This window comes from Cavia porcellus, unplaced genomic scaffold (genome assembly GCF_034190915.1).
Source record: "Cavia porcellus strain 051 isolate PalLab524CR breed Dunkin Hartley unplaced genomic scaffold, mCavPor4.1 scaffold_26, whole genome shotgun sequence".
NCBI lineage: Eukaryota > Metazoa > Chordata > Mammalia > Rodentia > Caviidae > Cavia > Cavia porcellus.
The window spans coordinates 53,412,242-53,539,870 of record NW_026947509.1 but is presented as its reverse complement, the minus strand read 5'-3'; the positions used below and the strand labels follow the sequence as shown (position 1 = coordinate 53,539,870).

Here is a 127,629-nt window from a genome sequence, read left to right as displayed (position 1 = left end):
CTGAAATCTGAAACCAAGGTATTGGCAAAGTTGCTATGAGAATTTGCTCCGTAGATCTTCCCTAGTTTTGATGGTTTTCTGGCAATCTTTGGTGTCCTTGGCTTGTATAGCTGCTCCTTGATCTCTGTCATGATCCTTTTGTGTTTATCTCTGCTCCATTTTCATTCTTTATAAGGGCTCCTTCTGGGGGCTGACCAGGGCCCCAGATACTGTGGAGGAGCAATGGGGAGTAAAGAAAGACAATATTCAAGGTACAAGGGGACCAGGAGGAACCAACCGCTAGTGGACAAGCACAATAATCTCCACAGTTGACCCACTTTTACTAACAAGCACAGGGGCCTTTTCGTGGAACAGCAACTACAATAAATGGGGAACAATTTAATAGAGAACAAGTCCTTCTCCTTATCAATATACCTGCACTCTTTAGAGTGTCCGTGGCAGATGCTATCTTGCCTCAGGAATGCTGCAGTTACGAGCTCTCCCTGAGCACGCCTTCTGCATAGTTCTCTGTTCCTGAAACAGGTCATACTGGCCTTGAGACTATGAGACGCCAGTCACGTAGCCTGGTCCCCAGCAGGCTCCAGTGACATGGGATTAACCACACACCCCCATGGCCTTCTCTTTATTTAACCTTATTTCTAAGCAAGGTCACATTCACAGGTACTGAGGGTTAGGACTCCAGCACCTTTTGAGGGGACACAGTTCAACTCCTGACAGTCCCACTAAAATAATTATCAATTTTGTACCTTCAAGTAGCTATTAGTAGTGGAAACAATGACATTTGTCTAGCAGCAAGATTGTTTCCAATATTTTTTTCTTGCAGAACAAGAATCACATGACACAATTTTCCTCTGATATATTTTGAAAATTTTTCCATGTCAAGAAACATGTCTTAATGGCTGCATATATTGCCCTATGTGAAAATATAATTCATTTAAGCAATCCTTAATTGTTAGATTTCTCTGAATTTTTTGGTATCATTATTTTGTGTAATACCAAAGTAAGTATCTTTGTTCCTTTTTTTTTTTTGTCTTTTTCCTTTTTATCGGTATGGGGGATTGAACTCACGACTGCCTGCTTCCAAGGCAGGTGTTTATTCTGCTGAGCTAAACCTCCAGCCCCAGTATCTTTGTTCCTAAATTATTTTCTTATAATAAATTCTTTCAAATGGAATGAGAGGATCAAAGAATATAACATTCATCAGGGTTTTGATTATACATTATCAAGCTCATTTTAGGGTGTTTGTTTAGAATGCCTGTCTCCCAGACTCTTTGCCAGTATCTAGTAATTTTGGGTCAGCCTGAGTTGAAGATATTAAAAGATATCTTATAGGGATTTTCATTTCTATTTTTGGAAAGAGGATGAATTTTCCTCCATATTTATTAGTGCATACGTTGCTTAGAAAATTATATATTCATTTGCTTTGCCTAATTTTTCTATTGAATTATTTTTTCTGGTTCATTTATATTTGTTCTCTGTCTTATGGGTATGAACCTCTTGTATAGTATCGCTGTTTATTTAATGGCATAAGTTCATGAAATAGTCAGAACCAAAACCAAGTCACTTTGTCAGACTACTAACTAAACAGAACCAGAAGGCCATGAAGGGAGGGAAGATCCTCCTCAGCTGGCTCTTACTTCATAACAGGAGCTAATACAAGAGAACCCACCTGACGGCAGCCTGCTGCATGAGGAGGGACAGCTATCTGTATGTACAATGACGCTTTGCCCAGTACGCTGTCTCTACGAGCATACTGACATCAACTCTGGTGACAAACCTCTGTAACCAATGTTTTCTTTGTCTCAGAACAATTTGTGTAATCCTTCTCATTTTATCTGTAAGAAACCTAGCTTTCCTCTGCCTCCTAGTTTAATCCGACAGCCCCCTGCATAGTATATCACGGCACAAACTCCCTAGATTACAATTTTTTGTCACCTATCCCTGAATAAACTCTTTTCTTTAGATAGTCTGTCTCTGAGTTTCTTTTTAGGTTGACAAGTTGTTTGTGTGTTGTCTGTTCTAAGATGATGGGGTTGAACCTAGGACACTGTACATGCTGTATCACTGTATCATAGAACTACGTCTCTAGGTCTTGGATTGACAAGTTTTCATTTTTATTTTTATTTTTTTTAGACAGAGTCTAGTTCTATAGTCCAGGCCTGCCCTGAACTCATTATGTAGACCAGCCTGGCCTCAGACTCACAATCTTCTTGCTTTCTGAATGCTGGAATTACACTACACCCAATTCTATAATGATTTAAAATTCTATCAACATGTGATTCTCTGGTTTCTTTTAAGAGTTTCTTCATTCTTAGAATAGATTTTAAAAAATCATGGATATTTTCTTCTATTTTTGTTCCCCCATTTTTTTTTTCTTTTTTGAGACAGAATCTTGCTATGCAGTCTGGCTGGTCTTGAACTCACAGTGATCCTCCTGACTCAGCCTCTTGAGTGCTGGGATTACACACACACACACCATGCCCAGATTCCCCTCAATTTTTTTTAAATTTTATTTTGAAAGTAGTAAAAATGCAACAGCACAAGACAGAACAAAGCCAATCGAGACAATGCAGTGAAATTGGTACAGGATTTCACAGTAGGATACTGGGATAGTAGTAATAGGTACTATGGTATGTCTCTTTAACTTCACAATAGTTGTCCAGTCAATTAGGTATAGCAAAATCAAACCAAAAATAGAACATTATAAAACCAATTGACAATACTGAATAGAGCAAAAGAAACGTAACAGTGAAAACAACTTTTGCCTTCAAACAGAAGATACAAGGAAATCCCCCATATTTGCTATACTGCATATGGTCATCCTCCCAAGAGATGCTGAGACATCTAACCCCAGTAGCTATGGGGGGAGGGCTGGGTGGGGGAAGGGTGCTTGATTTTCAGCCCCCGAGGCGGAGTAGGCTCACAGGTAATGGTTCTCCTCCTGGCCCTCGCAGCAGGCACTTAGCAAGAGGGGTGAATGAATAAGCTGTCTGAGTCCCACCATGGCCAGATCTCGGGAGTTCTAGGCCTCCTCCTGGCCCTCACTGCAGCCGCTTACCAAGAGGGCGGGTGAACAAGCTGCCTGAGTCCCACCATGGCACCCTCAATTTTTTTGTAACATTGAAAACACTGATCTGTACACTCTTATTGCCTCTGTTACATTAAATGATGGCTGCAAATTCTTTGCAACTCTATCCTTTGAGAGTCTACTTCCTTTCTCTTGAAACTAGAATGTGGCTTAGTACCTTGACTGACTAATAGAATGTAATAAATATAATGTCCTGGAAATCCTGAAGCTAGTGTCTAGTGTCCATATAATAAGCCTGACAACATTAAGCTACCATGCTGGAGGGGTTATGTGTAAGCGCTTGATCACTCTAGCTGAGCCCAGAATCCCAGCTGTGAGTGAAGCCATCTCGGGGTCTCCATCCAGCCTATCTCCCAACTGAGTATGACCAAGTTCTCTCTATTATCAGTAAGTGGAGCATAAGAGTCAGCCAGCTGAGCCTTGCCCAAATTTTTGACACGTAAACTCATCAATTGTAATATATACAATTATCATTTTAGGACACTGAATCTTAGTGTAGTTTGTTACACAACAACAAACACATGGAATGCTACCCTCTACCTAAAGTTTTATAACACAGCTGTAATACTCTGTGAGATACACTAGAGTTTCAAGAAATGGAAGACTTAAGAGCTTCAACAAGCATATTCTCATCAACTGATAATGACTGATACTATTCAGTACAAATGAGTTAATAATTATACTTTGAGGCAGAGCAAAAAGGCAAATCATCCCTAACACCAACAGATTTGGGGAAAAGAAATCTTCCTTTCTATAATTTAAACCCACGGAGCATTTTTAATGTGCAATTTGCAGAATTAAGTCTTTCAAACACTTTCCTTGTTTAATCTTCAGCAGATTTCCTGTAAGTAGATGTTGCTATTGTCTCTTTTTTATAGAGAAGGAAGTAAAGGCCTTGAGGAGGTCAGTGAGATGCCTAGAATTCCAGGGGTAGAACTAGGGCTTGAATCCCAATGTCTGAGCTGTCTCCTTCTATCAACCTCTGAACAAGTGTGATGCTCCCATATCAACTTGCAGATAGTCCATCGTTTTGCCCAGGGACAGTCTAGAACTCTCTTTCCCACCAGATCCTACCACATAACTGTCTCTAAGTCTGGGGCTCAGAAACTTTCAAGACTTATAAACCTCTGGTTCCTAAATCTGAGCTGTGTAGTTGGCAACACAAATGATGCACAGAAAAGCAAACAGTACCACCACATCTGGGACACAGGAGACTCTAGTTCCAAGTGCCTGAAGGGACAGGGCTGTCACTTAGAAGAAAAGGTCCCTGGAGGAGGAATCATGTTTAAGTTCTCTGAACCTAAACCCAATGCAGTCCCAGGCTCTTTGGGACCATTACTGACATAATACAAAACAAAACATCAAATCACAGTGACCTGAGCTGTACTCTTTATCTCTGAGCACATCAAACCACTTTACAGAGCTTCCCAGGGCGCTTCTTTCCATGTCCTGGAACAGGATCATGAGGGTGTTTCTCTGCCTTGCGGGGGAGACACTGCCTCAGCCATGACCCTGTTGACAGGTGTCCTGGGTGTGGCTCTCACTGCCACTGATTCTACGCCCCTGGCCTCGAAGGGGTGGTGCTGCTCACTTCTCTGCTGCTTGGTCCTGACCAGGTGTCAGTCTTTCGCCTCAGCCATTACAGTGTCTCCGAGGCCTGGCTGAATTTTAGAGAATTTTCTCAGAGTCTGTGGTTAATGGAAAATATTCATAAAAACTGAGCATTGCTGAAATCTCTTTCTTCCTATCAGGTCCATCCTCAGGATCTATTTCGTGGTCTGGCTTTCAGGTGACCACAGATAGCCCTTTGTCGCCCCAATGTCTCCTCACACTGGAAATTCCCCAGGGCTCTCTTGGCCTTGAGGCACCAGCAAAAGAGAAGTCTTCTTCTGGGAAATTTTTCCTTTTTCTATTCTTAAGGCCATCATCAAATTAAATTCTTGCCAGGGTGATGGATAATGAGAAAAATCCATTTGCTGCAATGGCACCCCCCCCCAGGTATGTCTGCTTCAGATAAGATAATCACAGAGCAGTCTGACATTAATCAGTCCCTTCAGCTGAATTAACCAGCCTTATCCATGTGTGCCTTGCTAATGAATGAAAGTATGACCTGACCCAAATCAAGGTACCACCTTGATGCCACCTGACAAGTCTTAACCAACTATCTTCTTGAGTATTCAGACAGCTTCCCTTAGCGCCAGAGCTTATAACTTCTCAGCATGACCCCCAACCCCATCAACACCATCCTCCCCTATTCTAGCCATTGTCTGCTCCCCAAGCCCAAGATCATTAATCACTCTGCTGCCTGGCAGGCCCTTCCTGTCAGCGGCTACTCCCCTCTGACCCACTCTGTCGGTCTGCTCCAGCCTCTGATAGAGCACAGCCGAGGCTTCCACCTGTTGGAATGGGGAGGACAAAACCCGATCATCAGGGTTGTGGGTCTCCCTCACATCCTCCTGTGGCTCCTAAATTTCATTTCTTTATTTCTCAATAGCACGCCAGGCTCTGATGCATCTGGCTTTTAAATTTCTCAACGGGTAAGAGGAAGTGGGGAAGAACTTGGGGAGAAACAACACTTAGCTGGGACCTGCTGAGACCTGGGAGCATTCTGGTATCTCACTGCCCCATGCATGTGGAAAAGCTCTCTAACTTGGACCCAGATTCCCACAGAGGGAAGAAGCCAAACCTAAACGGGGTGGCAGAAGAGAGGCAGAATCTGTAGCTTTACTTAGAGGCCCACTATCTTACTTTCTCTGAAGGTTGCTGCCTAATTTCTTGAAGGCCCTGGTCACAGGGGTATGAATGAGTTGAGTGACTGGTGTCTCAACACGAGGCAAAATTGTAAAGCAGGCCACTCCTGTCTTCCCTGGGCTTCTGGCACTATTAGTGCTTTTGCTAAAAGGGGCACACTGAAGGGCCTCCCTTCTGCTCCCCAGAAACCTGCTTTAATGGTGACCTGCTGGGAAACAGATCCCATCCTTTGTCATCTAAAAACTGTAGCAACTTAAATGGTAGGAATTGCAGGCCTCATAAGAAAGGAGGGTGTCCTCGGCAGGTGGGTAGTGGAGATATTTTTAGGCAAGCAGTCTCAAAGAGCCATCAAATTACAGAGGCTCACCCACTCTGCCTGTGTGTCAGCCTTAAATTTGGATTGAAATTTTGGTGGCACAAAAGATTCTACACCTCCTGCCACTGGCAGGGCCCATTCTCCTGCTGTGCTGCCTCTGGTCATTCCGCCCTTCCAGCATCCAGCTGGCTTTACTCAGCCTAAAGGAAAGCAGGCCACTGGGCGGCTGGGCCAGCCTTTCTGGACAGTCCATCTGTCCCTGCTAGGGACAGTGGTTCTACCTCCCTTGGCCAAAGACACAGCTTTTCCAGAAAGAAGACTTTAAGTCATTTTTTTCTGCTGAGTGCCATTACCTGGGACCATTCGGTGCTAGGATAGTAACTTCTGGCAGTTCAGGGAAACCAGAGCAAATCTTCAGTCTCTTTATGAACTATTTAGAAACTGAGTCCCAATATCATACTGGGGAAGTTAGGGCGGATGAGCGGAGATACTACAGTCCAGAGGCTCCCCAGTAGTTACACAATGGCTGCTGAAATTCCAAGAGTCCTATCAGACACTGAAGTATGCTGAAAAAGAAGTACAAGTATATTTTCCTTGCTAAAGAACAAAGGAAGTCTTTTAAAAATTCTTTAGAAGGAAACTTCTACAAGACATATCTCATGGGGTAGAGTTTTATCACATGCACATTCTGTAGCAAACGCATGAAAGTGGGCTAAATTTTGGTAGTTACCTTTGGTCACTACTTCTCAACAAAGGCAGATGTCGCCCCACTAGAGCCATCTGCTAATACCTGGGATCGTTTTCTGTCATCTCAAACATGGACCAGTGCTGATAGTACACAGAGGACAGTGATGCTGACCAAGTGCCAATAGCACTGGGATTGGAAGCCCTGGCTTGGATAATCACCCAGGCCAGAGTGGCTGGTGGAGAGTCACCATCTACAGTGTCTTCTACAGTGTCTAATACTGGGAGAAAATAGTCTGTGTGCCAGCATTTCTAGCTAAATCACACTGTATTTTACTGGTTCTGATTATTATGTACAGAGAAGTAGGTTGCAATGTTTGGCTTAAGCCTAGGTCACACGTTCCACCTGCGATGCAGGTTTGGGTTAACTGTAGTAGCTGAGAATGATGAAGAAAGGATGATACCCTGGAGAGAGAGAACCAAAAATAGCAATTAAGATAAGCAGAACAGACACTGGGCAGCCAAAGCTTCAACAATGAAAACTCACTCCTCTCTCTGAGAGATTATGGGCAAGCACTGTGTTTGTGCTTGTACTTAAGATAGCAGGAGCAGTAGTGGAAGGACCTCCTGGGAACATCGGGCCTGGTGCCTGGGAGTGGCTCACTTCACGAGGTGGGTAGTGGGCCTGTGACTTTAATTTCCTCCACGTGGGCAGCACTTTTCTCTTAAGTAGCCGCTCAGTTGACTTAGGGAACTAAAAGCAGGAGGAACAGAGGAGGAGGAAGAGGTGGAAGGAGGTCTAAGGAGAATGAGGGCGAGGGAGACCTGGGGTACAAGTGTACTATCGTTTCCAACCTCGCCGACTTCTCTGCCTTGAAAACTGAATCTCTATGACCCAGAGATGTAGCTCTTAGTCCTGTGGCTTTCGCTGGGTTTGACATCATTAGGCCAACAAGGAGTGGGCGAAGAGACAGGAATAGTTGCTGTTCTTGTTTCTTCCCTGATTTGTCACAGTTCCGGCAATGGCGACATCACACTACAAGGAGTGCTTCCATCGGGCAATTCGCCAAAACGTCACTTCCTCCTTTTGCTCTAAATGTAGTATTAAGCCTCCGATGGTACCTTCCTAGATGACTCAATATTTCCCATTGATTGGCTTAATATTCCCCACTCATAAAGTAAGTAGTTTCTTTATTAGAAAAATCTCTAAGTTCTCCTGTCATTTGGTTCTTGTAAGGATCCTTCCTGACTGATACAACAGGCAGATGGCAGGCACAGAATGCTTGCTTGTCATGACAGGGAACTACATGCCTTGATCATACCTAGTGATGTGATCACGAGTCTAATGACCATTCACACTTGGTTTTTAGGACCTGGCCTTCTGCTAATGATGGATTTTAGTTTTTCATCTCTTCTCCTTCCAATCCCAGTCAATCTCTTCTCCCTATTATTTAGACAAGCAAAAAAAGTGTGTTAACAATGCTATTCTTGATGAAGATACCTTTCCTCTTTTGTACACATATAGTAAGCAAGACACTATACCAAATGCATCATATGTTTCATCTCCTGTAACGTTCACAATAAATGATTGTGAAGATACTGTTGCTTTTCTTATTTTAAAGACTGAGAACTCAGACTCTATTTTAAAGACTAGGGAACTGAGACTCAGAGAAGTAAGTAACTTGCCCAAGATCAAATAGCTGGTAACTGGCTTAGGTAATTAACACCAGTAGTCACCAATATTTTCTATTCTTTCCTTCCCTAGACACATGGAAAACTTTATTTCTCATCTTTCCTTGAAATTGGGTAAGCTCTTCTGTCCAGTTTTGCCAATGTATTGTGACTTCAAGTGATGAGGCATGTAACAGGAGGCATGTGATGTCTGAATGTGTCATTCCTGTGCCATAAAAGTTACAGAAATGTATACTAAAAGGAGCCATACGCAAAGGCCACTTCCCTTGAGAGTCACTTCAACCCATACTGACTTGTGAAAGAGGCAAAATACATTTTTATTGTGTTAAAAAACTGGAAATCTGATACTGTTCATTACTACAGAAAAATGTAACCTATCCTTTTGGAAACATTTAAAGAATTTGGATAGTTCTGAATCATAAATTGGTGTCTCTTTTAAATTGTTTGTTTGGATTTTTAAAATAGTTATTGTTTGATTGAGGGGAGGAGGGGGGCATGGTCTCACTATGTAGCCCAGGCTGGCCTCAAGCTTGTATTCTTCCTGCCTCGGCTTCCAAGTGCTAGGATTACAGGCATATGCCATTGTATCTGGCTGAGCCAGCATCTTCAACCACTGAGCAATATTACTTCTATTTTCCTCCTTTACCTAAGGAGATGCCTTGAAAATTGTCTTAGAAAGGTGAAAGAGGCTGGGGATTTAACTCAGCAGCTTAAGCGTGTATCTGGCAAGCGCAAGGTCACGAGTTTGATCCCTGGTACTGAACAGAAAAAAAGAAAGAGAGAGAGAGAGAGAGAGAGAGAGAGAGAGAGAGGGAGGGAGAGAGAGAGAGAGAGAGAGAGGAAGAGAAAGAGAAAGAAAGGGATAAAAGAAAGTACTATTCATCAGAACTATTATTATAGAAAGAACAGAAGTTAGAAGGATTTAGAAGGAAATCTTGGTTGTCTTTCCTTTGTTCCCCACAGCAATAAAAAATAAAGAATACTTAAAAGAGGCATCTGTAGAAAAATAGATACAAACAGAGCCCCCAGGACTTTTGGTCTTGCTAGGGAATTAATTGTGGCTGAAAATAGTTTTGTACCCCTCTCTAGGGAAGCCTAATTGGGAAGATTGTCTGCTTTGGAAGAGATCACCAAGCCGCAGCCCTTCTGAAAGCAGGCAGAACCTCCATTTGGGTCATTGCTTCGAGGCATGTTTATCTTTTTCTTCATTCAATAGACGACTGGTTGATTGAAGACTTTATTAAACTTAGCCCCCTCTTTCTTTCAGCCCTTTCTCTCCAACCACTCTCAAATCCCAAGGACAAACAGATCGGTCTTTATGTCTAAATTTGAAAAGAACCTACATAACGAAACCAGTGTACATAGTACCAAAAAGCACTTAGTATAGTAAATCACACAAGATTACCAAATTTGAGTTTAGGGTTTACATGGGAAACAGAGAGGCTTAAATGGTCTCTGATTTTTTTTTTGAGATAAAGTCTCATTCTTTAATTCGAGCTGGCCTCAAATTCATGTCAATCCACCTGTCTCAGCCTCCCAAGAGCTGGGATTATAGGCATGTGTCACTAAGTCCAGACTTGATCTCTTATTCTTTTTTTTTTTTTTTTTTGTACCAGGAAGTGAACTCACAACCTTGTGCTTGCCAAGCAGGCACTGTGCTGCTGAACTATATCCCCAGCCCCGTGATCTCTTATTCTTGAGTGAAAAAGAAAATATTTTCATAGAAAAAAAGATTTGATAGGGAAGTCAAAGATGTGGTATGTCTCAAATATTCATATACCTATGAATAAGAATACAGAATATCCAGTCCTGTACTGAGCCTCAGTACATGGGTCCTCAAACGAAATAGCTATGAGAGGAGTCATTAATTAATGTCATATTTACAAATTTATTGTCAACCATAATTACTTGTTTATTAGAACAGAGGCTTCCATGTTTACTGCAGTCATTTTGATCTGTCAGTAAGAGATAATGTGCTTGGATTTCATAAGCATATGCAAATTGCACAAACATGTCCAGCCCTAGACAGAACCAACTCTCAGCGTCACTGCTCAGAGAGGTAATTTCCCAAAGAGTAGGAGTTTTATTTAAGCTCACGTGGAGTTAGCCTACCAAGTAGACTGCACGTCTTTTCCAAAGCCAGGAGTTGCAATAAGTTCCTTGTTTAGCACGAACTTGTTTCTCAAGTAGTGTTATTGTAGGTAGGAAGGGACTTACTTAGTGTGTTCTCATGTCCATTCTCACACAGCTTGCTAATGTAGGAGTGAGTGGTTAATTTCCTAGATTAGGGAACTAAGGGTCTGACAGATCGAGTGACTTGTGCTGGGGACCTTGTGTAAGACAGTCCGACCTCTGCCTTGCCTGTGGTACGCACACTCACGCCACCCGTGTGGTCTGCATGAGTGAACTGGAAGAGAACATTGCCTGGGCCCATTTCTCTAGTGTACACACTGGAACATACACATCAGAGGGAATTTCTGGGAGACCCAACACTGGGAAATTGAGTCTCTAGATTGGGAAGCAAGAGCCGTAACAACATATCAAGGTGAGGCAGCTGGTGATGAGGAGAAGAAGAAGAAGAAGAAGAAGAAGAAGAAGAAGAAGAAGAAGAAGAAGAAGAAGAAGAAGAAGAAGAAGGAGAAGAAGAAGGAAAAGAGGAAGGAAAAGAGGAAGAGGAAGAAGAAGGGGCTGGGGATTTACCTCAGCGGCATAAGCACCTGCCTGGCAAGCAGGCGGTCATGAGTTCGATCCCTCGTACCGATAAAAAAGAAAAAGACAAAAACAAAATTTTTTTTTATAAAAAGATGAAGAGGAGAAGGAGGGGATGGGAGGGGAGGGGGGAGGGGAGAAGGTTAAAATCTATTAATTTGACTATTGTGGCTGGAGTCAGATAACCAGGACACTAAAAATCTGGTCTCTGATTACATTTAATCCTTTTCACTTTTACAGATGTTCTGAGGAGCAGAGGTTGCGGTCCATAACTAGTGCTGTGCATTGAGTGGCCTCAGGAGGTAGGAGTGGCTGTGTCCTAATGTATGTAGCTGGCTGTCATTGAGCATCAAGGGCCAGATGCCATGCAAAGCACTTTGCATCAATTTTCTCATTTAATCTTTGTGCAGCTCCGTTGGGCTGGTTTACTCTGTTTGCAGATGAGGAAACAAGTATAGAGAGGTTGAAGTAGCCACGGGGACACAATAATGAACCATCAAAATCAAAACTCAGTGTGCATTTTGAGTTACGAGATGGGTCTCAGATGCTGAGTACTGCTTATTAGTCTGGCCATGGTGTTTGAGACTGCACCAGTGATTTCAAGGGGCAACTTCTTTTTCTTAGAATTTTGTATTGAGCTTATATAGCAAAGAGTACATGAATGAATCTTGCATTTAATAGATTTTTAAACAATTATATTTCCTTATAATAGTTTTCTGTTTTAACAACTATATCTAATCTGAAAAAGTAAAATGATAAATCTGGTGGGAAATGCAGTTAGTTTTTAAATATCCAGATAATACAATTTAGATTATAGTCATATCGCACGCTCATGTGCGATATTACACAAAATTCTCATTGCAATTTACAGAATCCAGGTCTTCCTTATCTTGAATGCCATATGAACTCAGCCTTCAGGGTATACATGATGCATAAACCAGAGTGTTCCTGGACTGTCTTTGTGTTTATATTAATTCTGCCTCACCTCTCATGCATAGATAAATTTTTCTGCTCTCTGTATAAGGGAGGCCAGACACATCCTGTGAATTTCCCAGGAGAAGAGGGTATATAAATTCAAGGTTTTATTATAATGTAAGTATCTAAAAATCAATATTCCTATCTGTCTGGGTATTGATCTACATGTGCACATTGAACAGCCATTTAAAACAGGCTCTTTTTAAAGCTACGCTGCATTAAGTGAGTCCTCTGTTACACTGGGTCCTGTGCACACCGCTGATGTGGATAGGGTGTGGGTGTTATTGTACACCTGTGAGCTATTGGAGTCTGCAGGAAATACAGACTACCTCTTAATTAAAAGTGCAGATGTATGCGTACGTATACATTTCAGACACCTATAATTACATGCATGGTCACATGTCACTCCAATAAGCTATGACATCAACAAGGAATGGTCTGTGGAGGGCTTGGACCCCAGGAAGGAGAAAAGCCCTCATACTCCGGGAGCCCTTGTGGAGTGAGCCCATCAGAGACACGGTGGGAAACATCAGCTCGCACCGCCTCCTTCATCCCAGCCTGACTCTGAGCGGGCAGCTGCCCTCTCAGCACAATCAAGAATCCTGTCCACTGTCTCACTGCAAGCTTATTGAATATTTAATAATAGCATTTGCCTTGCCAGAAAAAAAGCTCAGGGAGCCTACACAATCGTGGGCATTGGAGGTGGACAGCAAGGCTTGTACTGATACAAGCAGGCGGCCAGACAAGACTCTCTAGGAATATCACCAAAGGGGAAACTACAAAAGATGGATCTGGGCTGAGAGGAGGCTGTGGGTGGTTTCAAGCAGCAGGCAGCAGGCTTAGACTGGAAGAGGAAGTGCCAAGCTGCTATCAAGAGACCATGACATGTGGGGAGATGGAAACCAGAGACTTATTTTCTACCCAATTATAAGAGCTTGGCTCAAATTCAGGTTACCACAGTGTATTTCATGAAATGGTGAAGCAGGGAGGATCTACTTTGCTCTTTTGATCCCAAGCAAGTTCTTTACTGCTCAGGAAACTGAGGCCCTGTTATAACCACTGGAGTCACACAACTGAAAGAACAAATCTCTATCTGGCACTTTTTCCATTTCACTAGGCTGTCTCTTGTTGATACTGATTTGGAAATTACCCTTTTGTTTCCTGAGGTAATGTTAAAACAGAGGAGTGTTTAGCCCTTCTCTCACAGTGGCTAATAACTGCAGGGTGGGATCTTGGCTTGAGCTTTGTCTTCTAAGTTCTGAAAACCAGTGAAGTTCCACCTGACTCAGCATCACACAAGGCACTAGGAGGAAGTGCATGTCCTAGACCTACACTAGACGCACCAACCCAGAGGTGAGGGAAAACCGCACTTTGACAAGCTCCTTGTGGGATGGATCTGTAAGACGCACTCCTAGTGTGAGCGCAAGCTCATCATCCGTTAGGCTCAGCAAAATGGTTTCGCTGTACCAATTTTTCACATTTGTATTTATGAACAATCAAGCCTTTGTCTGAGTTCAGGACAGAGTATCTTGAGGCACATAAAGCATGGGCACGGTGATCGACGTTCTGAATGTCCTCATGTATGGGTTATAGTTGCTGTGTAACAGGTTAGTGCTACATTCATTCAGGGGCACCTTCCTTTTCACTAGAAACTCCTTGAGAAGGATGGGGTAGCATAGCCTGAGTCAGAAATAGAAGAGGAAATTTTACCCCTTATCAATGGCTCAGTGAAAGGCTTGGGTAAGAAGAAGAGGACATTAGTGCTGTAGAATCCTTTGATCCATAACTAAAGGAGACTAGACTTAGAACAGTAATGACCATGGGTATGGTGCGTACCACCTAAACTTCAAGCCCAGACCTATAACCCAGTCAACAAATATTTATTGAGCACTTTCTACACCCCATCACTGATCTAGGCATATAGCATCATAACAGATTCTCCACTGTCAGGAAATCAAAATTCTAGAAAAGAACTAGAAGAAAATTATATAGCGTTGCCTTTTTCCATTTAGAATAGCTTCTCTCTGTCTCTCTGCCCCTCTCTCTCTCTCTCTCTCTCTCTCTCTCTCTCTCTCTCTCTCTGTCTCTCTTATCTCTATCTCTCTCCCTTTCCTTCCTTCCTTCTTTTCTTCCTTTTTCTTACTTTCCCTATTGTTTTCTGGGTTTTTTTTTTTTTTTTTGAGACACAGGTCTTGCTGTGTAGTTTAGGCCATCTTGAATTCACTACATAATCCAGGCTGGCTTGAGCTCACAATGATCCTCCTGCCTCAGTTGTACCACCATGCCCAACTGGAATGTTTTGTCATTTGGAAGTTATTTGTTCAGATTTTGGTCTTCCCCATGCCCTCAGGTTCTATGAAGGTTTCCCAAAACTTTATCACTTCCAGTGTTTGCAGGCTGATATGTGCTTAAAGGGGATTCTGATCATCTCTGTATGTGTGTTGGAGATAGAGCTGTGATGGTCATCAAGGGTTTAAAATGACTACCTCTTTCTTACAGTTTCTGCAGGTTAGGAATTCAGGTACAACTGAGGTGACTTCAAGAGGCTACAGTCAAAATGTGGGCCAGGGCTACAATTATCTCAAGGCTCAACAGGAAAAGAATCACTCATGTCATTGTTGGTAAGATTCAGTTCCTTGTAGGCTGTTGGACTAAGAGTTTTGGTTTTTTACTGGTGGTTGGCCAGAGGCTGTCTTCTGTCTCGCACCATTGGATCCCTCTACAGGGAAGCTCACCACACAGTGGATGATGTCTATTGGAGAGAGCACGTGGGAACCAGGGAGAATACAAACAAAAGTGAAGTCAGAGTCCTTTGCACTCTAATCTCTGGTGTGACACCCCATCACTTTGGTTGTATTCTGTTCACCAGAAATTAGTCATTGTGATTGCGATGCAATCACATAAAGTGGAGGGGATTACCCAAGGGTAAAAATGGAAGAAGTCAGGGATCATGTGACCTTTTAGAAGCTCTGTGCCACACCTTACCCTGAATTCTGGACTGTCTTTTGACATAGGACACAGGATGGCAGACAAATAAAGGTGTGGGATCCCATCTGACACCTGGAAATTTAATTTAAAAGGCAATGTTGCATAGTAAGAAGATGTTTGAAGAAACTCAATGGAGCATAGCAAAATTTGAGAAAACAAGTCATACTGAAGATTAGAAGACATGAATTTTAGCCTTTGTCTGACACTTACTTTGCTTTGAGATTGTGAGTTCAGAATTATCTAATTGTTCTAGATCTCTCTTTTTTAAAAAAAGTCTTTATAAAATTCCCTCTATCTTTGGTACTTTCTGTCTGGATAAGAAGCAAGCACAGCCATCCTAGAATTCTTTAGAGATTCTTCATTGGAAAACCAGGAGCAATTGCCTATGTAAGGACTCTTTTCTGAATCTTTTAGTCTCCTAATATTTCTTCCTGTAGACTGTTCCTCAGAGTGCCTCATTCCTCTACTGTTCCTCTAATTCATATAACACCAGCACCTCTGAATGTAATGAAACAGATCTGAAAACAACCTCATTTAAAAGAATAAATCTATTAAGGAGCTGGGAACTTTCTGGCGTGAAATGAAAAATATTGATTGCTTCCCACCTGTTAGCAATAAAATCCCATCCAGTTAATTAACCTGCTCAGTGATAAAGTTTATTTTTGCCCTTCACCTTCAGCTCCAAATCTTTAAAACCATTAAAACAAGTACCAGGTCAATGAATAAATCTTCTCCCAGAGTGGCATTTAGAGCCTTCTGTAATCTGGCTCCTGCCTACCTTTACTTCTTCTAGCTACTTACCTCCAATCCTCTTCCTGCCCAGCCAAATGGAAGAGTGGAAGTGTTCCCACTACCAAGAACATGCTTCCTTACTCTGAATTCTGCATATTTTAACTCAGATCAAATGTCATTTCTTGGAAAAGGCTTTCCCAGAGCTCTGTCATCTACCCCCACCTCCCTCCCTTCCCACCTCTCCAAATTGCTGCCAAGCTGCAATTATTACCTCCTTCTTCTAAACTAAAATTTCGTGCCTTTATATAACTTATTATTTTATACCTCATATTATGATTATATATTTATAGTACTCAACCTTTGAGGATGCAATTCCAACCAATTTGTTTTGCACTTTTCATGTTCTCCAATACGATTTCTTATCTGTGTCTAGTGTTCAGTAAATATTTTTGTGGATGTTTAAATGGAGACCTCCTGATTTAACAACTTTTTTCTGGTCGTTTTTACTCTTGGAGTTCATGACCCAATATCAACAAAGGGAGAATTTAACTAAGGGAGATGTTTTTATGAATTTCTATTATATTCCAAATAAAACTCTCCAGAGTGGTTTTAGTCTGTTTTGAATGATTTAACTTCAACATGGAATGATTTCCCTAGGTCTGTGAGATATACTAGTGGTATTTTGATGGGGTCATGGGGCATTAAATCTATATAGCAATTTTAGGAGAATGGCCGTTTCACAATATTTGTTCTTCCTATCCATGAACAGGGAATGTCTTTCCATTTTCTGAGATCCTCTTCAATTTATTTTTCAGGGTATTATAATTTTCCCTGAATAGGTCTTTTACTTCTTTTGTTAGATTGATTCATAACTATTTCATTTTTGAAGGATGTTATTGTGCAAGGTGTGTCTTCTCATTTCTCACTCAGTGAGTTTATTGTGCATAGTAATGCTATTGATTTTTGAGTGTTGACTTTGTATCCAGCTACATTACTGAATTTACTGATCTTACCTAGGAGTCTCTCAATGGAATTTTGGGAGTCTACATGTAAAGTATCATGTTGTCTGCAACTAATGATAATTTAACTTCTTTTCCTATCTTTATTCCTTTTGTTTCTTTCTCTTGTCTAATAGCTGTGGCTAGTATTTCCAGCACTTTATTGAATAGGAGTGGTGATAATGGACATCCTTGTCTTGTTCCTGATTTTAGAGTAAAGGCTTTCAGTTTTATTCTTTGTTCAGAGTGGTTTTAGTCTGTTTTGTATTGTTTAATTTCAATATACATGAAGATATCGACAGCTATTTTGAAGAGAACAAGAGACATTATGGCAGCCATTGTTGATTTCCTATTGTCTGGTTTTGAAGACCTGAAATGCCTTCATTACTCTGTTCTGATCAGTTTTATACTACTTTGTTTTGTATTAATTCATTGTGTGTGAAGATATAGACAGTAGAAGAAAACAAGAGACATTATGGCAGCCACTGTAGATCTGTTGTCTTCTTTGAAATCTGTGTCACTTACATTGTTTTGCTTCTGATCTGCTTTGTTCTGTTTTGTTATATTTTTTAAAATTAAAAACTCAATTAAAACAGAACTCTCAAGTCTCTGTTTCTTGAAGACTAACCTACTGCTTTTTCACGTCCTTAGCTGCTTTCTGTTTATGGAAATCTCTTCACTTTCAGTGGAAAGAGACATCACCTATTTCTATGTCTCTGAATATAGGCTTCATATGGCTTTTCTATTTCCTGCTCCAGTTTACTTGGCAATATACTTGGATCTAGCATTTTATCAGCATGAAATGCTAACACTCAATTTGAGGTGATGCAAATATTCAGTCACATATGAAAGCATTCATGTGAATGTGTCTAGAAAGAGAAAAATATGTAGCTCCACTGAAACAAAAGGGTCGTGTATTCATTTAGAGTCATTATTTAGGTCACATACTAAACTTCAGGTACCATGTTCTGTGCTGCTCATACAAATAAAAATATGGGTCCTTTCAAGAGATTTAAGTCATATGAAGAGAGATGAATGTACGATGAGGTAATTTCTATAGAAAGCGATTTGCACAATACCAGAGGCAGACACAAGGTGATACAGAGTACAGAGAATTTTAAACAAAGTTTTCTTTGCAGCATAGTGTTCCAGCAGATATCAATAATTTACATATTATTTTGGAGTTTTTAAAACAACATTTTCAGACTACTCAGTTTGAGCAGGGTTTCAGCATCCACAGGAGGTGCTGGGGCATGATTCAGACCCAAGCCATGCTGGGCTAATCAAGATCCAGACACAGAACCTTGCTCCTTAGAGCTTATCGGAATGACTCATTCATGAGATGTCAGCAAAGGGGTTGTTTTCTTATGATTCACTGGGCTGAACTTCATCCCAATGATATTTCAGTCCAGAGATTTTTCACGCTATTCTGTCTATGGCTCCAGTGTTTCTAAAGACATTGGCACAGCTGTGTAGATGACTCATTGGAATGCCTGCTTGAAGTCTATGACCTTAGAGATGTCAGTTTCTGTGTATGTGTGTGTGTGTGTGTGAGAGAGAGAGAGAGAGAGAGAGAGAGAGAGAGAGAGAGAGATATTTATGAGAAAAAGCAAGAAAGTAATCCTAAGTTTTAAATGACCAAGGTCCACAGCTGCAAATTCTAAATGCATATGCAGATCACTTTAAATTTCCTTCTTTTTCTAGCCCTTCACATTTAAGGATATTTTTCTGCTTACTATAAACTCCTTGAGAAGGATAAGGTACGGTGACATGAATCAGAAGCAGAAAAAAGAGAGGAAATTAAAATCTATTTCAAATTACTCCTTGACAGTCGCTCAGTGAACAGCTTGGATGAGGGGTACCACTTAACACGAGGCTGTAATATTTCTCTGGATTCTTATGACTCACAACTGAAAGAAGATTAGATGTGGAGTGATGCTGGTGACGGCGGCCAAAGGCCATTTAACAGAGATTTATCCTACTGTCTGCCATTGACTAAGCCACATAAGATCAACACAGAGCAAAACCAGCCATCCAAACAAACAGCAAAACACCCTGCCCTTGGGAGTTTAAATTCTAGAGAGAGAAATGGTCAAAAGCAGCGCTAGCATGCTCCTGTCTGCTTGGAGGTGCAGCGCATTTGTTTTTCATGAGGTCTTAGTGTTGAGCGACTTAGTCTCCATCTCAGCTTCCGAGAAAGCCACAAAACTTTATCTCTTCCGAGCTTGCAGCTTGATGGCTACTTTAAACGTCTGTATGAACATCGAAATGGACTCCGGGGGAGAGGTGGGTGTCTGCTTGTGCGCTGAGTGCACAGTGGGCAGAAACCCTGCCGATAGCACTGTGCACACTGGTGCCTTACAGCCGGGGAAATGCGCGGGTTAGTACCCTATTCCGTCCTCTGCATCCCGGTTGACATTCGGCCTCTTCCTTGTCACTCTTTCCTCCCTCCATCCTCCCCGGTCCCTCCCCGTCCTCTCCTCTCCCCCCCCCCCCCCCGTCCCTCTCCCCCGTCCCTCCCAGTCCTCTCCTCTCTCCCCGGTCCCTCCCCGTCCTCTCCTCTCCCCGCCCCTCCCCGTCCTCTCCCCCGTCCCTCCCAGTCCTCTCCTCCCCCACCCCGTCCCTCTCCCCCGTCCCTCCCCGTCCTCTCCTCTCCCCCCCCCCGCCCCTCCCCGTCCTCTCCTCTCCCCCTCCCCCCCCGTCCCTTCCCGTCCTCTCCTCTCTCCCCGTCCCTCCCCGCTCTCCCTCTCTCCCCCGTCCCTCCCCGTCCTCTCCTCTCCCCCCCGCCCCGTCCCTCCCCGTCCTCTCCTCTCCCCCTCCCCCGTCCCTCCCCGTCCTCTCCTCTCTCCCCCGTCCCTCCCCGTCCTCTCCTCTCCCCCCCCCTCCCTCCCCGTCCTCTCCTCTCCCCCCCCCCCCCCCGTCCCTTCCCGTCCTCTCCTCTCTCCCCGGTCCCTCCCCGTCCTCTCCTCTCCCCCCCCCCCTCCCTCCCCGTCCTCTCCTCTCCCCCTCCCCCCCGTCCCTTCCCGTCCTCTCCTCTCTCCCCGGTCCCTCCCCGTCCTCTCCTCTCCCCCCCCTCCCTCCCCGTCCTCTCCTCTCCCCCCCCCCCCCCCCGTCCCTTCCCGTCCTCTCCTCTCTCCCCGGTCCCTCCCCGTCCTCTCCTCTCCCCCCCCCCCGTCCCTCCCCGTCCTCTCCTCTCCCCCTCCCCCCCGTCCCTTCCCGTCCTCTCCTCTCTCCCCGGTCCCTCCCCGTCCTCTCCTCTCCCCCCCCCCCGTCCCTCCCCGTCCTCTCCTCTCCCCCTCCCCCCCCCCCGTCCCTTCCCGTCCTCTCCTCTCTCCCCGGTCCCTCCCCGTCCTCTCCTCTCCCCCCCCCCCCCGTCCCTCCCCGTCCTCTCCTCCCCCCCCCCCGTCCCTTCCCGTCCTCTCCTCTCTCCCTGTCCCTCCCCGCTCTCCCTCTCTCCCCCGTCCCTCCCCGTCCTCTCCTCTCCCCCCCCCCCGTCCCTCCCCGTCCTCTCCTCTCCCCCCCCCCCCCCCCCCCGCCCCGTCCCTCCCCGTCCTCTCCTCTCCCCCTCCCCCGTCCCTCCCCGTCCTCTCCTCTCTCCCCCGTCCCTCCCCGTCCTCTCCTCTCTCCCCGGCTCCCTCTCCTTCCCGCCTCCCCCCAGTCTCTCCCTCCTCCATCCCTCCGGCGTCTGCGTCAGGCCCCCCCAGCGTGACGCGGGGTCCGGGTGGGAGCTGTCCACTCGCCCTGGTGCTGAACGCTGCAGCAGCGGCGGCGGCCGCGGAGGTGGAGATAACTGGGAACCTTCTCCGCCCCGAGAACCCTGTTTCCAGTCCTCGGACGGTCGGTTTGCACCCCGACACCCCCTTTCCAGCACCACCCCTTTGGGAACTGAGCCAGGGGGCGGCAGCCGCGGCGGCGGCGGTGCCGAGCAACGGCGGAGGACAACACCTGGCAGCAGCCGGGAATTACATTTGTATACGGTTGGGGGAATCTCGGAGACCGAGCTGGACCCAGAAACCGGCTGCCTCGCACCTGGGCCACGCGGCTCCGCTCCCCGGTGCTCACCTCGTTGCAGCGGCGCGGAGAGGGAGCGGCCAGCCCAGCCGGCGGCGGGGACCGGAGCAGGGCCGGGGGCGGCGGGGGCGGAGAGCCGGGAGGCCGCCCTTGGCGAGGGCCCGGCAGCCGCCCTCCTCCGCCCCTCCCACCGGAGGCACTCCTTCTGGATTATTTGAGAAGCGAATTATTGCAGTAGCGTGTTTCGTCTTTATCCCCCTCGCTCGCACCGCCCCACCTCCGCGCCCGCCTCGCCTCTGGTTGCATGGCAGCACTGCCCGGGCGCGGGGGCTCCGGGCCGGCCCCCCGGGAAGGAAGAGGAGGAGAGGAAGGATCATGAAGCCAGCAGTCGCGACCGCCCCGGACGGCGGGCAGCAGCAGCTGGAGGACGAGCCGGAGCAGCCCCCGCCCCGGAGACACGCGGACGCCGACCGGCAGTCGCCTCTGCCGCCGCGCAAGCACCGGCGGGCGCGGGCAGACCCGGAGCAGGTGCGGCAGGCACCGCAGGAGCGCGCGCAGCAGGGCGAGCGCGGCCCGGAGGAGAAAGAAGAGGAGAGGGCGAGGCCACTCGCCGGCCCGGACCTGCGCTTTCCCTCACTCCTGCACCTCGCCCAAAGGAACCTTTGATGGAAGCGCGGGGAGGGGGCCACGGATTCACAGACTGCAGCGGGAGAGGGCTGGGGGCTGCGAGGATGTAACTGCCCTTTCCCCGGCCTCCCCGCACGCCCCTCCGCTCTGCCCTTCCTCTGCCCCAGCACCTGTCCTCCCCGTACACACCCTTCCCCTCGCCGAGACCTGAGTGCTCAGAAAGGACGCGGCTCTGCGAGGCACACACTGTCTTTTTCTCTCTTCCTTTCTCCCTCCCCACCCCACGCTTCTGCCACCTCTGCGTGCCACATTGGCTTTACCCGCTCCTGGGTAGCCCTTGGCTGCACAGGCGAAGCACAAGCCCCTTCCCCAGGTTCACCCCACTGTTCTCTTAAAAGCAACTGTGGTGCTTCTAGGGGTTAACTGCCCCAGTTTTCTGCCCAGGAGAATTAAAACTTCTCCCTGCTTCCTCTCCTCCCCATCTCGCCTCCGCCCCATCAGTCTCCTACTACCTGAAAAAGAAAAAAACAAAACTATCTTTTCTTTTTCTTTCTCATACATGCTCTCCTCAATGCATCGAGCTAGTTTTCTCCAAACCCAGCTCAGCCCACTCCAAATTTGATTTATAATCTTCCTCTCACCCTTTTATATAAAAGGTAGCGATTCACCACCATCTAGGGATTTGAGAAGAACCCAGCAGCCTTTTCCTGCTGAACTTTTAAGAATTAGACATTGATCCGAAGGCTCTAATCGTTCAGCCTCAAGGTTTCTTTTATCGCCCTGCTTCCCACAGTGCCCTGGGGCCAAAGGCAGAAAGGCAGCACCGGAGGTTGGGAGGGTTGCAGGAGCAAGAAAAACTTGTTTTGCTTTTTCCAGGTAGAGTTCAGAACCGGTGACTCCCAGTTCTCAGTTCTTGGAGCAATTTATTTGCTGCTCAGAGGGGGTGGAGGAAGAGCCAGTGGGAAAGGAGATTCCTCCCATAACACAGAAACAGTGCAGACCCCAAGCCCCAGCCACCCACTTCTTCCAAAACTCCAGCTGCCCCTCTCGGGTTCTCTGCTCCCTCTGGGCACATGCTGATGCCCTTGGGCGGGCTGCTGTGGTGGTGGTGCTGCTGCTGCTGCTGTGGCTGGTACTGCTGTGGACTGTGCACCCCAGCCCCCCAAATGTTGCGCCACCAGGGTCTCCTCAAGTGCCGCTGCCGCATGCTCTTCAATGACCTGAAGATTTTCCTTCTGCGGCGCCCCCCTCCAGCGCCCCAGCCCATGCACGGCGACCCCCAGCCCCCCATTTTGGCAGCCAACAACAACACCCTTCCGGCTCTGGGTGCCGGCGGGTGGGCAGGCTGGAGGGGCCCTCTAGAAGTGGTGGGTAGGGAGACCCCTCCTCTGCCACCTCCACCGCCTTTGCCACCTTCTTCTGTGGAAGATGACTGGGGTGGCCCAGCCACAGAACCACCTGCCTCACTGCTCAGCAGTGCCTCTTCAGATGACTTCTGTAAGGAGAAGGCTGAGGATTGCTACTCACTGGGCAGCAGCCTGGACAGTGGTATGAGGACTCCGCTCTGCCGCATCTGCTTCCAGGGACCAGAACAGGTGAGTCTTTTCTGCTCTTTTTCTGCCCTATGATATCTCCAGGTCTTGTGCATAGCAACTTGTCTGCACTGGGGAGCCATTATGTTGTTGCTACTGTCAGGACTGTTTCTGTCTATCTGTGTCTGTCTGTCTGTCTGTCTCTCTCTCTCTCTCACTCTCTCTCTGTCTCTCTCTGTCTCTGTCTCTGTCTCTCTCTCTCTCTCTCTCTCTCTCACTCTCTCTCTGTCTCTGTCTCTGTCTCTCTGTCTCGGTCTCTGTCTTCGTCCCTCTCTCTCTGTCTCTTCAGCACCGATCTGGTTTTTTTAGTACTGGGGATTGACCCCAGGACTTCACATCAACCATATCTCATATCCCCAAGCTCTTTTTGTTGTTGTTTTTATTTTTGTTGGTTTGCTTTTGCAATCTCAGGAAATCATTAATTTGCTAAGGATGGGTTTAAACTTGTGATACTCTTGCCTCTGCCTCTCACGGTACTGGGATGGCAGGCATGCACCACTGCTCAAAGTTAGAACTGTAAGTTTTGAGAGCTCCTCAAGGCCTTTGCTTATAAAGTTTGCCCAGTAGGTGTCTGGCTCCTGATGAAGCCTGCTTGGTGGCTCAGTTGTATTCTAGCTTTTGCATTTTCCTCCCAGTGTTAATGTCTTCCATTCCATCCAAAAAATATTCTATAAGCATCCTCAGAGTAAATGACCGAGAAGCAATGAAATGAAGAGATTTAGTGATATAGTCATGCTTGTGTTTAAGACATCCTTTTAGCTGATCTCTTGTTGGTAAAATTTCCCCAGCCCATCGTCAGCCCCATATTCCCACTTTTTCCCTATCTAAAAGTGCCGAGATCCTGTCCTCTTTCCCTGCTCTTAAAGGCTGAAATCCAATTAACCTGTTTTTCCCTCTGAAACCACTCCAGGTTGCGAAGACACTTCCTAACGGCCTCTAGTTTTCCCACATTAAAAGCAGGTCACTAAGTCTGGGTAAGAGTGGGTTTAAGGGACATAGAGAAGCAACTAGGGGGAGGCGGTGAAATTTCCCACGCTACTTTCCATGTCAGGCCTAAAGTAGATCAGAGTGCCCCTTAAACTTCATTCGCCCAGGATGGGAAATGCCAAGTCTGGTGGCTTCTCCCTACCCTTATCCATTCAGATATTTCACTTACTCCACTTACAACTTGGTGTCTGCAGTGCTGGATAGCTGTGTACATCTTTTAAGACTCAGGACTTTCCTTCCCGTACAAAAAAGGCTCACTTGCAAATTTTATTTTGTTGGTGATGCAGGAAAAGGAATATTGATTCCAACATGGGCAGGGCTATGCACTCAAATTACCCACTTCTTCCGTGGTAGTTTCCTTAAGTGCAGGGAATACTTCTGAGTGCACCTTGAACAAATGACTGTGTGTTAAGATACCGTACTGACGCTCCCTGACTGGCCCAGGTTCTGGCAAACTGCTTGCTTGTGAGATGCAGACTTAGCTGACATTTCACTCAATTTTTCTTTTTGCTGTAAAGACGAAGTACCCCAGGTTCTGGTGACACCTGAGGCAGCATCCTGGGTATTATGAGGTGCAAGGAGATTGATCTCAGTGTGAATAAATATGTCTGAGGGATTAAGGAATGGGTCCCTCATTCTTGTGACTAGGATTACCTGAAATACCAAATGAAACATTGCCCAGAGTTGACAACTCCTGACAGATGAATGAGTCCAGGTTGCGTGCTAAGTGCTTGCCTTTTCTCTCCTCCAGCTTAGCTTCTCGAAGACTATAGAGTAGGATGACTTGGCTCCAGCAATAGTGAGCCTTATTTTGGGGCATGCTGGGTCAGGATCTTGCCTCAGTCAGGAGTCTCATCTTCTCCAAAAGGAAGAATAACACCACTTCCTCGCTTCCTAAGCTGTTTCTTTCTTCTTCTACATGAACGGGTTCAGGTATATATGTCACAAGGGCTGTTGGCAGTGTGGCTTCTGGCAAATGCTAGAAAATGGCAGGATTTGGAAAGTGTCCTGGAATGATATTTCACCTGCTATGTGAACTTCTTCAAATAGCTTTATGCTTCTGGGCCTCTTTTCCAATTTTGTGAGACATTATTTGCCGTTCTACTCCTTTTCTTATGGGTGAAGGCCAGAAGATAATGAGGGTAAAAATATCTTGGAAGATATTAATGTATAATGAGCAAATATTTTAATCATAGAGAGACTATTTTATTGAGAAAAGAAAAAAGCAGCATCATTAGCAGTATTATGAAATGCCCTCATGTGATAGATACAGTCTGGTCAAAGGTTAGGAGCTTTCCATTGCGGTTCATTATTTTTACTGTGTGTCATAAGTAAATCACTGAATGAAAGCACTAGCACCAATGAAGGAGTAAGTTCTAATATTGTGTGGGGGGAGGGAAATAAAGGGCTGTGTCTGCAGTAAGACTGGATCAAATCGACCATTTCCTACATATGGTTGCTATGCTTGGGGGTTTGCTTTGTCAGGAGCCAAGAGGTTTTAATGGGCTTGTGTTACAGTCGTAATAAGAGTAATGTGAGTGCCACAAATAGATGCAAAGAGCACGCTTTCTCACTTTCTTCTTGCTTTTCTTCTCAGCATTTCAATAAGAAAGAGAAACAAAACAGAGATGGGCAACCTCTAGAGAAGAAAATGAGAAGGAGATGGAGAAGGGGAAGGAAGAAGAGAGGGAAAGAAAAGGAAAAAGGACAGGCTGAGATTTCCATGGTTGAGTTTTCAGTCAGGGAAAGAGCTGTCTGGTCACTGCCTACACATAGTCCTGAAGGGAGAGCAGAACCACTGTGCAATCACAGTAGCTGAATGTCTTGGTCTTTCCCTGCCCAAACAAAGAATTAGAAACCTCTCACCTATCACTCAAGTTATTTGCAACTGCTCCAGGAGCTAGAAGACTGCCTAAAAGAAAGAGTTGAACTCTTCCTGCAAACTATGTCATCATAAAAGGCAGCAGGAGGACCTTTCCAGCCGGTTCCACCTTTGCACAGATTGGCAAAGGACTTTACACTCATTCATTCCTTCATTCATTCTTCACTGGTTTATTTAACAAACACCTGCTGGGAACAAACGGTGTACCAGATGTTGTTTCAGACACCAAATATCTGGGAATGAACAAAATAGATAAGATTTCTGCTGCCCAGAAGCTGATGGTCCAGTGAAGACACACAAAAGTTAACAAGTAAATTGGTGATAAATAAGGCGATTTGGGGTAATATGGAATGCCATGGGAGGTTGAGTTGAAACCAGAACAAAACAAAACAGAAGAATGAGTTATTTTTTAGTGAAAGGAAATGGGTGGCAAAGGTACAGTCATAACAGATAGAATGATCAGGAAAAGCCTTTCCAGAATTTTCCCTCTGGCCTAATACTTAAGTAATCAGAAAGACCCAGACATGCATAGATCTGATAGAGCATTCCAGGAGGATGAAACACCAAGCTCAAAAGCCTGACTGTAAACACACTTTGCATAGCTGAAAAACAGCAGAGAAGACAGGAGAGAGAGGGATGAGCTATGAACAAAGGCTTAGAGAACCCACTTGGCCCCTGACTGGCAGGTTATTCCTTCTCACAGTCACTGGTTTATTTAGGACCAGGGTAGAGGACCCACAAGAGTGGAGGGTGAGAGGCCACCGACATGCCTTCACTCTCCACTTGTGACTGAAGCTGCGCTGGTCTGTGTTGAGGGACAGTTTCCCATGGTGGGCAAGCTGACGTCTCCAGGACTAGACGGCTAGCCCCAGCTGGAGAGCTAGACAAGTCACACGGCCAATCTGTGCCTCACCTTGTGTGTTTGTTTGTTTTCTGTTTTTTGAGAGAGAGTCTTACTCTTTAGTTGAAGCTAGCCTTGAACTTGCTGTGTAGCCCATGCTGGCCTCAAATGTGTGGCGATTTTTCTGCCTCAATCTCCTGGATGCTGGGACTATAATCATGCACTTGGGCTCTCTATGCTTTAGATTTCTCATTTGTAAAATCATGATAGTCCCTATTTCAGAAGATGATTTTGAGCATTAAATCAGTCAATACTACAAGGGCAGTGCTTTCACAATGCTTGTTATTGTTATTATTCTCTCAGATGCAAGAGTGCTCCCCTTGCGTTATTGAAAAAGTGCCCCAGCTCACAGGCTGGCGGGAGGGCTGGCTGTAGACCGAATGGCTTCCTTCGTGTTCACAATGCCCTGGGCATGGAGTGCTGTTCATCTGTTTCAACTACCCAAGTCTTTATTAAGTGCCTACCTATCCCTGCTGCTCTGCTGAGCACGCTGGAGACACACAGTAGATGTGGCCCTGCATTCTAGAATGTCTTCGTCTAACCCAGACATCACAGGGGCCGACAGAGATCAAGAACATGTAAATGTCGAGCCAGAGTGAATTACAGTATACTGGTACGGGAAAGAGGCATGTTTAAAAGCAGCTAGTGGCTGGGGTACCTATTCACAGAGACAAGGGTAGAATTTGTGCTTTTTCCCCAATCAGGGGAGGCTTCTTTGTTGTTGCAGAAGACCAAGTGAGAAGAAATAGATTTAGGCTGCAAGGCTGAGGTGAGATAGAAAGAAGCAGAAGAGATGTGAGACACTTGGGTGCCTTCACAAGGAGGTGAAAGCATCTCCCGGGCTGGGCAGCTGTGGACTGCCTGAGGTGGGTTGACGATGCCACCTGCTAAGACAGTCAGGAGCGAGTGGGAGGGCCCTAAGGAAAGCAGGAAATGAGTCTGCAGCAGGGTGCGGTGGCGCATGCATGTAATGCCAGTACTCTGGGAGGCTGAGACGGACTGAAAATTGGAATCAACTTAGTGACTTAGGAAGATCCTGCCTCCAAAAACAGCGGGGAGGAGGGACAGATGAGAGATACAGCTCACTGTGAATGCCCTGGGTTCAGTCCTCAGTATTTCTAGAAAAAAAAAAACATGGCATGTTTTAGTGTGTGTCTTGAGTTACTGGGGAGTAGGCTAAGGGCTTTGCAGAACTCAGGGGAACCTGGAGACCCCAAGATGTAGTAAGAACCCTGGAAATGGAGAGCAAGTCGAACAATTAAGGAGACTCACACGGTATACTTATTCTTTTTTTTTTTTGGTCTTTTTGAAACAGGGTTTTACTATGTTGTTCAGGTTGGCCTTGAGCTCACTTTGTAGCCCAGGTTATTTTTGAACTTGCAATGATACTCCTGCCTCAGCCTCTCAAGTGCTGGGATTATAAGCATGTGCCACCACGTCCACCCAATGTACTTATTCTTGTGAGCACCATGGTTTAATTTTACATTTCTTTATGAGTTTCTTTCATTAATATCTGTCTCCATAAAGGACACAGCCACACCTAACATTTATGAGTCCTACAGCAAGATTATAACTGCAAAATCACATACCATAGGCTGCAAAAGTAGAAGGTCCACCTGACAAACTGTTACATACAATACACTCTATGCTCCCAGCCTTACAACCTGAAAGTCTGGCTTGAATGTAAACTTGTAGAATTCTAGTACAATTTTTCTGAATTCTAGTCAAATTGGGAATGTCTGGCTCTTGGCTCTGATTTTCTTTCTGTCCCTGACTCCATTCTGCATGAAGGAATTTGATTGCGTATATATGGATACTCCAACTGGCTTGTCCAAACTCTGTCCATACCATCCTATGTATAGTGGGAACTTGCCCAGTAGAAGCAATACAAAGGGCCTGCCAGATCCCTGTGGAAGTAACCTGTGTGTGTGTGATTCATTGTTGTGTGATTCATTGTTGTGTTTCATCATCTCTCAATGCAGTATTACCTGCACTGTGCTGCACAAATAATTACTGAAATATACATTCATTGAAGGGGCAGTTCCCAGGCAGGGGAAGGAAAAAGAGAAATTCAGGAGAAGAATGTTCACAGGGCCCCATATTGAATATGTTCTCTGCAGAAGAAGGCCTTGGCCAGTAAGGGAATTTTGAGGAAAAGCAACTTGGGTTTTGATGTTAGAGACTATTTGCTATCAAATTTGCCCCATGGCAGTATAGACTGCCTTACAAGGGGAGTGATATGGGTGACTAGGAATGACAACCTTCTAAATCCCTTCTGAGTGTGACAGTTGGAGTTCATAAATGAGATTGTTTGGGACTCCAGAGAAATTTTTTTGTCTAAGCAGAAAAAAATTGCTCTCAAGTTCAATATTCCAAGGAACACATTGTATGGCATACAGAAATGTGTCTTTAGCAAAGATTTCAAAGAATAATCTTTCTCTGGTGTTTGTAGAAGTCCAAGCGTTTTTGGGGGGCACATAATTGCCGCAGCTGTGAACTTTCACCACACACCCAGCATGAGAGGAGGATCACAGGTCCTTCGTGGCCAAAGGCAGATGCCGCAGACCTCCAAATACAGAATCGCCTTCGAAAGAAGGGAGGCCCTCTACCACCTTCAGGTTTACACCCTGCCTATTAGCTCCTACTTCTGCCAGAACTGGACCCTATTTAAGCTAGAAGCCACAGACCTTTCTTTAAGTTTCTCACTAATGCTCAGATTGTTTATTGAGAGATGGTATAAGGCTGTTCAATTCCCACCATAAAATCCCTGGCTATTGCACGGGTTACCTACCTATTATTTACATGCACACACATGCTCGTGCATGCACACAAATAAAGCACTGTGTACATCTATCTTGTGTTCATGGGTTGAACCAGGGATGAGTGGAGGAGGGATATCTGGTTCCTTGACAGTTGTAGAGCAGTCTCGAAAGTCAGTTGTGTGTTGACCTCCACCCAGTATTCCCTTTGGAATAATCCTTCACTTGCCAGCATCAGCTTGAGGTGGGTTGGCTAATTTTTTGGGTGTGTCTTCTATCTAAGCCCCTCGTATAGAGAATTACTTAACAAGGCTGGTAGGGCACGAGGGTGTAAAATATATATTTCTAAAGATCATGGGAAAGGAAAGGAGAGGTATCAGGAGTCTGTATCTGCTCCTTTTCTCAGCTTATATGTTGTGGAGCCCAGCTGTGGCCTGTGAGTGGGGGAGGGGGAACAGGCCCCAGGGAAAGGAGATACTCAGAGGAGTGTGGGAATGAGCAAGCTGCTTCTTGTTTGCTGGGAATGAAGCCAACTTGGAAGTAAGCCTAGATGTAAGGAAGCTGGTGAACAAGTACTATAAGGTCCAAACTGCACACCATCCCCCTCCTGGGATGTATTATATATGCAAGCTAGGTTTTGCATATGTATGTTACATATAGTACGCATTAGATATTGCCCTGCGTATATTTTAAAAAGCAAAATTGGGTGCACACACAGGGGTCCCCCTCATGACAAAAATAGCAAAACTTGAGTTCCAGGTAGATGCAAAATGTCACAAAAAGTGGTGCGGGGGTGTGAATCTACAAATATAGGCTCTGCTCAGATTTGTGATCCAAGGAACAACCTCTCATTCCAGAAGAGGACACACAGGTCCTGTCCACAGAGCTTTTAAGGGAGATAGGTGAATTATTTTCCTCCTTGGTGGGGTAGGTAGGAGGTGGTTGAAGAGAGTCAACTTCCGGAGACCCTTTCTGAAGCTACTGTAGTGGCTAGCACAGGATTCTGCTTATAGTTGGGTCTTAGTATTTGCTGATTCTTTCCCCTCTGAGCATGTGTTCATGCCAGATCAATAGTGCTATATTTGGTATATGCAGAGTAGAAAGGGGATGTGTGTGCACGTGTATGTGTCTGTGTAGGCACACACTCATGTGCATGTGTACCCCTCTCTCTCTCTCTCTCTCTCTCTCTGTCTGTCTTTCTCACTCTCTCTGTCTCTCTTAAAATGCCAAGCAAGAAAGATATGGATGGTCCCTCATATGGACCATCTAACTTCATTTTCTGGTTCTAAAATAACAAATAATGATGATTCTTGTCCTAGTCATCATCATGATTGCTGTCACAGCTTGAGATCACTTGACCAGGAGCAGATTTTTCTCATTCTATTGCAAAATTATAGGAAGAGCACAGTCCTTGAACTCTGAAGGACATGATTCCATCTGCATTCTGAGCCCTTCCCAGCTGGGTGATCTTGGGCCACTTACTTGACTTTCCTGACTAGATCTGACTGTTTACAAAGAAGGAACACCATACTGACTTTGACCACTTGTTAGGAGTTGACATAATGCATTAAAGATCTGAGCACAAAACAATTATTCATCAAATGGGAGTGATATTTCTCACTTCATGAGTGTGTTCCAGGGACTTTGAGTGGATCCCTGGGTCACGTGCCTGATTTTCCTACTGCCCTCTCTTACAGGAGCCTTAAGAATCACACTCAAGGGGCTGGGGATTTAGCTCAGCGGCATAGGCGCCTTGCCTTGCAAGTGTGTGGTCATGAGTTTGATCCCTGGTACCGATAAAAAAGAAAAAGACCCCCCCCCCAAAAAATAGAATCACACTCAACACCCAGCTAATTTGGTGTTTGACAATCAAGATTGTATGTTTAGAGCCAGTGTCTGTGTTCAGCAGGGTTTCTGACTTGGCTGAACTCTGTCCTCTCCTCCCTAGGTCCCTGACCCTAACAGTTGTCTTTATCCATCTTCATTGTCGCCAGGTCCCTGATGGGTCTTTATTAAGCAGCACTCTCTGCTTGGCTGCAACTGTGCAAAAAGACACTTTTCTGTCCGCTGAGTCCCCAGAGGCCATGAGCAGACCAGTCTGCAGAGCGGCATGTAGAGGAAGTGCCAGAGGAAATGCCTGCCCAGGGTGTGACAGCAGAGTGCTTGCCTTCAGGGTCACCCCCAGACTTGTATTCTGGACAACCTGGAATGGCACAGAGACCCCCAGACAGACTCGGTGTTAAACAGCATTGATTTGCACATGTGAAATTTGCTCCTTTTCAGTTTGCTTTCATGCCTTCCAACTATGAGCAGGAGGGAAAAAATCTAATTGTAGTAATAATGTCTTTAACACCTGTCTAATGCTGTCAGTCTCCTTTGTAAACAAAGAGAGAAGGCGTCAGACACAGAGCCAGTGGACACCCACCAACACGTAGCTGGAACTTGGTAATCTCGCTTTGTTTATATCTCTGTGTGTCTACTATTTTGTAAAAGATTTTATCCTTTAGAATAGCTTTTTTGTTTGTTTGTTTGTTTGTTTGTTTGTTTTTGTCTTTTTCTTTTTTATCATACAGGGGATTGAACTCATGACCACACACTTGCAAGGCAGGTGCTTATGCCAATAAGCTAAATTCCCAGCCCCTGGAGCAGCTTTTGATCGCAGTCAAATTTAGCAGGAAGGTAGAGTTCCTACAAACTGTGACAAGTGTACAATGGGTGTACTTGTTACAGCTGATTGACTGGTGCTGCCACATCATTTTCACCCCGAATTCATAGTTTACACTAGGGTTTACTCTTGGCTTTGTACACTTCAAAGGTTTTGACAAATGTATAATGACTCGTACCCGCCCTTACAGTGTCGTGTATGGTTTCGCTACCCTAGAAATCCTCTGTGCTGCAACTTTTATTCTCCTCTCTGCTTCTCCCTGAACTCCAGGCCACAGAGTGTGGCCTTTTCCAGAATGTCATCTAATGTCATATTCTTGGAGTCCTACAGTGAGCAGCCATTTCACATTGGCTTTCGCACCAAGTAATATGCGCTTAGGTTTCCTCTGTGTCATTGTGGACTTTTGTTTTACTTTCTGGTGCCTTGATAGAACATTTCTTTCTAGTCCTGAGTCATATTCTATGGATGGGAGTCCTATAGTTTGACTATTCTTTTTTATGGCAAGTGGTGCCAGTTTTTTCATTTATGGCAGTGACACAAAATTTGTTCTCCTGGAGAACAAATTTATTGAAGTAAAACTGTGAGATATTTAGAGGCAAATGTGAAGTTTGAAGAAAATAATAGTATGGGTGGGACATGTCAAAAAATATAAATGACTGAAGTATAAGTAACGGTGACCTGAACAGCACATCTTAAAATAGTTCTGGAACATTTGTGGACACCAAAAAGTATATCAGGAAGGGGATAAAATGCAGAGTTACAGGCCATGGCTTCAGAGTTATGTCTTAGAATCTGCATTTGAAACCATTGGTTTTGGCAATCACAAGGTAGAGGATTACTCCAGGAATATTGTCATTTTTTTTGTACTGGGGATCGAACTTACGACCATGTGCTTGCAAGGTAGGCACTTATGCTGCTGAGCTACATCCCCAGCACCCCAGGAATATTGTCTAGGAGGAGGCAGTCAAATGTGCAGAAAATGTGTCTACCAGACCTGAACTTTTCAAACAGACAAGGAAAAGAGAGGCAAGAAAGGTCGTTTCTTGTGTTTTTCTCTTTCCCTGCCTCAGTGATCTGGGAGCAGCAAGTTGTAGATGGGATGGCTGCCAGCTGGGAGTCAAGACCATACTAGACTGATCATGTGAAGGAGATGCTAACTATGATTCTGTTAAGACACCAAGGTTTGAGGTGTCTCTGCTACCTAGTTAGTGTTAATTTTTCTAATACAACCCACATTCTCACTTCTGAGTTATGTTCAAGGGGTATTTGAGTAAACTCAAATCAGGGACTTCCTGGGAATGTCCAAGAGAACCAATGCAGAGCAACGGATGGTAACAACTCACCAAACATCAGTAATGAAGCACTTCAGCTCAGAGTCTCACATCTCTTGCCTAGAACTCACTGGCTATGCAGAACTGCAGCAAGGATAAGGCATTGCAGTCCTCTTGGGTTCCTGGAGGGACAGGAGTTCAGGAGTGGGTGAATTTTAGCAGTGTCCTCCTAGGGCAGGACAAGCACTGGGAACACCACTTGACCCTCAGAAAGCGCTAGGTATTAGTAGTTCCTGTTGTCATGTGCTCCTTGTAAAAAAAGGTACTTATGCTTGGGAACACTCAAGGCCCTTCCAACTCTGTTGCCCTTATCTGTGCTATGTCTAGGGGAGCAGAACCTGGGGCTGGTGGAAATCCAACTTCTCTTTTCATTGAAAACAGTCTCCCTAAAAAGAATGCCTTTAGAACTGAGTGCTAAAGACCAATAGAGGGAAGAGTTTGGAAAATAGGAAATGAAGACCAGTTCATATATAAGAACAATGGAAATAGTCAAAAATGGTTTTGGAGAAAAATTAATGTGGTGGAGAAGAGTGTGAGGCTTTCACATTAGATCTAAAGCCAAAAGGCTGAGAAGCTAAACCCTTGGGCTTTCAGAACTAAGCTTTCAAATCTTAATGTTGCCATACAGATATGTGACCTTGGATGAGTCACTTACAGACAGAGAATCTTAGTTTCTTCCACTACAGAAGAAAAATGAGAGCAGTATCTTGTCCCAGAGGTCACTGTGAGGCTTGAATGACATAATACATGCAAAATAGTTAGCACAGTGTGGAATGCAAGCATACAATAAAATCAGAAACACGTTCTGTCCTTCTTCCTTTTATTCTTTTTTTCCCTTTCTTTGTGTGTGTGTTGTGTGTGACGGGGGATTGGACCCAAGGACTTTGTGCTAAGCTACAGCCCTGGCTGTTTTTTTAAAAAATATTTTTTAAAATTTGAGACAAGGTTTGCTAAATTGCCCAGACTGGGCTCAAACCTGCCTTCCTCCTGCAGGGATTAGAGGCATGTGCCACCGCCACTAGCCAACGTCCCTTCTTGGTGTTACCTGAGCTTGCTTGCCACTTTCCGTGTCTTCTTCAAATGTTCTTTGAGAATTTCTGCCTTCATCTGTGCATGAAATTGGGGTACTGACCACAGGAGATATACACAAGGAGTAGGTGAAATTTAATATATGCAGGCAGTGCCTGTGCACCCTGGAGGAGGAGGGAGGACTTAGCTGGATGGCACAGGATGATGTGACCAAGAAGGAAGTTATTGGTGTCACACAGGGCCTTTTGCGTCTGCCTGTCTCTGCACCTCAGTGATCTGAGGATGGCAGGATCCAGATGGAAGAGTTAAACCCATGGAACTGTGATGTGGAGATGCCGATTTTGGTTGTGCTGATGCCCAGCCTTGGGGGGTTTCTGTGCTACCCAGTTAATGAATGTTGAAGTGCACTTTAGCTATGGAAAAGTTATCTCACAGCTATGGAGACCTTTTTTCCCCAAGTAGAGGAGACCATCAGGATGGACAAAATCAAGAACCTCCTCCTGATGCCTCGTGTCAATAAGCATGTGCTCAATCAACAGATAATCAAAGTATAATTATAGTCATTTGAGGATTTGGGAAACTTTTTGAACATTGAGGAAGATCTAAATTGAAGAACATTTGACAAAATAACTATCCAGGTCATGAAAGGTGGAGAACAATGGAGGAATTGCTTCGGACTGAAGGAATCTAAGAAGAACTGGCAACTAAGTACAGTTATTATCTGGATTGGATTCTGGGCCGGGTAAAGAATGTGAGCAGGACCATTTATAAAATGTGGAGTAAGATTAGTTGGTGGGTTAGTTAATTCAGCAGTAGGTTAGTTAATAGTGTTAAGTGAATGTTAAATTCCTGGTTTTGGGTTACTGTGTTACATTTATCAAAGATGTTAACGCTTGGGCAGTTGGGTGAAGGGTACAGGGAAATTCTGTGCTGATTTTATGGATTTGAAATATAAGCTTGAAATTATTTCAAGTTAAAACGATTAAAAATAATTTAAACAAAGGGAAGTTCCTTATACTTGGCAAAACTGGGAATTTCTGGTATAGATAAAAGAGTATGCATTTGATGGCTAGAGTAACCTGATTAGAGTCTGGGCGTTAGCATTAACTAGTTCTGTGGCTTTGGGAAAAGTCAATTAATTCCTCTGAACTTTAGTGTTTTCCATCTGAAGCATAAGGTTAATAAAAATACTTTATAGAAGTGGTTTGAGTATTCAAGTAGACAGTGTCTACAGCAATGCGTGGAAAGGACTCTGAAGAAATGCTAGTTTCCTTCTGCTCTCTCCTACTTTGGCCACAGCAGTGATAGACACTGGACTGGGCACTAAGTGCTTTGCAACGGCAGAGGAACACGCAGGCAGTGCAATGTCCTGTGGACAGGAAGTGCTCCCAATGTGAGATCATAAGCGTGTAAACAGTAATCAGCAGCATAAATAGCACTGGTCCCTGTGTGGTACTCTTTTTAACGTGGTACCCCCAAAGGAATGCTTCAGCACACAAAGTGGGCATAGATTGTCTATTTTGATTCATCCTGTGGCGATCCCGCCAGGAGCCACAGATTTAAGCTTCCTGGAGAAACGTGCTACTTTAAGAAGGAAAAGCTTGGCAGCAGTGGGGCTCTCAGTTCTCCAGTGTGTTTAGAAAACAACTGCCAAACCCTGGCAGCTGCAGGTGAGTGCGAGCAGGGTGAGTAGGTGTATAGAGATGTGTGTGTGTGTGTGTGTGTGTGTGTGTGTGTGTGTGTGTGTGCTTGTGGATGCGCATGAGTAAGAGGTGCGAGATGTGGGTGTGTCTGGGCATGAAACATAGCATTTAGCACAGCAGAAAGAGGTGCTGAGGGGGTGGTCCACTTGGTGCCCTTGCTTTCTCTGCATCTTTTTTCCAAAGAGAGCCCGGAGCTCTGGTACTTGCAAAGTCAGTGCTAACATTCCACACTACCTATTGCTATACTTTTTGTTCTAAAGGAGATGTTACGATTTCAAAGGTTTTTCACCACCCAAATGTACACACTTTTTGGAAAGCAGCCCCAGAGAGAGGTTCCCTGTAATTTAAACTAATTTTTCATCCTTCCTGTGAAAGCAATTCAAGTCCAGAAGTATTTGTGTGACATGGTACTTGGAATTTGCTTCAAAACAGTCAAGTGACAGTTGATGAAACAAGACTGTTTGTGTGTATAATTGCTGAAGCTGATGAGTACATGACATTTATCCTGCTCCTAGTTCCCTGGCTACTTTTATGTACATTTGGAGTCCTTCATAATAAAGAGACATGACCTGTAAATCCAGAAGTCTCCTTGTTCCCTAATGCATGAGTGACCAGCTCATAGTTCTATGGTTGGGAGGGATTGGCAGAATGCAGACAAGTGAGGTGCCCTGCTCAAGATGGCAAGCCTAGCACAAAGCTGGGCTACCCGCCTGGGAAGTACCACTGACGCCATCTCCTCCTTCCAGGAGGAAGAAAATCTTCCTTCTTCCTCCTCCTTTCCAGCCTCAGAACTATCCATCCACTCACTTTCTAACACATTAATAAATTTTTGTCAAGTGTAGAATGTTTAGAGCATGCAAGAGACCAGAGCAGATGAGGTAACAGAACAAACGTTAATTGTATGGTTAATCTTAATTTCTAGTGAATTTAGGACTAGCCCCACCACTTTTATTCCAATTTTTATTAAAAATCTTTACAAAATTTAAGTCCACTCTACAGTATACTTGGACATTGCCCAAAATTTCTTTTACGTGGAATATTTATTTTTTGAAGTTAGATTCTGTGGTTAGAGAACTCACAGGAAATGGAGTCCTGGCTTCACAGACCGCAGGCTATCCTGTAGAAGCTGGTGGCTGGGTTTTATTTAAGTTGTGATGTCATCTTGTTTTATCCTTCCTCCATATGAGTAAAATTTCTAGTTCATTCATTCAGAAAATACTTGCTGAGCAATTGCTGTGTGTCAGAACCATGTGGGGGATTCTGGATGCCATGGTGAACCAGAGCACGCCTCCTGTGTGCTTGGAGATTTATTTGCCAGTCATGTGACTGCATGTAGGGCAACTGAGAGGCAGCACATCAGGACTGTGTATTGGGCAGCACTGGGGGGCGTTCAGGCTAGAGGACTGAGAAGGCTTCTCACTGCAGAGGGAGATCTACAGTGGGCCTGAAGCTGGCTGAGGTAGGAGAGTGGAATGCATTTCGGCAGAAAGAGCCCCTTCAAATCACAGACAGGAAAGGAGGAGTGTGACCCTTAGAAGAGAGAAAGGCCCGGTGCACTGTACTGTATAAGCACTTGCTTTCCTTTCTCTGCACACCCTGACCTCTGGAGTTGCCTCTGCCTCTCTGGGGCATTAGCTGTAAAGGTTGTGAGTCTTGTGCAACTTGGGGGCTTTCCCTGTGGAAGAGGGCAGAGAGGTCTCTCCACTTGGAGAACCATTGTGGTAATGTTGCTGGGTAGTGCAATATGTTGACAAAGAGGTTGTAGAAGTCCACAAACTGCCAACATAACAAGGTTCCTCTTTCCAATGATTTTGGTTAACAGTGTGTCATTCAAGACCCAGGCACACTATTTCTTTTTCCCAGAACCTACAGACCATTTTCTGGACAGAGGGCAAAAAGAAAACGTCAGCCCCGCTCTGCCCATCAAGTTTTCCCCATCTCTTTAGATTTGCTCATATCCATGGGGATCGGGCAGACACAGAACCAAAGTAGTGTGGGTTGGTCGGTTCACTTGTTTGTTTGTTTTTAACACTACCACATGCCAAAAGATGTTACCAAGTTTTGTTCCTCATAGAATAAAGGAATAGGACCTTCCTTAATTTTTGAGATGAGAGAATCAAGGTCCAAAGATGGTGAGTAAAGTGTGAGTGTCACTACATGTGTCATAACAACACATGTGCTGGTCTAACCGAGGCAAGACATTCATGAACAAACAGATGAGGCCTCCACTGTCGTGGGGCTTCCAGTCTGCAGGCGAAGCCCACAAGGTTCGTGCTTCCTCAGATCCCAGCGGCAGTGCAGGTAGCATTGTGGTGGCCTTGGCCCCCAGCTGAACAGTGCCAGATTCTTGTGGCTCTGCTGTAACTCATTGTGCCTCTGCTGAGTGACAGGCCCTTACCTATCAGATGACATCCACTATTTCTTGACCAAATTTCAATTCCATTGAATTTCAACTTCAAACATCCAAGGGTGTCCCTTCGCTTTCACTCAGTGATGCTTGGCATGCAGTGTACCTCCAAGGGTAATAATAATTGTTTTCTGCCTGCTGCCCCTCTACAAACTCTATGACCTCTGAGTAAGTAATCGTGGGTGACAGGGAAGGGAAGGATACAGCCATTGTGCTCCAGGAACATGACAGGGGCTCCCGTGACAGTGGTATGTAGTAGAGGTTGTCATCCTTGCCCCCACGTGGAAGAGAGGTCTTCTCAGAAGAGCCAGTAGCTTGTGTATTGGCTGTAGAACTTGGGTTTGGATTCAAGGCTCCTGGCCCCAAGTCTAGTGCTCTTTCTACTACTTAATTAAACATAACTGAATTTAGCAATTACTTTTCAAGAACCTACGTAGCATGTGTCAAACACGGTGCTAGTGCTAGGCAAGCAAGTAAATAAGTATGGTTCCTTCTCTCAGTGACCTCTTGATGGAACAAGAGAGGTGAGCATGTGAACAATAACTGCTGTAACAAGTGTGCCGGAAAGGTGCCCTTGTTGCTGCATGGGCAGGAAGGAGAGGGGTTAGTTCTGCTTGAGAGACTCAGTGGCAGGCGGCTTCACAGACAGAAGAACCAGAACCTTCAGCTGGTGGTAGGAAATGGGCAAAGCTCACCAGAGATGCATGAAGGAGCCTCCGGCACTTACAAAGATGAAGTGATGTGGCGTGGTGAGGTGGTGCAGGATGTCAATTATATATGAGGAGAAGCAATGACCAGAGGCCCCCAAGGATCCCCATTTTGTTGCTTCCCCCATGTTACCCTTTGCAATGAGGAGGTGGAGGAAAACATCTGGTCCACCTTCTGACACGGTGGTCTCACATAATAAGGGACAATTCACTCTCTTGCTTTTCAGTGTCATGGACAAAAGTTAAATGCTCTTGACATAGGAATAAGCAAGGACTGCGGGGGTTTGGACCTGATGTCTTGGTTCAGCCTCCAGCCTTGTCATCCCAATTTCCCAGCAGATATTCTGGCCAGTCCCTGCTATCTGCCATACCGTGAACACACCCCAGGGTTCCCTGCTTCTTGATTGGTATTCAGAGGCTTCCTTCCTAGGGACTCCCTTCTCCCCTTCCTGTACCATCCCAAACTCCAAACTCCTCCCAGTTCGACCTCACCATCACCTTGATGAGGCTCTTTCCTGCACTTCAGCTCTTCTGGTGATAGTGCTTGCCACAGGCTGCCTACTCCATCACCCTTTGGACTTCCATTTCCCTCTCTCCACAGAGGAGGGCTCAAAGTAGCTCATCTCACCTGTCCAGTTCACCTTCATATTGCTCACTATACCTAGCAAGGGTTGAGGTTCAAAAGGTAACACAGTTAGTGCAGTCCAGGCCAATAAGGTATCTGAGTACTTATAGACCCACTCAAGAAAACATAGCCTGCCCCCACCAGTGTTTTCCCTTTACTGCTAAGGTGGGGGAGGGGAGAGCTAGGATTCACGTTTTTCCTCATCTCTGTGGCTAGCACATTGTCCCTCTCATCATTCCTTCAGCACCCTGAGCATCTACACTGAGATAATGACTGTTCCCTATACTGGGAATCTCTCAGAGAGGAATCACTGAGGTCCCTGCCCTCAAGGAGCTTCTCTTCCTGCTGATAGGCCAGAACTGAGACACTTGACACAACAACTAATTGTCTCACAGGACGTCACATCTTGAAGACAGGAAATGGCTCAGGGACTGCTGCAGACTATTGGAGGCCAAGGATAAATAATATGAAATGCAGTGTGGGATCCCTCAACCAAAAACCAGGTGTCAGTGGAAAACCATTGGTATTAGTTTGCACCATGATTTCTTTTTTTAAAAAAATTTTATTTATTTAAAGAAAGACTAAACAAAACAGTAAACGGGTAGATATAATACATACTTTCAAAGAAAAAGTAAAAAAAGAAAAAAGTCAAAAAAAGTTGATGTTTACATATTGTCCTCTTACAAATAATTGTTCAAGATACAAAAGTGGAACATATAAATGGGAATTCAAACAGCAAGATCGCAAATAGTTCTATTCAACTATCCAACAAAAACTCAGTAATATGGTTATCAATCCTGCACATTTAAACATATACTGAGTGCACCACGATTTCTTGTAACAGTGTGTATTATGTTAACATGTGAAGACACTTAATGAGGGAAACATGGAGACGGCACTATTTTTACAGCTTTTCTATAACTCTAGCAACAGTGTTTTAGAAAAGAAAAGCCCCTCCATCGCCCTCCTCCATGGAGAGGCGTAGTCCTCAATCTCTCTGTTTATCTTCATCTTTCCCATCAAGGGCGTTTTTCAATCAACAGGTTTTTCTGTGGTATTTACTTCCCAGATGTCTCTTCAACCCATCCGTGTCTCTGTATCCATCATGTCTAAGTCTGAACTACCCCTAGCTCCTTCCTGATTACTAAGCTTCTATGTTGATGCCGGGCTTTCCTCTCACGTGTGTTTTAGCATGGTTGATCATTCTTACCTTAAAATTCTTCTCTGGATTCCCCTCTTAGGACTGTGCCCAACTCCCTGACTTGCTTTACAAACTGACTCATGAGCCGGCTTCTGCCTCCTCCTCCAGACTCATTTATTGCCTGCCTCGTGTCCCATCTTTCATTTTCCTCCCTACAGACACTGGATCGCTTCTTTCAGGTTTAAAGGAGCCAATTTCTTTTACCTCAGTCTGGGCTCTATTTCTTGTGCTTCCAAACTCTCTTCTCCTCACATGAGCCTTTGAGCCCGACCTGGTTAACTGCTCCCATACTTCAGAAATCCCTGGCCCCGTGTATGAGCCGGGGCCCCTATGAAGCTCTGCAGATGCCTGCATTCATTCGGCTGAAAACAGCCCTCACCCACTGCATCCATCGCTTCTGTATTCCCTTCCAGACTTTAATCCCCATGAGGGCAGAAGTCCTCCACGTTGGAACTACTGCTTCCCAGCACCTTGCATGGAGGCTGAGATGCTGAGAACAAGGAAAACCAATTCAAAATGCTACATCATACAGTGATGACAACCATTCCACATGCCCAGGACTAAAAAGTATCCTAAGATGCAGGACTTGCAGTACTAAAACTGGGATAGTCCTGGACAAACCTGGATCACTGACCACCTTAGAAAAATGCTTCGATTAACTGCATGTGGACTGTTGAACCCTAAATCCTTTTATCACATTCCAGGACACAGAAGCCTCTTACTTCATCTTATACAGGGAAGGCAAGAGATCTTCAGCAGTTAGATCTCCAGCAGAACTGATGAGACTTCAGCCTGCATAGGAATTGCTGGATCCTTGCTGAACTGCAGATTGTGAGTCTGCAAGCATGGATTAAGGCCTGAGATTCTACATCTCTGCAGGTACCCAGACTAATGTGGATACTTCTGGTTCACAGACCACGCTTTGAGTAGCAAAGGAGCCAATAGTTGTCATCTTTAGATATTAGAATTAATGGGAGGGATTTCCTGACGCCAGCTACTATGAAACCAGATCAATTAAGCCAATCTCTAGGTATGGGACCAGGTGTCAGCATTTTTAACTTCCTCCATGGATTTCCAGTGTGCAGACAGGGTTGCAAACCCCAAGGAGGGGAAAGGAAGAAAAATATCACTTGATGATAAAGGCTGATTGATTTGTCTAGATGGGCTAAGCTGTGCTGTCAAGAGATTTATTGAATGTAGAATCAGAAATCAACAAGAAGGAGCTTATTTTGGAAAGCCTGGAGGCAAGATTCTTTAAAAATAATGGTTTGTGTTCTTTGGACATTAAGCAAGTGCTCAACAACATTTCCTGAGCTCTTGGAGCTTCGGAGCTCAATATGCAATCTTGGTGTGAAGAGGAAGCCCATGCTGTGACAGCACCAAGAGGCAAGAGCAGAGACGCTGTGATGCTAGCCACCTCCCGGTATCACAGACACAGGCCTCTCCATTGGCCTCTGACTATTGATCATTCCTCTCGTTTCCTTGCTGGCTCACGCTTACTAGCAGCTGTCCCAGACATTTCCCATTCACTTCAGGTTGCCAAGCAGATGACATTGCCTCCTGCTCTCCTGAGAAACTTGGAGTCAGCCATTCACATTCCACCATCTACCCTTGGCGTGTCATTACTCCCTTTTCACCTCTGCAAAGGTCTACGTATATCTAGGTTACTCCGTTCTCTATTTGAAAAGAAGAAGCATAACGCCTCCTTCCCACGGTGACCCCACATGGGTGCTCTTTGTCCCAGCCCACCGTGCACTTTTCCTCCCCATGTGGCTTCATTCATTACTCCCTGCAGCTATACCTTCCTTCGTGGGCAGCTTTAATCCCTTTTTCTTCATGACTCCCTCTTCACACGTGGGCATATTACGGTCTGGAACACTTCTCTCTCTCATTTCCTGGTGCCCACGCCTGTTGTCCAGTTTGCTTTCCACCTCCAACACTGGCTGGAATGTTGTTTGAGAGGACTCTGGTGTCTGCAAAAATAAGTGACCTTCCAGAAGCCCTTCCCTCCTTGCTACCTTTACATATTAAGTACTTCTGATGTCTTCCTTCTTCATGCTATGGGTTACACTCTTGATTCTTTTATTCTTAATGTGCATGTGCTGTGACTTAGAGGACTGGGTGCTACCCTACCCTGCTTCTGCGCAAACTTTGGGCCAGTCTCCACTTGGGATAATGAAATCCATTGCATGATTGAATTGCAACCAGAAAGTTCCTCCTCTGTCCCCCAAACTACCATGAAAGAGACTAAAACAGAATAAGATTTTTTTTTAAAAGGCTATACTACATATAGGAAGGGTCAGTACTGTCACATATCACACAACATCAGTGATGGAGCTCATACCATAACAGTGCCTTAAGATTGTATTAACTACTGATATGATCGCCAACTTAGTCTGTGTAAAAGCACACTGTGTTTGCACACTGATGACATTGTTTAATGACACACCTCTCAGGATGTATCCTTATGATTAAGTGACGCATGACTGATTTGTTAAACCTGTGCTTTAGCTAAGGGTTAGTTATAGTGTTGGGATAAACGTTTCTGTTGTAGTTTGTCTTTCTATACCACCAAGTTGGAAATAGAAGCAACACAGACCCCTTAATGAACATAGCACTTGGAAGATCAAAGATGGTCTGCTGAAAACTGAGCCCTTTCCCAGGTTACTGTATCACTGCTGGTTTCACCAGTGTTCCCATCATCAAATGCTCTAAGTCATCCTCCAGGTCCTACTGATCAGTCTTGAGGCCCTACTCCAGGGCCTGGCATTCCTCCAGCACTTCCCTTGCTGGTATTGCAGATACAGACATGACTAATCTACCCGGATAGTGCATCTGGCTGCTCCTTTGCTCACTGGCTTCTCAAAGTCCTCCAGACCTCAGCTAGAATCTTTAACTGTCCTTTCCTAGCTCAGATGTCAGCCGCTGCCTCACCTTTCCTCAGTCTCTCCTATGGGCTGAGTGTTTGCTTCCCTGCTCCCAAATCCATATGTGGAAATCTAACTTTGTGTGTGATAGTGCTATATGGGACTTGTGAGAAATAACTGGGTTTCGATGAGGTCATGAGGATGGGACCCTTATGATGACACAGTGTAATTTATAAGGAGAGCAAGAGACTAAATCTCCTCTCAGGCATGTGAGGACACAGCGAGAAGGCAGCCTCCTGCCAGCAAGGCAGAGAGGCCTCAAGAGAACTTGACCACATTAGTGTTCCACTCTCCCTGTTCTAGAGTTCCCAGCCTCCAGAACTGCAAGAGATCAATGTTTGGTGTTTAACTCACCCGCCAGTGGTTTTTTTTTTTTTTTTTTTTTTTTTTTTTATAGCAACCTAGACTGACTTAGGGACTCTGCTTCCAAACCTCTGTGGCATTCTTTCGCCTACTGAATAAAACGTCTCTACTCTGACCTAGTCTCCTAAGGGTCCTTCATGTTGGCCACAGCTTCCCATTTAAGCTTTCACTTTCTGCTGGTTTGGGTTATTTTGGGCAGTGGAACAACTGACCATTCTTCCAGAAGACACACGTATCCCTGTCCCCATGATTTCCCTCCAGGCAATTCTTCCTGCTTTCCCAGTCCTTCCAGAGTCACTGACAGTTGTCAGTACAAGTATAGCATTGGACAAGGTGATCACAAGAGTTTCCCTACCCGCTGGGCTTCCACCAGAGGCCTGGGAGCAGCCTGGGGTAGCACACGGACTGCAGGTGTCGTGGGTGGGAGGCAGTAGCACGACTTGGTAGTCAGCTTCCTGGCCCAGGCAGAGAAGAGGGCAGTGCACAGCCTTTCTGCAGCCCTGGAGGAGACGGAACCCAGCCTGCACTAGCTCTCTTGGAGGCCGGGGCTGCTCCACTGTGATCCAAGTGCACTCATTCTCTTGGCTCAAATAAACTCACAAGCTCTCTAATACGTACCCTACTCCCATGTCTGTGAATAGCCTTATATCCCTCTCCTGGCCACTCCGGTATCTCTTCTGACCAATGCTGGCCACCTACAGGCATGTGCCACCATGCCTGGTTAAAAAATTTTTTTCAAAATCAGCTGTTTTACACACACACTCACACTCCAGATCTGATTCATCTTGCAAACTCATAGGACTGAGAATCAATGGGCCGCCTCTTCCTTTGAGATAGTCTCACACTGCTGCTGAGCAGTGACTGTTCCTCAGAATGGTAGTTTGCCTCAGTTGATCCCAGTCCCGTCTGGCTTTCTGTGTATGTGGCCAATGCTTAATATCACAAGCACTGCCGTTGTCTGTACTGAGCAGACGCTGTCTGGGGCTCCACCATTGCTAGCTACTGCATCACCTCCCTGGGAACCCTCCTGTACTCCATTAACCAAAGAGTTAACACCCGGGTGGCCCTGGGTCCCTTCTCAAGGCCAGATCATTGGTTTCTATATGGATCTAATTGATAAAAACTTTGAATAACACTCCAAGCAGATGTACAGTGTTCATGGCTGGGGCCTCAGCATGGAGGCCAGAGTCTGACACACAGTTCAGTGACTGTTGATTGACTACTGACCCAGCCCTGCCTGTCCCTTCACAATGCCAGCTTCCTGTCCTTGGCCCTCCCTCTCCTTTGACTCTAACAGGGCAGGGCCCACCCTGATCCCATCCTTCAGGGCCCCCTTGCCCTAAGCCCCAGCCACGGGTTAGACAGTAGAGGAGGGGGTGACCCTTTGCTCAAGGCCTTCAGCAGCAAGCCACCTCTTCCCAAAGCTGGAGGAGATGGGAACACAGATGGAGCCTTCTGCCATGTGGCAGCCAGAGTAGACCGTGGGTGTCCTCCAAACCACGCTGCTTCTCAGACAGTGGAGACAAGAAGAGCTGGCTCAGTCAGGAAGCAAGCAGACAGGAGAAGCTGAGAAATGGTACCAACTAACAACCGTGAGTCTGCTGAGGCTTTCTGCCTGCCTCCTGTCCTGGGTGGCTCTGACAGCTGCCCTTTTTGCCCCACTCCTTAACCCTGAGCCCCTGCACTTGGGAGCCCTCGCATGCAGAAAGGACAGGCAGCTGAGGATCAGAGGGGAGTCAGACGGAAACAGGGAGATGTTGAATTTGTACGGCCAGGAAGCTTCCACACAGATCCTGTCATGTCCCTGGTGGGTGTGTGACCTTGCGCAAGATGCCTCGCCTCTCTGGGTCTCAGTTTTCATACACTGAGCAGACTGAGCTAATAGGGCATCCAAGACCCTGCCTGCTGCTGCCTATTTTCCGGGTCCCCATATACTTTTTTGCCAATCTCTTTCCCCAGCAGTATATTTTTCTCTTTTGCAATTGTTTCTCTTTCTCACCCGCCCTCTCCATGTTGCCAACAGCTAGAAGCTCCTCTTCAAGGGCAAGACTCACTTCCTTTCCCTTTCAATCCCTGAGGCCCTAGAGCACGGAAGGTGGTCAGTCCGTCCTGGAACACTGGACAGTGGGACGGCCAAGGGAGTAAGGGGGACAAGGTGTTAGAATGGTTACAGGGTTCAGCCACGTGGGGCTATTTACAAAGAAGGGTGGCTGGGGAGAGTCAGCTGCTGTCGTCTCCACTAGATTTGGGGGAGGGCTTCCCTGTGTTTGTACTCAAGCCTGGAAGCCCCCCTCTACCCCTCACCCTGCAGAGGACCCTAGAGTTACCTGCCAGACCAAGCAGTGGAGGGTTGTGGATTCTGGTTCTAACTGAACTGCCACCTTCCGAAATCACGTGGGGGTTTATAGTCACTTGCCACCGGAGACTAACCATACCACCCCCAGGGGGACGCACCCTCCCCTCCCTAGGAAGTGCCTGCCTTTGGCCGAGAAATCGAAGCCTTTTCCAGGCGCCGCCCAAACCTGGTGGCAGCTCGGCTCTCTCGCGTTGCTGTTTCCTTTGTTTAGGTGAGGGGTGAGCTGGGAGAGGGGGCAAGCTTCTGCACCCTGGCCTCTCCGAGAAGAAGGGTGGGGCGCCAGGGAGCCGCCCAGCGGGGAGTGAGCCAGCTGCTGCTTGATTTAAGGAGTTGTTTTCGAATCACCCCAGCAGGAGGCCCAGAAAGATGAGGAAAGGAAGCACATAACTCCCCGGAGGCTCTGCGGTACCCTATCGCCCTAGCTGAGCCGCGGCTGATAATGGAATCTCCTGGAGGGTCTCTATGGGATCCCTGGTGACACCAGCCTCTTATACTTGAGAGACCCAATGAGACACAAAGTCCTAAGTCAGTGCTGGCCCCGTAGTGGGCGCACGAACGAGCAAATGAACAGATGGATGAATGACCAGATGAGAATTTGAAAAGAACTGTAAAACGGCCACATCCCCCAGGTTAATGCTGCATTCTTGTCCAAGAGAAACAGCTCTTGGCTGAACAGCTAGGAAGGTACAGCTTGCTTTACCAGAGAAGGGGGAAGGGTAGGTGGAGAGGAGAGCATGAATGGATTTTATGTTTTGACATATTTACTAAGAAATGTGGAAACTGCTTAGCACCTGCTAATTTGAGTCAGAGCAACCTGAATTCCCCGCGACTGCAAATGCCAAGGGAGCCCGAGCCTGAAGGATGGTGGATTTTCCAGAGGGAATGCAGGACTTGTTCCCATGGGGAATTGAGAGGGTGGAGACAAGGACCCAAGGGCAGGGCTGAGGTGAGTAAGATCGTTAGCTTTGTACCTTACATTTCTCAGCATCTCTCGCTCTGTGTGAAGTCAAGCACTTGCCAGAAGAACAGGGGCACCAGGAAGAGGATTTGGTCTATGCTGTCAACCAGAGCTCAGGGACTCCAGGACGGAGGCCAAAGGACCCGCCCGGGGTCCTCCTTGAGTTCTTTCTCAGTGCTCTCCCAACTCGCATCTCTCTAAGACTCCTCACCCTGTGTTCCCTGTGCCTGGCTAGAGGACAACCAAGTGGGTTAGGGCTGCAGGCCCGGCATTGGATCTGCTGCGTTCCATCCTGTTTTTGCCACTTGCATATGGCGTCGTTCAGGACTCTTTCTGAGCTTGGGAAATAAGAACAGTTTTCTGCACTGGGAGACTGAGGCAGAGGATCACAAGTCTGAGCCCAGCCGGACAAGACCCTGTCTCAAAAAATTAAAAAACAGCCAGAGATGTAGCTCAGTGCAAAGGTCCTGGGTTCAATCCCCAGTTCAGGTACTACAAAAACAAAACAAAACAGTACTTCGTAGGGCTGCAGTGAGGATTAAATGAGATGATCCTTCCAAAGACCCTGACATTTGATAAAGGTTCGGTGAGTGGAGGCTGCCGTCTTCCAAGATTTTGGAGTCTAAGAGTCACAATGCTTAGCTTCATAACTAGCTGAGTTCAGGAGAGCACATTGTGCTGGGTAGTTCAAGAGGATTTTAGTATCCGACCAGTCACAAAGGTGCTGGTGGGGCTGTATTTGCAAGCAGAAGATGCTAAGGCACAGCAGAGATGCAGATGAGGAAAAAGTCATCATCCCTATGGCGGAGCGGTACAAAGAGCTGGGTCATTTGGCTGTGGGAATCCAGGCTTTCTGGTGAAGTCTGGGACCCTGGTGGTCACAGCCTTCGCCAGAGGAGTCGAATGGTAGACGCCAAAGAGACAGCCTCTGCAGAAAGTGCTACCTGAAGCATGGGGGAACTGCTATGGTTACCCCTAACTTTCATCCATCCACTCAGCAATGGCACTGAGGAAGTGCAGATTTCACACATCATTCCCTGCTACATAACACAGAAGAGGCAGGCAGGGGTGACTTGACCCCCTACCCTCCTGCACTTGTGAGTACTAAAGTTAAGAAGAGTAAGAAAGGAGGCAGATGCCCATATGACTGTCAGAAGGACTGGAGACAGGCATTCCAAGTCCAGAGCAGTGTCTCGTCCTATTTGAGTCACAAGCTCATGCCATTTCTGCTCTCAATATCCAACCCCAATGTGACTTTTCAGGAAGCCATCGCTGACCTCTGTGATCTTATCCCTTTCTATTAGAGTAGCTATATTAGAGTGCTTCTGACATTGCGGTGTCATTTGAGTCAGATTGACCCTTCTGCTAGAGTACAGGCTCCTAGGAGTGTCTCCCTCCTCTTCTCATCCTTTGCTCCTTGAAGTCCTCACCACAGAATAATTCTTGGACACAAGCCCTACGTTTCAACAGACAACATATATAATCGTTCAAAAACGCTCTCCAAGCCGTGCTGGAGTTGTGGGGTACAGCTTCCCAGAAATGAGCTGCCGTTAGGTTTTCAAGGAGGGCAGAGAAAGCACAGGGAAGACCTGAAATTCAAAGGCTTGGAAGAGGCACAGGCACTTAGTCAAGGTCACATTAGTGTCTCCAGGTTTTTAAGCTAGTGGGTGATTGAAAACTGCTTCATTTATAAAAATTTCCTTTCAATGTGGAAATTTTAGAAAATTCAGGTAAATGAAAAGAAAAAAATAAAAATTATCCATCATGCCAACCCCTAAAATAACAGTAAATATTTTGGGGTTTATCCGCTCAGTCATACACATATGGCATTTTTTTTCCTTACTACAGAAGTGTCAGTCTGTTTCACAGCCTTTTTTTTTTTAACTTGACATTACTGTTTGAACAACTTCCCAAAACACTAAATGTGCTTTCGCAGAACAAATTTTAAAGAGCAAATTCATAACAACTCATTGCACACTTTCACTTGATTTATTTAACCAACCTCCTTTGGGGAATTTTAACTTGTTTTTAAATTTTATTGTATTAGATAATTTAATTAAGAAGTCCACGTGGCCTAATCTTCTTATACATCGTCACTATTTCTTTAGAGTAATTTCCTGGCAGTGGAATTGTTGGTCAATGAACATACTCCTTTTTACAGCTTCTGGCAAAGATTGCCAAATTGCTTTCCAGAAAGCTTTTTTCTTTTTCTTTTTAAAATCTATTTGCATTCTCCACTTGCTATAGAGGAAATGGTTCTGGGTAAATTTACCAACACTGAATTGATCTAAAGTCTTTTTGCTAAAAATTGATTCATCAAATGTCCTGTTCACAAAGTACTCAAGAAGATAGATGATTGATAGATAGATAGACAGATAGATAGATAGATAGATAGATAGATAGATAGAAGATAATGTAAGCCAAAATCAATTCATTAAATAACCAAGTAAGAAATACATAGTTCAATAAATGTACTAAAAAACATAGTTATAAAGCTATTTCTCCCATGGCTTTTGGAGACTGCCATGAATTTTGAGTGGACTGGTGTTCACTCTGGCCTTATAGCAACAGTGTAAGGATGGCTTAATTTGTTGCAATAACGAGAATTTGTGCATGAATCTCTTTGATATTCAAAAACTGCATTTCCTGTAGTTGCTTTAAATGGGAATTTTTCAGTGTTAATTGATTTTTAATTATTTTTATGTCATTGTCTGTTGTCACATTTACAATTTTTATTCATCAGCTAAGTTTGCAGTATAGCCTCAGTTGTTTCTGGCAGTTAGTAAACAAGATTGATTGCCATCACTTCTCGTCCCCTCTTACCAGTTTGGCTGGCATTTTCAGGTTCACAACTAGTTTGCTTTTCATCTGTTGTTGGGAATTTCATGTTGGTGATTGATGTCCATCTTAACTGAGGCATTCTGATGGTATTCACTGTAGTGGTCACTTCTGGGACTCTTAGGCTCCTTTCTGCTGCTTTGATGAGTTTATTCTTTCATGTCAGTCCTTTAAATTGCTCCTGAGTCCTCACATCCAATTACTCCTTGCTAGAAACCAAAACGTCAGGATTTCATATAAGATGGAACTGTTTCCTCCAATTTCTTTAATATGGCAGAATGTCTTTTAATTTCTTCAATTATATGCATTCGTAGCACTCACTTGCTAATTCCCCAAATTGCAGATGAGTCTTAAGCTTTATTTTAGGATTTCTCCTGCGAAGGGTTCGTTTTGGACCTTCTTACATGCCATTTCCTATTTTTCCAATCTTCAGTCCTTTGAGGCATCCTTTCAACTTTTCAAATATCACGTCAGTTTGGGGCCATGGCTGGAGCTCAGCAGCACAGCACCTGCTGGCAAGCATGAGGTCCTGTGTTTGATTCCTGATACCAAAAAAAGTTTATCAGTTTTAATTTTGAATTTCTGGAATTAAGTAGATGTGATTGTTTCTGCCCTTTTCTGGCTTAGCCTGTCTTCTGAGTTTTATGAAATTGGAAACCTATTGCCTCCTTCCTCAGTTACTTTATATTTATAGTGAATTGATATCCAGATTCAGAGATTCTGTTCCATCATAGATATTTTTTTTGTCTGTGTTGGTCAGTTTTGTCCAGAATTGTGAACAACACAGATTTCCTACAAATTGCTACCAAACTGATCATATTTTCTTAATAGCATAGTAATGGCTAGAGCTGGCCTGTGGCCATGTGACCAGAGGGAATACTGTAGAAGCTTCCGTCAAACCACAGTCCTCACACTGCTCTGATCATCTGTAAGCTATGATCGTTGTAAACCAATACATTTATCACATTTGCCAACTTCTGGAACTGGATATTTGGTAAAAAGCAAAAGATTTATGTGATCCGAAGAGAAATCAGAGCGTCTAACTGGCTGTGTGGGAAACTCATATTGCAGTGAACTGTTTTCTGATGAAACGGTTTGCTTTCTTAGGAAAATCCCATGTTTCCTGGCCAGCTGCTGTGTTCTGTTGCTGCTGTACCCAAAGGCTACAACCCAAATGGCTTTAAACACATTTCCTCTCAGTCAGTTCTGTAGATCTGAATCCGGTGTGGGTCTTTTCTAAAGCTTGCCCCTTTATGCTGTAAATACTTATGTGAACTAAGGTGCTTAGTTTTTTTTGTCTTTTTCGTTTTTATCGGTACCAGGGATCTAACTCAAGACTGCACACTTGCAAGGAAGGCGCTTATGCTGCTGAGCTAAATCCCCAGCCCCAATGTTCTTAGTTTTAGCAGTTTTTTTTTCCTGTGTGTGGTAAATGCAGTCTGTATGTCGCATTAAAAAAAAAAAAAAAGCAAACAAATTTTGCCTATACTAAAGATTACGAAAATGCTTTATTTTATTTTATTTTTCTCTTCTAGATGTTTTTAAGATTTTTCTTTAACATTTAATCTATCTATAATTGATTTTTGTGTGTGGAGTGAAATGGGCTCAAGATTGGTTTTTTGCTGTGCAGTGTGTAATTGACATGGCACCGTTTACAGAAGACAGGCTCCCTCCTGCCCTACAGTTTCACATCTGTCGTGAATCAAGTCACGGTGCGCCCGTGTACCTGTACCTGTGTCGAGACATACCTCTGTTTAGCAGTCCTTTTCCGTTCAATATAATACCACACTGAATTAATCATTGCGACTTTATTATCTGGATTCCTGGTAACATAAAATAGCTTTGATCTTCTTCTTCAAGATTGTGTTCGTTATTCTTGGCCCTCTGCACGTCCACATAAATTTTAGAAAAAAATATGCCAATTTCCACAGGAAGTGTGGGATTTTGGCTATAATTGCACTGAAATTATAGATGCATTTTAGGAGCTGAACCGTTCCATATTTTATTAAGTTCCTCTTTTAAAAAAAAAAAAACCCAAGTTTTATAGTTTTCAGTATTACAGTCTTATGAGTCTTTTATAAAATTTAAGTGTTTGAAATTATTGATGCTATTATAAATAAAATAATTTAATTTTTTTGTTTTTTATTTCCGCAGATAGATGGAGATTGATTTTTTTTTCCTCTTTTTTTTTTTGAGATAGGGTCTAAGTCACAAACTTACCAAGTTGCCTAGGGGAGGCTCCAATTTGTGGTTCTCTGCCACAACCTTCTAGAATATTGAGATTACAGCTGGGCAGTACCACACACTTCCTGTTAAACTGATTTTTATATAGACTTGTAAATGAAAGTTTTTGCCAAATTCACTTTTAATCATAATTTGTATATTATGTTGCTTTTCCTATATATATATATATACACAATATATTGACTACAAAGAATGTCAATTTTTTTTCTAATTCTTATACCAATTTATTTTCATTTTTTTAATTGATGTGGCTAAGACTTCTCAGATAGTTTGACTAAAAATGGTGATTGCCAGCATGTTTGCCTCATTTGTGATTTCAGGATGAACTCATTCTCTGTTTTGAAATTATTTTTCCTTTAGGATTTTTTTTTTAAACTGGTACTGGGGATCAAACTCATGACCACCTGCTTGCAAGGCAGGTGCTTATGCTGCTGAGCTAAATCCCCAGCCCCTCCTTTAGGATTCTTGTAGATGGTCTTTAAAACCCTTAGAAATTATCTTTAGTTCTAGTTTGTGAAGAAATTTTTATCATGAGTATTAAATTATTAAATCTTTTTTCTTCATCTATTGAGATGGTCATGACTTTTCTCCTTTATTTAGTTTACCACAAGAACTACATTCATTGATTTCCATTTGTTAAACAATTTTTGCATTTGTGTTCAAACTCACTTGGCCCTGTTTTATGTAACATTGGGTTCAGTGAACTAAAGCTATGTTTAGGATTTTTGTTATGTTATTAGAAGAGACTGGCCGTAATTTTATTTTCTTTTAATGTATATGTCAGATTTTGATATCAAGTTTATTCTAGTTTCAAAAAATAAAGTATTCATTTTTAGTTTTCATAATGTTAATATTACTTACTTATTAAATATTTGGAATAATTCCATAAAGCCAGCTGGGACTAGAATTTTCTTTATATGAGGTTTTAAACTACATATTTAATATTCAGTAGATATGGAAATTCTCAGGTTTTTAATTTCTTTTATGTTGGTTTTATAAGTTATGTTTTTCTGGAAATTTTCCCATTTCACCTAAATTTTATAAAATTTTTGGTAAAAGAATTTATAATATTCTATAGTTTAACTTTTTATTGTCTGAAAAATTTGTGGTAGACTTAATTTTTTTATAGGTAATATGTGCTTTTCTCTTTTTAGACATTCTTGTTAGAGATTTATCTTTTTTATTTTTATTAGTCTTCTCAAAGATCCAATTTTTGGCTTTGTTGATTTTCTCTAATGTGCATGTTTTCTGTTTCATTTACTTCCAAACTTATTTATGATTCCCTCCCCTCCACTTACTTCCAGTTTAATTGCTATTTTTCTAAGTTCAGATGACTAGATTTCAGCTTTTCTTTTTAATCATATAAATGTAAAAAAGATATGAATCAAACAATTTTATCACAATTTTTGATATATTTTTAGTATCAAGAATGGAAATCCACTGGATTTCTTCTTTGACCCATGGATTATTTAGAGGCTTATGTTTGTTAGATTTCTGGTACTGTGACGGGTTACCTGGGATAATCAATTTAAAAGGAGGAAAGATTTGTTTTAGCCTATGATTTCAGATTGGCCACATTGTTTTCGGGCCTGTAGCGAAGGATGCATCCTAGCAATGTGCATGGCAGAGGCAGCCACTTACCTCATGGCAATCAGGAAGCCAAGAGAGAAGGGAAGGGGCTTGTGTCCCGCTGTCCCCTGCAGGCACCCTCCAGTGACATAACTGCCTTTCAGTCCTCTTACAGCTTCCCAACACGGCCACAGACTGGCCACCAAGCACTTAACATGTGGGCTTTTAGGGGACTCACCCAAGCCATGGCAGGATTTATTACTTAATTTCCAAATATTTGGTGGTATTCTGGTCACTTTTGTTGTTGTTATGGATTCTTAGTTTAATTTGACTTTGTCAGAGGAAATTCTGAGTGATTTTGGTTCTTGGGATTTTCTTAGAATTTGCTTTTTGACACAGTATGTTTGCAAATTTAGGAAATGTTTCATGAATTCATGAATACGTAGAATGAATATCTCGTTTTAACTATGTTTGTAGATAAAGTAGATCTGTCGACTTGTTTTTCAGATCTTTCATATACTTAACAACTTTTCTTCCCAATTGTTCTATTAGTTATCCAGGGAATTGTGTTACTGTTTCTCTCTGGGATTGCCATTTTGTCTGTTTCTCTTTTTAGTTCTATCGGGTTTTGACTTACATATTTTAAGTTATATGAGAGGCATATGTAAGTTAATAATTGTCTATTTTCCTGATAGATTGAGCACATTATCATTATAAAATCATTATCAATGAAAAATCGACCAAACTCTCGTTACATACATATCATCACGGGGAGGGTGGATATGGGTAATCAACTTAGGACCTCACACTTGCCAGGCAGGCGCTGTGCCTCTGAGCTAAATAAATCCCCAGCCCTCCAACTCTCGTTATGAAAGGCACTACAATATGCATTATAGCATGGAGCTCTAGTAGTGCTCATGCCATAAAGTCTAATTGATCTCTTATCAGGGCAGCCATACAGTTTGTTCCTGTTAGTACTCACAGGGTATATAATTTTCTACTCTTTACTTTTAATCATTTTTAAAATTACATTTAAAGAATGTTTAATTGATTTTGACTTTTTGTCTACTTTGACCATATTCATATTTTAATGTAGTTATCAAGGGGCTGGGGATTTAGCTCAGCGGCATAAGTGCCTGCCTTGTAAGTATGCGGTTGTGAGTTCGATCCCTGGTACTGATAAAAATGAAAAAGGCAAAAAAGCAAAAAAAAATGTACTTACCGAGATAGTTAGATTTCTATTTAATATCTTTGCACTTGTTTTCTATTTTTAATTTACTCTACCTATTTTATGTCTTTTCTTCTCCTTTATTTTATATTGTCAGTGTTTCTTCTTCTGTGTTAGCTTTTTAGTTATACATTGTTTTATTCTCCTAGAGGCCACCCTTGCTTACTACTGTAAGTTGGTTCTTTTGGGGTTTTTTGTTTTGTTTTGTTTTGTTTTACTGGGGATCGAACTCACAAACTTGCACTTGTCAGGCAGGTGCTTGTGCTGCTGAGCTAAATCCCTGGCCCTACTTTTCCCATTGCAAAGACCTTAGAACATTTGCCTCTGTCAACCACCTCTGGCAGGTTTTGTTCTTTTTATAATAAATTTTAACTCTGTAAATATTTAAAACTCCCTGAACAGCATTGTTACGGCTTCATACAGTCCACATTCTAGTATGTATGTTCACAGGTTCACTCTTTGAGTTGCTCCTCATTTCTTCTTCATTTTTCTGTAAACAGTTGACACACTGGGTGATGACCCCATTCCCTGAGTTGTGAACCGGGACTCTCAGGGTCCCTGGAGGACAGAGCCGAGGTGTGGCAAGAGGAACAGTGAATCCGAACAAAAGCCCTGAGCCTGCCTGAGTGCCCCTGAAACAGCTCATTTACTATTTCCGAGCATCAGTTCCTTTGTCTCATGAAATCAGGATTGTGTACCTACTTTTTGGCTTTCTTACAGGTGCATTCAAAATCTATTGAGATAACTGATGTGGAAACACTGTGCAGGCTAAGGGACTGTGAACCGACCACAGGCTGTATTCACGCAGCAGACATGATTCAGGCATTTGCAGAACACTTTCTTTTTAAACCAAGACTCTGTTCATTTAAAAAAATTCACATTAAAAGATAAATTTTCACTTTCTCCTTGGGTGAAAAACAATCTGCATTCCTGGCACCTTGGACCTGACTTCTTCTTACCTGCAGCCATGGCCAAAGCTGCATGGCATCTCCGTTGCCTGAGTGCCACCTGGGTGCCACCTGGGTTGTGTCAATGCACACCACTCTCCACATGTGCACACTGGCACTAATGCTACTACATTTGCTCCACTCCATCACCTCACCTCAGTCTGTGGCCTTGCTGAAGCATTATATCAATGCTAGTTGTTATTACTCATTTGAAAGCCGGGGACACACAGGGACAGAGCTTTCTAGTGTTAAGTGTTGCTAAGCGCTGAAACAGGTGACTGAGGGAGGTTGTAGAAATACTTTCCCTGGAGATCTAAAAATAAAACAGATCTGTGCACAGCCTCTCCGGCTCACAGAGGAAGGGCAAAGACATGGCAGCAGGTTTTAAATTGGCTGGAGGTAAGGGGGAGCTGTTTCAGAATCTGCTGAAAGGAAATAGATATATAACTATAGATGCATTATATAGACTATATATTGTAGTGCAGCACTTGAGAAACAAAAAAAATGTTTCATAATATCAATAACAGAGAAAGCGTGAAGCTTTTGTCAAAAATAGGCATGGCTTTGTCAAAACTTACCAAACTGTCCACTAATAATTTGTGAATTTTACTGTATGTAAATGTTTCAGCTTTTTTTAAAAAAGCACAAAACTTACACAGGCAAGTAGGAAATGAATCATAATTCCAACCTCTGTCAGATACCAGCTAGATGCCAGACCCTGAACTAGACGCTGTGCCTAGACAGAGTGGATTATTTTATCCTCACAATATCTTGTGGGGTAGATACTCTATTAGCCCCATCTTCCCAGGTGTTGAAATGGAAACTCAGGGTGAAGAAGTTCAGCTGGGAACTGGGGGAGCCATGCTTCCCACTCCAAGTGGAAGGATTCCTGGACCCAGTTTCTTACTCGATCTGCTCTGTGTTCTAGTCGTTTGGATGATGGAAAAGGAGAAAATTCATTACTATATGCTTGAGGAGGGAGAGGCAACATAAAGGTAACTTCCTGTGGTATCAGTTCAGATGTTAGTGGATGAGCTCACTTTGCTAAGTTACTATTCAGAGACCCCAAGGCTCTCTGAGAGTCACCGACGGGATCTGATGACACCATGGTCAGTCTCCGCTCTACAGGGTATTCATGAGGCATGTTACACTCATCTTAGCCTTCTTAGCACTTTAATTTTCTGGCAGGACATTCATGGCAAGATGTTTCATCTTCAAGCACATGATCTGACCCACCCAGCCAGTTCTGTGTGTCTTGAGACAAATTTTTAGTTTAAGAATCTAATAAAATTCAAGAATCTTTCCACTCAAAAAGCACCCATGTCCAAAATAATATAGTGGCTATCTGTAATCCCAGCACTCGGGAGGCTGAGGTGGGAGGATCCTTGGGAGTTCGAGACCAGCCTGGGCTACAAAGTGAGTTCAAGGCCAGCCTGAACTGCATAGTGAGACCCTGTCTAGAAAAACAAAACAAAACCCTACAAAATAATAATACTACAGTTTCAGGAAGCTCAGAGGTCCTCTGATGGTCATAGACGCACCCCAACTTAGAAACCTTGGGTCTAACTCAGATTCCAGGGACCCCAGTGCAGCCTTCACTTCTCTGGTTATCCCAGGCACCTCTGCAGCAGCAGACCAATCATTGAGTTTTAGTTTTTTTTTCTCCTAGTGGCTGAATGGCCACCTCTTGCTTTCTTCTTATCTCCAAGTAAATCAGTTCTGGTAAACACATTTCAGGAGATGCTGACTGCTGGTTCTCATCCTGATACTTCTCTTGGACTTCTCTGGTTATCTTTGCAATTTACATTTGTTAACCTGGATAGACAGACAGACAGACACACACACACACACACACACACACACACACACACACACGGCCCTAAGTATGCATCATCATGAACGATGCTTTTGATCAGTCTAGTCCTTATTTCATACAGACTTGTATAAGGGAAGTCTGTTCAGAGACTACACGGATATAAAATTGTTTACTGGACAAGAGTTGATGATTTGGATTGGGTAAGCTAGTTGTTGGTGTAGAAATATAGCATATGCTTTCCTGCCCCAAGGCTGATTCTTCCTAAAAGGATGGACAACTTTTTCTAACTCATACAAATGCAGTATGTACCACAGGGGCAGTTCTGCCTGATTAACAGTTCTACTGGGGAGTCCAGAGCTGATGTACCAGGGAATGAAGTCACCAATGTCCCTCTTCTAGTTTTATATCTCCCGTTACTTTGTTTCTTCTTTCTCCTCCATGAGTAAAACTTCCAGAGTTTCCAGGGCTGCACTGGCTTGGAATAATGCGACCAGGATCCGTTTCCTGAATTCACAGGGTTCAGGTTTCTGTTATGGTGAACTGAGAGGCAGAGAGGACAGGAACAGCTTTTTGTCTACTTAATTCCCAGCCACCATTTATATCTGGAGCCATGCATCACTTTTCCAGGGACAGACCAATCCTCTCTTACACGTTCCTAGAGCCCTGCATTTCTCTCTCGCCGGTTGCCTCCGTTGCAACTTAATATTTATTTTTTTGGTCTTTTTCATTTTTATCGGTACCAGGGATCGAACTCACGACTGCCTGCTTGCAAGGCAGGCGCTTATGCCGCTGAGCTAAATCCCCAGCCCCAATATTTATTTTTGAACATCTATCTCTACAAACATCTGCCTCGTCTCCTATAAAACCATAAGCATCATGGGCATAGGTACTATTCTATTTTTATTTAACCACTGTATCCCTATTGTCTAGTACATGATAAATACTCGTGTGGTGTAATGGATGGATGGGAGGCAATAAGCCTTAGAATTTTAACTGAGGGGTTATTAGCTAGTCGGAAACTGATTTCCTGGGCTCAATGACCTTCTACTCTCACCTCAGCCTTCTAGTTTTGAATTGTGACATATAGCTATGGCGTTCTAACATTTTCCTAACTTTGGAGAAATTTTCTAAAGCCTTACTTAAAGGAAGAAAGTTACTGCTCTCCATCCTTATGCACTCTGAGAGGCTGCATCAAGTGGGAGTTAAGATGTGTTTTAAACCTGTGTTGCCTATTTGCTGGCAAATGATATAATGACTCTGAATCTCAGTTACTTTGTTCTGAAAAATGGGGGCAATCCTACCCTCCTCACAGGACTCAGTGAGTTAAACTATGCGAAATGTTTAACAGAGAACCTAACCCGTAGTAGGTGCTCCATTAGATGAAGTCTTTATTATCTAAATTGGATCTTCATAGAAGACGTGGAAAATTAGACAGCACAGAAAGTGGACCCCAAAGAGTTAATATCCAACATCTTACTTTCTGGTTTCTCAGAAAACATGAATGAAAGAGTACATTACGAGCTGGCATATTTGATAGTGTTTAATAGTCAGATTTTTTGTGTTCCCTGAATATGTCTTTGCGTCTTACAAGGGTCATATGTCTCCTCAATCCCCTACTCCCACCCATCTGGGAGATAAAGAAAAACTTAACCAAGGAACTGACAGATGGTGCAGTTTATAAACCTGTAGAGCTTTCAGATGGGAGGAGCATGTCAGGGAGCGTCCAGGCAGCAAGCAAAGCCTGCATCGAGGAGTATGGCTTTCCAGATGACAATGGTGAGTATTTGTGAGGTCAGGCCAAGAAACTGGCAGTGTTCTATTGTTCCAAGAAAGGTGAGCCTGAAACTGTAGGCTTCTTAGTCTCGGGGAAGAAGGCCGTGTGGTGGGCTGGGGATTGAACCTAAGGTGGAGAGGAGGTTTCCCAGTCCAAATCTGTTTCTCCCTCTTTCTGTAGTACCTGCAGGAAGGCCAGTAACCCACTTCTTCTGCCATGTTTTCAGCATAAAGTACAGCAGCCTGAAGTCATGGTGGCGGCATATAACATTTCCAGAGAGGCTCATGGAAAGTGTGCAGCCTCTTTGCTCTGTCTTAGCCTTTCTCTAATCATAAAGTCTCTATAAGCTGTGGATAACTCAAAGGAGCTAGGACTGTGTTGGTCTGCATCGGGTAGAGCTTCAAGTTTCTTACTCTGGCTCCAGGCAGAGTATATGGCTCATCTCAGGTTTGCTGCATTGGCTCTGCCAGGATTATGACTGTCCGCCCTGCCTGGATATCACTCCAACACCGGGATTCAGAGGCATCACACTGCCCCCGGAATGGCATTATCATTGTATGTGTGTGGAGGAGGGAATGTCTTAAACTGTAAATGCTTCTCTTTAGCTAATCCAAAGTCCCCTCTGTAACCAACAAGGACAGCTCTGATCCACGGGGCCCTGCTGCCTCTCTGACGTCATTTCCTGCCATTCTCCTGATACTCCTACCTCAGGGCCTGCACCCCTCCCCGCTTCATCCCTGTCTCCTTAAAGTGGCTTTCCCTGACAACCTGATGGCGTCTATTGCTCTCTGTCCCTTTTTCCAAATTTAGTTCCTTCATAACACCTATGACTCCTGACACATATTTTTGAAGCACTTGTTTGTAGTCTAGCTCCTCCCATTGGAACGAGCTTCCTGAGAGTGAGGGTATTTCTGATTTCTTTACTGCTCTGTTAGCCCCTAGGCAGTTGTTTAAGAGAGGTGCAGTCTGCCTGCTGAATGACGTTTGTGCTTCCGTTCACTTGTTAGCAAATCCTATCAGAGAGGAACTATGCTTCTGTGCAGAGCCTCAGGCCTGAAAATGTGGTGAACCCTCTGCTTTCCTCCAGTCACGCAAATCCAGCTCCTTGCTGCAAGAGGGAAAATGTTTCCATGAGCAAAATGCTCCATTTCCTTCAGCCTGCATGTCAGTTTCACTGGGAAGAGCTTTTTCCTGGTAACCTGAACCTGTGCTCTTTTTGCCTACTTGGTATCACTTTTCACAGCTAGGGATGGAACACAGGGCCTCATTCGCGCTAGGCAAGCGCTCTGCCACTGAGCTACACTACCAGTCCTGGCTACTCAGTGTCAGAGCTGGGCCATGGCTGAGATTTTTCCCCACGGGCTCCCATCGGCATAACCTGCCCAGGCACTGCAGGTAGGAATGTGCAAACTCTTTCCTCAGTCTTCAGAGTTTGTCTTAGTTCTTCGCTATTCTGGTATGATTTGGGGGTGTCTGTTGTTTTCTACTCTCCTTTCTGACACAACCTCCTATGCTTCCCAGAAGTGTCTTTTTGTTTTCTCCAACAATGCAGGTTCGTTCTTCCACCATGCAGTTTGGTTCCTAGAAATTCACTTTGCATCTCTTTGGTTGAATCCAGAACTCCCCCACCCCACCCCACCCCCACCCCACCCCACCCCCACCCCACCCCCACCCCCGTGCGCCCCTTTAAAGATTTTTTTTTTTTGTCTTTTTCGGTACCAGGGATCGAACTCACGGCTGCCTGCTTGCAAGGCAGGCGCTTATGCCGCTCAGCTAAATCCCCAGCCCCCTCCTTTAAAGATTTTACAACCTTTGGCAATTTTTTTTTCACCTGGTCAAGAAAGACTAGGAGGAGAATAGGGCCCCTGTTATTGTAAGGAATTGAGCATGCAGGCACCCCACGGCAGGAAGCACAATTAAGAATGTTCCCAGCAGGAAGGCCCCTCTCCGGGAAGCGCAGGGAGCTGTCAGGACAAGTGACCTTTCTAATCACGCCTGACATTTCACAGCCTTGAGGGCGGAGGGCTGCCCTTATTCCGGAGGCACAGCGTTGCGCTGTCACCCCAGACACCTGGCCTGAGGCCGCGGGGACTTGGCCTCCAACCGGGCGACGAATTAGAGCAATGGCTTTGTTTCCCAGGAAAAGAGAAAACACGGAACAGACGGTTTGTGTGGAAGGCCGCTGCATAAGGGCATCAGAAGAGGCCACTGGCTCCTCTGGGATTAGCCTCCTTCCTCAAGTGACGCAGAGCAGACAGGCTTTCCACAGAGGAAAGGAAACAGACGGAATCATCTTTCAGCCCCCTCTGGCTCCAGGGGACCATAATGACTCACTTTTTACCCTTCTCAGGATGAAAACAGCATTTTTTTTTTTTTTAGTATGAAAAATAATGTAGGTTTGTTCTAAAGAGTCACACAATATATAAAGGTTTACGGAAAAAAGTAAAAATGACATTGAATTCCACCATCTGGACATTATCCTATTAACATATTAGGGATATTTCTATGCATATATGCAATATTTTAAAATAAACCCAGTCCTTTCATTAATACTGTTTCATAAGCACTATTCATGATAGATACTAAGCTGCATTTTTAACTTGACATCTTGAACCCATTTCCATGTCAGTAAAATATACATTGAACAATGTCATTCTTAAGGATTTCACTGTAAGCCCCTGTATGGATATAACCACTTAAAACTCTCTCTCTCTCCCTCTCTCCGCCTATCTCTCTCCTTCTGCAGAATATACCAGACCATACACCCTCATTTCTGGAGAACCAAGAATATTTCTCTATGGCTCATTCCTAGGAATAGCCATATTCAATTCTGAAACCATCTTCAATTCAGAATTGAAGAATATATATTTTTGCTATCAATCTTCTGAAAAGTTTACATTAACATAATTTCCTCTGGCAGGTTATGGTACCTGTTGTGCCCTACTCTCCTCAACTCTGAGGGTTACTATTTTTTAATTTGCCAATTTCAGAAGTTAAAAATGATGTACCCCAATTCCTTATTCTCTATCATGGTTATAAAGCTTTCCTATGCTTATTAAACACCTGTGTTTCTTGTTTTGTGAATTTATCTGCCCTTGGACCGTATTTGCCCTCTGTGGCATGCTCACTTTTCTGAAATTTAAAGTACATTCTACATGGTAAGAATATTTCTATGCATACATGCAATGTTTTAAAAGACAATGCAGCCCTATCATATATACTGCTTCGTAAGCTGCATTTTAACAACTTATTAGCATGCAATTTATAATTATTTCACCTAGTTTAGCACTGTCTTCAATTTTATGTGGATTCTGCAGTGAAAAAATTAAAAATCCAAATGTCTGAATAACGTGTGGTTCCAGCTGCTTTTGGAATTGCGTTTAAAAAGGCCTTCTTTATCCTGTGTTTGCAGAAAGATTTCGTGTGTGTTTTCACTCAGCACTCATGGCCTTCTGACTACTTCCTCTAACTGAAATGATCTTGGTTCTTGTGCTGAGTGGCTCCTTCCCATTCCTCAAGTCTCGTACACCATCTCTTGGGCTGCTCGTGTCATTCAGTGGTAGAGCACTTGCATAGGATGTGCGAAGCCCTAAGTTCAATATCCAACATGGAAAAAATAAAACCTACCCCTGGGTAGGGTACTCAGGGTACGTGACCAGGTTCCTTTGACCTGCATTCTTTTTCTTTGCATTCTGTTGATTTCCTTTATAACTCTTACTAAGAAGCCTAGTCCAGAGTTGGACATGTTCAATATCTGCATTCCCAACTTGATTGTAAACTCTATGGAGAGTGAAAACCATGCCCTGTTTTGTATTTTAAACCTCTAACCTAGTTCATAGTGGATATAGAAAACATATTTGTTGAAAGCTGCTGAATGTAAATCCATCTAAAATTTATTTAGGTACAGCCAGGCATGGTGGCACATGCCTGTAATCCCAGCACTTAGGAAACTGAGGTAGGAGGATTGATATGAGTTCAAGGCCAGCCTGAACAGCATAGCAAGACCCTGGCTCAAAAACAAACAAACAAAAATCTGTTTTTAGGTATAAAATGTGACTAGAAATCTAATTTAAGCTCTTCAAAATAGTGTCTTGTGATTCTAGCACACAGTTACAATGCAGACTGGTTCTCTTATGCGCAGCTACAATGCATAGTTCTGTCATAATCCCCATTTCACCTGGCGCCAACAGATGAAAGCCAGAAAGTGGGCGGGGAGAGAAGCTTTGGTCCCGGCGATTGCTGCTCTCCAGCCCCCTCGACTCTTCTCTCTAAAATGGCTTCCTGTCTCCATTACTGCCTTAGCAAAGTGCTTCCTTCAAGGCTTAGCCTGGAGTGGATCCGTAATTAATGGTGTGTATGGGCTGATACAAAATCGTTTCAGTGGCAGAGGAATCAGATATCTTTGAGGTGTCTCATAGAGTATTCACATTAGCCTGGGGAAACCCTGAGAATTCTCTTCTCCTTCCACAACCCAAGAAACTGGATTTCTCCATGCCCTTTACTTGCTTCTCTGCATCTCTGAAAGTTATGAACAAGGATGGCAGAGATGGAGGTTTGTCAGACACAGAGAGAGGGAGCTGGTGACACTTTCTTGTGCTTTTCGAGTTTTCAGCTGTGCTCATGGCACATCCCCTGCTCCGTGAGGACTAACCTGTGAAGCAGCTGAGTGGCAGCCTTACAATCAGGCCTTGGGAAGACTCAACTTTTAGTCTTTAAAATGTAGTATCAGTGTTTTCCATGTTATGAGAGCAATATATTAGGTATAAAATATTGGAAGAAATGACAAAAAGATCAATTTTATTCCATTTAAAAACTATGAATCTAAAAATCAAAAGAATGCAACTTGAAATACTACAAATAATAATAGTAACCATCAAAGCCATGTAACTAAAAAGAAATTTTGGGGAGGTGGGTACTGAGAATTGAACTCATGACCGCATAACTTGCCGCCAGGGAGGCACTGTGCCACTGAACTGTGTCCCAGTCCCTAAAAAGAGAAATTACATGTCATCTGCCTTCAAACAATGAGCATAACAAAGAGAAACCACTTTGTTTAAAAATTATTTTATTAAATCTCAAAATTTTTTTTAACTTTATAAATACTCAAAGGGTACAACTCAAAAAAGTAGTCATGTACCATTTTATCCCAATAAATATCTTATAATAAATCATAATGCTTAATGATGAGTAGAATGTGATTAGTGCCTTACCCCATATGGTGAATTAATAGATGGAATTTTCCAGGAAGAAGCAAAAGCTGTCAAATGTTGAGACCTCATTGACTCCTAATCTTACTTCTATAACTCTTTACCAGAAATGCTCATCATCTGGTTGTTTATGAAAGTATAAAAATGTGAGGCAAGTCTAAATGTTTGATAACAAGACATGATTAAAAATTTAGATCTGGCTGAAGTATGAATTATTATGGAGCCATTACTAATGATGTTTCAATAGATTACTTAATGACAGAAGACACATCCTGAATCTAATAGGCACCCAGAGTTTAACTCTAAATTTTGTTTTTAATTATACTTACACTTTATAAGAAATAGACTGTAAGAGAGATAATAAATGTTAACTGTGTTTATCTCTGGGTGGTAGGATTACGTGTAAAGTTCTTTTTCTTAATATTTTCCAAATTCTTTATAATCCAGTATACTACCTTTTTCTTTAAAAAAAAAAATCTTCTCCTTCCCCTCCCTTCCAGCTCTTAAAGATATTAATGTAGTCTTGGACCACATTCATTAAAATCCAGAAAAGAGAAATGAGAGAGCTCCTCTAGGCCTCTTAGCAGCCTAATGTCTTTTATGGCAATGAAGCCTAAGGGAAATGTAGCTCCAGAAGAGGGTTAACAAAATGGATATCATCCTGAAGGGAATTAAAATTATGTGACGTGAAGAATGGATGGGATACAGAGGTAAGATCTGGAAACCAGATCGGTTGCCATAAATACCTGAAGGTTATCTCCAAACCAAAGACAGGACCAAAGCTGGAAATCACAAGTTGTCAGAATCTGGTGTAGTACAGAAGGATCTGTCTAATGATTGCAGGAACTTCCCTGAAGTAAAAGGCTAGCTGCAGAGAGGAGGGATGCTTATCTTAGGGATGCTTATCAAGGCTGAACGATCACTTGGTGGTAACATTGAGGGCTGACCTTGAACTCACTATGTAACCCAGGCTGGCCACAGTCTCTGGAGATCCTCTTGTCTTGGCCTCCTGATGCTGTCATTACAGGTGTGTGCTACTATGCCAGGTTAGGCCAATAATTTACACTCTGTCCATCATAAAATGAGGAGGAGAGTCCTGGAGATAATACTTCATCGTATTTCTCTCTTCTTGCCAGCAGCTCCACTGTTTCAAGGGGAAGGCACCAAAACCACACGGGACAGGTGGTGTTTGTGGGTAAGATGGAGTGGGTTAAGGCTTCAGAACTGAGGAAACGGACTGTATCAGTTAGAGCTTTTTAAATTATAAATGACACAATACCAACTAAAACTGTATTGTGCAAATTAGAAGTAAATTAGCCAAAACACAAGGAAGCCAAAGTGAACAGAACTGGGTGCAGCATGGCTGGAGCCAAGGACTCTGTTTCTTTCCTTCCCTTGGTTTTGGAGCTGAGTGTGGCTACATCACTTGCGGAAGCAAGATGGTTTCTGACAGCTTATGTTGTACTCATAGCTCATGCACTTGGCTCGTACCAATAGTGTCTTCCTATACAGCTGAGGTAACATCCTTGGGCAGACTTCTGGAAATGGCTTGAGTCATATGGCCCATTCCTAAACCAATCACGGAGTTGAGGCTAACAGTCCTCTGGTTAGTTGGGTTGTATTATAATCACACACTTAGAGCTGGTCATGGTGGTTCATGCTTGTAATCCCAGCACTCAGGAGACTGAGGCAGGAGGATCATTGCAATTTCAAGACCAGCCTGGGCTACAAAGTGAGCTCAAGGCTAGCCTGAACTGCATGGCGAGACCTTGTCTCAAAAAGACAAAAAAATAAATAAATAATCACACACTTAGAACTTGGACATGGTGGGAGCAAGTTAGCCTCACTTGGCTCACATGGATCATACTGGCTATGGAAAAAGAAGAAATGTACTATGTCCACTATAGGATCATCTTGCTCCTGTTAACAGTATTTTTTTTTTAAATTGTAACTGCTGCCAGAGAAATCTACTTCATGTGCCTACCACCTAGCAGTTCTACCTGTCTTCTAGCTTGAATTCTTCCTGCTTGTAGTTTCCACCCATCTTGTCTGTTCCATCTTCAGGGTAGATTTAGATCAAAACCTTGTCCTCACAAACACACTGTGAGGGTTAATTAGGTTTTCCAGAAGCCATCTGTAGAGTGCCATGGGATCTTCAGCACCAGATGCTTCGTAAAGAAACATTGCCGGTAGAGTCAACTTTTCATTTTTTATGCTTAGTGAGGATGGGAGACAAGGATGGATCAAAAGGAAGGAGACAGAAATCCATAACGTGCCCCAAGACTTGGTTTGACTGCGATAACCATTCTCTTCCCTTTCCAAGCATTTTGCCTTTGCCATTTACAAGGACCAAGCCTGCTAACGGGTTTGAATGGGTTTGAATGTCCACACCCTTCTCCAAGTGGAACAGGAAACATTGGTGACAGGGAGCCAGTAGTGGTTAAGTAGGTTGCATAATCTGAAGCAAACCAGGATCAGGGCCAGGAGGATTAGCAGCTGCCTCTGTCAAGTGGATTTCCTTTTTTAGCTCAGGTTAATGAGCTATGAATGATATATAACTGTCTGTCTGGGCAGTATGTGGATGTCACAGTCTGGGCTCCTCTGCCCGCCTGCAAGACACCTTTGTTAGGATTATCAGGGACAAACGCTGGGAAGGGTCTTGCAATCTGGTTTCAAGAAGTACGTTGCAGGCTGACTCGCAAGCCAAACCTTAGGCAAGAGCTAGGAGGCAGAGAGGTTCTTGAGTACTCTCACTTGTGGGGGTCGCGTGCAGGGTGACCGGAGGAGCCAACGCAGATTGCCATGGTTCTTCTAGCAAGTCTGGAATTCCAAGATAAGAGTTTTGCAACCACGACTTTTTTCTTTTTTTTAATAAAATACCTTGTCCAACTTTTAGTTTAAAAACAAAGACCTAGAAAAGTGCCATGAACACCCACAAACTCTTCATCTGGATTCATCATTTCGGCATACTGAACTCACTCTCTTTGTCTCTGGCCCTTTTTGTCTCTGTCTCTGTCTCTCTGTTTCTTTGTCTCTCTCTCTCTCCCCCCTCCATCTCTCTCTCTCTTCGTATATGTGAATCCATATGTATATGTGCATAATATACCTTTATGCATTCACATCTGTGGCTAACTGTATTTTCCTTAAAGCATTTGATAGTAAATTGCAGGTATCATAGTACCTTACTCCTAAATACTTCTTTATGGACTTTGTCATTTTCTCATAGCCAGATTCAGGTTAAAAGTCCAAATTATTTTCTGTGTGACCTTGAGTAAGTCACTTGATGATACAAAGCCTTAATTTACCCATCATGTTGCATACCTCATGGGGTTGTTATGAGAACCAACAGAGATAATAACTAAAGTTCTCAGCACGGCAACAGGCAAAAATAAGCACCTGAAAATTGTCTGTTTATGATTAGCATTATCATTAGTATTGCCATCCAGAGCCTTATAAATCTTGTCTCCAAACAGTTTTTCTTCTTCCTGGGAAATTTCCAGAGTCTCAACTCCAGGCTCCTAATCTGCAAATGGGGAATAATCCCAATTCTGAACAATTTACTGAATTATTGAGAACCATATTTTTAAAAATGTGATCTACAGCACAGTGCAAACCAGAGCATGATATAATGATGTAGGGAGATGTTATTTTCTATGTTTACATATTTCAAAATTACTGTCCTGTGTAAAAGAAAAGACACCCAAGTGGGGGTCAAAATGAAATTATCATCTAACAAAAATTGTGTTTCTGTGTTTAACTACTGTGATAGCTTTCAGACTTTTAAAAAGTCAGAAGCATCTAATTTTCAAATGAAAGTGTTGGAGCTCCAAACCGTCAAGCAGATTAAAATATAGCCATTCTGAGTGAAGTTAGGGGCACAGATGGAGTATTGAAGGCCCCTCATGACCCCCCCAGCACAGACCCCAGGCACTGTGCTGATCAGGGCCTGCTTGGCATTGCCTGAGTCTCCTCTAGCGTCTGCTCACAGTACCGTGTCATCATTTGTTTTCTCTTTCCCACTGTAGCTGAGGAATGGTAATAGCTATAAACCCCAATGATGATTTACTCAGTGCATTATTAATCATTATTAATTGCTTATAAACATCCTTCCCTGGAAACAGCATTAAATGTCTTGTACTCAGTAAGGCAGACTGACAAAGCACATGAAGGAGTGCTGGTGTTTCTGACAGAGCAGCTCATGCCAGAGCCTCCAGCATGTCCAGCATGGCACATGTCTTGAGCTGGGCACTGGATATCCCTGTTTGCCCTCTTAATCTGCAAACTACCCAATATTATTCTTAAGGGTGGTCTTAACAACTTGATCGGGTATTGTTTGCACCAGACCATGGCCAAATAACAGGACAGAAAACAGGACGTGATCCCAGGTCCTACAGGGTGCCAGGTAGACACTGATTTCTCATTTAACCTTTACAACCTACCCCACTGGATAGATAAGAAAATCATCACCTGCATTACTTGTTCAAGAATGGCAGAATGAGATTAAAACTAAGATCCTTTAGACTCCAAAGACTATCCATTCTCAAAATGAAGAATATGGACTGGCTCCTTTTCTTTGGATTTCTGGTAGCACCATCTGTGCCACGTGGGTTACTGCTACAGTCACCCCTTTGATCTTTCCAACAATCACACTAGCCAAGGTATTAATAGCTAATGCTGATATGTTGCCTACAAATGCAAGTGTCATTCCAAGACTGTATCTGAACTCATGTAATCTTGACTATGAATGACCGCATGAGTTAGGTAACTACTCATTTTAGTGATAAGGGCAATGAGAAACTGAGAGATTCAGTGACAGGTACAGAGGAGTGTTGCACAGCCAGTTGGTGGCAGGAGTGGCATTTGAATCCAAGGCATCTAACTCTAAGGTCTCAGCTCTTATGACTGTACTAAAGGTGAGCAAGGGTTAATTACCAGCTCTAGTATACAGACAAAGGAACTGAAAATTTGAGAGGGGTGATCTGCTCAGGATAACATGGCATTTGTTATAGAAAATATACCCAGGGTGGGGTGTTGGACCAAAGCCAAAACTTCTTCTATGAAATAAACATGGAATTCTCTTCGACTGGTTGAAGCTACCACAACATAGCAGGATATGTCTGAGAGTGAATTCTACAGGTAGATTGAAGGCAACACTAAGAATGGTTGACAAGGGGTGGGAGGAAAAAAAAAAAGAATGGTTGACAAGTAGACAAAGCATGATAACTGGAGCTGGTTATTTCAGTAAACTCCTGGGGTTAGGGAAGGAGAAAAACTCTTGGCAGATCCTCTTTTGAGGGTCTATGATCCCATCTTTAGGTCAGTCTATAGGTCTCAGGATTGTCAAGGTCCGCAAAGCTCACAGTCAGCCTTAAGAGTTGATCTATATTTGAAATATAGTCTCCTGACCTTACCGAAGACAAAAACTTCATGAGAAGTCTTGTATGAGGGATACTGGGGGTTTAAAATGGAGGAGGCCAGCAGGCTGAGAGGTCTGGGATTTTCAGCAGGCAGTGAAGGAAAACCTGCTTCCTTTGGATCCTCTTTCTCCAGGGGCTATCTCTCTTATCAAAATGTGTACAAGAATATTCCTGGTTATCCCAAACCAGAAATCATCCAACTTCTACGAACAGCACAGCGGACACTACATTATGACGTATTCAGACACTTCCTACAGCAACGAGACTGTCCACCTTACTGCTCTGTGCAACACTAATCCCAATTGGCAAATGTGCTTTGCTAAATCCCATTACCAGCTGGGGTCAGGAGTGCACCAGGTCAAAACAGTCACTCTGGAGTCAGGAGAGAAGAAATAATGGAATCGATGAGCCCAAAAGAATCTAGCTAAAGCCAGAGAGTCAAATTAGAGCCAAAAGTATGAAATGGCCTCTCTGGAAATCAAATGGGGACAGACAATGAAGGTTTGGCCCGTGGGGGACACAAGAGAGTTGCAAACCCTTTGTTCCGCATGCCTGTTGGGAGTGCAAGGAGAGAGTAAATGACGTGCCTTTTTTTTTACTTAAAGAAAAAAAAAAAGCAAAAAAGAGAAAAAGGTAGAGATAATACAGAATTTTTTAAAAATTAACGTTAAATCACTAGTTGATATATTGTCATCTTAGAAATAGTTGTTCAAGTCACAAAATTAAAGCATAAAAAGTAGACAATCAAACAATAAGAGTGCAACTCGTTCTGTTCAATGATCCAACACAGACTTAGTATTATGGTTATCTACCTTACACACTTAAACATACATGCAGTTATATACTTTAGAGCACTTTCCTTCCCTTTTTAAAAATAACTGTTAACACATTTCATATCTTATTACTCCTACAGTTTTTGTTACTTTTTAACACTAGAAAGACAATGTGATATTTACAAATGTGATTCCTATTTATTTCACTTATGAGGATAGTCTCCAGTTGCTTCCGTTTACCTACAAAAGGTCTCAACATCATCCTTTTTGTAGCTGAGTAATATTCCATTGCATAAAAACACCACATCTTTGCAGTTGATGGGCATCTTGGTTGTTTCCAAGATTTAGCTATTACAAATTGTGCTGCTATAAAATGGATACACATGTATCAATGTGACATGACCTTTCCAGTTTTTCTAGGAAAATACCCAGGAGAGGAATAGCTGCGTTGAATGGAACTTCCAACCCCAGTCTTCTGAGGAATCTCCATACTGATTTCTTAGTGGTTGCACCAGTTTACAGTCCCACCAACAGTGAAGCAGTGTCCTTTTTCCCCACAGCCTCGCCAACATTTGTTATCAGTTGATTTCTTCATGGCAGCCATTCTTTCTAGAGTGAGATAAAATCTCAATGCTGTTTTAATTTGCATTTCTCAAATGACCAGTGATGGTGAACATTTCTTCATGTATTTACTTGCTATTTGTATGTCTTCATCTGAGAAATGTGTGCTCATCTCAGATGCCCGTTTTTGGAGAGAGTCTTTGAATTTGGGGACCTGATTTTTTTTTTTTTTTTTTTTTTTTTTTACTTCTTTATGTGTTTTGGATATAAGTTCTTTGTCTGAGGGGTTGATGGCTAAACTTTTTCCAATTCTGTGGGTTTTCTTTTCACTCTGTTGGTGATTTTTTTTTTTTTGAAGTGCAAAAACTTTTTAATAATATGAGATCCCAGTTGTTGATTCTTTGAAGTATTTCCCAGGAGCTTTGCATTTTGTTCATGAATTCTCTGCCTACCCCTATGTCTCCAAGACTTCTACCTACCTTGTCTCCCAGTAGATTTAATGCTTCTGTTTTAATATTTCAATTTTTGATCCATTTTGATTCTAGTTTTGTGCATGGTGATAGGCATGGGTCTAGTTTCAGTCTTCGGCATGTGGAGGGCCAATTTTTGTAACACCATTTATTAAAGAGGCTGTTCTTCTTCCAGTGAACATGTTTAGCCCCTTTGTCAAATATCAGGTGGCTGAATGTCTTTGTAGTTGTGTTTGCATCTTCTAATCTGTTCCATTGATCCTCAGATCTATTTCTTTGCCAGTACCATGCTGATTTTATCACTGTGGCTTTGTAGTATAGTTTCAAGTCAGGAATTGAGATGCCTCCTGTCTTGCCTTTGTTGTGCAGAATTGCCTTTGCTATTCTAGGTTTCTTCTGTTTCCAAATGAATTTTAGGAGTGTTTTCTCTATATCTGTAAGGTATCTTAATGGTGTTTTGATTGGGATTGCAACATGCCTGTTTTTAGAACAGACAAATCTGTCTTTAGGAAAAGTTTTCAAATTGCAAAGACCCACATTCTAAACATTAATCTGATTACTCTGTAAGCTGCTTCGCCTGTGTGTCATGACTCTGGGAGAAAAGTTCTGAGAACTGATGAATGCAGTCTTGCCATGGCCTCCTGAGGTTCACATGGCCAGGCTAGGTTGTACACTGTGTGACCTTAAGAGCCCACTCACCAAGTCGACAGTGAGGTGGTTCCCCCGAGTTGTACATACACATGACATGCTGCCGGGGTGATCAAGCCCTTCCCTGTGATGATCACCTGCTCTTCAGCCTCTTCCCACACTGTTCTCCCACTCTGCACTCTGGCCACACTAGTTTTCTTTCAATCCCTTATTTTTGTGGAGAAGGATTAAAAACCACTGCAACTTTTGGACATTCTTCCTTGAAGAGATGGGGCCCATGTTCCCCCCCCCCCCTTTCACATCTAGCTGGGCTTTGTTATGACTTGTGTTTGGATATCCCACCTCCTCAAAACTTCATGCAGCCATAGGTTGGGATTTTTCAAAGGTGGTTGACTCTAGAATGTGTGATGTGGATTAAAGGTGTGTGATTACTAAATAAGCCCACTAATTAGTTTGACACTTGCCCTAAGCCCAGTGGCCTACATAGAATATAAAAGGGGCAGGAAGCGTCTGCTAAGTTCCCTTGGACTTGCTTGTTCGTTGCTTTGGCTGTCTTCATCTGCCATGAATTCTTTGTCCTCTGTGATGCCTCTCTGCCATGCTGCCCTGCCTTGGAGTCGGCCAACTATGGACTGAAACTTCTATAAACTATAACCCAAATAACTTTTCCTTTTTAACTTTGGGTGTAGGGTATTTTTGTCTCACCAACAATAAAAGTAACTAAGGCTTCATGACAATGCTGACAAATAGAATTTAGTAAAATTTTCTTGGTCCCACACTCTTGAAACACTCTCCTGAGACATCCATGCTGGGGCAGCCACACATGGGCTGAAACACTCAGCTGGGCGCTACCTCCCTGCCATCCGCACTAAGATATCACGGAAATGATGCCAACTTGACCCTGAAGACCAGCTAACTTGCCAGCTGGGTATCCTGAGCCTCAGCCAGCGCCACATGGAACAGATGCCCGGGCAACCACTGCCCACACTTCTGACCCACAAAACCATAAGATTTATAAAGTGGATTTTGGGGATATAAAGTTTTGGCAGGGGTTTCCAGGTAGGAATAAGTTATAGGAGCCCTAGCAAGGCTTTCTCTTGCCGCAAGACACAGGTTTCTGTTTCACCTTTCAGAGATGCCCTTTCCTCTCTTGTCTACTCAGTCCCTTTCTACCAGTGCTCAGTCCACACTTGGCTCCCTTCGTCCAGCTTCCTGTGGGGACCCTTCTGGTGCTACAGCCTCTTTTTCATTACGCCCGTCAAAGCTGCATGCTTGTGAATTAGGAGTTTGTGATTACTTAATAAATGCGCTTCTCATACCTAACCATAAGCAACGATCACAATATCCCTGGTGCTTACAGGCACAGCACCTGGCATATAATATACACCAGCTAATGCTTTGTGAGTTAGTGCACACATGCATGGATTTGTGATGCAGGTGTTTTCAGTAGAGCTGTCCCAGGTGCAGTTGTGTGCCCAGGGAGGAAGCCGTGGGGATCTAGAGTCCGCACCTTCACAGCAGTAAGCAGCTCTCCTTTCATCTGTCTCATATATTGGTGTTCTTCACGGGATGGCTTTGGGAAAAATATTCCAGCCACTGAAAGCAATGTGTTTGGAAATCACTATCGGAGACTGTACCCTCCTGAGCTATCTCTTGCTCCCTCCAATATCCCTTCTTCCTTTCTCACAAAAACTTCCTTAGAAATAAGGCCTGCTGGGGATTAAAAATAGAAACCTCTTACCCTCCCTCTGTCCCTCTATTTCCTTTCCTTTCCACAACCCTGTAATTTGTTGTGAAAAAAGAAGCCGTCTGGATATGCTCCACAGAGAAAACACAGTCTTTCTGATAGATAAAACACTACACCAGACTCCAAGGTAGCAGCTTGCTACCTTCCCCGGGTGAGCAGGGCCCAGTGGTATGCACATGTGTACATGTGCACGTGTGTGTGTGCGCGCACACACACATACATACACACACACACTGGGTGCCCTGTTCATTCAAGCTTCCATGTAGAACCTAGGCACACATGAATGTGAGCCTGTAGGGGCCTTCCTAGGTACAGCCGATAGGAGCTCCTCCCACATGGATCCCGAGCCATCAGGGAAGGAGGAGACTGTAAGTCACACTGTTGTTCTTCCTGGGGGTCAGGCCTAGAGCCTGGTCACAGCCTAGTATGCTTTATCAGAAGCGCAAGGCATCTGTGTGTGTGTGTGTGTGTGTGTGTGTGTGTGTGTGTGTGTGTGTGTGAGAGAGAGAGAGAGAGAGAGAGAGAGAGAGAAACAGGAGACAGACAAGGCAAACTGTGCTAGGTTATCAGATGTGTGTACAGAAAGTAAACATCAGATTTATGAATGAAGCAAGATGCACTGTGGTACAGTAGGAAAAAACACAAACTTTCCATGCTTAAATATTTCATGTTTAATCCTTGAGTCTGTCCCATAGTTGCTATGTGACATTGAGCAGGTGACTCACTTCTCCTGGCCTCAATTTACTTATTTACTAAACAGAGATAATGACCCTCACCTGTGAGTACTTTTGTTGCATTAATACTCACATATACTAAGCAGTTAATAAGGGACTCTCACTGTTATATGGCAGATCATTTTGGTGATTTTCAGAAACCTTTGATCTGAGATAAAAATGATAATGATAAAAATGCCTTTCATAAGATTTATGAATTATTAAAATTTAGCAGATTAGCACTTTTGCTCTGCAAACTTTGACACAAAAAAATTAGATTTGGAAGGGTAAGTAAAGTCACAAAACGAAGTTTTCAAATAACTGAGCTATAATTTGTAAATTTTGATATGCATTATAAAGTGATCAACCTGCCAGATGCAGTAGTTAATGCCTACTTTACTTACAAAATCACTTGTCTCAATGAGTTTAATCGCATAAATGAGAAAAATGGAAACAGTTTAACTGATCCATATTAAAACTGAAAAATCAAATGAATTTAAATCTTTTTGGAAAATACCTTTTCAATGACAGTTTTTCAATGCAGTTATAATTCTAATTAAAACATTGAAGAAGTTAAACAGAACTTAAATGTCCTGGGAACCCAAATGGTGGAATCAAACAGTTTATTTGATGGTGAAAATGAAGATGATATGATGATGATGATCAGGACTATTATGAAAAACATTTTGGGTCATTGGGACTCTCCCATGGGTAACCAGCACAGGTGGGGAAAAGCAGCCAGCTCAGCCCATATGTGCATATGTGCCACCATCAGGATTCTTCCACAGGTAGCCAGTGCAAGCCAGGAGAACCAGCAGCCACACATTGGAGGAACTGCAAGTATCTAGAGAAGCCCACCCTTCACCCCACGGCCTCCTGGGAAACCTGGATTAGGAGAAACCCAGGTGCCTGACCCATTCCTCTACACGGTGGGTGGGTAGCCAACATAGGAAGCACCTGGAACCCCTCAACCTGCTTGTCTGGAAGAACCCAGGAAAATGTCAAGACGAAGGAGCAAAAGGACAATCTCTGGCCTCCAGCCCAAACAGAACAAGTCCAGGAGACATGGACATGAAAGAAAGTGGAAGTCACACACCTGAAATTTTTGTGATGATGTCAACTAAAGTAAAGAAACTACTTCATGAGGCTGTAAAATAAATCAGATCATAAATAATATCTCAAATAAAGAAGAAATGATGAACTTAGTAAAAGGGTGGCTGAGTATGTCTAAAGAAGATGTAGTTCTTCTTTAGATAGAGAGATAGATAGAGAGAGAGAAGCATAGGAGAATGAGAGAGACCTTGAATGAACAATATGGAGAAGACTTGGAATGCATGAAACAGACTCAAAGACATATCCAATAAATTGAAAAAACTCCATTGAAATCTTTAAAAACTGCTTGACAGAAATTGAAGATCGATTTCAGATCTTGAAGACAGGATGGTAGTCAGTAATCACAAAAGGATAGGTCTCTTAAAAATAACAAGGTACCAGGAAAAAAAAATTCAAGGGCTGTAAGATAATGCAAAGAAAAATGATTTAAGAATGATAGGTGTCAGTAAAAAAGCAGGAGCCAACACAATTGACATAAAGAGACTATTTACAAAAGTAATAGCAGAGAACTTACCAAGCATGAGAAAAGGACCTGACATACAGATAAGTGAGGCATATAGAACTCCAACTAGCCATAAAATAAATCTACACCCAGACATATAATAATAATCAAAAATTATTTCAGCACAAAATAAACTGTTAAAAGCTGTTAGAGAAAAAAAAAACAGATCCCCTATAAAGGAAAACCCATTAGAATCATGACAGACTTTGCAACACAAACCATCAAGAAGAGCTTGCAGTGAAGTATTTTAAGGCCTGAAAGAAAATTTCCAAACCAGATTGATATACCATGCAAAACTATATTTCAAAATTAATGGAGAAATGTAATATTCCATGACAAGAACAACTAAAGGAATTCATGACCACCAAACCAACCCTACAGTGAGTACCAAAGGCTATTCTAGAGAGAGATAAAAATGACCACATTCCACAGGATTAAAGTGGGATCACCAAGCTGGACAGACAGTGGGATGGAGAGGAAGAGTAAGGAGACAACAGCAGGAGAAAAGCACGGCAGAGATGAACCAGTGCATGTTGGTCATAACCATTAATGTAGATGGCCTCAGCTCACCAGTAAAAAGAAATGTAGGCAGAGTGAGCATAAAACAAGATCTATCAATATGCAGTATACAAGAAACACATTACATGGAAAGGAAATTCATAGATTGGAAGTCAAAGGAGAGAAAACAATGCTCCATGTGACAGGGAACCAGAAAAAAGCAGGGTAACTTGCCCTTCAACCATCAAATGGATAAGAAAGATACAGCATTTTAAATTTTTTTTTAAAGAGATTAAGACAAAAGAGGACAGAACAAAACAGATCAGAACAGAACAATGTAAGCAACACGGTACTTCACCACAAGACAGCCCAATATTAACAGTAACTACCATAATGTCTCTTTCTTTGAAATAGTTGAGCATACCTTTACATACAATAGTATCAAACATAACAAAATAGTATAAAACCATTCAAGAGAATGAAAGTATTACAGGGCATTCAGAACCAAATAACAGAAAATGAACAATGGCTACTATATTATCTCATTTTTCATAAAAAATTTTGTTTATACTATCACACATAATAAAATCCAATAAGACACAACATGATAGAACCAATAGAAACAGAAGAACAAAATCATGGGTAGGACTTCAAAGCAAGATGATATTAAATCAGCACTGGCTATCATAATGTCTTGTTTTCTTCAAAATAGCTATTCATACCATCACACATAATGAAATCAAACAATAAAACCATTCCAACTAATGAATTAAAACATTACACTGCTTCAAAGCAGTGTAATTGGGAATCATGATTACCATAAACTCTTATGTACTCTTACGATTTCTTCCACTAGGGAGACTTAGATGATATTTATATATGTGATTTAGATTTATTTCGCTTATGAGTATGGTCTCAAGTTGTGTCCGTTTATTTATAAATATCTCAATGTGATCATTCTTTATAGCTGAGTAGTACTCCATTGTATAAAAATTCCACATCTTTTTTATCCATTCCTCAGTTGATGGACACTTAGATTGTTTCCAAGATCTGGCTATTACAAATTGTGCTGCTATAAACATGGGTGCACATATATCACTGTGGTATGTTGTTTTCAGTTCTTCTGGGAATATGCCTAGAAGTGGAATACCTGGGTCGAATGGGACCTCCAATCCCAAATTTCTGAGAAATCTCCAAACTGACCTCCACAGTGGTTGCACTAGTCTACACTCCCACCAACAGTGCAGGAGGGTTCCTTTTTCCCCACAGCCTCTCCAGCATTTGTTGTTGGTAGTTTTCTTGATCCTGGCCATTCTTTCTGGAGTGAGATGAAATCTCAATGTTGTTTGAATTTGCATTTCTCTAATGACTTATGATGATGAACATTTTTCATGTATTTATTTGCCATTTGTGATACAGCATTTTTATACAATGAAAAACTACTCAGCTATAAACAAGGATAGTCATGAGGCTCTTGTAGCTAAATGGATGCAATTTGTGATCATGCTGTTGGGTGAAATTGTTCAGACTCACATAGGTGACCATCATGTTGTTTCCTTAGTATAAAAAAACCTACAGAGTTAGTGGGATCCAAAAATGTACAATAGATACTGTGAAAGTGAAAGAGGAGGAAACATCCAAAAGGGAAGATAATAGCCATTGTTAATTCCCTATTATTTTGTTTTAAAGTCTTGTATTATTTTCATTGTTTTGCTTTCATTGGTTTTATTGTTTTGTTTGGTTTGATTTTATTATATATGACAGCATAGGCAACTAGTTCCAAGATAATAAGATGTATTATGGTAGCCATTGTTGATTTCCTATTATCTTGTTGTGGAGTCCTGTATCACTTTCACTGTTTCATCTTGATTGATTTTATTTCACTCTGTTTTATTTTATTTTATAAGGTCTGATGGTATAGGCAGATGTTTTGAAGATAACAAGAGACATTAGGGGCTGGGGATTTAGCTCAGCGGCATAAGCGCCTGCCTTGCAAGCAGGCAGTCGTGAGTTTGATCCCTGGTACCGATAAAAACGAAAAAAAGGACAAAAAAAAAAGAGACATTACACTAACTATTGTTAATTTCCTATTATTTTGTTTTGAAGTGCTGTATCACTTTCATCTCTTTGTTTTGATTGGCTTCATTCTGTTTTATGTTGTTTGATTTTATTCTCTTATAAATTAAAAATTAAAATAAAATAAAAAGAAAAATGTTTTCATAAGAGTAGGTGTGGTTACATCGACATGCTAGAATATCCTGTTGTGGAAAGAGAATGTTTAGATACATGGCAAGCAAGATCAGATGCCTATGGTCTTTTTGCCTCCTTATTCTTTGGGGTTTATGCCATATTATTCTTCTGTGAAGCTCAGCAAGAGAGAAAGAAATGCATATAGAGAGATGGTTGTCAAAGACATGGAGCCGTTGGTTTCTTTCACGTGGTCAGAACTGCTCAGGACAGCTGCTATCACAGATTGCCCAGTTTCTCCACAGCTTTGTAACTCTGAGGTTGAGAGGCATTAGGTCAGAAGTGCACAAGTTCAGTCTGTCTGTGTGTGTGCGTCTGTGCCTGTGTGGCTGGGACTGTGAGGGGCCTGCCCCACTGCACAACTTTTCTTTTCTTTCTTTCTTTCTTTTTTTTTTTTTTTTTTTTTTTTTTTTTTTTTTTTTTTGGTACCAGGGATTGAACTCACAGCTGTGCACTTGCAAGGCAGGCGCTGCCTCTGAGCTAAATATCCGGCCGTGCACTGCTTTTCTTGATGAGCCTTCTAGCAACTTCTAAACAGCTCAGATTGGTTCTTTTATCTCATGTTTCTCTCTCTCTCTCTCTCTCTTTCCTTCCCTTCCTCCACCCCTCTATTTTTCTCACCTCTGGTAGTTTTGTCTGAAGGTTGAATTCAATGCAAGAAAGATGACATTCATGGGAAACAAGGATAGCAATTTATTTCTGAAGACAAAGATGGCATGGGTGATGGGGGAAATTGTGCAGAAGTGACCAGTGTGAGCACTCCAGCTATGTACTATGACCACATGCACATTCAGGCAGACTCAGTGCACAATACTGAATTTAGATCTGCCTGTCTCCTTTCTGGCTTCACATGCGTAGCAGACTACCCAGTAAATGACACCCATCATCAATGCTGATCACCCTCAAATCTTCAGCAAGTTCTCTTTGCCACAACTTATACAGAACTCTGTCATCCAGCAGCTTTAAATGTAATATTTATTCATTCTTTCAGCAAATATTTGTTAGTGGGACCTTTTAAAATAAAACATAGTGGGTAACCTTGTAATGTAGTAGCTTCTCTATCACTGACAGGCTAGTAGATGCTTAAGAATGGTATGCATGTGATGCTTGTGTGCTACACTGAATTACTTTCATGGAGTCTAAAAATGTTTTCCACACTGCTTTGGGTGTAAGACAGACCTGGTTAGGGCTGGGATATAGCTCAGTGGCACAAAAGTTTGCCTGACAATGGCAAGGTCCTGAGTTTGATTCCTGGTTTAAAAAAATAAAACCAGACCTGTCTGGTAGTAATTTACAAAGTAAAACCAAAGATGGAATAAAAATACATAATATTGGCTCTACATCATATACATCTCAAGAGTATATCTCTTTTGTTGGATAATGGTATAATGATAATTAGGAGGAGAATAGAGACAATCAGCTTTAAGGTAGATTCTCCCCCTAATTCCCTGCCAACATGGGTTGAGAGATGTCATTATATTTGCCCTTGTTCATTACTGACAGCTCCTCTTTTCTCCACTGAAGGGTCTAGATATCTATTTTGCACCTTGATTTAATAACCTTTTACTCTGGGTGATCATATGCTGTAAAGACTAAACTCAGGCCAAGAAAACCAAGACAGAAAGCCAGACAGAGACCAGAAAGCTGACTTATATTAACAGTAGAAGATGAGCCTTTTCAAAACCTAGAGTACTTATGTCCTTACATCAAGGGAGTTCAGTCTAGAATCTTATGCAGCTGAGAAGTCACATAAAAGATAAGAAGCTTGCTTAGTGACCCGGGGCGTGAGGAAGTGAATCAGTACTTCCTAAAAGCGATTTGGAGTGAGCGATAGGAAAGCTACTTTTTTCCACTCCAGGAAACAATTCTTTCAAGTGCAGATCCTCTATTTCAGCACTCTTGGATGGGCACCAGTGGGTGGTGGTACCATTTCCAGGTGACTTCTTAAGTGGCCCATGAAGTTAGCTCACTTCACTTATAAAGAGTTCTTGCCCCTGTGCATCTGTTCAAGGCAACTTCAAGCAATTCCTGCCTGTTGTGCAGCTGGAATCTGGTACTGGGTTGTTTTCATCAGTGGAATCAATGTATATGCAGCAGCCCCGATGAGAGAAGCAGATTTGCCTAAGGGGCAGGGCCAGGAATTAAACCCAGGCATTCACCCAGTCTGTTCTCAGAGCTTCTCTCTCATGTCTCACACCATCAGCAATGAACCAGGTTGAACATCAGTACTCTCTAGGGTCCCAGTTTTGCCATCCAAGGCCTCACTCCCAGTCAAATCCCAAATCATTTCAGTACCTTGGACAGCAGGAGCTGCAAATGCTCTCACTGACACGTCCCCCTACTGCTTATTCCAGAACCAGTAAATGTGAGAAAATTCATTGCTTTAAGTGATGAGCCGATTTGTGCAGCTGATTACCCAGCAAGTCTTGGTGCTCATTTACCAGGCACTGCTCATTTGCCAAGTCCAGTTGGAAAAGACTGAGCAAAGGAGCCCTGGACACCTCGGCATGATCTTCAGGCCGGGTCTGGACAGAAAAGGCTGATTTCCTATAGTAGAAGGCCTGTGCTGGCTCCTGAAGGCATGAATCAAGGCCAGCTTCCCTGGACTTTTCTGCCTAAAGGTCAAGGACTTTCCACTATGTTGGTAGATGAAGTTCTCACTGTCAGAGGGTATTCTGGTCATTGGTCACTTCTTTTATTCTGACTATCTATTTTCATTCCTATATTGAGATTAAAATAGAAATAAGTTTTATTCCTCATGAAGTATGAATGGGGAAGGGAGCAATGAAAGAGAAAATAGAAGAAAGGTGTGCTTTCATATATTTATGATTTGGTTACAATTTAGAAGTTTGTCATTATAATTTTATAAATTATAGAAAGGCATTTTCTTTTTGAATATATTTTATTAGTTTTTATTAACTTTATAAAGCGTTAGGTTCTGATGTGTAAAGTATCATTTTCAATAGTTCCCTTCAATGCATTGCCTCCTTCATCACTAAATTTGTGATGAACTTTCAATAAAAATTTTATAATAAAAATTACACAATAAAACAAGATGCTTAGTTGTTATAAATGATGGTTTATCATTTTGGGTTTTAAAGTATTAATGAAGTACAGCTTCCTTGAAAATTCTGAATTTGCATCAAGATTTCATCTCACAAAATTATTTTCTGAAGCAGTAACTTTGCCTGGATGCTTGTAATTACTCTCCCTGGCACATAGCCACTAGGTTTACTGTACCCCCAGATTGACAGAACCCAAGTGAGTCAGTGATTAGGTCCCCTCCCCCACACTTCACTAGATGTGATCGTGGAAACACACTTATTAAATCTCTGCACAATTCTAAGCCCTCTACATTTTTTTATTCTTTCCAATCCTATTAGATAAAGGCTACTGTTGCTGTCATTTTATTGATGAGGAAACTAAGGCACAAAGTAGTTAAGCAACTTGCTTACCCACCTACATAAGCATCATTGTATATTGGTGCTAAAAAGCTTGCGCTACCGTCTTTATCATAGTCACATCTGCTGACCTTCATGTGTCATCCTTTGTTATACATGTACCAAGAACTGCCATGGTAGAAAGAACACAGACATTACCACAAGTTTTCCCTACACATTATCACATTTATTTGCTTTACTGGAAAAATACTAGCATCAATCTAAAGCAATAGTGTAGGAATGCTGTGCAATCATTTCAGACCACCCCACAAACAAATGGACACACACACACACACACACACACACACACACACACACACCCTGGGAGGCTGAATTCTATTTGGAGAACTCTCTGAAGCAGAAGATTGGTTACACAAGTGATAATAACTGTGCAGCGCTTTCTCATGGAAATCAGAGGAAGCACAGAGATGAGGTTTACAGGCATGGTACTCCTGTGCTGAACAACCCAAGTTCACTCTATGAGACAGTCCTTCAATGTGGCTGGACGCCACTGCTGAATCTGGAGCTGTAGTGTTGCAGTCTGAGTGGGCTGGTCCTTGCTGCCTGTGCCTTTTGAGTCCTTTCCCTTGAAGCTTCTCTCACCTGCTTTGAGGAGGGAAGATCAACCCATCTCCTCACCTCCTGCCATGATGCTTTCACAGCCAATTACAATTCTATTCCACTCCCAGCAAGGGAGCTGGCAGCTTTGGGTCTTCCCAGCAGGACTGCGTGGCTGCAATTAATGTCTTTTCTAAAGCCTGATTAGCTAAGGACAGGCCAGGATCCTCATTCTACCCCCAAGGCCACATTTAGATTAGGAAATAGGGGTTTCCCATCTTGTTGCCTCTGTTCAGAGTTCTCAGTCAATTCAGGCGTGTTTACCTTTTGCATTTAGCTCATGGTAATAGACCTGGACCACAGAGCCAAGACGTCATCTCTCAACTGAACAGTCCCAAGAACACTGGGGGGGGGGGGGACTCCTTGACTCCTTGATTCTCTCCAAATTCCAGATCACTGGGATAAACTGAGGGCCTATTTTGGCAGACACAGGGTAAATATTGGGGATTAAACTGAAACCACAGACATGGTGTTTAGTGTTATGCTGGAGCTTTGGCTGTATGCATAAGAATGATTCATTTAATACAAGGGAAAGTTCAAATGAGAGGAAAGGAGGACAGAAGGAAATTAATAGAAACGGAATGTTTATTACATGGCTAATTTATATATATATATATATATATATATATATATATATATATATATATAGCAAAGAACCCTTTAAAGAAATCCACACTTTTATAAATAATAAAACTAAAGCTAGGGTTAAGGAAAATGTCCAGAGCTACAAAATGAATGTAGCTGATTGATTTGCCTTAATTGACCTAGATTTTTTTTATTTAAAAGGAAAAAGAGAAAAAAAAGCAGAACAAAACAAAACAGTGTAAGGGTACAAGTAATACAGAACTACACACACACAAAAAAAAAAACAGTAAGCTATCACCAGTTAATAGATTACATGCTATCATCTTAGAAACGGTGTTTCAGGTCACAGGATCAAAGCATACAAAGTGAACATTCAAACAGTGAGACTGCAAATAGTTGTGTTCAGTAATCCAATCAAAAATATTAATATAGTCATCTATTTAGCACACCTAAACACCCTTGCTGTTGTATCCTTTAGGGCACTTTTTTTCCCTCTCTTTATTACAACAAAATTTACACATTTTGGGTTTTATTGCTCCCTTAGATCTTATTACTTTTTTTGTAAGAGAATAAAATCAAGCATGAGAAAACAAAGCTGAATTGACCTAGATCTTTGGCCCTTTTGCTACTTCCTTTTTTTGATGCCCACTCACACTTATCTGGAGTAAATGCATGATTTGCTCGGTCAGTGGAGGCTCAGCAAGCCTGATGCAAGAACCATTCCTTCATGGGACTTGCATTCTTTGGCTGGTTATAACTCTTCTGTCATCGTGTGAACAAGCCTGGACAATCCTACGTGTGAAGCAGAGCTGGGTCATCCCACCCCAAATCAGCCAGTTTTTAGCCAGCTTCCAGCTACCTGAGTGAATTCAGCCAAGATCAACCAAACCAGGTCAGCAGGAACTCAGCTAACTTGTAGACTTGTGAAAAATTATAAGTGGCTGTTATTGTAAACCCCTAATCTGACGTACATATGTGGGTGCACAGTTAGCAGCTGGAGTTACCTGACACAGCTAGTAAACGGCAGAGCTGGAAGTTCTCTGCTCTTAAAGTTGGTGCATTGGTCGCCATTTACCAGGAAAAGATAGAAAAAGGCTGAAGTGCAGCATATGAAGTACAGGTGATATTAAGGTAATTTATCCCCATAAAGTCTCCAGGTCACACAGGGTCTTACCAAAGGAGAGCAAGTGGCTTTTATAGCTAGTTCTTAAAGGGCAGTTGTGGCCAAAGCTCTGGGAAACAGGTCTTAAATATTCACTCCCAGTTCGATTACCACATAGTTTGCCATCTGAGAATCCAAACTATGCTGACTCTCTTGACAGGAATTCCCCAAGTCATCCCTAACATCCATCAGTCCCTCATAGAAGAAAGCACACACAGGTTAAGATCTTCCTGCTCCCTTGACTAAGTACTTCTTGGTTCATTCATGGCCGAGGTGCTCTCCCACGACTAGGCTGACGGTACAGGTTGCTTGGCTACTCATTCCTGCTGTATCTCTTCCCCACCTGCTCCTCTCCTACAGTTTAAAGAAAACTAGAAAGGAACAGACTGTCTGTATTTTCTGAGCCTTCCTTCTGAGGGTTATAGCCTTGGTGCTGTTGACCATTGCTCATAAAAATACAGAGAAAGCACAAGACCTTGAGTATGAAATAATAGCACCAGATACTGACTCTAATTTTGTGGATAGAATTGGTGTCATCCTGATGAAGGCCAAATTGTCAACAGGTATCAACAGCCATCAGAATATCTGTGCCCTTTGAATTAACAATTTTATTCCAGGACTGTCTTCTAAGGACATTCATGGATAGGATCCTGAAATCATGGGTCACTATGAGAATTTTTTCATAACAAAGTACGAATGGAAAAGTATATGTTTATTTTCTAAGCTGTTTATTGTGTTTCTGATTTGGGGGGAGTTACATGCATGGGAGGGGCTGTAACTATGTGAAAAATTTAATTTGCAATTAATGTCTAAATATTTTTAAAATATGGCCTCTACTACCAACTCCCAGTCTCTGGGCATGTGCATACTCAACTATCTTGGACATAGAAAACTTATCTTAAAAACCTATAATTCGGTACAGATTTACAAAATGAGGCTGAAATGATCAACAACATGAGAATAGGATCTAAAAATAGGACTTCTCTGTGGATGGATGATGGCTGAGAGGAAAACAAACAAAGCTTTAAAGAATCACAAAGCCTTAGAAAAGGAAGAACATGGACTTGGTCAGCAAATCCAAGAAAAAGTCTCAGATGCTTACTTAACTACCTCATCATCTCACAGAGGTTAAAAACAGTAAAAAGGAAACAATAATTTAGATAGTCACTGTTTTTTTTGTTTTGTTTGAGACAGAGTCTTGCTACATAGCCCAGGCTGGGCTTGAACTCGTGGTCCTCATGCCTCAGCCCTCTCCCCACGTTGGGATTACATGTGTTGCCGCCATGCCCAGCATCAGAAATAATATTTTATTTACTGGGCCATAGTTAATTGAAATGCAAGCAAAAAACTATGAGTAACACTGAGACTCTGGATGGGTTTAGGAGTCCGTGTCCTCTTGTGTGACTGTCTCGTAGGCCAGGGCCATCTGGAGTTCTCAAACCCGGGGCTGAGCACCAGCGCTCTCGCCAGTGCTGCTGAATGACTCCAAAACAAAATGGCGGCCAGTGTTCTTGGTTCTCGGAGGGAAAACTGCTGGTTTGTAAAGATGCTCCCACCCCTGAGTCCAGACGCTCAGGCTTCCCATCTGTATTGATTTTGTCCCACACTGGTTTTCATCTGTGATCTGAAAGGGAACTGGGGGACTAGTGAGCAAGGGGGACTCTTGGGCTCCTTCCATCTGTCAGGGCTGGCAGCAGGCAATCTGGTGCTGGGGAGGGGAGGGGGACTTTGAAGTCTCCTACCCCCAATGCCTTCCAGCTCCAGAAGTAAGGAATACAGAATTCTTTGAAACAGAAAATAAAATTGCCAATGTGACAGAAGCCACAGCCACTTGGAACAGATTAGCAGAGTCTTGGAGCCAACAGACTGGAGTCTATTTACATGCCAGAGTCATTCAAATTCAACTTAGCATGCTTTTTCCTGATGGGGAGCTGGAGCCAAGATTTCAGGAATAGTTTGCTTCCTTAAGGGGTGTGAAAAGAAATGGGTTTGCAGCAAGCACTGGCATGGGCGTCCCCTGCCCACAGGCACAGGGGACCCATTCTCCCGGAGCTCTGAAGTTGGGGGCTGGGGTTGGGTTTGCATCTTTTCCTGTTTCAGTGCTGCTTCTTTGTATCGGTTCAGGAAAGGCAGCTTCTTCTCTGGGCTACAGGGTTTTCAGTTTAAATGAAGTATAATGATCGTAAGCTGATAATGAAGAAAAGGAAGTCCCACATAGGGAAAGAAATGGAACATAATGCATGTGTTTGTCACAATCTCTAAAAGGCAGGCAGAGGAAATCATAAGGCAGAAGTCTCTTCCCCTTCTCCTGCTCTCCACTTGTTGCTAAACTCCTCATTCTGCAGATCATGATAGTCTTGGTCCTGCTCCCTTCTCCTCTGGAGCTGTAGGGGTCACAAAGCCTCACAAGGTCACAACTCTACCTGAAAGGGGAGGAGGGAAAAGCAGGGGTACCTGGAAACATGCCCCCTTCGTTTCCATGGCAGGAAGTAGAAATACGCACATTGGAGGGCAAAAGGCTGGAGAAGACACACAGAGGCAGGCAGGTGATAAATACGCTGGGACCCCTGTCTCATGGCTCCCTTTTTGTGAAACACCAGGGCAAGTGGAAGCACCTGGAGAAGCCTGGCTTTCCTCCAGTCATTAGCCAGTCCTACCACCCCGGCTTCCAGGCAGGGTAAGACTCACAAGCTTTACACTCACCAGCTTCACTTAGGAGACAGTGAGATCAAGTGTGTGGTAAGATAAGGGACTATGGAGACCCCTCACCTATAGCACGAGGGAGCAGCACCTGCTTCCCACTCTGTGTTAGGGTGGAGACATTCAGTGAGGGTCACTGGGAGCATGAGGACAGCCAGCTAATGATGCCGCCATGAGGATCCTGTATGTCAGTTGGGAATCAGAACACTCCTCATTATGAATTGCCCCACTTCATCTTGAGAGCCTAGGAAGGCAGGAGGCATCTCTGATCCCCTCCTACACCCCCCCAACCTTCCCAAGGTCACACAGGTAATATTGGACAGAGTGAGGATCCGACCGGCCAGCCTGGGTCCTTGGTCCCCATTAACCACACTACACAATCTCATGCATGTCCGGTGCTTGGACAGAGCCTGGCTAGCACATGTTCAACAGCAGAAGTGCTGGTGAAACTGTGTGTGTGTGTGGATGACAGAACAGGCTGAGAGCAAGAGTCCCTCTGCAGTGAGAGAAGGGGAAGGTGAACCCGACAGTCAAAGCTTGCAGACAGGACTTGGCACACAGTAAGTTTTAGCTACTGGAGCTCTTTGTATACACAAAAGGCTTAAAGCAATGCAGGAAACAGAAGATTCGCTGAAGGCTATCTGGTCTAATGCTTCACAAAATTAATCTTAACCAAACTTACTTTAAGAAGTAAAGAGTTGGTCCTCATGGAATGACTTCAGCAAGAGAATTGTGTGTGTGTGTGTGTGTGTGTGTGTGTGTGTGTGTGTGTGTGTAAGAGAGAGAGAGACAGAGACAGAGGCAGAGACAGAGACAGAGACAGAGACAGAAAGACTAAAGTTTGGACCCAGAGCCTTCACACTGAGCTACATCCCTAGCTCTTGTTTTATTTTGTTTTGTTTTTGAGACAAGATCTCACTAAGTCGGGGCTGGGGATTTAGCTCAGCGGCATAAGCGCCTGCCTTGCAAGCAGGCAGTCATGAGTTCAATCCCTGGTACCGGTAAAAACGAAAAGGACAAAAAAAAAAAAAAAAAGATCTCACTAAGTGGCCCAGGCTGGGCTCAAACTTGCCATCCTCCTGTTTCAACCTCCCAGATTACAAGCATGTACCTCCACACCCAGCTAGCATGGGAATTCTTCACATGCTTCCCAGATGATACTACATGAATGTTACTCTCTGTGAGTCAGTGAATCAAGCCTCAGATCACCTAAACACAGGATCCCAGCCAGTGGGTAGTACAGCAGAGACTGGCTCCCAGAAAAGATCTCGATCTGTGCTGTGTAAGAGCCATGGTCCTAGGTGCTCAGGGCAACGATCCGGATGGTGTGAAGAGGACACAGTGTCACAGCTCATTTGCACCTGCGACATCTGTGATGTCCTCCAAACACTCCGAGCGATATATGAGTTACAGTGAGTGAAAATTAATTTTCTGAGAATTTTACTACAACCCTTTCAAAGAGCATCATGAGAGTTTTACATAGCTGAGGCTAGGCGTTCTTCTGCCAGGTGCAGGGAATTTGGAAAGCTGACCCACGAGGGCAATTGAGAATTTACTCCTTAACTTGCCAGATGATTTGTTCCCTGGCCTTGGCCTGATTTCTGGAACAGAAAGAGAACACGGTAACCTGGCATCCTGGAAACTTCAGCCTAGTGACCTGGAACCTTGGAAAGAGGCCCAGCCCACTGCACGCACATAGCCTAGTTCTGGCCACTAAAGGTTTGTTGAAATTATGCTTTTCTAATGAGCCAGGCAGATCACCCTTTAATTTTAGCTTTTGGCAAGGACAGTGATGGTAATGAGTTATACAGAAAGATGAACAAACACTATATTGCATATTTAGGTTGCTAGAAATACAGATATGATTATGACTATTCACATTAAATATGACCTTCTTTCTTTCCATAACCCTCATATAGCATGTTTTGTTTACTATGCAGATCATATTTGACTTTATAGAATTGGATGTTATTTAAATTCAATTATTGTGAGGTTAAATTCTTCTCTCTAGTACCAATTGAATAAATTTAGGGGCAGTTAGAGGAAATAGGTATATTTGTCTTATACCAGTTAAATTACAGGGAGAAAAGCACTTCAGGAATAAAGCAATTATCATGAAAATGAAAATCGCAGCTTGATGAGATGGTTTGGGTCTTTTTGTCTCTTTTTACATTTTCTTTCTTTCCCCCTTTCTCCTTCCCTCCTTCTCTCCTTTTTTCCTTCCCTCCCTCCTTCTTTCTCTCTCTTTCTTTTTTCTTTCCTTCCTTCCTTCCTTTCTTGGAGATGAGGAGTAGACAGGGGAATTTTCCATGAAGGAGATAGATTATTAAATGTGTGTTGAGGAGAGTATGGTGTGCGTGTGTGTATGTGTGTGTGTGTGTGTGTGCGTGTGTGTGAAAGTAAGCTGCTGCTATGAGAGTAAAGCTAGAAGTAATTATGTGGTTAATTGGATTTAGTGTAGATAACTACAGCTCATTAAAGCCTTACATCATACTCCCCTTCTTAGTAATAGAGTTCTTTCTTCTTCAAATCAAATTATCTCACAACAGTTTCTTATTTCCTTCTGCCAGTGTTGGCACACCGTTAGTTTTTTGAGTCGAAGCTTTGGCCTTGGTGCCATTGCGGGGGGCAGGAAGGAAGCTGGGTGTGGCCTGGCTGCAGAGGGAACGTCAGTACCAAATGGTGGCGGTAGACCTAAAGACTGTCAGAAAAGGGCTTCAACCAGAAGACAGAGAGCCACCCACACACTCTCTAACACAACATGCACGGAGCTTAGAATGGTTTGTCTGTGAACAATAATGAATTGTCAGGTCATGGAGGATCTTTGGAGTCATCTTGTCAACTAGCCTGCCTTCCACAGATAAGGAAAAGACTGCTTTTTCCTACTATGTGGAAGCAGAATCATGCCCTCCCCACTTCATGTCTCTCCCACAAACTTAGCTGCAAGAAAGTCTTTGTGATAGATCATTTTTCTTTGTCCTGATGCCAGGATACACAGCCTCCTGCCGGTCTGCAGAACAAAGAAAGCACCATCTGCTGTCCCAAAGGGAAAGCAACGGAGTCTTCTAGGTCCTCCTGCATCCCTCCATCTATTCACTGGTCCCATTTTTGCTCCTCCTTTGTTTCTTTCCTCCCCAGCCCTCCTCTACCAACCCAGATCCCAGCTACACAAATAACTGATCAATATCATTGACAGGTTTTGTTGTATCCAGAAAACTAGGCAAGTGTGCTACTGATAAGCCTTTCTGTTAGCTGTTCCTCAAATATGCAGAGTCCAAGGAGTTAGAGAAAACACTGCCTTGCTCTCTCTAGCAAATCAACTACCTATCATCAAAAGCAACATTGAGCCGTCCCCACCTTCTTTGACATCCTTCTTTTTCTCCTCCACAGTCCCATCTACAGAACTTAAAATGGTTTTTCTGTGAACCATAATGAATTCTCAGGTCACAGAAGAAATCAGAAGCAACACTGGCCAAATCCATGGCGAATTCTGGGTTTCCATCCAACTTGACCCATCAATAGCATACAACCGGCTGACAGCTCCTTTTCTTGAAATGATTTGCCTTCTTCCTTTTGGAACATCATGCTCTCGCCACTGATTTCCCTTCTTAGTTTCTTCTGCTGAGGTCGCCACATCTCCACCTCTAAACACTTGGCACCCCCAGAATCAGCCCAGCACTGATTCTGATCCTTTTCTGATCAGCACACACTGCCCCATTATTTTACCTAAGATAATGAATTAAACATCAGTTCCATACCAGTGACTCTCAAGTGTGTGTGTTGACCTGTCCTCTGAGGTCCAAAGGGACGTAAGTTGCATGTTTGACATCTCTACTTGGCTGGTTAGTAGCCATCTCAAAGCTGACACTTCCAAAACTGAGCTCCCAGTCTTTCACCCCAAATCTGCTCCTCCTGCCATTTTCTCATCTCAACTAAGGGAATTGCTTATTGCTTAGTTAAAATTAGCATCATCCTTGATGTTTCTGCTTCATGCACATGCCACATCCAATCCATCAGCCAACTGTAACGTCTACTTCTAAAACGATATCCAGAGGCCGACCCGTTCTCAGGATTCACACTGCTACCCACTTGGCCTGAAACACGGTCAGCACTTGCCTGGGTTATCACAACAGCCTCCTGTGTCTGTGCTCTGCCTTTATTTTCCTCCAGTCTCCAGTCTTTCCCTTTAGGGCAGCCAGGGTGCTTCTGTCAAACATGGCCAGATGGTCCCACATGAGGAAGGTGAGAAAGTGGACTCAGAGACCAGGAAATCTCAACACGCTGCTCAAAAACACTCATGATTTTGCATCTCTTCATAAACCTGAATCCTTAAAATGATCCACAGGTCTTTTCTGATCTGTACCCCCACTCTTAATTCCTGTTCTGACCTCTTCTCTTCCCATTCCTCTCACTCACTGCAGCCCAGATACGCCACCAGCATCGTTGGGGTTCCTAGAATATGCCAGTCATGGCTCTGCTGCAAGGCCTTTGCCCTTGACGTTCCCTCTGCCCATAGTGGTTGGTGCCTGATATCTGCGCCTTTGGCTCCCTGGGTCTTTCTTCAGATATCTCCTTTCAGTTAAAGTTTCCAGAGCCATCCTATTTAGAATTTCAAAAGGAAATTTCAATTTCCTTCATAGACCATCTTTCTTTTTCCTGGTTGTTTTTCTCACACACACCTGGTTGTTTTTCTCACACCACATGACAGCATATTGGATGTTGTCATGGTTTAGGTTAGAAATCACTTCCCTCCAAAACTTCTCATGCTGTCAGAGGCAGGGCCTTTGGAAGGTGATCGGAACATGGGGCACCAGAGCTAAACGTGATGTTAGGAGATGGGTCTGGCCAGAGGAGGCAGGTCACTGGGGCATGATGACCTGTTTGGTCACATCCAGTCTCCCTCCCTGGGTCTCCTTTTACTCTCTGCTTCCCGGCTGCCATCACATGAACCTCTTTCTTTCACTATGCCATTCTGCCATGCCATGTCTACCTTGGAGCCAACCACAGTGTAACTGTGAGAAAACAAACAAACAAACACCTTTCTCCTTTAACCGATGGGTGTCAGATATTTGTGTCAGCAATAGAAAAAAAAAAGAGTAAGGCAGTGCTTACAATTTTGGTATTTATTGTCTTTCTCTAGTAGAGAATCCTAACCAGTTCCATTCACTGTTATATGCCTATCATCTGGAACAGAACCTGAAGCACAGTAGGTAACTATTGGCTGAAGAAAGGCATGATCAAACAAGGGCCAGATCAGTTAAACAACTTGCCTGGAATCACACAGATTGCAAAAGCCTGGATATTCCCATTTGTACAGAATTGAGTCACGCTTTTAACCACCACATTAGTCTCAAAAGGAGTATGTTCCTAACTGCATCCCAAGGCTGGTGTTTCATTGTCCCCTTTCTTTGGATTTCCTGGAGCTACAAACTTCAGCAGGGTGTGGAGCTGACTTTGCTAGGCTGAACTGTATTTCTTTCCTTCTGCTCTGAGGCAGGGATGACTGGCACCTGTGTGAGTGGAAAGGATATTCTTTGGCTGACCTGTCGCTGCCATGGCAACTAGGTAATGTAAGGATTCCAGAAGCAAGAGCTTCAGATTGAAAAAGGCAAAAAAAAAAAAAAAAGCAAGACCCTGAAGGAATCTGTGAATGGAGAGACAACTGGAGACGCGCCCCCGCAGCTTGCTGCGTCATTGGCTGGGAGGCTGGGAGGAGGATCCAGCCTGTGCTCTCCTCCCCACCACTGCAGTCACAAGACAAGGCCAGAGGATCACTTTGTCCCCTGCAGCTTCCAGCAAAACCTTAATCCAAGAGGCCTGTGTTCCCCTCCATTTCAGTATCCTCAAAGAAGTCCCCCAAAATGTTTTCAGTGTGCTATGAAAACATAGAGGACAGTCCTGGGCTCGAAGCTGGAAGAACCAAATTATGATCCCTTATCCCAGAAGGGCAGACTGTTGGGAAAGTTCTTTGCTCTTAATTTCTCTCTGGGTTCCACTGACCATTAAAGCACTTGCTTCTCTCCTACCTGTCTGACCTATATTACAGTGATGGTATGAGTGGAAGATAGCGTTGTTGCAGAAAAAAACTATGAAATTAATGTCCTTACAGAAATGTGCAAATGACAATCTCTTATCAAGGGGACTCAATGATGCACTCATGCCAGGCACTGTGACAAGCACTTTGTGTGCTGGGTCTCATTCAGTCCACCCTTGGAGGAGGTAAGGCTTATCTTCCCCAGACAGATGAAGAAATGGAATCGCAGAGAGGTTAAGAAGCTTGCCCCAGTTTGCCCAGCCAGCAAGCAGTGAAACGATCTGATCCAAAGTGCCTGTTTCCGAGGGCCAGGGATATAGCTCAATGGCACAGCCCCTGTTTGCAAAGTGCCTCTTTCCAAATCCATGCCTAACCAGTCCCCACACTGTACCCCTTGGGGTCAGGGGATTGAGACCCCATTTTTCTTGTCTTGGTCCCTTCCAGGTGGTCTCAGGCCCCAAGGCCCTGAGCAGATCACGAGGAAGTGCCTGGTGCCCTTTGCATTCCACACGCCCCTTGATCCTTGGAGTTTGCTGAGCTAGGAAGACATGGTCACAGTAATCCTCCCGACCCAAAGGCTGGAGCCCAGGAGCTGGGCCGAGGAGCTTATCTTTCCCTACACCCTGAGCCCTGTGCCTTCCCGTGTATCTGTCATGTCAGTGGGGAACCTAGGAACAGCCCACATCACAGAGGATTTGAAGGTGATGAGGTGCCAAACTGCAGGAGATGGAGCAGAGGGGACACTGGTGAGTGGAGCTGGTGGCCTGCAGCTGGCCGTCATGGAAACTCGCCTGAACAAACTGTGCTAGGCCCAGAATCAGGGGGATCTAGAGAGAAAATGGAGAAAGGACTCATGGCGCAGGTGGGGTTGAACAACAGGGACAGGGGCAAGGGTGTGGTAAAGCTCAGAGGCCATTGTCTAAGGGCTAAACCGCCAGTCTGCCCATGGCACTGGCTGCCTCTGGATCTTGACTTAGCAATTCCCTTTCTCTTCAGTAGGCATCTCTTTAGAGATGTTTTCCAGTGGTGGTGGTAGGGGGTATAATAGTCATCTCTGTTTCCATGCTACACCACCTTAGCTGCTAACAGGCTTTACTGCAAGGCCGGTCTTCACCAAGAAAAGCTTGAATCCACTGCTACCTATTTCTGCTTCTATTGTTCTTGAAGACATACAGATCTGATCAGTAGAAGATGGTGAAGGGTCAAGGTTAAGGCCTTTTAAGGAGTCTTAAAACCGAAAAGATTATATAGCCCTCCTCTCCAACGCACATAAAGCTATACTAAAAAAAAATGTACAAAACTGGTTAGGTGCCAAGATTACAACTGCTTCTTCTTCTTTTTTTTTTTTTTTTTTTTTTTTTTTGAGACAGGGTCTCACTATGCAGTTCAGGCTGGCCTTGAGCTCACTTTGTAGCCCAGGCTGGTCTCAAACTCGAAACAATCCTCCTGCCTCAGCCTCCCGAGTGCTGGGATTACAAGCCTGAGCCACCACACCCGGCACAACTGCTTCTTTTTCCCCTGGATTTTTTTCCCCTCTAAAATCCTGGATAAACTTTTTTATCCAATATAAACTTACTTAACAGTTTTTGTGCCTGTGCTTTCTAATACGTGTAGTGCCAAAAGCAAGTCCCTACTCTGTCTTTTCAGTTATCCAGCCCCACGGGAAGGTCAGCACAGAGGAGCTGTGCTGGCCTTGTGCTTTCAGCCAGGCCAAGTCCCATGCCCACCTTCTTCGAGTCTCTATACAGAGGCTGCAGGGCCCCATTGGTCCCATCTCCACAGCCAAGGTAGAGAGCCCAGGTCTTGCTCTCCTGTGAGCCCGCACAACAGCTCTTCCTGCCTTTCCTCATGGCTGCTGCTGGGGAAGCAGGGAGGGCAGCCGTCGCCATCACCTGGCAGTGCTGCCAGGGACCAGAAGTAATGTCTTCTACTGATCAGCGATTTGACATGGCTGCTTAACAACCTGATTAATCAAACGCAGCTCATCCTGTTAGAATTAATGAGCCTAAGAAATGCTGCCATGAATAATAAGAGCTTTTGCCCCCCCTCAGCACCTTGTTCAACTCTCTCCCATTTCTTTCTCAAAGCCATAGCATGGGACTTAAAACCAAGGGCTGTTAGGCCTTGCTGGGTGAAGTGCAAGGCCAGTAATGTGAGCGCAGCTTATCTCCTCTTCCTCCTCCTCCCCTTCCCTCCCCTCCTCCTCTTCCTTTTTCTCCCTCTCCTCCTCCTCCCCCTCCTGCTCCTCCTCCTCTTCCTCTTCTCCTTCTTCTCCTCTTCCTCTCCTCCTCCTCCTCCTAGCACTACAGCTGCCCAGCAGAAGCCAGAGGCTGGCCGTGTCCTACAGGAGCAAAACCTCTTGTTTATAAAAGAGATACATGAAAGTGTTCAGCTGTTGAAGCTAGAACGAGTATCTCACTGTACCGGTGCCACTCCGAGTAAGAGATACAGAATGGATCAAGTATTGTCCCTGTGAGGGGACACAGTGAGGTGGTCACTGAGTAGTGACCCAGAGGCAAACGGGGGAGTACCATGACAGAGGATGTGGGAAATGCCTGTCTGTCCTGAAAGAACACAGTGGGAAACAGCTGACGTAGAAGATAAAGATGATTTTAGAAATCTTGGAAAGAAATGGCAGCAGTGAAGAACATGCTTAATATATACAGAGGCTTAAATATCCGGATGAAGACCTGAAACTTAGAGGCCAGCAGCTCCTGGATTTACTTATTCACAGTTTAGAACAAGGTGTTGTTTCAGGAATGATGATATCCCCCAAAATGTCAGGGACATGGCTCAAGTGGCCATATTCCAAACACACCAGTGTGAGGTTTAGGGATTGGGCTGTGTGGGGCATCACAAGGGTCCTTTGGGTGGAGTGAGGCAGAGGAGCTGGGTCCCAGACAAATGAGCTGAGGGGGGCCCAGAGAGGAAGGAAGGAAGCGATGATGGCAAGGCCGGAGGGAGCAGGGGCAGGGAAGTGGGGGATCTGACTGCTAGTGGCCCAAGGAGGGTAAACAAAGGACTGGGCAGACAGGGATGTCAGGAACAAACACGGTGGACCCTGAGCCTGGGGGGAGAAAGAGAGCAAAGAGAGGGAGAGACAAACAGTGGATGAAACTGATGGAAACACTTTGGGGCCAACTTGTTGGGGGACACAGAGACACAGGCTTCAGTCATGGCTGCTTGACTCATCCCTGGGCTCTGGAGAATAAGCCCAACTGTATGGTCCACTCAAAAGGAGTTTCACCTCCTGGTGCCATCTGGCTTGGCCAGCTCCTTTCCCTTCCTGCTTCTCCTGCCCACGGGCTGAGCTTTTGCTTTGTGCCCCAAGACTGGCTGAGGAGGCCCAGCTCTTTAGCAAGAGCATTGGCTCGATCTCCAAGGTTCCCAGAATCCAGATCTATCCCATGTTTTCCTCGCTCAGTGGCCTGGGGTGGAGGCCTTCTGGAGAGAACTTGGGTCTCTGCACTGGCCTGCAGGAGACTGCAGAGACTAAGACCATAGCTCTGACCCCCACATTACCATTAGACTAAGGGGATAAATTTTCCCTCCAGGGCTGGAGATGTGGCTCAAGGACAAAGTGCTTGCCTAGCATGAGCAAGGCCCTAGGTGTGATCATCAGGGAAAAAAAGTTTCCCACATCTCCAGCCAGCTGGAGCCGACCGCAGCTGTTCTTTTAGCCTGGGTTTGAGCCCTGCAATTCAACTCAGTGGCCACCAGGGAGCTCCCTTCACCTGCTTTGATCTGCAGGTGGCTCCGCAGGAAATGGCCCACTTGCATTCTTGGAAACCCGAGGACCTGAGCAGCAAGAAACGTTGGCCTGTGTCTTATCACAGCGCCTCCAAACTGACTGCAGTTGCTTGGCACCCACGCTGGGGACGCGAGGGCCATAGCTTCTCCGTGGAGTCTGGAGTCTCCTGACAAACCCCTCTCTGCTAGGGACCGCGGTCTCTGGCCTCAGGGTGTGGCTCAAGCTCTGCTCCAGCCTCCAGCCACCTGGCTAGAGTCTGACGCCTGGCCTCACCGCTGTCTGCCTTTCTTCCTGCAGGGTGAGCTGCTGAGCCCGTGCCGCTGCGACGGCTCGGTCAAGTGCACGCACCAGCCTTGCCTCATCAAGTGGATCAGCGAGCGCGGCTGCTGGAGCTGCGAGCTGTGCTACTACAAGTACCACGTCATCGCCATAAGCACAAAGAACCCTCTCCAGGTGAACCGGGGGGCTGCCCACCACGGGGTGCTGGGCCTGTTTGAGGCTGGAGAATTTAGGGCCTCCTGGAGCTCTGGAGCAGCTGGTAGGCAGGAGGGGTGAAGGATTTGCTTCTTCTTAAGCTCCAGCAAAAACAGGAGGGGTGGGACACAGTGGGAGTAGATCTAAGTGGGGTGAAAGTGAGAAAAATGAAGAAAGAAAGAAGGAGAGAGAGAGGGAAAAAAAGGAAAGGAAAGAAAAAAAGTAAAGGTGGAAAATAAAGGCAAGACCAGTGGGCGGGAGCCAGGGGACACAGGAAAGGAGGCTCCCCGCACTTTCCAAACTTCCTGTGCAGGAAATTCACTCTGAGGCTTGTCAGACTGCACACCGAGGTTCAGTGGGTCTGGGACGGGCTGAGAGTTTGCATTTCTTTCTTTCTCCTTCTTCCTCCCTTCCCCCTTCCTCTCCCTCCTCTCCTTCCCTCCTTCTCCTCATTCCTTTTTTGAGACAGGATCTTGCTGTGTAGTTCAGGCTGGTCTTGAACTCATCGTACAGCCCAAACTGGCCTGTACTTGCAGCTGTCTCCTGCCTCAGCCTCCCCAGAGTTACAGGGATTATGGGCATTTGCCACCACGCCCACCTCAAGAGCCTGCATTTCTAAGAAACTACGGGTGACACCGATGTTGCTGGTGCACAGACCACACTTCTGCAGGGGTCAGAGAGGGACGTGGAGAAGAGACAGGAGAGGGAGGCCGAGAAGAGGAGGGCAGTAAGAAAACGAAAGGGACAGAGAAGAAAAAGGTTAGGGTGAGGGGCAGCAGGGCTGGGCGGAGGTCTGCAAAACAGATTCCTGCGACACAGAGAGCACCCCGTGCCTGTGCCTCCCTCCCTGTCCTGCCATGACGCATCCACCTTCCCCAAGAGCGGCCAGGCGCCCAAGGCACACACACACAGGCAGGGCCTGTATGCATGATCGGCCAGTTAAACCGCCACATAATCAATTAACTGGCGACAGTGAGGGTGGGACTCCAGCTGCCTGGAACAGTTTCCCTTCCTGTCTTAGAAGGAGGGGGAGAATCAACCCAGCAAGGCCAGGGCACTGGGGGTTGGAGGGGATGGTGGGGTGGGGTGGGGTGGGGTCTTTGCATGGATGGCAGCTGGAAGCATCAGGAGTTACAGCGTCCCAAGTGTTCTGTTTTAGACCCTGTGAAGTTTTTCATGGGGCACTGCGAGGAATGGGAGAGTGTCCACACACACATGTGGGCTGGGGTGAGCGTTCCTGAAGGTGGCACTGAAGTCCCAGGCACCTCAGTCATCCTGATGGTGAGCCGAGGGGCCCACGTCAGAGGGGCCTCTCCCTGCCGCTGCTCCCATCTGCAGCCATTTGTTTCAAAATGTTGGAGTGTCTTAAAATAGCAGTATCACAAGACAGCTGATTCCGCGTCCTCTGGGTGCCGACTGAGGTCTGAGTGCATTAACCTTCCCTTCCTTTTCAGCCACTCAAGCCTCAAGAAAGGTCAGATCCCAGATCCACAAGCCTGCTGCAGGGTCGTCCTCCCCCTCCACACACACCCCTCTGCTGGCTCCACCTTGGCTCATAAAATGAAAAAGTATTCAGGAATAACTTTTTCCCGAGGGGGAAAAAATAAAGAAAAGTTTTTTCTGATCTTACGAATCAGATAAGCAAATGGCAGTGTTGGCAATATTGATCTGTTAATCTGTCCTTAAATTATTACTATGTCTGTAATTGTGACACTGGGGACCTCTCTGACTCCTTAGGCCTCAGAAGGCAATGGTGTAGACAAATGCCTTTTCATTTCTTCAGATAGCACTGGAAGTTCGGCGAGAAGCTGTGTTGTGGCCCAAAGTGTCCTAATTGTGTGTCCTGGATTCCTCAGACCTAGCAAGTATGAGACGGCTTCCTGCTCACCACAGTGACCTGAGCCCGAGCAAGCAATAGGGATCTGCTGTCAGAGGCAGGAGGCCCTTTATGGGCTCTTGGGTCTCTCTCCTGGTTTATGTACTGTACAAAGTTATGAGAAATGGCACACCTATTCACTATGGGACGTCATCAGAGGGACCCTCTGGAAGCAATGTTTCTGGCCCAAGGAGCCTCTGAGAAGAGAGTCACACATAGCCTGTGGATCTCCAGGCTTCATGGTTGCTTCTTATCCTTTGCTACATCCAAATTGCAATTTTGATCATTCCTTTATACACGGTTTCCCTTCCCATAGCGTCATGGTCAACTGCGCTCCAAAACTATTAAGTGGAACGTTCCAGAAGTAATTCATAGGTTTTAACTTGCATCTGTTCTGAGTAGCATGATAAAATCTCACATCTTCTTGCTTCATCCTGCTTGGAACACGAACCATCCATCTACCCAGCATATTTGTGGTGTATATGCTACCTGCCTGTTGGTCACTCAGTAACTGTCCCTTAATAAATCAGCTGTTCCCGTGTCTCACGTAGTGCTTGTATGTAGGATTCAGTACTATCCAAAGTTTCAGGCAGCCACTGGGGATCTTGGAATCAATTCCCCTTGGATAAGGAGGAACTGTATTATATTAATTCATGTTGACTCAGTACTTATTAGGTACCAGCCAGTGTTCTAAATATTCACGTATATTATTTAATTTAACCCTAAAGAAAATGTAATGAACTGAGGACTACTATTATCATTTCCAATTTACAGATGACTGTGGCAGCACTGAAGACTCTCTAATTTGTCTGAAATTAGATAGCGATGAAGTGCTAGAACAGGGATGTGGCTCCTGGGTCTGGGCTTAATCTCTCCCTCATAGTTCCCAGGAACGCTTGATGAGATGAGTTTCCATCTCGTGGGCTTATCCACACTGTAAAGAATACCCTTCAAGTACTGGCTTGAAAGTTATTTCATTTAACCTTCATAATATTCTAAGAAGTAGGAAGAACCAAGTATTTCCTTTATTACAGAAGGGAAAAATGATGATCTCTGTGAGTTATTGAATTCTCCTTGATCACACTCAGCAAACTGGGTCCTTGAGTCCCTTGCTCGGTGCCCTTCCTGGTAGAAGGGACGAAGTGTCCAGTCTTCATGCTCTTCCCCTCTGTCTCTCCATTCACCAATGCTGCAAACAGGAGTTCAAGGTGTGCAGAAGTCTCACAACAGTGAGTCACAACTTCACTGGGAACAAGGCCCCAGAGTGCCAGGTGTCTGATGGCCTCAGAACCTGGCCCACGGATATGCTTTTCTCCTCCCAGTCTTCCTGTGAGACCAGAACTCTCTTGTCCTCTGCTCACCCCTTACAGTGTCCCCCACACCTCTGGGGAGCCTCGCGTGGATGAACAGGAGAGTCTGTGTCCATAGCACTTTGTCCTCTTCATCACAGTGGTCAGGGGCACTGATTAGATCTGTCGATGGTTTGGGACAGAGAGAATGGATGAAGAGGTCTTGTCTGTGCCCCCGTATTTGGGATTCTTGCAGTCTGGAGGAAGAGGAGAAGGTGAGGGTTCTTGATACCTCAATGGTATGGTAGCCAAGAGCCCTCCTTCCAGACAGTGGAGCAAGCCCTGGTAAAAAGCATTAAGTCTGCATGACCAGACCATCTTCTGGAAGATTCCTTTGTTATGTGTAACCCTAGACTGGGGGGAGGATTGGAAAATGTAAAGGTCTAGTTCCCTGTAATGTGATGCTATCTGTGTAATTAAATGTCAAGGCCAATGTCCTGCATCTAGACCTGCTGGTGAAATGTTTTCCAATGATTATGAGTCCTTGGAGGTCACTGGCTGGTCCCAGCTGCCCTCCAGGCCGCTAAAGGCAGAGTGGTGCTCCCTGGTGGCAAGTTGTCAGGTTGAAATGCCTGCTGGGGTCGATCCTATCCAAATCAGAAGACGTCCTTCCTTTACCTTCCCACATCTGGCTCCTGTCAGTGCCCTGGTTAAAGCCAATCCCACCTGCACGTTTCCTTTTAGGAAAGACCCTGCATCAGCTCCCCTCCCACTTCTCCAGCTGTCCGCCCCTCACACTCTTTTGTTCACTGCACTCCACCCTCTCTGGTCTCTTTCTAGGTCTTCAGACCCAGCATGCTTTCTTCCAACAGGGGCCTTTGCATGGTCTGAGGTGCTCTTCCCTCTCCTCTTTGCTTAGTAAACGCCTGCCCAGCTCAAGCGTTGTCTCCTATGAGAAGCCAAGTTGCCCTCTCCGGGCTTTTACTATGTGCCTTCCTTTCTAACCCCTGCTGGACTGTAATGGAAGTTTCACAGGGTTGTCTATGGTTCATAGGCTGCAAGCTTCACAAAGGTGGAGACTTTGTCTGGTTGCACCTAGTGCTTTATTTCCATCACCTAGCATGGTGTCCAGGTACACAGAATACTTAATACCTTATTTGTTGAATGACTACAGGAAGAAACTCTGTGCTAGAAATCCAAATTCTGGCTTATTTAGACCAGTACTGCCTGGACTACCATGGTACAACTAAATTCCATAGCTGAAACCCACACTGTAGCTTTCAATCTTTCCATCGGTGCTGTTGTTAATAAAATGTTTTTTCTGTTAAAAAAAAAAAAAAGAAAGAAAAACATCTATACACATTGAAAAACTCAATACACATTGAGTAAATTAGAAATTGTTTTCCTTATCTCTCTTCCACATTCCACATCCTCTCTGTTGAATAGTCTGTTGAATTGGTAATCTCTGGCATGCATACTAAGTGGCGTGTGAATTGTTACTGTAGAAACAAAATAAGACAGGCAAAAGAAAGACCTGTGCCCTCTCAGCACCTATTATTAGTGAGAAAATAAACTTTTGTTTTGAAAAGAATATTCTAGACCCCTGGAGCACTAGCCACACAAGCTGTTTGTTTTCTCTGTCTCTTCATTTCTCTGTCTGTTTCATAGTCAGCTCTAAGGATCTCTTTCTCAATCATGCCTGGCCAGAACCCTTACAATGATCTCTGATCATTTCATGCGATCTAGGCTTCCTCTGATTTAAAAATACACTGTGAGACTGCAAAGATGTCCATTATACTGCAAGTTGGGTACACTGGTTTAAATCCGATTTCAAAGGTGACTTGTTGGAGCAGTAGAAGGGGAAGGGAAAGGGCTGAGCGCATCCAAGCAACAGCTAACCTGCCACTCTCTCCTTTCCAGTGGCAGGCCATCTCTCTGACAGTCATCGAGAAGGTTCAGATAGCAGCCGCCATCTTGGGTTCCCTCTTCCTCATCGCCAGTATCTCATGGCTCATCTGGTCGACCTTCAGTCCCTCAGCAAAATGGCAGCGCCAAGACCTCCTCTTCCAGATCTGCTATGGGATGTACGGCTTCATGGACGTGGTGTGCATAGGTGGGTCTGAGAGCTTGTCTCCATGGGAAATGGGAAGCTACATGCCAGTGAGACAAAAGCATCCCTCAGGACCGCTTCCTCTAGGAGGCCAAAGCAGAGATGACATCAAGCTTGAGACTTGGAAGTTCAGGACAGAGTACCACTTAGGTAAGAGAGCTGGATGGGTAGGTAGAGGATACAGGGTAAAGGAGGAAGCTTGAACTTGTTTCTAGGGAAACCTGCCTTGTTCAGTTGAAGATGAAGATAAGATTTGAGGAAGGTTAGGCAGGTGGTTCATCTGTCTTGGGCAGGATGTAGAAGGCATCTTTTTCTTTGTGCCCTGTGGCTGCCAATCCACAACAAAGAATGTCTGAACAGTTAATTACATTCTATTCCCAGTAGAGTATTCAGAAACAGCCATGATGGCGTCTGCTTCTCACCTTTTATTTCCAAAGTTCTCTAGCCCAGGGTTTTCCAAACTGTGTTCTACACATAAGTCGAGGAGGCACCTTTGGGAGTGTGAGACAGAATGCTGCACAGACAGGCTCTGAATCCTCACCCTAATGTCTGTGCTTTTATCTAGTTGCATATATTTCTGTTCCAGGTAAGATTTTGTGTAAAAGCCTAAAATGTTTCAGAAAAATTTGGGATGTTTTGCTTTTGTTCCTACTTCTTGCCTTACCTTATCTCTCAACGCTATGTTCCTCTTCTCTTCTATCATGGCTGCTGAAGGGCTGGGTCCTTTTTTTTCCAATGGATGATTGTGACTGTTAACTCCAAAGGCTTGATCCAAGCAACTGAAAAGGTAGGGAATGGTCCTGGTTTTTGAGTTAGATGAAGGTTAGCAACGTGCATTGTTTACAGTGTGTAAATGTAAGCATTTGCACTGGCTAAATGGAACCTCAGGGTACCCACAAGCCACAATAATGGGAGAATTAGAATTCCACAGCTTCTTCCTGGGCAGCAGTGCATGTGTTGCATAAACTATGCCACGGTGCTCTGTTCGGCAGGAAAACATCTATTAGCTAGAATTTGGCTGGGATGATGTTGATGTGAATTTCTTTGGAGTCCTTTGATATTAGCAATCAAAAGGACTGATCACAGTAGTCATGGACCAGTGATGCTAAAATTTGTAAATTTATCTGAGCCATCTTTTTGCATCTCTGTGCTAACTAAATCAATACATCGACCTTGGGTTCAAGAGCCTTTTAACTGCAGCACCTCAGCAGTGAGAAACAAGACAGCTTAGGTGTGGCAGACTGTAGAAAAGAGAGGACTATGAGCAGGAAAGATTTTGACTTTGAATCATTATAACCTACTTCCCCATCCCACCAAACTCCCTTCCTTTCCCAGTCGAGGCCTGGGTTGTTGATGCCAAAAGCCAAGTGTGTCTCCATATGGAAGGTTACAGCATCTCTGGCATGGACGTCTTCCTGTGGGGCCCCTCCAGCTGCCTTTCATTCTCCACCAGGCAGGCTAGATCATTGCCTGTGGTGTGCCTCTCTGACTTTTCTGTCACATAGTGCATTAGTCAGCTTTGGCTGCAGTAACAAAGAGTCCCAAACATCACAGTCCCTTACAACAAACATTTATTTCCTATTTAAGAGTTTACAAGATAGCCAAAGCTCTACTGGGCTGGACTGGGCTTGCTTTAGCTTTTGACTATGTATTAATTTTGAGCTTGATCCCAGCATCTCCTTCTGCTGTGACTCAGACTAAAGCAGCAGGTCTACTGGGGTGTGCTCTTCTCCTAACAGAGTACAAGGTGCACAAAACGGTTGGATGATGCTTGCAATGCTTCTTCAAAGATTCTCCTCAGAACTGGCATATTATCCCTTCTGCCCACAGCCTATTGGCCAGTGCAAGTCATCAATAAGCCCAACATCCATAGGGTGGTGGAGGAACAAACTATATGTCTCCTTCCTTGGTGAAAGTGTGGGCAAGAGAGAGGAGGATAAATACAGTCTACCACCAATGGCCCCACTGATTTGAGGACTTGGTTGAACATAAAAGAGACCATGAAGTCCACTAGTACAACTCCTGGCTTTGAAGCTGAATGGGGACTGGATCTGCTCAAGGTGTTTGGTCAGGTTAGAAGCAATGTTTCACCAACTTGCATTCCAGTGCTCTTTTCACTCACCCTCTTGCATCAAATAGCAGTAGTCCCACGGTGTCACTCAAAGGATATTTGCAGATGCCACCTGTGACTTCGAATGTACCTGAGCCTATTTCTGGGTGAACCTTTACATTATGCTTTAGATCTGAGATATCCCAAGAGCTTCATGCATTCACAGGAGGGACTTGGATAAGGTGGGCCTGACTGGAAGAGGTGGAGCACTGCAAGTGTGACCAGGAAGGGTGTGTTTTCTTCCTCACTCCTCCCTTCATTCCCTGCTTCTTACCTCCCATGAAGTAAGCTGCTTTTCTCTGTCCAGGCCTTTCCACTATACCTTCCTGCCCTAGAGCCAGCCAACTATGGATTTAAAACGTGAGCCAAAATAACCCTTTCCTCCCCAGCACCAAGAAAAGTGACTAAGGCACCTCATGAACAGATTGTACTCTGTGGCTCTGAGCTACCTCACACACCTGCTGTGGACTGTATGAAGTGCTGACATTTCCTGCTCCTAATGTGTCTCTCTGAGCACAGCTTCACGCTCTTCCTGCTTTCCTCAACCCATTGCTGTCTATTCTTTTTCTTCTTACACACATGTAGCAGTCAGTCCTTTAGTTTCTGAAAGAAGTGTGGGCTAAATAGACAGCTTTCACTTCACTTTCCCCTTCTTCTTTGATTTTAGGAAAACAACTTCTCAGGATGCAAAGTCAAACCATAATCTGTTCATTCTCGAGGGTAATATAGTGATAACTTGGAGACAGACATTGCCTGGGAGGGGAACACATAGCACCCTAGAGAGTTTTGGTTGCCATCTGCAAAAGTGATCAGATAGATTGCCATGTGGACTAATCTTAAAGATTTGAGACTTTTGTTCTGGGTGATTCAGCTCAGTGGTGCAGAGCCTGCCTGGCAAGCATAAGATCCTCGGTTTGATTCTCAGTACGAAAGGGGGGGGGGCGGATTTCAGACTGCTCTATCATTTTATCAGTTATAAATGTGGTTAATTCCATTTTAGAACATGTCCTTGTGGGGCAAAGATTATTCATCCTATTTTTTAGATCATGAAATTTTCAGAGTGAAGGATTTATCTCAAGCTGTTTGGGCAGCAGAATGAATCTCAGTTTAGTATTTTCCTCTGCGAGGCTATCCAGAAAAAATGTTGGGAGATGAAACAGAAAGGGTTTATGTGGTCCACAGAAGGTAGTGGAAGGTGATGGGCAGTGGTTGGAATCCACAAACAGATTCTACTGGTCATCACAATGGGGGACTTTAGTGATGGTGATTATGATTAGTAATTAATATAGTGGTTTAAGGTTGAAATTTAAGTGTCACTCCTCCTCTGCAGTGTTCTGATCACTGGCAGAAAAACACATAGCACTGACAGATGAATGTAAAATTACCCAGTTTAGGGGAGCTTTCTATAGAGAGAAGCAGGTAGATGCTACAACCAAGGATATCTTTGTTTTTAGGCACAACTAGATACCCAGACTCTCAAGTGCTACTAGCAAGCACACTTGGCATCAAAGTTCCTTGGAAGAGTATAGGGTGGCAAGTTGGGCTTAACTCTGTTGAGCAGTGTTCACTTCACTCCACATCCTAGTCAAAGTTTTCTCTTGGCTCAGGAGCAATGAGATGAGATTCATCAAATGGATGTAGGATCCAACTTGACATAATTTCCAGAGTCCCCTGGAAAGGTTGGTTGAATGAGTGTTGGGTGAAAAAAAAATCCATCTCCAAAGCCTCAAGCTCTTTGGCTGGATGAAGCAGTTCATCACCTGGATAAGAACATTATCACTGGAAGAAAGGAAAATGAATCTAGTCCCAGTTAGCTCAAAAGGCCAAGTACGAGAAGAGAAATAAAACCATCTGCTGGTATGATTCTCTGGATGTTCTGTTCTTCAGATACTATGAATAATTTGTTTCCTAAGACTGCTAAGTGAACACAGATAGTAAATAATATGAGTAAATGTAAAATGGAAAGTTATGATGAATTTTTACACATACACACACAAACACAATCCTTTTTATTGGCGTGCTGTGCCAGGGAGAGTTCATGGCAGCGGGAGGGAATTTATGACGGTGAAGGTTGTCCATCAGCTTGGTTGGCGTGGGAGCCACTCAGAGGATTAGTAGAGCACACTCCTGGGTATGTCTGAGTGCATCATGGAGACACTGTTGCCCTGCTCTGCTCCCCAGCTGCCATGAATTGAGCAGCTTTGCTCCACCAGGCCCTTCTGCCATTAAGTTGCTTTCTTGGCACGATCCAGCCATTGACCGAATCCCCTGGAACCACAAGCTACAGTAAATATCTCCTCCTTTAAGTTGTGAGTGTTGGATATGTGGTCCTGCAATAAAAACCTGACTATTTCAGACTCCCAGAAGAACTCTACTGGGACCCAGTAGCAGATACTCTCTGCCATGAAGCCCAAAGGCACAGAGGCTATGACATGGTTTGCTTCCTGTTTATGAAGCCACATTAGACCAATTCATGGCTGTATCCACCCAGCTGACATACAGAGCCAGCAGTACTCAACAAGAAGACTCTAGAGCAACTCTCCCAGAGAATGGTTTTTAGAGCTTATCAAAGGACTTTGCCTAAAATGGTTACCAAGAAGGTCTAGGTTCCCTGTTTGATGCAGCACAGCTCTCAGGTTAAGGTCAGACTCTGGACTTGGTCATATCCAAATGTTGTGTGTTTACTAATGCAAGCTACCCTTACACACAAAGCATCTCTTGGTTTTGTGTTCTAAATTCTCAGACCAACAGATGCCACTGTGAAAGCCAAATGTAAGTTACTAAAGACAGGATAGGCTATCTAATCCCTTCCAGGAATCATTGAAGGGTACAACATTCCTAAAAGATAAGCTGGGTAAATACTGCAATCCATATTTAACAGGTGATGAAAGGCTTCAAGCAACTGGTTCCAGGCCTCACAGCTAAGCAAATGAAAGAGGTGAGAAAGGTGTCAAAAAAACTCTAGCTCCAATTCCAGAGTATTTTTGCTGCCTATTTCATCTCTGATTGCTCTGTAAAACTGCATCCACCAATCATGGACTCCCCCTAACCCAGACAATGTTGTAACATGGCAGAATTTGGGCAAACAGGTTATGGGGAAGTTAGCCCTAGCATAGTCACTGGTATCAATCAGAACTTCAGTGGGCCCCATTTATTCCTGTCTTGTGTTCAAGGTTCAGGAAGTTAGTTACTGTGTACCTCCTGTTTTGACTGGGTCTATTTTGATACTGTATTATTCAGCTTTGTCATTGCTATGACAACAATGCCTCAAATCCATGGTTTAAAAGAGTAAAGGTTAATTTGGATCACTATTTTCGAGGATTCAGTCCATGGTGAGCTGGTTCCAAGGCAGAGACTTCATGGCACAAGGGTATGATGGAGCAAAGTTACATAGTTCATGGTGGACAGGAAGCAGAGCAGGGAAACAGAACAGAGAGGAAGTGGCTATGGGTCATATACAGTACCCAAGGTCACGCTTCCTTAACCTACCCAAATGCACCTAAAATTGTCTTCCACCAATCTCCTGGGTGGCTCCCAAGCCAGTCAGGCTTGATTGACACAATCAAGCCTACTCATCAGAAATATGAACCGAAAGAGAGGCTAGAAATTAAAATTAAATGTGCATGGTTTATCCTCTCTGTGAGACACTATGGTGCAAGGCACTTGGGGTTGGGGAAAACTAAGTCTACTGATTACTACAAATATGGAAAAACCACTCATTCAAAAATATTTATTGAGAAGGCACTGCATTTGCATAGTAAGACAGCCACCTGCTCTAGTCGATCATATACCTTGTGGGAGAGGTAGAGGAGGGAATCACTGATCCTGAGGCATAAGACCTGTGAACGAGGGCTGAACACAGGATGAGAGAGCACCAAGATAAAGAGCTTGAGTCCTAGGGGACTGGGATAGTCATATCCATTCATTTAGTAGCATTTACTGACTGCCTTGTCTTGTTCCCTAAAGTAGGAAACATTAACAGAGAGACGGATATGACACAGTCCTTACCCTCAAAGAGCTCACAGTCTGTAAGCACATTAACATATGGTAGGCGTCTAGACAAGGCAGAGTGGAAGGCAGGGGAGAGCAGAGAGTAAGTAACTCTCTCAAGGAGTCCAACGGGACTGTGCAAGGAAGGAACCTTATCCTACAGCTGCTTTCAGAAAAGAAATCAAAGTCTGTCCACAAAAAGACAACATTCTAGGCAGAAGGACTCGCCTGCATAGAAACACAGATGAAGTGAAAAAGCACACTTAAGAAATTTGAGGTGAGCTTATAGGATTCAGTGCAAAGGTGGGAGGCTGGCAAAGAGCAATGAGACTGGGAGGTTGGCAGAGGGTAAATTTCAGAGGGCCATGAATCATGCACTATGAACTCAGACTCTACCCTGCCGAGAATGAAGAAGCACTGATGGAAGTTTACACAGGAAAAAGTTTGATCAGATGTGGATTTTAAACCCATAATTCTAGCAACTTCGGGGAGGTCGGAGCCAGGCAGAACGTAGGTAGGGAGACCAGCTGGGAAATGCTTGTAACAGTCCAGGCAGAAAGCAAAGAGATGCAGTGTAGTGGCAGTGGGCAGGAAGTACGGGGGTGACCTTGAGGTACACGTAGGATGCAGCCTTGACAGAATGGTCTGGACCCCTTCCAAGAAAGTGGGAGCCTCGGGGTTCTGGCTTGCATGGGGACTGGGCACCATGGCTGAGCATGAGAATGGAGATGGCAGTGGGTGGAACAGAAAGGAACAAGGAGTGTGTCCTCAGCAAAGGCACCAGGACAGAAGGCCATCATAAGACTAACCTCCAGGCAGAGAGGCAAGTGTCCCAAGCCAAGCGTTTGCAGTAGAGAGGAAAGAGACATATGGGGGACATGACAGGCTACAGAGCAGAGATGGCAATGCCAGGAAGAAAGAGAGAAGGCCTTTCACCCCAATGGGCCTCCCTTTTGAGGGCACTGGGCCAGTCCTGGAAAGAGTTAATGAGTGATTGGAAGGTGGGTGGTGAAATAATGTCCCATGTATGCCCAGGTTTCTGGAGGTAGCTGGTTAAAACTTGAAGCAGACATGTAGGTCAATATGAAGAGGTTGTTGAAGCTGTGGGTTTGGTGAGTTAAACGGGAAGAGTGCTCAGAAAGAGGTGGCTAGGGAGAGGGGACTAGAAAGCATCAAACATTGAAAGGATGGACAAGACAGAGAATTAGACAAATAGGGGGAAATGATGTCTACACTCAGAATGGTGGGTTTCCAGAGAAGCAGGAGTCGTAGTGGCCTAAGGCCAGGACCACGCCTCACTCAGTTTCTCTACCCTTGTGATCTGCAGCGGGTTGCACAACTTCTCTTGGCTTCCCTTTCCTCACCTGTGAGATGGGACAACATCCTTAAGGATTGTGGAGAGGACCATTAAAGAGACAGGAGGGAAGCTTCGGGCAGGCACCTAACAGCCTCAGTGATAAGGGCGGGAGGCACTCAGTTGTGCTAGACTCTCCCTGCAGTGGACACTCGGTGAATGTTTGCCAGAATTGTTACAGTCCTAATCCGGTCCCAGGCTGGAGGTGGAGGCTGAGCTAATCTGGCCCATGTCCTCCCATAATTAGGACTCTGTTTTTTGGAGAAACACCTTTGCTTGAAGGTTTTGGATTCCTCCTTGCATTTTCGCACCAAGTAGATCCACTTATACCTAATGGGTTCATTTCACCTCATCTTCTGTCATCTCTAATGACAGTGTCCATAGTGGCCAAGGGGCTGACAGGGCTTCTTAGGAACAAATGGAGTATTCTTTGCTCCAGTGGGTCAAGTTATTAGGATTTAACAAGAGCAAATTAAGTAAAGGTTTTGGCACCAAAAGGCAATTTTTTGCACTCCACATACCTAAGAGATTGACCATCAAAAAAGTCGACTCTGCAAAAATGTTGGCTTTTCACTGATAAGTATGTAAAGTTAGGTGAAAAAAGGAAAAAGAAAACTGTTTCTGAGATTGCTTCCAAAACTGTAAAGCAGTGGAATATGGTAGTCAACAACATTACAGGAACATTTTCCATTACGGTTTCCTCTGTGTGTGGTCTCTCAGGGTTCTTCCTAGTGTGGTCAAGATGTCAGATCCCTGCCTGCAGCAAGACAGGGCTGAATTCTCACTCAAAGGGCTGGGCCTGGAGGTAACTCAGTAGTGGAGCACATCCCTAACGTTTATGGGGCCATGAGTTCAATCTCCAGCACCACACACAAAAATTTAGTCAAATTTCATTTTATAGCAAATAGGAGAAAAGGTATCAAGATTATAAAAACGTTTATTTCAAACCTAGTTTTAATTCACATTAACTCAAACACAGAGATATGCTACAAAAATTCCTTCTTTCTTCCCTCTTTTTGACTAAAAATGACCTTGCCTGTTAATTTCCTGATTAGGAAACTGAAATTAGGGGCTGGGGATTTAGCTCAGTGGCATAAGCGCCTGCCTTGTAAGCAGATAGTCGGGAATTTGATCCCCGGTACCGATAGAAAAGAAAAAAAGAAATAGAAACTAGGAAACTGAAATTAGGAAGCGGCAGGCTGGTGCAGTAGATGATCTAAGCAGATTAGCCACTAATGACCTCTGAGTCCTTGGACAAGTTCCTGCCTCTCTAGAACTAATTTTCTCACCTATAAAAGAAGGTTGAACCAATAACCTTCAAGGTCCTTCCAAGTCTGACTTCATTTAGAAGCTACCTTCATTGTGCATTTGGAAGCTCTTTCCATTGTGAGATGTCAGGACACTGAGAAGCTCACAGCCACAGCTGAAGGAGCCAATTGTGTGGAGCCATCATGTCTGACCCAATTGTACAGAGCCAGGCCAGTAACCAGTCCATGTCTGTGCTTTGTCTTATGGCTCACGGGGTTTCTATATCAGCTGTTAACACACATCCCACCACCTGGGGCTTCCTGTGCAGGGATGCCTCCCTCCATAGCTGAGTGGCTGGATGCCCAGAGAATGACTGTGACTGATTTCAAAGCAGATGCACCAAGCGAGTATGTCCATTTCCAAGGAGTCCCCATGGGAGGCTCCTCACTTATTCCAGTTGTGCTGACAAAGCTCAAAATATTTCAGGAACACCTCTTGGGAACTGTCCTCGGCACAGAACAAATTTAGGAATGGCATATCTCTCCATGGATGGTCTGTGGTTAAAAATAGGCTCAGTCTGATAAATAAAGTAATTCTCCAGACAATCAGTACATTTGGAATGTAACATGAAGCATGTCTTTGAGCTCCAAACTGTTCTTCTTTTGTGACCCCCTAACCTAGCACCACAGGTATATCTGTTAGGGTAATCACTAGATACAGATATACAGGTAGATGACACCGCTGCAGATAGAACATATGGCCCCAACTGTCTTGTGGTTTAACCCAGTAGAAAGAAGTTCCTGAGCCATGGGAAATTCTCCTCCACAGTGACTCAGGAACCCAGGCTCCTTCCATCCTAAAGCTCTGCAGTCCTCTAGGGCTTTTAAGTCTTTCACCTCCAGCTAGCAGAAAGCAAGAAAGCACATACAAGGTAGCCCTACCCTCCCCCCCCCACACACACACAATTCCCCTCAGTGCCTATTTGGTAAACCTTGGCATCACATTCACCTTCAGTGTTAGTCATCTGATCTCTCTGGGTACCAAGTGCTGGAACATGTTATTCCTCCTCAGTGGCAGCTCCATACTAAGAAAGGACAGTGTAGATCTCAGGGGGACAGTTAGCTATCTCTATTAGAGAATCTACTCCATCAAGGAATTTCCAGCAATGTTCTAAGTTAGGACACTCTGACAGTAAAAAATATTCTGGTTTCCAAGAATAGTTTTTTAAAGTCTCAAGGATTTTAAAAGATAAAGCTCTTTTGGGATGTAGAGTTTTGGCATGTCTGTACACACAAACCACTTTTGCCCCTTCATAGTAATATACATGAAGCAAGGTGAAGATATCCCCTTGGAGAACATTCAGCAGGTGGTGGCATTGCTAATCTGACACCTTACATTTACTTATTATTTAGGATGAAATTATGTGATACTCATCTAGCAATAATGATACAATAAGAATATTTATTACATTCCAAGTACTGTAGAAAATGCTTTTATATATTTAAAGTGCTTTATATTATTTACTGTACAACTCTATGATATAGTTACTATGACAAAGCCCATTTTCATGATAACAAAGCTGAGGATGAGAGGTAAATCATCTAAGGTCCTCCACCTTGAACTCAAAGGCATTGATTTCGAAGCTTATATCCTTACCCACTTTGTTAAAACCACATACCCTGGAATGATCAGTGTGCACCAGCACCAGGCATAGCATACAAGATTTCATCTAATCCCACTGTGAGGGAGGAGAAACCAACCCAATTCACTGATTGGACAACTAAGGCCCCAAAAGAATGCTACTTACCTAAGGCAACAAGGCTAGTGAGTGATAGATATTCCAGTGCTAAATTCATGCTCACTGATGACTGATGAATAGTTGACTCTACAGTGTGAGGTCCAAAGATCTCTGGGTGTAGGAGAGAAAGGACCCATTTCTTCCATGGCCCTACACTTTCATACTACAAGGAGATTATTTTTCAAATTTACTTAAACTTTTTCTTTTTGATGAGGAAAATATGTAGAGCCTTCCATGCAGCAGTAAGCAGGAGCTAAGCACCGTGTCCTAGGAGGTGCTGTTCCAGTGTGGCCCACCCACAGGCGACATCAGCACCCTCTGAGGCTTCTTAGAGGCAAATTTTCAGGCCCACACACCTGCTGGATCAGACTCTCCAGGGTGGGCACTTGGCATCTGCTTTACCAAATTTTGGGAAGATTCTGATGCATAATAAAAGGCTCAAAAGCACTGTTGGAGCATTGATGGCAACTTTCATGCTATTTACACCAGGATTCTAGCAGGAGATGGGGAATTCTGACATCACTGAGGGAATGTGAGGCTTTTCTCCAGGCTTTTCTGTTAGCTGTGGCCTGCTGGCTCCACACATGGTGGGCCCAGGGTTCTGTTCTATCCCAAATGTTCCTGGAAGCACATCGCAGGTACTCAGGAAAGACTAACTGGATGAAATTAAGCTACAGCTCACTGCTCTGGACACAGAAAGAGCCAAAATGCAGCAAGGGAGGACTGGGATGCTGAGTGCAGGACCCCCTGGCGTCATGGTGTGCAGGAGGATGGGGAGCCTTGCAGCCGGAAGCCCCCACTCAGGGTACCCCATCTTCCTCCCACCCCCCTGGGCTAAGCAAAGGAGACCGGATAGGATGGGGAGCGCAATGACACAAGAAGAGTTCTGACAATCCGTGGAAACTTCAGTTCTGTAAGGAAGAAAAAGAAAGGTCAAGAGGCAAAGTTAGCAATTCTTCTAGAACTGGATTTTCCTCAGGGTAGGGTGCACTGTATTTGGTTACTATGAAAATAAATAGAGAATAGAAAATTCTAGAAAATAGCTGAATCAGAAATCAGTGTTTCTGATTTCACCATGCATCTTAATTTCCCACTTTCCTGGACTGTTCTGTTCACCAGTTGCTGCCTCTCCTCCTCATCTAATCTGGCCTCTTTCTCCACCCGCTGCCATTTCCTACCTTTTATTCTTCTTTCCCAGGTTTTCAACCTTGCCCGAGTCACCTACCTCTCTCAGATGAGCCCACCCCTTGTCGCATTTAAAAATAGATATCTATCATCCAAGGAATCAATAAGTAATTTGTAGGGCAAGAAACAGAGGAAAGAGAGAGAAAAGTGGATGTAGATAAAACAGTTTGTGCTTTTCCACCTTTTCCCAAATGAGTGTTATCTAGAAATACAGGTAAGCACTCCTCCCCTGCAGCCACCGACCCATTAAGATGACTGAATCACTTCCTGAATGCTAGACAGTTAGGTAATTAAAAGGCAGCATTTATACCAAAGCTTTAAACCACCCTCTTCAATCAGGATAAGTTGTCTGATCAAGAAGCTAATTCAAAATCAAGTGTAGTGACTCTCACTGCAAAGAGTGCGCTTGGAGCTTCAAAAGAGCCTGCTTCTCTCTGCTCAGGCTGCCGGGTCCTCCACCCCACCAAGGCTTCATTAGGCTCCCTGTGCTGTGACAGCTGCCAGAGACACACCTCACCTGGCCCTGCTCTCCAGCACCTGCAGTCTGCAAGACAGTGCGTGGTGTTCGAACAAGCACTGTGGTCTAACAGGACAAGTGAATAACTTCAGTGCCAAGTACAAGCGGTTAACAGGGAACGTGGGGATTGGCACGTTTGAGAGAGGGTGAGAGCATGGGGCAAAGAAAAGTCTCCCTGCGTGGAATCTCAGGCCAGATCAGGGACTCGGGGGTCCTAGGAGATGTAGGAACCCTCTAAAACTATGTGGACAATTTAGGTGTCTAGCTTTTTGTTTTGTTTTGTTCCCCAGAAAAATAACCCTCATCTTTCATTTGGTTTTTAAGGGATTGTGATCCAAATAAAGAGCTAGAAACCACCAAGACTGTCTCCCTCTCAATGGATCCTTCCGGGCCTGTTGAGCAAAGTGCTGGGATACAGATGGAAGAGTGGCCGTGGGTGGCTGCTCCTTTCTCTAGAGACTGCACGCGCTGGAGCATGGAGAGCTTTGAGCTCTTCCCAGCCAGTCCTTCCGCCTCACCCCGGGGAGGTGAGGTGACTCACCACTACTTGTTCCTGTGAGCTGGCTCTTCCCCGTTCATCCCTCTCTGCAGAAGTCCCATCGTGCCTCATCTCCCCAGTCATCTCACCCCCGCCACAGGAGCCGGCCTCCCAACACCCTCACTGTGGGGACAATCATCCTTCCCCCGTTTGCTCATCCCATCTTCCCAGCCTCTGCAACGCCAGGAATTCTCCGTGCATTTGTTTCACCTTCCTTTGACGAACACTTAACCGTCTTTGAGGACACTGTTTCTCTCATGGCTGTCTCTGATGGTAGTCATTCTTTCTGCCACACATTGCATTCTGGGACCCAGAGGTGGGTCCATGTGCGTCTCCTCCCCACCGCCACTTCCTCTCTGCCTCTGTTCTTTATCCTCAGGGCTCCAACCCTTTGAAGTGCGTGTAGTCTTCCTTTCCCTCCTCTGCCCTCCTCGCTGCTGGCCTCTGACCACCCACTCGGTCTTCACATTCCTTGATGTAGAGCCCGCACACTCCCTCCCAGCGTTCCTGCCTCAGCATCTGTGCAGCGTTCCCCTGGAGGCAGTTTGGAAATGTCTGGAGTTTACTGGCTTGTTTTCTAACGAAATCTTGCTTCAGCATTTATATTGAAATTCATCTTATTTTGTTATCAGTGACTTCCCCTTTGTCTACTTTATATTATTTTTGAAGGCATTCTACTAATTCTTTTTAAAAAAGAAACCCAAGTAGCTTATAATATCTTCTGAATGTCTTCTGAATATCATTTCAGGGTAAGAAAGGGATATTAAAATATGCTTGTTATAAAAAGGGAACACTGTCTGGTAGCATGGGGATGACTGATGCAGATAATCTACCAACTCCTTGTCCTCTCTGATTCTCCAAAGATCTTTTTTCCAGCCTGCATTCACCCCTAATCAAGTGGGTACCAACAAGTACACTACTTCCAAAATCTGAATTTTAACTGTGCTACCCTACCCTCTGCCCATAATCCCCCAATCTTCACAGTTCACTGACTCCAGTTTCTCAAGGGCCTCCTGGCTTCGATCCATCACCTTGTCATTCAAAAGGTGGAGAAGGCTAAGACAGAATGTGCTCTGTCCACATTTCCTTATAAATTTTGTGTCCTCAGTTTCTTCCTCCCCTACGTAAGTTCCATGGCCCAGTGTCATAACTGCTCTCTTGCAAACTGACATAATTGTTACGTCTGCTTTCCCAGAAAAAGTTTAAGCTTGCTAGACACGTTCGTCCTCTTATTTCAGCAAGCAGTGGAAGGTGGAGGAAAATTGCACACCCAACAGCTGGACTCTTCAGATACACGGCTACAGAACTCACAAGGGCACTCCACAAAATCAGATAACTCTACCACATTCTGTAAATGCAATCTTACCTTTAAAGATAACTATCCCTCCTTTCTCCACAAATGTTCAACAGATCCTCCCTCTTCCCTCCTGCTTAGCAAGTGATTTCATGGAAGACAACAATGCACTTTATAAAAACTCTGGGTTTTCCCACTTAAAACTGTTGTCACACTCCCTATACCCGTTTGAAGCATCCTCCTCCAGACTTCTGGCTCTCCCCATTGCCGGTCTTGCCTCTGCTTCCCTGAGTGCTTCTTTACCACCTGCTTGGCTGACTCTCCCTCCACCAAACTGCTAAAGCTCAGAAGCCAGGGCTCTGCACTGGCCCTCTTATTTCCCCGACACAATTCAGATATTCCCAAACTTCAAATTCTACCAAGACTTCGTTTGTCTTGTGCTGTTCCAACACAATGAGCACACCTACAGAACTGATACAAAACAGAGATTTATAACCATTCTGGGGGCTGGAAAGACTCCACAGTTCCTGAGCCTATCTGAGGATCGTCTGATGGGGGCTTCTTGCTACATGCTTACATGACAAAATGTGGAAAAGGTTAGGAGAGAACTGACTCTGTCAGGCTGCTTTATAAGGACACATTTATGAGGAAGGAGCCCGTTAGAGCTGAGATCTAAAATAGACCCCAAAGTCTCATGTGTTTGGATTATGAGGGCGTTCGCTCCTGGTGACTTGCAGTTGAGAGGTGGGGTCTGGTCAGCAGAGATGTGTCCCTGGGGTGCGGCCTGGAAGGGTGCAGCTCCCTCCCAGGCTCTTCTCTCTGCTCCACAACGGGCCCCTCCGCCATGTTGTTCCTTCTGGGGAGGCTGCTGTCCGTGGGCTGAAATGTGAGTGGAAAAAGTCCCCTTCTCCTTTACATCGCGAGTGTTGGATATCGTGGCTCAGTGAGGAGAACATAACTAAGACAACACTCGGGAAATAATCACTTCTTACAGACCTTACATTTTAATCATCTCACCGGCAACATCTGAAACTTGAAGACACATTCAAACCACGGCTCCACCTCTACACCCAAGGCTTCTGTCTTCAGGCCTTTTTCCTAAGCTTGCAACTCACGTGTTTCATTTCCCTCCTGAACTTCCAGTTAGATTTTTATCAGATATCTTTAATTTACCATGACCAAAATAACTATTAGTCACTCTAGTACTGGCTGAAAGGTGGCCCCTAGAGACGTTCAGGTCCTAATCCTTCACTCATTAATATCACCTTAAAGGACTTGATAGACATGATTAACTGAAAGGTCTAGAAGTGGGGCAATTATCATAACTATTCAATGGGACCTACAGGGCATTAGGGGTTATGACAACAGAAAAAAATTGGAGTGATGCAAGAAGGAGGAAAAAAGGAGGGCAACTTAGAAGCTAAAAAAGGCCAGGAGATAACTCAACCCTCCAAACTGCACCAGCCCTGATGACACCTTTCTCTTTAGCTCGGTGACACTAATCTCCAAAACTGTAAAAGAATACCTTTGTGTTGTTGTGGGCCACTTGATGTGTAGCCATTTGTTACCGCAGCGGTAGCAAACAATACTGCCACTGTTAACATCACCGCACCACCCACCCCGGAGCCCTCCACATTCAACAAGTGGCACATTATCGGGAGCCTTCTAGACATAGCTACTAAATAAACATCATTCCAAGTTCTTTCTATCTTAAAGAATTGAACAAGACAAGCAACAATGGTGAGAGGTTTATCTGAGCGAAGGGTAAGGGAGAAACTAGCTCTGCAGAATGAACTTGGGGCAAACAGAGAGGAATGTTTAAAAAACAAAATAAAACAAAAGTGTACCCTGGAGACACTAGTGTGAGGAAAGCCACAGCAGTGAGCTCTTCGCGGCATCTGTGTCCTTTGGTCCCATGCACACCTCGTGGGTTCTCACAAGGAGTCTACGCGGCGGGTCCTGGAATCTAGTCACGCTCACACCCCAGCCAGCCTGGGCACCCTACTGGTTTAGTGCTGAAGTCAAACCTCAGGGTTACAAAGAGGCTCCTCTTTGCTCAAACCTTACTTGCCACAGATCTTGGGGCCCTACTCCAGCACACATCCCTCCCCATGTCTGGTGTCCTCCACCAGCACAAGCCCAGTCTAAGTCACTGTCGTCCCCCACTTCAATTTTTCCATCACTTCCTGCTTAGTTTTCCCCTCTTATTTGTTTTTTTTTTTTTTTTTTTTTTTTTTCAGTTGTGGAGATAGAACTTAAGACCTTGCCAGAGAGATACTTCTCCAGCTTCTTTTATTTCTAATTTAATTGATTAATTATTGTCTTTTTGAGACAGGGTCTCACTATGCAATTCAGGCTGGCCTTGAGCTCACTTTGTAAGCCAAGCTGGTCTTGAACTTGCAACGATCCTCCTGCCTCAGCCTCCCGAGTGCTGGGGTTACAGGTGTGCACCCCCACACCCAGCTTCCCAGCCTCTTTTTAAACTTTTTTTTTTGAAACAAGTTCTCACTAAATCACTAAATTTCCCAAGGTGGGCTCAAATTTATGATTCTCCCGCCTCTGCTTCCCAGACACAGGCATGTCCTACCATGCTCAGCTTCCCCACGCTCCTGTGCTCCCAGAGCCAGGGGACTTCAGAAATTTTGGAAGGTACATGAGATCGCATCATTCTCCCTGTTAAACCCTCTAAGGGCTTCCCACTACGCCCAGTGTCAAACACAAATCCTGTCTCGGCCTACATGACCTGACCACAGATTGGCCTCTGCTCACTTTCTCTCCCTCCTCGTCCCCTCCATTCCCTGTAGATGAGTACGCTGGGCTTCATGCTAACCCAGTCTCATTCCATTCCCACCTCCTGCCTGTTGCACTTGCATTTCCTACTATTAACGTGCTCTCGCTCCACATCTTTGCAGGGGGGCTTCCTTTCTTCTCATCATTTAAGTCTCCACTTAGACATGGCCTCCCCCAGAGGCCTTTCCCACACCCATGCAAAACCAGCCTCCAGCGGCAGGAGGCCGTGGCTAACTAACTTACTTTTCTTCCTCACAGCGTTTGGCAGCACCTAAAGTGATCTGGTTATCCTGTCTGTGTGTCCACTGTGTGTCCATCCACTTGAATTCAGGCGCGCTGAGGGCAGCGCTCAGCCTGTCTCCATCGCTGCTGTGTCACCATGCCTGGCACACAGTGGGCACACAATTAACACTTGGCTGTCTTGTTGCCTGGTTTGGATTGTCTCTACTCTACCACTGCCTCAACCAGTGGAACTGCACCAGCATCCTCTTTTCCAGAGGTGTTTGAATTTCAGTAGCACTGGGATATCTGTGCAAGAGCTATCTGTGCAAATTTTCAAGTGTCATTTGTCAGGTATGAAATGACCACAGGGTTTCTTTTATGTTGTTTTTAAAGGCAGACAATGCATTCAACATCTGCTAAACGCTAGGTACCACAGATACGTAATACAAAAAGACGTTATATTACACCTCCATGGCATAATTTGGATTATGTCGAGTCCAGAAGCAGGGTGAATGGAGTAGAAGAGGTAGGCCCCGGCACCGTGTACAGGTGTCCAGCGTTTCATGAGCTTAGCATGGGAGGCCCCTCCACCCTGTCCACACTGAACGCTTTTCAAGCCCCAGGAATCGAGGGATGGAGAGCAAGTGACTCAAAGCAGGAAAATGGATTTGAAAAGCACAAACTAAACCGATAATCATCTGTCTATAAACCAAGAGAGCCCATCCCTTTCTCCTGGCAGTGAGTTGTCTCGTGCGCTCAGCCTTTATTTCTTTCCTCTCCCCGCTGCCTCAGGTCTCATCATCCACGAGGGGCCCTCCGTGTACCGCATCTTTAAACGGTGGCAGGCCGTCAACCAGCAGTGGAAAGTGCTGAACTATGACAAAGCAAAAGACCTGGAAGAGCAGAAGTCGGGAGGCAGGACAAACCTCCGGCCCTCCTCGTCCGCCCAGGCCAATGTCCCGTCCTCGGAAGGGGAGGCAGCTGGCACCCCTGCGCCTGAGGAAGGCCCTACCCCGGCTGCGAGCCACCCCTCGGACCCTCTGTCCCACCACCACTGTGCTTACACCATCCTGCACATCCTGAGTCACTTGAGACCTCAAGAACAGCGCAGCTCCCAGGGCGGCAGCCGAGAGCTCGTCATGAGAGTCACCACAGTGTGACAGGAGAGACCTGAGGAAGGCGGGAGTACCGCAGAGAGGCTGGCCGGGAGGGCCGGGGAGCAGGGTGGGGAGGCGAGGCGGCGCCTGAGCCAGAGCAGACAGAAGCAGACCGCGTGAGCCCCGAGGAGAGCCAGAGGAGGTAGAGCTGGGGAAGGCTGGCATCTGGAGCCATCGATCATTTCCAGTTGGTCAATATCACTCTCCAAAGGCAATAGTGACAAAAACAGGTACAAACTCAGCAACAACGGGCCAGACAGGTGGAATGAAACCTGGCAAAACCACCGCCCAGGAGGAGAGGCTGCTGGAGGGGCAAAGCCGGTACAGAGGGCGGTGGCGCTGGTGGGTGCGTGGGCAGCAGAAAGAAAAAAAGCAGTTGGGGGAACAGTATTTGGAGCCTGGTCCTTTCACACTGAAGTCTGTTTTCCTTCGCCCTGGGTGGTGTTCCTGGACTGGCTGGTAGGGAAGCCACACAGGCTTTGGGGTTCCTTGGGCTCTTGGGGCCCTGGCCTCCGGGCCCAACCGAGAGGCAGAGTTCAGTGACTGTCAGAATCCTGGGGTGGCTGATCCTGGGAGGGTGTGAGTGGCCAGAGTAGGGTGTGTCTCCTCCCATCAAAACTTCCCCAGCCAAAACTCGCAATTTTCAGGTGGGCTCAAAGAAGGCATGGGTTTGGAATGGGTATTTTTCTGTGCCCTTATTTTATTTTATTTTATCTTATTATGGTGATTTGATTCAAAAGATGTTTACAGCACACGGACACACATGTGCACACACACTCACTTAGAGAGAAGTATGGCTTTCCGTTGGCTGTTTATCTCAAGCACAGTGCTGCTTCTGTGGCCTCTGCCTTCAAAGTTGTCAATCCAGGAGTAACTTTCCCAACTACTCAGACCCACCCATGGCAGGGACAGCTCAGTGCTACACCCCTCACACCTTGGCTCAGACACGGACCCAGGCACTCCACAGGGCCCCCCACTGCCAACCCCTGGGTCTCCCAGGAGGGCTGCTGCAGGGTGGATGGGAGCTGGCTGATGAGCCCAAGGAGTGGAGCGGAGACCGGTCTAAGTATTCTTCACTGCTTGGGACCCTCTGAAGAAGCAGTTGGTCACTGCTCAGTGCTGTGTGCTCCTGGTCCTTCCTGTGCAGCCAGGCAGGGCCAGGGGTCCTGGCAGGGAGCATTGGTTTTGACCCCACTTGCTTGTTCCCGGGACCCTTCTGGGGAAGGCCACTGGGTGGTCACCTGCAGTTTCTTGTTGTCATTGCACAGTGGCCGTGTCATTCTTGGGTATTAAAGGGACACTATCAAGTACTTTTTTAAACTAGTTTTTAGGGTTTTTTAAAACTCCCTGTTGTTTGTAATATTCTCTTAAAAGCTTGAAAATAAAATTTCTTTCCCTACCAGTAGTGTCTCTTTCCATACTGGGGTTTTTCCATCCTCCTTCCTGTTGTCTTTTTTCCCTATTCTGTTCCCTCCATCCCTACAATGTCATCCTTAGAACTTGACAGAATTTTCACTTCACTTTGAGGGCACAGATAGTGTAGGGCAGACAGAGATGTTCAGATCATGTGTGCATGTGTACGTGTGCGTGTGCGTGTGTGTGTGTGTGTGTGTGTGTGTGTGTACTTGAAGTGACAGATTAGTACTCCTGGCCTCTTCTTACCTGCTGGATTCCTTCAGATCAAAAACAGCAACAATTTCCACACTCCCCTAAGGATATAGCCTAAGTAAGCCTAAATACTGAGATGTTTCTGCTTTGAGGAAGCTTGGTGAGCTCTACTCCACAGGGTCATTTCACAGAAGGTGAAAGAGCTATGGAAGATGGGTGAGTAATCTCCTTCCCTGGCCATTTTCTCCAGCCCCAAGTCAGCACCCCAGGAGAGAGCTTGGACAGGTCACAGGGAGCAGACAAGATCTCTCCTTTCTTGATCTTGACCTGGCCTTCCTTCCTTGGGAGCTGATAGATAGATGGTCAGGCATCAGCAGGATGTACACAGGCTATGGAAGCTTCCTCCCTAATGAAGTGTATGAAAAGATGCAATAACATGGGAAACCAGAAGACACAAGGAAAATATACACAAGTAAAAACGAACAATACCATACAAATAAACCATGCTGTGGTCTAGGGACTGGCCATTTGGGCTAATTAAGTATTCATGGATACTCTGATTGTGTTCCAGGGACTGTCTAGTTTCAAAAAAAGTACTGGAATGCAACAAAATATGCACATCATCAGATCTATAATGACCGTCATGGCATTTCTTTGGTGATTCCTAGAACTTCACTCTTTTTTTTTTTTTTTGTCTTTTTCTTTTTTATTGATACCAGGGATTGAACTCACAACCATACACTTGCAAGGCAGGCGCATATGCCGCTGAGATAAATCCCCAGCCCCTAGGACTTCATTCTTGAAGTCATTCAAGGCCATTATCCTGAATAAATGTATTGTACTGAAGAAGAGATAATGAATGAAAAATATAGCATGCTGGGGTTTGTGGAATTTGGATAATACAGCTCCAAGAGAACAAGATGGATTTGTCTTATTTACTGATATATTTTCAGAACCATGTCTGTGTCTCAATAAATATTTTTCAATGAATAAGACATTCCCAGAAAAACACAGGAGAATGTTCCTTCAGCAGAAAGGAGGCGTGCCTCCTCTACTTCCAACTTGCACTCTGATTATTGGGGACCATCACAGAGCAGAAGAGAAAGGTCAACTACTCCACCCAATAGGATGGTCAGTTTCCTGTGCCTTGGGAAATAGAGCTTGTGGGTACCGTGCATAGGACAAGATACTAGCTAACATCTGAAGTTCTTACTATGCACAAAGCACCAAATTAAATGCTTAACATGTATCGACTCACTTAATATTCCAACAACCTAAAATAGATACCATTATTATCTTCTTTTTACAGACATGGCCCTGGGACAGAGGATAAATAACCTGCTCGTGGTCACTGCCCAGGATTCCCTCTCAGGCAATCTTGCTTCGATCATAACCACCACATTTCTTCATGACCTACTATGTCAGTATAAGGAAAATCTGGGTTAGGCCAATGCAGAGAAGTCCTGTGAAAAAATTTATATGAAAGTTTTGAAGGTTGGAGAAACTAGGGCTAAATAAAAATAAGCTTTCTGTCCCCTATAGGAAAAAAACCTGAGTTTATCTAGAAATCACTTCTTGTCATCCAGATAATATCCTGGTTGAATGAGAGCTTGTATAATAGAGACTTGGCTGTGTCTGAGAACTGGGAGATTCTGAAAGTTAAACATTTATAGCCAGATTTTATAAGGATTCACAGAAGCCCCTCCTTTCAGAGGTAAAATTCAAAATTATCCTATTTGGGGACTAGAATTTTGGTTGCAAGTAATATGTGCAGAGTTGTAGGCTTGGGATTCCAGTAACAGTTCAGACTTCACATGTATGAGACCATGTCCCTATCTCTGAAATAAATCAGATCTGTCATCATCCGTCTTAACATACAGAAACTCTAAAATCATGGAACTGTTTTAGTCTCTATGAGAAAATCTGCATGTATAGCAGAGGGTAGGGGTAGCATTTGGTTTGAAATAACCAGTTCCTAAGAGTCCTGATGTGCTTTGTAAATAGAATTTAATATATTGTGGAAGTGTTGGATAGAGGAGGAAAGGAACAAACTCATGTTTTCATTATTCCTCATCACGTCCCCTCACATGATCCTGCTTATCTGTATTAAATAACCAAGGATGATTTTACCTGCAAGGGATTCTTAGTTACTTTTATCTCTTGCTAAGACAAAAATGCCCAGCATCCAAAGTTAAAGGAGGAAAGGTTTATTTAGCTCACAGTTTGTAGAGGTTTCAGTCCATAGTCACATGGCTCCAAGGCAGGGTGGCTACTGCAGACAGGCATCACAGAGGAGAAACAGTCCCTTCAGGGCAGAAGATAGCAAAGCAAGAAGGGACAAGACTAAGCCTGTTTGTGTCCCTTGTACTGTATCCAGGCTATTAGAGTGGTTTCAAACCAATCAGTGGACTGATTTAGTAATCATCCACCTTTAATCAGAGCACTGTACTATGAATCCATCACGTACTCTAGATCCAGACACCTCTGAAAGAGCCCCACTTATGACTGTATGAAATTTTGGGGAGACATCTAGACATCAGCCACAACAGGACTAATCCTATAGCAGAGATGCAATTGTCTCAAAACCTCCTCTTTATGCCTCCTTCCCCACCCTTGCTGGTAGACACTCATGTGTGACTGGGAAGTGCTTAGGGTACTATGCACAATTGAGTGAGATTCTAGGGTGGCTCCAAGTGGGGGGATCTAGGACAAGTCTCCCCCAGTTCTGAGTTGAGGTCTGGGGTGCACTGACTGGCAGCCAGCTGTTAACTAGGTATCTGTTTCACTATAAATCCTTCTTCACTCTGTTCCCTCTTACATATCCTGTGTACTTCTTGCTGGCCCCTCACAGTAATGACAATCTACTGGCCTTCTCCGGACCCAGGCCGAGGAATTGGAGCACTATAGACTTCAATATCCTTCTGGATCCTGAGCACTGATTATAAAACCGAGTCCCACCTCTTTAAATGATTCACCCAGGGCCAAGGATTCATCTCGGTTGCATGGCACCTGCCTGGCAAGCGTGAGGTTGTGAGTTCAATGCCCGGTTCTCCCCCCCCCCCGCAAAAAAAGTCATAAATGATTCACCCATAGCCAGGAGCTGCAGCACACGCCGGTAATCCCAGCACTCTGAGAGGCTGAGGCAGAATGGCAAATTTGAGCACAGCTTGGGCAACTTAGTGACATAGTGAGATGCTGGGAGTGTAGCTCAGTGGAAAGACCTTGGATTCAACCCCCAACACCAATAAAGAGAGAAAGGAAGGAAGGAAGGGAGGAAGAAAGAAAGAGAAAGAGAAGATGTCACCCATAGCCACATGCAAAACACCTCACCATCACATTCAGTTCCAACCCAAAGGTTAGAAACTCTTTAACAAAGAGGAGGAATGTAGCTGAGGAGGGCTTAGAGTTATGAAAGAAAAAACAAGTAAGCTTACCCTGTGCCCATTTTGGTATTGAGAGGGAAAAATCCTAATCACAAAGAATCTCAGTGCCCCTGGTGTAGC

The 127,629-nt window shown here is 44.4% G+C and overlaps 1 protein-coding gene across 1 annotated transcript; it reads left to right on the top strand.

Annotated features, from left to right (window-relative positions):
* Positions 1–20,644: 20,644 nt before the first annotated feature.
* Marchf4 (membrane associated ring-CH-type finger 4) lies at positions 20,645–123,920 on the top strand. Its single transcript, XM_003462074.5, has 4 exons — positions 20,645–23,166; positions 98,864–99,019; positions 104,126–104,318; positions 122,154–123,920. The coding sequence occupies exons 1-4, from the start codon at positions 22,645–22,647 to the stop codon at positions 122,519–122,521; spliced, it is 1,239 nt and encodes a 412-aa protein (XP_003462122.1). The 5' UTR covers positions 20,645–22,644; the 3' UTR covers positions 122,522–123,920.
* The last annotated feature ends 3,709 nt before the right edge of the window (positions 123,921–127,629 follow it).

What these genes read in the sequence shown, in the direction of transcription:
- Marchf4 (XM_003462074.5), top strand. Translation starts at nt 22,645, where the DNA reads ATGCTGATGCCCTTGGGCGGGCTGCTGTGGTGGTGGTGCTGCTGCTGC. An exon ending in GCTTCCAGGGACCAGAACAG is followed by an intron (nt 23,167 to 98,863) that starts GTGAGTCTTTTC and finishes TTCTTCCTGCAG; the next exon opens with GGTGAGCTGCTGAGCCCGTG. An exon ending in CATGGACGTGGTGTGCATAG is followed by an intron (nt 104,319 to 122,153) that starts GTGGGTCTGAGA and finishes CCGCTGCCTCAG; the next exon opens with GTCTCATCATCCACGAGGGG.